This window comes from Kryptolebias marmoratus, linkage group LG17 (genome assembly GCF_001649575.2).
Source record: "Kryptolebias marmoratus isolate JLee-2015 linkage group LG17, ASM164957v2, whole genome shotgun sequence".
NCBI classification, from domain to species: Eukaryota; Metazoa; Chordata; class Actinopteri; order Cyprinodontiformes; family Rivulidae; genus Kryptolebias; species Kryptolebias marmoratus.
In genome coordinates this window covers 21,869,080-22,013,258 of record NC_051446.1, presented here as the reverse complement: position 1 = coordinate 22,013,258, position 144,179 = coordinate 21,869,080, and the positions used below count along the sequence as shown (strand labels likewise).

At 39.1% G+C, this 144,179-nt stretch overlaps 4 protein-coding genes across 7 annotated transcripts in view; 2 read left to right on the top strand and 2 right to left on the bottom strand.

Moving 5' to 3' along the window:
* Window positions 1-12,883, top strand: part of kif19 (kinesin family member 19) — a 33,160-nt gene extending 20,277 nt beyond the window's left edge. The window contains exons 3-20 of one of the 2 annotated variants that reach the window (XM_017433717.3): window positions 1,181-1,291; window positions 1,396-1,483; window positions 2,374-2,510; window positions 5,220-5,345; window positions 5,447-5,641; window positions 6,615-6,761; window positions 6,850-6,972; window positions 7,099-7,255; window positions 7,370-7,544; window positions 7,920-8,118; window positions 8,229-8,499; window positions 8,746-8,870; window positions 8,955-9,118; window positions 9,198-9,309; window positions 9,589-9,712; window positions 10,413-10,801; window positions 11,097-11,265; window positions 11,341-12,883. In XM_017433717.3, coding sequence (XP_017289206.1) covers window positions 1,181-1,291; window positions 1,396-1,483; window positions 2,374-2,510; window positions 5,220-5,345; window positions 5,447-5,641; window positions 6,615-6,761; window positions 6,850-6,972; window positions 7,099-7,255; window positions 7,370-7,544; window positions 7,920-8,118; window positions 8,229-8,499; window positions 8,746-8,870; window positions 8,955-9,118; window positions 9,198-9,309; window positions 9,589-9,712; window positions 10,413-10,801; window positions 11,097-11,265; window positions 11,341-11,462 — 2,934 coding nt within the window. In that variant the 3' untranslated portion in view covers window positions 11,463-12,883. The remainder of the gene's footprint in view (window positions 1-1,180; window positions 1,292-1,395; window positions 1,484-2,373; window positions 2,511-5,219; window positions 5,346-5,446; window positions 5,642-6,614; window positions 6,762-6,849; window positions 6,973-7,098; window positions 7,256-7,369; window positions 7,545-7,919; window positions 8,119-8,228; window positions 8,500-8,745; window positions 8,871-8,954; window positions 9,119-9,197; window positions 9,310-9,588; window positions 9,713-10,412; window positions 10,802-11,096; window positions 11,266-11,340) is intronic. The other variant, XM_017433725.3, reaches the window with a different exon arrangement.
* An 830-nt stretch (window positions 12,884-13,713) lies between these two features.
* LOC108246058 (rap1 GTPase-GDP dissociation stimulator 1) lies at window positions 13,714-26,462 on the top strand. Of its 2 annotated transcripts, XM_017434570.3 has the most exons (9): window positions 13,714-13,838; window positions 15,073-15,715; window positions 15,834-16,034; window positions 16,134-16,263; window positions 16,340-16,617; window positions 23,571-23,678; window positions 24,200-24,322; window positions 24,512-24,637; window positions 24,961-26,462. In XM_017434570.3, exons 2-9 carry the CDS (start codon window positions 15,334-15,336, stop codon window positions 25,431-25,433), a joined length of 1,821 nt encoding a protein of 606 aa, XP_017290059.2. In that variant the 5' UTR covers window positions 13,714-13,838; window positions 15,073-15,333; the 3' UTR covers window positions 25,434-26,462. The 2 variants fall into 2 exon arrangements, with proteins under 2 accessions (XP_017290059.2, XP_017288895.1); XM_017433406.3 differs by lacking the exons at window positions 13,714-13,838; window positions 15,073-15,715; window positions 15,834-16,034; window positions 16,134-16,263; window positions 16,340-16,617 and adding an exon at window positions 16,809-19,570.
* LOC108246044 (piggyBac transposable element-derived protein 4) lies at window positions 20,520-23,282 on the bottom strand. 2 transcript variants are annotated; one of them, XM_017433386.3, is made up of 2 exons: window positions 22,615-23,282; window positions 20,520-22,343 (listed from the first exon to the last, which is right to left on the bottom strand). In XM_017433386.3, the coding sequence occupies exons 1-2, from the start codon at window positions 22,803-22,805 to the stop codon at window positions 20,693-20,695; spliced, it is 1,842 nt and encodes a 613-aa protein (XP_017288875.1). In that variant the 5' UTR covers window positions 22,806-23,282; the 3' UTR covers window positions 20,520-20,692. The 2 variants fall into 2 exon arrangements, with proteins under 2 accessions (XP_017288875.1, XP_017288883.1); XM_017433394.3 differs by having other exon boundaries at window positions 22,636-23,277.
* A 43,603-nt stretch (window positions 26,463-70,065) lies between the features above and the next one.
* LOC108249855 (glutamate receptor ionotropic, NMDA 2C) lies at window positions 70,066-135,801 on the bottom strand. Its single transcript, XM_017439492.3, has 16 exons — window positions 134,388-135,801; window positions 120,572-120,929; window positions 117,504-117,602; window positions 105,051-105,116; window positions 103,153-103,341; window positions 102,253-102,593; window positions 100,981-101,095; window positions 95,549-95,760; window positions 87,592-87,760; window positions 86,250-86,403; window positions 84,077-84,202; window positions 83,269-83,498; window positions 79,733-79,893; window positions 78,400-78,587; window positions 75,005-75,237; window positions 70,066-73,991 (listed from the first exon to the last, which is right to left on the bottom strand). Exons 2-16 carry the CDS (start codon window positions 120,911-120,913, stop codon window positions 72,450-72,452), a joined length of 4,167 nt encoding a protein of 1,388 aa, XP_017294981.1. The 5' UTR covers window positions 120,914-120,929; window positions 134,388-135,801; the 3' UTR covers window positions 70,066-72,449.
* Between the last annotated feature and the right edge of the window lie 8,378 nt (window positions 135,802-144,179).

Below are 144,179 nucleotides of genomic sequence, written 5' to 3'. Positions count from 1 at the left end.
ATGAAACAGGAGATTTTTTGGCTATTCAGGTCAGTTTATTATTTTATTTTATTCTTTATTATTGTGGAAGGATACCAACAAATTTATCCATGTCTGTATACAAAAATAGAGGTGAGTCTTCTTGTCACTAAAGCTGGGAGGCCAGTAGCTATTATGATGTAATTGCACAATCTCACTCTGTTTCTTTAGCTGTTTCTGCTGCAATTAGGTACCAAACAACAGCATGTGCTGTAAGGGATGAACAGAACATTGCTGTTTTTTATAAGCATCCACTGTTTGTTTAAAACTGATGATTGAAAGGGTAAATGCTGTAGTGTGAGGAAGGCTTCATCTCAGATCAGTGGGAGCTTACTTGTAAAAACAAAAAACAAAAGAGGAAGGTGGATAATGGAGAAAGAACAAGTGTGCAGAGCGGGCTGACATTTACCAACAAGACAGGAAGCTTTCCTCGTGTGGTCCTACTTATAAGCTTTAGTTAAAAAGATTCAATATTGATTATAAAATGCAAAACTCATTGATCTAGATAGTCTAAGTGCTTAAAACATCAGTCTTCTGCCACTTTAATGTGTAGTTTAGTCTTTTAAAAAAGGCTAAACCTGCCTGAAAGTTCAGTTTCATTATGGCTGTGTTCGGTAAAGGTTGAAAAGGACCAAAAACATTACAGTAATGGTTCTTAATGATCATTAACTGGATGCTTGAACTCGTCTTAATACTATTGAGACTTGCATTGCATTCAAAGTGGTTCACTAAAAGTATGCAGAACAGCTGTAGTAAATATCTGCATTTTGAATTTGTTAGTCCTGACAGCTGATGCTACAGATGTTCATTGCATCACTTTGATTCTTTGTTTTTTACAGCTGTATCTGTGCAGATTTACTGTATGTTTGAACAAACAGTGAATGCTTAGTAAACGCTCTGAATGATGGTAGAATTATATGATCTGCAGTACATCCAAACCCAGCAGAAGTGATCCGTTTTCTAGTGACATTTTGATTGTCCGTAACTTTCATTCAATTAGGTTTGCAACACTTTCAAGCCTCACCTTAATGAGCTCAGATCAAACCTGCTCAGTATCACAGCATTCCACAGTGATGAACAAAGACAAAGTAAACGACTGCTTGTATATTAACACTAATCGCCTACTCACACTCAATGGGTCTTTTGTATTCTTCACCATTAGATGGTGGTTCTGATGGACCCCATGGAGGACCCAGATGACATCCTGCGTGCCAACCGCTCCAGGGAGAAGACCTACATGTTTGATGTGGCCTTTGACTTCTCAGCCAGTCAGGTCAGTCAGAAAGAAACGTTTTAGTCAATCAAAAAGGTGAATGAATCAGAATCTAATTCTGCTCCATACTTACATCCCTCAAATACTGTTTTCTTTCTATGCAGGAAGAGGTGTACCGAGCCACAACCAAAGGGCTAATAGAAGGTCTCATATCAGGCTACAATGCCACTGTGTTTGCCTACGGACCCACAGGTTTGTGGTTGTGAGTCTGAGTGTGTGTTGTGCAAGATCCAGGTGGATGACTCGGTGCTCGGTTTCATCTGAGGCATCATCCACCAATTTCATGTGTTATCATTCTGACCCTCAGTCTGCGGTCAGCCTGAGTCAGTCGGCACTCTCTAAGGAAGACAACCAGAAATGTTATCAGGATTTTTTTTTTTTTTTTTTTTTTTTTTAGCGAAGGTATGATGAGGAAATGAGTCATTTTCTGTTGCTTGTATTTTAAGCACAAAGACTGGTGGAGCAGTGCATCAAGTTACCTCTCTGTCCTTTTGTTTTATTTAACTCCTTCCTGCCTCCTTGCTGTCCATCTGTTTCTGAGATTAACTGCTCTTGATCTTCTTTTGTGAATGCAAACAAAGCAGTTGTAGTAAATGGGGGGAGGAGGGGATGGGGGGGAGTGCTGTGTACTCTCGGCTGCCAAGGTTGTCAAGGTCAGATTATTACAGCAACCGCTTATCATTTATTTGTGTGGAAACGGTAAACATCCAACGGTAGTAATAGATATTTTAGCATAAGCATTCAGCTTTTATAACAAAGTTGGTTATTTTACAAAGAGCACTGATTTATTTCTGGTTTGTTTTTATCACGCCAAAGTGGGAGCAAAGGCGGGTATGATGTGGGCAATGAAATAATGTGCACGGCCTGGAATACAGTTTTTCAGTGAAAACTCTGAAATCAGTAAAATATGCATATTTTCACACATTATTCGATCAGGTTTGAGTCGTGGTCTAGTCTCCAACAGTCTCAATACACTGAGATACTACCTTTAGTCATGTGCTGTGCTTTTTTTTACCATTTGGTGCACAAAACAAATGTAAAGTAAATTTATTATTGGTAGATTTTGCTGTGTTGCATTTCAGGTTGTGGGAAAACGTACACCATGTTGGGAACTGACAAGGAGCCAGGCATCTATGTCCGCACCCTGAATGATTTGTTTCGTGCCATCGAGGAGACCAGTGACGACATGCTATACAGCGTATCCATGTCCTATTTGGAGGTTCGTCTTGTTTGTTTTTTTTTGGTAAAACATAGAAGAGGTTTTTAAAATGATTCCTGGTAGCATGATTTTTGCTGTAATTGTTATCAGAAATAAAAGCAGTAACCATAAAAGTAGTTTAATAATTGTTAGCCATGTTTGTTAACTAACCAGAGACAGTAGGGGCTGTTGGTCTCTGCCAGCGTTATCTTGAGGGTCAGAAGCTGAAAGGTTTGTGAACCACTCATCTGCTCAATGCAGCAGCTGTTACACAACCAAAAACACAAGAATGGCTATAACTCAGATCGTTATATTGATAATGACCTAAGACTTGGTGTGGTAGTAGAAACTGACAGATTGTGCAAGATCTGTGTAAAATTTTCCCATTAACTATTTGAAGTCAGCTCTGTCTGTTATTAAAATATCTCATGAACCACTGGACAGATTTGATTTAACTCTTAGAGTCAAGATGCCACAGCTAATCAACCTTAGCCAACACAAAAACGTATACAACTCATTATATTTTGAAGTAATTGAGCTAAAATTTGATGTAGTAGTTGCTGAGAGTTTTTCACAACACATCCTTAGAGCATGTAAGGTTGTTTTTAAGGACTGACTTTATAAAACACCACATGAAGTACTTTACATTAGGTGGAAAGGTGCTTTTGTTGCCAAGTACTTTCAGATGAGGTTCTAGCTTTCGTCTGGTTGGCTGAGCAAATATCTCTTTCTTTGCCTGTGGATGATTAGCCATAGATGACACCGCAGGCTGATGATGGTTTCTCTGTGTGCCTGCTGGCCTCAGTTCCTCACCTCATTAACAAACAAGCAGTGAGTTTAGTTGCCCTAACAGCACCAGATACAACAGACTTGGTTCCTTTGACTGGTTATCTCTCTACTCTTACATTTCTTGGCATTTTTTGTAACTTTAAGATTTTAAAATGCAGTGGTTCAGTTCAAAGTAAGGCAGGTTATAAATATGACTTTACAAAAATATAGATTGAGAAAACCTTAGAAATGAACTGCACTACTGGAAGATCCTTGGCCACTGAAGCCGTTTTTGAAAACAGCAGGATTTGGTTTATCGTGTTCTGGCTGTCAAAAAGAAAAATAGGAGAAAAAAAACTTTTTGTAAAGTAGCATGCTGAATCACAAAGCCTTTTATACAAAAGAGCAAACACAAAAAGGAACATTCAGCCTTCAGCTGAAAAAGAAGGTGGCACAAATAAGCGGTTGTTGGGCTGGGCACCAGCTCAGCCTATTGGGAAGGGGCTCTGCATCTGACATCAAAATTACGCCTTTTGTTTTCACTGCCAGATGCTGTTATTATCCACGCTGAGTGACAAAATTATTGCAGTGTAGCACTTTAGTTTTCCTCTGAGTGGGTGGAAGCAAAATTCTTTTCTATCAAAAATGTCAGGCGTGAAAACTGGATGCAGTCTGACCTGTATTAACGCTATCACATCGAGTCCCTGCTGAAGTGCATCTGTGACGTCCGCGTTTGCCGTTTCCAGGGAGCAATCTGTTACCGCCGGCGCCTCGCCACAGAGGTTAAATGCCATTTTATAGCCACATTGAGCAAAGTGCACACATCTGTTCCTTTTCTTGTTCAGATCTCACTTTCTTTCACGTGTGCAGTTACTGCAACACGTGCACAAGAACGCATAATACAACCTGCGTGAGTCGTCATCCTTCGCTGATCTAGTGCCCCTTTTTCTTTATTTTTACTCCAGCTTTTATGAACTTTGCCACATTTAGAGGCTTCATACCTCACATTAGCTGGACCTGTGAGATGCTACCTTGGGTCCAGAATACGTATGACCGGTATGAGATTTAAAATGCATTACATGACGTATTTGTTTTTAATGTAAAAACAAAAAATTACTATTACTACTGCTGCCTAAATAATATCATGTTTTGTTTAATAATCATTAGTTTATAAGCATAATGGGACAACATTACTTAATATTTATTTCATAATATTTACAGACATGAATAAGGATTTAGTGGTTTTGACATCATGACTTTTTACCACCACGGTATACCTTGAAACCAGTCATCGGCTCATGCCTTGTCCAGAACAAAAGCAGGGGCATAAAATGCTGTTCTGCATCCATGGCTCTTTAGTGACCCTGTCACCATTTCTTAAATCATAAGGTTTTTGTTTCCTGCACTGAATAAAATGTCTTGAAATGTATAGAAATAAATCCAGACCAACCTTTAAACTCTTCTCTTCCATTGCTGTATGATTAAGCACCTCCTAAACCTTATTTAAGCCTCCCCAGCAATGAGAGAGCATAGGTGGGAAAAATACCAGAACTAATATCCAGCTGTCAGAGTGAGTGAAAGCATCCTCTTGTCTGGGTTGTTGTCCAGGGTGAGCTTGGCATTGTAAGACTGCTGGCAGATTGTCAGCCTGTAATCACTTTGCAGGATGTCTCTTCCTGCTTTTTGCTTTTATATGGCTGTCACTTAGGCCATCTTTGTCAGTCCAGTCACAAAAAGAAAGCCCTGGCATTGGTCTGATGACAACTTACCAGGCAACAAGTTAAAGTTTCTTATTCAAATGTTGGTCAGAATATATCACTTAATGTGTTTGTACCAAGTTTGAGTACTGAAAGGTCAAAATAAACACCTTTTTCCCAATTCATCACCTAAGAAACATTACTTTCTGATCTTTCTCCACGTGCTGTTAGCTGACATTTTATACTTCTGTCCATGTCTTCTCAGATCTATAATGAGATGATCCGGGACCTGCTGAACCCATCCTCAGGCTTCTTAGACCTAAGAGAAGACTCTAAGGGTGTGATTCAGGTTGCAGGCATCACAGAGGTGTCTACTATTAACGCCCAAGAGGTGCGAGGTTACCCCGCCCACCACTGCGTGGCTCGTTTGGTTTAATCAAAGCATTAAAAACACTGCAAAACCATCTAAGAGTTGTATGCGTGTGCTTTCAGATCATGGAATTGCTAATGAAGGGCAACAAGCAGCGCACGCAGGAGCCAACAGCTGCTAATCAGACGTCGTCTCGCTCTCACGCTGTGCTGCAGGTGGCCGTCAAGCAGCAGAGCCGCTGTCGTGACGTCCTGCAGGAGGTCCGCTTCGCTCGTCTTTTCATGATCGACCTCGCCGGCTCCGAACGAGCCGCACAGGTTTGTGTGTGGCTTTATTGGTTAAATCTGGACAACTTGTACAGGTGGACAGTTTTATTTCTGGGCTTTTTTATGACTTCAAAACTTATTCACACATTCCTATTACATATACAGCTCGATCCAAGCCTGTATGACCAACTACAGTCAGTTAGGCAAAGTAATAAAACTGAAAATGTTGGCTTCATGTTCCTATTTGCACATGGACGTTCATTTCTACAGTACAGTGTAAACAAAGTCTTGTTTTTCATATTCCCTCGCAGAGCCACTAACGTGTCAACAAAATAAACGGCACTGATTTTAATAACTTGAATGCACTCGCAGTGCGTAGATCAAAACTGTTCGCTGTAAGAAAAGTATAAGACTAAAACTCACTATCAACATATAAATTAATCTCATGATGTGTGAAACTGTGAGATTAACCTAAAGTTCTTCATTTATTTGTCTGTTTAGACAAGTTGTGCGTCACTGACAAAGACCACATATAACATCTCGAATAAATGAAGCATCTAAAGATTTTGAATCAGTTTAGCACTAATCAAGCAAAGTTAGGATTTAACGCCATATGTTGGACCTTTGACTAATCTGAAAGAATTAGCTGTACATTTTGTGGTTTTCAAGTCCCTGTAAATATATTTTAAGAGTAATTCAAACATTGCTGAACCCTAATTTCTGCTTCAAAGTGTGTAACCTTTTCTGCCGAACTACTCAAAACTGGAATAGAGCAAAAAGAAACTGAAATCTCTTAAGAAGAAATGAAAGTAACTTTAGCCTTTGACTTTTTCTCTCTGAGGCATTGACCCTATACTTGAAATGTCCCTGACACAACCTTCATGCCTTTGTTGCATGTTATTCCCCCGTCTCTCTCCAGTTCCATTTACTGCGAGCTCTCTTTTATCTTCCCTCGCAGGGATGAAACTGTAAAACTACTTTGAGTTCAGAGATTTTCTCGCTCATCGATCTCTGCATCTTTCAGACTCAGAACAGAGGTCAGCGGCTGAAAGAAGGAGCCCACATCAACCGCTCCCTTCTGGCTTTGGGCAACTGCATTAACGCTCTGAGTGACAAAAATGGCAACAAGTACGTCAACTATCGAGACAGCAAGTTGACTCGCCTCCTGAAGGTTTGTGTGCCAACAGGAAAACCTGCTGTCTTGGTCACTTAGATTGTGTTGTTTTCATTTGTTAACATGTGACGTTTTTCAATGTTAGGACTCTTTGGGTGGGAACAGCCGAACCGTAATGATAGCTCACATTAGCCCCGCCTCCACAGCTTTTGAGGAGTCTCGTAACACGCTGACGTACGCTGACCGTGCCAAAAGCATTCGAACACGGGTAGGCTTGAAAATTTACTCCATCGTAAATGTTCAGTTACTGCCCCTTTTACGGTTTCATGTGTGATATTACAAAATGAAACAAAGCATTTTGGATCATTTATGGAACTATTTCTGTTTGCTTTAGGTGAAGAAGAACCTGATAAATGTGTCATACCACATTGCTCAGTACACCAACATCATCTCCGACCTCCGCTGCGAGATCCAGCGCCTCAAAAAGAAGATCCCAGAACAGGCAAGCTGCCAGCTCAGCTCCGACAGAGCTGACATCCGCAACGTCCAGGGTGGGTTTGCTCTGCGAGGCTACGAGCAAAGAAAAGAAAAACAGACAAATCACCCCGTTCAGCAGTACCTGTTATTAACGGATTTGGTTTTACCCGATTCCATCCTTCTTGCAGCCGAGGTCCAAGCCCACTCCAGCCAGCAGAGCCGGGCAGAGATGGACCAGCTGAGGCAGCAGCTGCTGGATGCTTTCCGCCAACAGATGGAGATCAGGAAGTCCCTGATCGAGCTGGAGAACAGCAACATGGAGATCCAGATCGACACCTCCAAACACCTGATAACCATCGCAGAGTCAGTGTTTAAGATTTGTGGCAGCTTTCCCTTAACACTTAATAATACTGAGTGCAACATTTCAGGAATCTCATTAGTTTAAATTATTTAGGCTGAAAATTAACCTTCAATATATGCTCAACACCCTGAAGCTTCTCTTATAGATTTGTATAAATCTTTATCTCCACTCTAATTCAACTATCAGTCAAACCAATTAGTGTGCAAGATGTGCAGGAGGGGCTACATTCAATTAACTGTCTGACCTAAAAATGGATTTTATCGACTAGACAATCTAGCCAAAACTGAGAATTGGACTTCGAACTGTTTTCTCAAGAAAAGTACAAAATTATGCATCATTATCAGTTTAAAAAAAATGTTGTTTTCCTTTCTCTCTAGCTGGGAGCAGGAGCAGAGTAGACGCAGGAGGAAGTGGCGTGCAGAGAGGAGGAAGGAAAGTGTCAATAAGGATGAAAGTGAGAAAGATTCAGATTCCCCAGAGTCTCTCCCAGACAGCTCCGAGACCCAGGAGGTGTCCGTGGCTCGAGAAAACCTGGTCACGCTCATGGTTGAGCAGAAGAGGCTTCAGAAACAGAAGGTGTCTGCCTTTTTGAAAACACCTCAAAATGGTTGCTTGAAACAAGTTTGGCTGTAGTTTAGTCCAGTTGAATCCTGTACTAATGCAGCTGCCATTTTCATCCTTGGAAGGGGCTGCTCGAGCGTAAGTTTCTGGAGCTTCGGGATCGAGCCCGACGCCTGGAGGAGCTGCTTCCTCGGAGGGTGAGCTCAGAGGAGCAGCGCGAGGTCCTCGGGCTCCTCTGCAAGGTCCACGAGCTGGAGATCGAGAACGCAGAGATGCAGTCCCACGCGCTGATCAAAGACAACGTCATCCGGCAGAAGAACTTCGTGGTGCAGCGCTTCGAGCAGCATAGACACTTGTGTGACGAGATCATTCAGCAGCAAAGGCAGTTCATTGACGGTGAGTTTGTCAGTGTTTGGATTTAAGATTTATACAAATCAAAGGTTAGTCAAATAAAAGTAGATTTGTTTTTACATTCAAGAAAAATGAATACAACATTGTTGTATTTTTTATGAGACAATGGACCTGAATAATCTGGATAAATTGTAACCTAAACTGCAGCTGCAATTTTCATTTGGTTGTTCTTTTAGGTGCAATTACTTCCTCTTTTTTTATTACTTTTTTTATACATCCTGTGTATTCCAGACCACAGTCTGCTGGTGCCGCCGCACCTCCAGGAGCTGTACCACATGTACTTGAGGGAGCTGGATGAGAGGAAACTGGAGAGAGCCATGGCCCTGGAAAAGCAGACGACCAGATACACCATCAAGGTGACAGATTCGCTGCAGACTAATTCATTAAGATGCCTAAATATAGATAGGAGTGGCAGGATGAATAATGGCTCTCATTTTCAGGAGGGCTCTTTACCCAAGATCGCTCTGCCTGGCCAGGGCCGCGACTTCACGCAGGATGTGGATTCAGACCAGGAGAGCGTGCGCAACATGTGCTCCGATAACAGGCGAGGTCAAGCCAGGATCCGCAGACACACGTTGCCCCCCATTCTGCCCGAGTCTGAGCCGTAAGGAAACAGCTCTTTCTGTAAATAAACGCACGCAGTGGAGCTCCCATTTATGCGTTTCACTTGTTTTCTCTCTCAGTGACAGAGTTTTTAAGAGCAGCCCTCATGCCAAGCAGATAAAGAGCTCGTCTGTAATGACCCCACCTCCAATTCACACCAACGGGAGGGGCAACAGAGAGGTAGGCGCAATTGTAAGTGGCAAAAATTACACATGCTGTGATAAGTGTTCAGTGTAGATGCTTCCATTCAGTGTTTTCGGGTTATTACAGCCCAAATCAGCTGATTTAGATCTTTGTTTCAGGTGTGAAATAAGACAGATAAAGTTATTGGGTCTGAAGTGAAAATGTCCCACTCAGAATTGAATTTTGCAGAGACACAGAACTGATTTTAGTCTGCACTCAGCCTGACCAACTAAAGTGCTGCAGTAAATGTGTGGTCATAATGAATCGATCTCGTCTTTTGTGTTGCAGCTGCAGCCTTTGGCTCCTGAAAGCTTTACGAGCTACAGCCACCTCAGCCACAGCATCAGCAGCCAGCTGGACTCTTCACCTGAGAGCAGCGAGGCCGGGGCTGATATCCCCCTTTCCCGAAATGGTAAGATGATTTTTTTTTTGTACATTATTTAGTATAAACTGCTTCAGCCCTGCAGTCCGGGAATCTCCAAACACATGTAGCATTGTTTTTAATTTTATTATCTGAGTAGAGCATAAGAAAATGTGTATCTGTATAATGTTATGGCTGACATAATGACCTCTTGTTTATTGGATGGCAAACATAGCAGCACAGTCATATTGACTGTGCTTACACCTTTAGAGTCCAGGAGATGTCAAACTGAGGTCACAGTGAAAAGGAAGACATTGTCAGAGTGTTAAAAGCTGTTTTTGTCCCAAACCAAACCCCAGGAGCACTTCTCCACCGCCTAAAAACAATCTATCAAACTGTTAAGCCACGCTGTGTGCGCCGCAGCATTGCAGTGCATGAAATTGAAAAGCAGAGATGAAAATAAAGACACTGTATTCGTTGATGGGAACCCATTTTTTCTGAACACCCAGGGCAGATTTACTGAGGTAATTTAGAGGCTGCTTGTAAATTAGAAATAATTGGGAGTGTCCAGTTATGATTCACTCTCTGCCTTAAATCTAAAAGGGATGTTTATCAATTCTGCTTTGACATTTCTCAATTTGGTCGTATATCCAGCTGCACTCAAGGGAAACCTTAAATGGTGCTGTAAATCTTTCTTTCTGCAGGAACTAGTAAATTTCAGTGAAATAAAGATTTCCTTATGTCTTGACAGAACGACAGCAGATCCTTAAAGGAGTCCAGAACATTGTGGTCAAAGCGGCCCGTCGACGCTCCAAAGCCCTGGAGGTGGACGTCCTGCGGCTGCCCCCTGCCCCCTCTCCTTTGGACCCCAAGAAGCAGAAAAGCACGCTTTCTTTGAGCGAGGCGCCTCCTAGAGGTGTGCCGCTGCAGCGCGGCAGGCAGCCCAGCCCCGAGCTGAGACACGCCACCTCAGACGATAACCTGTCCAGCAGCACTGGGGAGGGACCCGGCCTGCAGGTGACCTGGACACGCCCCCGTAACCGCCAGGTCGCCGCCAAGAACCAGACGTCTCGTGAGGTGGACTTTGAAGCTCGGCGCAAGAAGAGGCGTTCACGATCTTTTGAGGTCACTGGTCAAGCAGTGAGTATTTTTCACTTGTTGTATGAACTACAAAAATCTACTCGAGACTTTATTTAACACTTTTAGAAGGGCTATAAAATAGCAAACAGTTTGGAGGATTCATTTTTCAATATTATTGCCATTTAAACCTAAATATATATGTTCTGGTTAGAGATGTTTTTTGTGGGTGGTTATAATGTTATGGCTACCCTCTATGTGTACTATAACAAAACTACTTCAACACTTTAATATTTTTATCTACTTTTTCTGTTTTTGTCTGATAATTGTTCAATATTTTGGGATTTTCCTCTCGCAGCTGCCTCAGACTAAAGCAGCCACAGCTCAGAGGTTTCGCCCTCTGGACAGCACATCGGACCCCCACCTCCATATTAACGGTCAGCCCCAGGCCCCCATGCTGCGTCCCCAGTACAGAGGGGTCCCTCCCCTCGCCAAAGTCAGGTCCCACCACAACACCCAGCAAACAGGTAATCAACCATCACTGCTAATGGATAAATAGAGGTATTCTTCCTGTTTTCTTATCGATTCTCTCCCCTTGAAAGGCTCTCATGCTGAATCGTCTACAGCCAGCATTACTAACCTGAAGAGAGCACCCCATCCCCGGCAGCCCCTCCTCTACATCACCTCCACCAGCAGCGGGGCCCAGCGCACACGCAGGCACTGAGCTCAAAGAGCGAAAACGCTGCTGCTCTGTGAGCATCCCTGCAAAAACCAACACTGAAACCCTCAGTGACTGACGAGTATATGAGAGAACGAAGAACCAGACAAAAGGCTTGATGCCTTCACACAGGCCTCCTCTCTTTAAATATCACCACCGACAGGCTGAGACCTGCAAGTCCACAGACCCAAAGATTGGTAGATGTTCACTTCCTGTTCTGTCCTGTCAAGTGTCTTCACCTTAGCTTGCCGCGGTGCTGAAATATTTGTTTTCATCAAGTTGTGATGATGACTTTGAACCCAACTGTACCGTTTGTTGGTTGTGACTGTATTTGTTTTTTTGTCATTTTCATTGCTTGTTATAAAAAGCCTGAAACTAAATGAATTGGGTCGACTTACGAGGCTCAAACTCGTGTTAAAAAGGTGTAAATAAGAAACAAGGAGGGAAAAAAAGGCTGGCTTTCCATGTCTAAAGTAAATATCCACTCGTGGTGATGTCAGGACCTACATTAAGCTATGCCCTACTGTTCATTTGTCAGCAACATGTTTCAGACTTGTGGAATCTGCTTCCTTTCCCTGTACAGATTTTTGCCTTTTTTTGTTTGTTTTTCAAAAACTCATTTGTTAAGCACCACAAGATGTTTTTTTTCCCCAGATTAGTTGGTTCGGTTTTTATTTACCTATTTAACTGTTGCCTTTTCTTTTATGATATTGACATTGTTTTCATAATTGCTACTTTCTATTCTTTATTTTGTACGTTTTATTTTTTTTTTTTTAATTTGTACGAAAATAAATTTTATTGGATTGTGTCTAAATGTCGTTTATTTTCCGCTCTGCTGCCTTGTCTTGTGTTTTATTTCTGCTTAGTGTTTGCAGGAATGAGGGAATTTAAAAAGTTCTGCACGGGTAGTTTTGACCGTGAAGGGCAGGCGAGTCTTGGTATCACGACTGGAATTAATTCTCAGGATGCAAGGAGGTTTTTTATTATTGATATGCATTTTGACAAAGCAGGAAACAAACAGCAAAAACTAATCGGGGTGTCAGAGAGTTTTTGTAACCATTTCTGTTTTACCTTCTTAACGTTTTGTTTTTAAATCAGAAGGCTTAGAGAAGTTAATCCAAGTCGAAGCAGAGAACCTGTCTAGCATGACCGACCACATACAGTTCACTCAGATTTATCATGGGTATAAATTTGCATTTTGCACTGAAGGACAATCATATGAATAAACGCAGCTCAAAGGGGACAGATGAAGCAGTTTGATTGTCAAATATGATCATAAGATGAATTTTTGTTTAATTTCTGCTTAGTGCCTATAAGTACTGATTTTTTCAGTTTAGGTTCTCTGCTCACAAGAAAAATTAGCTTTTATGTTTTAGAAAACAATACAAAATTAGTAGCATTTTAAATGATTATTTATTACTTAAACAGATGTAGAAGGAGAATAATCTAATAAGAATGATGTTTTTTTCATTTTATAATATATTTTTGGTTTAAAAAAATCATTTATTTCATTGAAACATGAAATTTGTTTTCTATTGGAAAGCTGCTTTAAAAAATGTCCACTAGAGGGAGCACAAGCACAATTAGAACAAAGTGGACAGTCAATGAAACTGCAGCCATTAGATCCATTCGATAGGAAATGGTTTTGTTTTATTTAGACATTTTAGTGAGTTTGTTTGTTATTTAGTGTCCATTGGTTCGTACAGTGGGATTAAACCCTAGAACTATAAAATAAAGCAATAAGAAGAAAACAACTTTGGGTAAATATGATTGGGGTTACTGTAATAAGTGTACCAATTATGAAGTTAGCTTGCAAAACCAGTATTCTGATTTAAAAGATTCTGTGATTGTAAACCCTTTGTTTCACATACTGACACATCGAATGTCTATTGTTAAAGCTCAGTCAAGTTCAGAGAAATTATTAGACATTTTATAACCATTAGTAAATTATTTCATCAATAGAGAGTAATGACATATGGCAAATGCAACCTTTAAATTAATCTGAAACATCATATCTTCTTTACGGTTTAAAGCCTACAGCATCTTAACAAGATCAAACAAAATTATGCATCTGCTATTTCCATAATTTGGTTTAAAAAACGACAATTTATATTGCTAAATTTATTCCTACAGTTGCATTTCGGAAATACCGCCCCCTAAGTCTAGCTACTGTTTTCTCATCCAATGAGAAAGGCTGCTGGGATGATCGCTCTGTCGGTCCACCAATCAGAGCGGAGATTACTGCTCCGAACGGCGGTGCACGTATGGCTGATTTGCAACCCGCCGAAGCAGCAGCAGAGAAGAAGGGAAAATGTCGCTGGCTCGGACTCGGACCGTTCTAGGATCAGCGTCCGTTTAGGGGGCTAAATAGACGGCAGATCGGTGAGTGGGACCGCCGTCACTTGTTGCATCCAAAAGTTGGGACTTGTGAGTGTTTGGATGCCGTTCAGAACCGCAGCCGTGGGTCTTTGTTTCGCCTGTTTTCTTTCATATTTCTGAGCGGACGGACCAGCGGCGGCGGCGGCGGCCGCCATGATGAATGTTTGTTATTTTAATAAAAAAATAACGGCGTTGTTAGCTGAAAGTTCAGGAGGTTCATGGCTTCGAAGCGGAGTTGGAAGCGATATTAATAAAATGTCCAAACCTGTAGATATAAAACCTTACGCCTCGCTTTAAGCTTTTAAATAATAAAAATTAAAAAAAAAAGTTTTTGCGAAGCTTTGTGCTGGCGACATATGGCGCGAGACTGTTTTATCACATGCTTCTCATTGTTTGTCCTCAAAGTTTGGTTCAAGGGTAAATAATTTGAACTTTTTGACAAAAACAGTTAATTTAGTTTGAGGGGAAACTCTTCCTTTGCTTTGTCTTCATTTACAAGCTTATACAGGCCAAACAAGTAATGATAATGTGAAGTAAAAAGACACTAAAGCAGCTGAGTGTTTACACAAAATACTGCCCTTATGTGTGTATTATTAATAATAATAATAATATTATAACATATAACAGCAGTTGCTACTTTCACTGTTTGTTTCCATGACATCTATCCACAAGTCGTCATTCATTTCTGAAGTTAAACAGATGGTAAATCATTGCATTAAGAGTTACATTTGGTTGAAAATGGTGCTTAAACATGTCTGATGCTGATTATGTGAATCCGTTGAGATATATCCATGTTGGTTTTATTGTTTCGCTTCACCTCTGATTTTCCCATCACCCTTAGGAACACATTTCCCAGGGCAGTAGATATAATGCACATGTCGCTCGACATCGTCTTGCTGAAATAAGCAATGTTTTTTTTCTCTAAAAAAGAGAATCTGGATGGCAGCACGTTTGCCCCAGATTTCCTCGGCTTAATTTAAGATGATATGTTATTGAAATGTCACAACAGACCAATAAGCCCAAATATTTTCCAGGACATTGATAACATAAACACTAATGTTGCTCTACTTGTCTCACACGGTTTGTCCTTGCAGACATTTATTCCCCAAAATATTCCATACATACAGATTTTTATCTATGGTGTCAATAAAGTTACTTCACACGGACTTAAAGTGAAGTCAAAAGAAGTTATTTAACCCTTAATCATGTTCTGTTTCTTCTTCTTTTTGTTTTCCAGAATAAAATCTCCGATGTGTTGTCATGAGTAATTAAAGTGTCAGTAATGATGAGAAAAAAAACTTTAATTTGAACATAAAGGGTTTATTCTCAGCTAGAGTAGAAGGAGTCGGCTTATCTTCCAACCTTTGTTAGAATAGTTTTAACTCTCACCAGAAGGGAGAAAGTAATACAGCACATGCAGGACATTGAGGGAACCAAAACTAGTAATTATACAGCTTTTTTTAATTCTTCCTGATAGAAAGGAAATATTTTAGCAAATATGGACCCATCTAGTCGGGTGGTGGGTCTGGATGGCCAGGGTAACATGGTCTTCACGGTGGTAAAACCGGTTATGAGCATTTTTCAGGTGTCTTCAGAGCAAAGTAACAGCATATCAGCCGGAGGCGTGGGCATGCAGGGTTTATCTGAAAATGCGTTAGTCCCTTCCCAGGCGCAGGGTCAGGCTCCGTTAGACCAGAACCAGGTTGAGATGCTCAACATTCAGCACCAGATGCAGGGTTCTGCCCCGCTCCAGACAGAGAACGTGCCCCAGCATCAGGAGCTGCCGCCAGACCTGAGCGCAAACTCGGAACCGTCCACCGAACTGCCCTTCGCCGAGGTGTCGTCTCTCCTGGATCCCAACATGAAAGGCTCCAAGGCTCGTAAGTTCCAACAAGAAGTTCTGAAAACCTTCGACATTTAAATATGACGTAAATCTGCGCTGTTGGATCCCGACTCTGCCGTTCTAATTTATTCCCTCCCGTCCGACTTCACGCTCAGGGAAATATCTCATCTCGTATGATGAAATTAAACGGCGCCTGCAGGCCCCGGAGAAGATGTCCCTGCGCTCGCTGGCAGCATACACTCGGGTCAGCAGAGGCCCGGCCAGCAAGAAGACCCTTCTGGAGTCTCTGAATGTCCTTGGCCTCACTCCAAGCACGACCACCTCTGTGTCGTCCTCCTTCTCCAAACTCACCGAAGGTAACAGATGTGTGCACATATAAAGCAACGGCTGGATTTGGGAATATGACTCAGTTGGGTTTTAATTAGATTTCTTTCGTTTGTTTGTTTTATTTTTAGGCGACACCAGAGCTCTGTGTGAAGATATGAATGATTTTGCATATGATTACATCGACTACAGCAACATGGCAAAACAGCTCATCCCCGAGACGAATACAGTTCAACACTGGTCCAAAATTATTGAAACCAAGTACGATTGTCCTTATATCATTTGTTCATTCAAATATCTCGTTAAACCAAACTAAAGCTTCAAATTTGTCTCCCAGGAACCATCTTGAAGACATGCGAAAATGTTTCAGGGACCCGGTCAACAGCGGTGCGTTTGACAACGTCACTCACGGCCTCGGCCTCGGAATGCTGGATGTTGCTCTGGACATGGTCGTTATGGTGATCGAGCAGCAGATCCGCATCCTGTCCGGGGCAGCGGCGTCGGACCCGGCCGACTCAGGTCTTCCCAAGCGCCGCGTCCGCAGGCGCCACCGCAAGCTCCGCTCCTGTGACGACGAGAAGGCCCACAAGTTGTCGGGAGGAGCGAAGGAGCAAGGCAAGATCTTAATAAAGAGCAAGGAGCGAGCCAGAAAAAAGAAGATAAGACAGGAGTCTGAAACCTCTGGGCCCGTTGTGACCCAAACGGAGCAGGGTAAACCAGAGAACGTGGAGAATAATGTTCTCACTCTTGTCTCTGTGGGCTATGAGGCCGTTTCTAGTGGTCTGAGTGCAGCTGGAACTGTTTGACAACCGCTCACATACCCAGTGATGCTCCACCAGCTCTGCTTAGACTGCTTTAGAAGATAATGAAGGTGATTAGACACTATATCATATTTTGGAGTAAAAGTTAAAGCAATAACCTTTTTCAGACCCGTCTGGTAAAGCAGCCGTTGCACATATTTGTGTCAGTGTCCTTCATGGGTCCATACATTCAGCCTGAAAAAGTGACAGGGGTGTGGTTTTGGTTTGTCGTTTGCAAAAGCCAGGAAGGAAAGCGCGAGAACAGAAGTGTTTCTGATTTTACGGTTTTCACATAAAACAGTATATCAGGGTTAGGCTTGCAAGGTTGTCAAACAAAGCAGCTGTGGATGGAAGGCATCGGCAGTCGGGGGAGGTTACATGTTCATTATGGTAAAGATGTTTATTTAAAAGGCCTTTTTACTTTGTAACACAGTTATATGTGGTCTGAGCCAGTCACTGGTTGCTGTGATGGACCAGGAATGAGATGTTCTTTTGGAACTTGCTTGATCACAAATATCAGTTTCCCAGCAGCTCTAACGTTCAGCCAGTGATGTCTGGTGGCTTTTGTTCAAAATTTGGACAAACCAGCCCTGATGTACGGTTTGTCATTCCTGATTCCAACGAGTTTGCTGTTACCAGCCTCGTGCAAATCTTATTAACCAAGTGACTCTTCGTTTCAAGCGTCAGAACATGTAAAAGTTGAAAGGCAGGATTTTCCTCAGGACTGGGAAACACCGTGCTATAGTAATCCACAAACTGTGGATTAGTGTCTCAGACAGCACAGCTTCAAAGAAACAGACTTATCCCTTTAAACAGGTTTTCAGACTGGAGGTGTCAGCCTTTGCTTGACTTAAATTCAGCACCGTCCGAGCAGTGACTCTAAAGCAGGGGTCTCCAATCCTGGTCCTGGAGGGCCACTATCCTGCATGTTTTCCTTGTTTCCCTGCTCCAACACACCTGATTCAGGGGTTAAATCACCTCTTCGTGTTCTGCAGAAGCCTGTTAATCACCCGTTGATTCAAATCAGGAGTGTTGGAGCAGAGAAACAAGTAAAACATGCAGGATGGTGGCCCTGAGGACCAGGATTGGAGACCCCTGCTCTAAAGCTGCCCTAACCCCCAGCACCTTCCACCTCATATTCCTTCACACAGAAGCCAAAGCTTACAGATACCAAGCAATCATTCTCAGACCATTTCTTAGCTGAATTAGATTTTTAATCCGACAGATTAAGATACAGCCATTTTTGCTCTGTGTTGCCTGCCGCCATAAAAAGGCGGGTGATGATGTAATTTTCTATCTGTCTAGTAGCAAAATATATCATGAACTACTTGGGCTAATTTTAATGATTCAAAAAAAAAAACTTAGCAACTTTGGAGTCAACCTAATTTAAGATAATTAATCTTAGCCAACAGAAAAATGTCCAACTGAGCCAGTTTTACAGAAAATGAGGTCGAAAGTCATTCCCAACGCGTGCTCTGAGCGCTAACACGTCGCACAAGCATAAAAACCGTCAGGTGATTTGCATTCTTTCATTTCTGAACAAATCAACTCGCAGGTTAAACTATACCAAGCTGGTTATCGGACTAACCTGCTCCTGGTTTAATTACACACATCGTGTACCATGTCTTAGTGATATTAGGTATTTAAAGCTTATTTAGGACTATTTCACGATGGCAGAACTATTAATTTAACCTGTAATTTCTGAAGTAGCATCTTTCATATGTATGCAGTTTAAATATTTATTACAGTGCTATTTTTCAAGCTATATTCTCAGTAAAATAAATCTTTATATGAATGGAAACTTGCTAGAAACTTCTCTTTTATGGTTCACTTTTGAATAAGTATTAGAAAATAAATACTGCTGTTGTATTTATTTAGATTTCTAGTTGCGTATTAGGATTATTGATACTTTTTTTTTGTTAGTTTTTACTTTGTGCCCCAAGAGTTGAGTAAAAGTATTTAAAAGGATATACTTTTTGCTGTTGTTTCTATTTTTTTATGGAATGGGGAAAAGCTCAAAAAGGTACCATGGTAGGTTTTTCAATTTGTTGTGTTCTTTGATTAACAGACCTCCGTAAAGAAAACAGGAGTGAATGATTTAGTTATCAAAATTCTGGATTTCGTGATGTGTTGAATTAGCGAAAGAGGCAAAAGTCGTATTATAAACTATATTTATCGTCAGGTAAAGGCCATCTAGAGAAATCCCATCAAACGATCGACCTGTGGACAAAAAAACCCAACGTGCCGGATTCCCATCTGTCCACGTTGTTGTTTGGGCTCTTCTGCAGAAGCTGATTGTAGGGTAGTAGGAATAAACTCAGCAGAGTCAGCCAAGTGCTAATACCTTAACGTGCACTCACACATGCAGGTCGGATGAGTGCAGAGGTTTAGTGAGGATTTGCTCTGCATTAACTCTGACAGGGATCTGAGAGCCAGCTGGAGGAGCGCGGGAGAGAGGCAGAACAGGCGGGAGCAAAAATACAGAAACTCCTTTTTGGTGGAAGAAAAGCATGGCGTTCAGTGACGTTCAAGTCAAGTTAAGGTTATTTTAAAGCAACAGCTAGTCGCGCCAAGGAGCAGCGCTGGAAGTAAGAAGTCTTATGAGGAGCTTGGCAGGATGTCAGCCTGAGGGGGTTTCACCAGCAGGACTTCAGAGACGGCAGGACGAAGCAAAATGGGGCACCCCAATGTGCCGCTGTCCTGTAAACAAGCGCGAGCTCACAGGGATAAACACGCATCCGGCAGGCTGCAACCCTACACGCCAAACGGTGAGCAACGTTTTCGCAAGCCTTTCCTGGCTGTGAGACTTCAGCACTGCTGGTTAACGAGCTCGTTTAAAAACACCTGAGATGCTTTTTGTTTGCAGTAATCATTCCTTTGGTTTCTTAAAGGGACATACCAATGTCTTCACTTTTTTCTGACCTTTGTACTTCACTCTGAGATTGATTATAGTCCTATAAACAGCATCTATTGTCACGTTGACACTTGTATTGTTTGAAAACAGCAACAGTTTGCATTAACGTGCATTCTGACTGTTATTGATCACTTAACTAGTTTTTATTCCCCATAATTTGGATTTAAATTACATGTATTTTAGGTTTGTGTTAATTTTATGACATCTGTGGTTTCAATAATAAAGTTCCAGTTCTCCTCTTTGGTCCAGAGAAGAAGGCAGTGTTTCTGGGTGGTGTTCACATCTGGCTTCGTCTTTGCCTGATAGAGCTTTAAGCAGCATCTGTGGACGGCACGGTGAGATGTGTTTACAGACAGTGTTCCTGAGCAGAACAGAACCCGAACCTGGTTTTAATGCAGAAGATCGCCTTGACCTTTGACCTCAGTGATTTCTCAGGATTCTTTAAATCTTTTGATGATGATGATATAGTCTCTCCAATTCTCCATTAAGGATCCAACCTAATTAGTTGCAGTTGTTTTTTGTGTCAGGTGCACTAATCTGACCCTCTGACCTTCCATAGAACAACATCAGAGCTGCTTTTTACAAGCTGGAGTGCAACTTCTTGGATTATTTTAATCTGCTATACATCAATTCAACCTTAATATACTAAATTTTATTAATATCTGTGTAACAATGCATAGTAACTAACTAAGACGCCATAAAAAAGATTAATGAACTGAAGAGAAATTAAACATTTTTGTACGTTTTTCAAATAAGAAAATCTCAAAGATGTATCCCTCAAATGTAAAAGAAAAGTGTTAAAATTTGTTCAAACCCCCAAACATTTATTGAGTTTGTTCATTTTTGAGCTACAGTAAATAATTATAAATTAGAGCAAAAATGACAATAAAATGCACACTGTGCACAATTTGCAACACTTATAACGGCGTTCTAAGTGTCCCGGGAACTTTTAACCAGAAAAACACAAAGCTGAACATTAGTTTTCAGCGGCACCAGGGGTGTGAAAGGCCTTGTGACAGTTCCTGTCCAAGATAACGCACAGGGGAACTCTACATGCCTCGCACATGAAGGGAGTGCACTTCCCACAAAACCCGCACTTCCTGCGGCCCTGTGTGGCCTTCAGTTGGCCAGACGTCCCCTCAACAATGGCAACGGGGAAGTGATGATAGCTCATTGGGGTTACTTGTGCGTGAACTCCGCAGAGCTCAGCCGTCAGCTGTTCCTGGAAGGCCTGGTGTGTCATCGCCTGCTGCCTCAGTCTCCCACACAGCTCCTTGTGCAGCAGGTAGCTGTTTGTCGCAGCGATGTCAATAAAATGATGCAGCGCTGTCACATACCACTTTCTGCTCTTCCTCCATGAGGAGTAGGAGCCGATCAGCTGGTCTGACAGGCCAACTCCACACATGAAGCGGTAGCAGTCCTTCACAGCCGTCGGCACCTTCACGTCCGTTTCTTTTCCGCTAACCTTGCACGCTCGTTTTACCGTGTCCCCTGAGAAGGCAGTGTGGACGGTAGAGCACACACGCACCTCCCTCGTGTCCATCCACTTGATGAAAACGAGAGGTCCCTTTCTGATCCACCTGATTGTCCCCTGTGGAGACTTCTTGGACAGAGCGTTAGCTTTTGTTTTTGGGACGCCGATTCTTGTGTCCTGATACGTCCCACAGGCCCCAATCCCCAGGTCATAAAGGTGGTGGAACAGTTCGGGGCTGGTATAAAAGTTATCACAGTAAACGTGATAACCAGATCCCAGGTAGTTTTTGTTGACAAGAGTCATCATGGCTTCAAATGACAGCCCCTTTCCAGTTCCCAGAGTGGACCTCCCCGTGTAAATGCTGAAATCAACAGTGTAGCCTGTGTTGTCAGACAACACGAAAAGTTTTATCCCTGACTTTGACAGCTTATTATTTAAGTACTGCTTCTGGAAAATTCTGGCCCTGGTGGCGACCAATCGCTCATCCACAGAGAGGTTCTGCTGAGGATGGTACACAGCCTTGCAGGCTGCACGTAAATGGTCGTACAGGGGGCGTACTCTTTGCAGGCAGTCATAATCAGCTGTGCCTTTTCTGCTGTCATTGAACACGTCTTTCGCAGGGTTACTCATATGAACGTTCCAAGCGATGGCGAGGAACCGGGCTCTGGACATGACTGTGTGAGGATACGGCACATGAAAGATGGAACTGCCGCGCCAAAAATCTTTGACCTTTGGCAGCTTCAGCATGCCCATGTACAGCGTGAGCCCAATGTACTGATACATCTCTGCCTTTCTGAGCTCAGTCCAACTGAATTTTTTGCCCGCAGCAATATTCTTCGCTACGTTTTTATTTGTGTTGTCGCACAGCGTTTGAACGGCAGCCTGGTCGAAGTACATCATGAACAGCTCTGATGGAGACGGACTGGTCGCATGTCGTGAAAGGGGCGGCTGCACGCCTGGCTTTCTTTTAGGCAGGAAATGCAACGGGGGGTGCGGCAAGCTGTCAGGCTCCTTTTCACTCTTCCAGCCAGCAACATCACCAGACAGCGTCTCTGACCTGGAGCGTTTGCCTCTCGGTCTGCCTCTCCTCGGGGTACAGGATGCCTCAGGGGAGCAGGAGACCTCAGTTTCCTCCTCCTTCACATCATCAACACTGCACACAGACAGAGATACAGTCTGTTAGATGTGAAAAAATATTTCCTTCCATCTTATTCTGTGTTCACATATATTGTGATATAAAATGGCCAACATTTTTTAAAAAGACAACAGCTCTTATTCACATATTTGTCATTTCCCAAAACAAAACAGGTCTGAAACAGAGGTTAAATACAGAACCAGGGGCAGACACGATTAAACTATAAGCCTTAGGTTTTTATGTGTGTCTAAGTGTAATATGTTGTGTATTTTCCATCTCAAAAACTAACATTTCATGGACTTGTGCATACATATCCTGGGTTGGATCTATCCCTTGAATGAAGTCTGCTTCATCTCCACTGTCGGCTGAATCCGGACCAGACGAGTGGTCAGAAAACTCATCTTCATCCGGTGCCGGGGTTAGCTCGTTAGCTTCGCTCGAGATATTCCGTCTGGCCCGTTTGGGTTTTATCGGCGCCATAAATCCGTGTGGAGGTGGTGGGAGAGTCTGAGTGGGTTTGTGAAGAAGCAAAACAAAACGATAGAACGAAAGCGACTACAAACCTAATGTTTTTCACCAAAACTCCCGGGCAAGTGGCGTCACTTCCTGTTTTCGCATTGTTGACGCTCAACGTGATGACGTATGATGCTACGTAGGAAGTGCAGTAAGCAGCTCATCTGATCGGTGAAGCACTTTCGTTAAACCACAGATTTACCAGCAAATAACATTTTATCATTAATTTATTCATAATTTAGGCCAAATTCTAACTTCACAAAGTAAAATTACAGGAAAAAAAATACAGTACAAAAAACCAGACCTTTACTTTCATTTTCAAACCTTGTTAAATTAAAAAAACATGACTAAAACTATATATTTATAGATGTCTTAAACAGGATTTCCAAAACTAGTTGTTATAAATAAAGTTTACCTAAAAATAAAAAGGAAAAAAAAAGACATAAAAAAAGGGGATTTATTGTTTTGATTGTGTGCACTTTTTACTTGATTTTTGAAACGCATCAAATTCATGATATATATATATATATATATATATATATATATATATATATATATATATATATATATGATTGTAATTCCTCTTGTTTTATATGCAAAATAATTCTTGCTCTAAGGATTTGTAAATGGGTGCGCAGGAGTCACTGTTTTTTCATCTTTCCTTGGGTCCCAGGACTTTTATTTATAATCTAGTTTATGAGTCAATTTTTGCATCTTATTGTGTCTTCATAGAAAACTTGAACAACGCACTGGGTGCTATCAGAGTTCTTGGTGTGGAGCTGATTGAAGATGAACTTAAACCCCATCTGAACACCGTGCTGGCCAACATCAGGGAGAGACGTGAGTTTGTTTGGATCCAGTCTTTAACATATTGAGATATCACACATCAACTATCACACTATGTATGGCAGCATAGACTAAAAACAGTTCATGTCATTGATTTTACAGTAGAGAAAAAGGAGTTTTTTGCATGTTTTGATTAACATGTTTTGAATTGCAAATTGCAGACAGCTCTTTTTTTCCTTTGCACATTAATTAGTTGGAGCATTGGATAGACCGTGAGTGGATCATTGTTGTGACAGTAAGGCTTTAGCTGACATTAAGCTGTATTTGTGTCTCCATGCATAAGGGATGGAGATAAAGAAGGGTCTGAGGGCTCACATGGTTAGTGTTACTGAAACAAACACGATTCAATTTAGGTCACTTATGCAAAACAAAACAAAACAAAAAAAACAGCACATAGCAGACACAGATTGATAAATGAACAGTTCACACAATCTGATCAGACTCTAGCCTTACAAAGCAGTTAACAGAATAACTAGATCGTTTCTAAAGAATACCTGTTTTTCTTTTTTATCCAGAGAAAGGTGCTGCAGAGCAGGTTGTGATCAGTGGGATCCTGCCAATCCTGGCCTTGTCTCTGAGGAGCAGAGGTCCTCTGACTTTGCTGACTGCAAAACTGGTGGCTGAGCTTGCCAAGGAATGTAGGTTACTCACAGATAAAGACTCTGTGTCATTTTAATTAATGTACTGTAATGTGACAGTCATCTGGAGAATCAACACTGGATTTTGTTCAAGAGTTATAAATCTTCCGGCGCTAATTAAATCTGCAATATGTATAAAGTGAAAAGCATTTTACACAATCAACTTACTGACATGTTTTGTTTCCTCAGCTGTGGTCCGTAAAGGTTTTGGGGATGCAGGCTTGGTCACGGCTCTGCTGTCGGTTCTGACCAGCACAAACGAAGAGCTGCTTATTTATGCTGCAAGAGCCATCTCACACATGTCTTATGACAGCTGTAAGTCCAGCGAAATATTCAAAGTACTGCCTTTTAGTTTTATATCAGAGCAGTGTCTATGAAACTAAAATCTGAACTTCATTAATAAAGTCTTCCTTACATTTCAAATGTTTTCTGAGTTAAAGACTGAGAATATGTCTGTGTTAGCAGACATATGGGAATCATGTTTAACGTGAAGCCAAATTGGTTTTCAGGAAAGGTCTTGGAGCTCATTTTGGTCTTGATGCCATTTGTTTCCTTCTGGTTGCAGTTCAGAGAGTCGTATCAACATGAATGTTACTGATTAGAATAAAACTGATTCTAAGCATCTTTTCTGTTCGAAGCTAAGCAGCAAGAGTTGTTACTCCGGCGAGGTGCTGTGCCACGTCTTGTCGCCATCCTGCTTCGGTTTCCTGACAAGGAGGCCCTGGAGGAGGTGAGCCTTCTGGCTCTGTGCAACCTCAGCGGGATGGGAGTGGCGGAGGAGGCTGGAATGATCTGGGAGAGGGGGGGGTCCATGAGACCCGGGGAGTGCATGTTTCACGGCATTTCTCCTCACACCTGTGGTTTCGCCTCCTCTGTGACGTTGGTCCGGGTCTCTCAGTGGGGGCCGGGTCAGTACGCAGTCAGCATCGAGAACTTCCAGCGCTGCTCCTCCTCCTTCTGGAACCTTCACGGGAACAAGCGGGCCCAGCACTGGTTCCCGTTCTTCAGTTTGGGTAGCTGTTCCAATATGTTCAAGGTCATCAAGTTCTCCACGAGGAACGTTCCTCGGAGAAAGAGTCTGAAGACTCGTGTGTTCCACACCTTCCTGTGACAACCTAAAAACTGTAAAGATGGTGGCCTAAACTTAACCGGACTACTGTTGGTGTTTTCTGTCCTCTGAAGGTCAGACCTTGGAGTTTGCATCTTCATCAGGTCGTCCATTCTTAGAATTACAGCTTGACAGCAGCGTATTTTAGGGTATTTTACTCAAACCCAGGGATAACATTGTGTGTTTTAAATGTTTACAAAGAGCAGCTGGACAGTTCTGTGCGACTGATTGTGTGCAGCCATCTGTTAGGGATGGGTTGTGATTTTCAAATATTTGAAGTGTAGTTAAAATGAGCAAATCTGAAGAGTAAATGTGACCGTCAGCCGTTTCTTTCCAGCACCCAGCAGTGACACACAAAGGTGCTTCCTAACGCTGCTTTTCCAGTTGGATTACATGACCTGGAAACGAGAATAGGGGGTCAAATATCTGAAGAAAAATCAAAGAATTACAGACAAATTTGGAAAAATGCCATCCTTTTTGTCAGGAATATAACCTACAATATTCAAGATGAAATTATCTAATTGGAATTTTTGCCTCACCGGTTCAAATGAAGCACAAGAAACCCCGTCATGTAAAACAGAGGCCGTGTTTTTAATACTGTAAGCCTGGATTCAAACAGCTACTCAAGATGTGTTCCTGTTGACTTTAACTCATTTTTTAGTTGTTTTTTTTCATTCAGTTGTTAAATTTATAAAGGTAGAGAAATTACTGACCTCACAGTTAATGATATGTTCAGAAATGTGTTTGATAGTAATGTGTTTTATTAGCTCTGCGTTGTACTTTCTTTTTTAGATTTAGTACATAACACAAAACAAATATTTAAGATGTAGACCTATGCTGCTGATTTGTTCACAAGTGCTTCAAATATTAGATATTTCTGTAAAAAAATGTAATTTTCTGCAATGTTCAGGATTGTTTTACAGCAGAACTTGAATTTGCTTTATGATTACAGTAAATCAATTACACCAAACACTGGTAATCATTTGTAAACGTGTTTATCATGCATTGTAATAAAATACCTTTTATTTTTAATTTTGGTGTATTTATGCATATTTATATATCAAACAAGCTTCTATAATGTCTACCTGTGGCATACCAAAACACTTGTTTTTTTCTTCAAAATGATGATTTTAAAGTTAATATAATTTATACGACAGTGATGTATTGATATTTTTTTAATGCGCTCTAAAATTTCTAAGTGAAATTCCTTATTAAAAACAGTCTAAAAACAAATAAAAAGGATCATATTTATTAATCACAGAGGATATAATTTCAGCTTTTAGAACTCGTAGGGTGTAGCTCTGTATAATAACCATCTATACAAACGTCTCAGGATGATTCCCAGGGTTTACCACTAGATGGCAGACATACTTTACAATAACATTTCACTCAATAAGTACTTGGTAAGTTTACACACAAGTCTGCACACATGGACTGGATTTATTAACTGCATATCTGTATTTTTCAGAGGTTATGATTAAATAAATTGATTTAATTGTCCTAGTTTTACCTTATATCAAAGCTCGGCGTTGTTTTAAGTGCAAATGGAAACACACAGGTAGACACAAGCGTAACGTCCATCTCCATCTCTCTCCCTCTCTTCATCTAATTACTTCTCTTATTGGTTCCATCCCGCCTCAGGCGTCCAAACGCAGGGGCGCGTCCTCTAATCAATCGTAACTTTATTACTCTGGGAACCACTTAAATATTGATGTGGGATGAGATGAAGCCTTGGAATTATTTACAGGTAGACCGGAACGCCTTTTCAGGTCCAACCTGACAGTCCCACAACGTGAAACTAGTTCATGATTAACTTTTTCTGTGGAAGTAAAACAGATGGCTTTCATGATCCATGCATCAATTCTTTTCTTAACCAGACTTAAATGTTTTATATTAAAAGGGGATTATTATTGTAGAGTTGATTGTTTAAGAGTGAAAAGGTCAAGTCAGTAAAGATTTTATTGACTGGTAGGAAAGTGGTTTTATGACTCAGTAAACGTGCACTTTTTGGCTTCAGTATCTACAACTTTCTCCGTTTTACAGCTTTTTTTGTGTAGCGTTCCCTTCATTTGTTGAGTAGAAAAATGCATTAACTCAAATTCCTACGAGAGTTTGTGAAATGAAGTCAAAAACAAAATGATCTTTTGACAAGAGACACCAAAAACAACAGCTCCACTCGGTGAAATGCTCCAACAATACATTTATTGAAATAAAATAAGAGAACAGCAATAAAGTATGTACACACACACACACACAAAGGTTGTGTGTGAGAGAATGAAAAAGAGTTGGAAGAAGTGAGAGACAACTAGTTAAAGTAGTTTAGCTGCCAAACAGATGAACACGTGGTTATTTTATGAGCGTCACAAATAGAACGCATTATTATTTTGAGGATTTTGAATGTAAAGAATGATTAAACATGACCAGTTTAGAGTATATTCTGTGTCTTGGTGTGTGTTGGAAGAGGGAGGACACTAAAAGGGTCACATGACTCAGATCTTACCCTTGATTTGTGAAGCTGATGGAGTTACAGGTATCCCAGTGTTACAACTGTATTCATATAATAAATGATAATATATGTACAGTGTGCAAGGTCTCTGTCCTCGTCCATAAATCCAGGTGACATTGGAGCTGGGATGGCATCATTTCTGTGGCTCTCGCTTATTATGCAGCCAAGGCTGCTCAGAGTTTGGCTGCACCAGGGTTTGAAATACTGAACCGCTGATTTTCTGCACCGTAGTCATGCAATATCATCCCTGCCCCAACCTTCCAGACAGCCTGAGAAGAAATACCAAGGACTAAAAGAAGAAAGTCAAGCCCTCAGTGGTTGAAAATAAACATATATGTGATGAAGAGGCACAAACATGGAGGTAATAATCCCCCCGGTATGGCTTGCTGATGTTCTTCTCCGTCTCGTTCCCGTTTTATTTTGTGAAGCTTGTTTACTTGTCCATTCCAGTCAGTCTCTTTTCGTTTTTCCTCCACACCTGACCCGTGTTCAGAATGTTCACTTGTTTACTCGTTCACCGGTTCATGTACTGTGCAGAGTACTAAGTAGGCCATGATGACTGCCAGGTGTTTTTGTATTTCATACTTTCGGTGTTCCACAAACAAACACCAGAAAGATGCATATCTATATCTGAGCTCTGTTGTTTTTGTTCTTCCTTAAACTACTGTAACTAAAAAAATAAATTAAATTAACAAAATTATGACTTTCTGGGATGTTATTGTCAAAGACGTCACACAATCTGGATGACTCAGCTCCTACCTCGCCAGAATTTAGCCTAAGATCTGTAAAAATATCAGAATATTAGCTTGTTAAGTTCAATTATCTGTGGCGGCCATCTTGAACTGGGTTGTCTCCCGATGTTAATCCGTTGTAGATCTTCATCAAATGATTACTTTCCAAAAGTTTCAGTAAAATCTGTCCAGGAGTTCAGATATTTTGCTAAAAATGCAGACAAGTGAACATAAACACTAGAAGTTACATGATCGCCCGCCTTTTATGGTGGCGAGCAATAAATATCCACTTTGGGTCTCCGAATGGCTCAAAATGAACACACTAAAAGTTGCCATATTGTTTTCGCTGTTTTTGCACAAACATGTGACAAGTTAGAAACAAAGTGTTTAATCAGTTGCTCCGTTCTCAATATGAGACGGGAAATGCAGGAAGCATGCATATATTACTTTTAATATAAAACTCATAAATTATGCATGGTGGATTTTGCATTCTATGCCCTCAAACACAGATAACGTAGCTGAAGACTGGTTTATTGCTTGTCTTTGCAAATGAGTCATTTAAACTTTAATCCTGTTGTCTTCAGCCGCCTCGTGTTGCTGCATTATCGTCTCATTTAGTTCAGAATTACAGCTTTTGTCTTTCTGATATTATAGCTTCACAGCTACTTATAGGCAAGACATCAGTTACCCCCTTTTTTTTTACCAGAACATGTTGTTTTTCATAAACAAATTAAAGGCCTAGCACTCCTTGAAGGAATTTGCATGCCACCTTTCATGCCAGAGTTTCATACTAAGATCTCATAATTAGAAACAACAGTATTAAATTCAAGCAATCTCATGTGATGAGCTTGCTTAATCTATTAGCACTTAGAGTATGTGTTGCGGATGACTGTCAGCTACTACCACATCGAGGTTTAGCTCAAAATCTTTAATGTTCGCTGAATTATATGCATTTTTCTGTGGGTTAAGGTCGATTAGCTGTGGTGCTCATCAGTTGTGGATGCACTCCCAATGATTACTTTCAGAGCTTCACTGAAATTTGTCCAGTTGTCTGTGAGATATTTTGCTAACAGACAAACAGGGTTAGCTTCAACAGGCAACGCTAAGGCTTTAAGCAAAGATGTGTTGAGCTTGAGTTGAATTGACTCCAAAAGTTAATGAGTTTAATAAAATCTATTCTGTGGTTCGGTCCAAACAAACGAACTCATGCACACACAGGCAAAAACATCCTCACCCTTTTGCCTTCAGCACCGGGTGACAAAGAAAGGCAAAAATAGCACCATATTTCTCCACGGAGAACATTTGCAGACATGTATACAGTATAAACCAGCAAACACGGTCACACACCGTACAGCTGGGGCTCCATTTCTCATCTAAATGAACGTAATCACTTTGATGGATCTGAGCTCGGGGGCTGTCCTTAAATACAGCAGCTGATCGTCTGAAATTAAACTCTCACCGATGGGCTCCTGTGACAGGTCGTCGACATCTTAGAGGTTCGGGATTAACATAAACAAATCAATTTCTCTGAGCCTTCAGACAGATCCACCCGCTTCCTGATTTAGGACAGTTGTGCCCCTGAGAGCTTATGAGTAGAGTTCAAACCTTAAGGAACGACTGATGTCAACAAAATAAAAGTCTCATAGAAAGTCCTGTAAGCAAGCTTTTTATTCATCACGTGTAAATGATCCAACTCATAAAAAGGTTCAACTTATGACCCCACTTACAGATGTTACGCAAAGAGTAGGTGGCCCACATTTAAAACCAAGATTTGCCCAGTTAAACATTATCCAAAAAAAAAAAGGCAATTAATCTAATATATTCTTGAACAAAAAAAAATGCATATCAAAGTTTTAAACTAAGCTCATCCCTTTGGACAAATAGGGTTAATTCCAACAGTTAATGTCAAGGTTTTGGGCAAAGATATCAAAAGTTGTCACTCAGGTACTACCACACCAAATTTTAGTTTAATATCTGTACATTTGACTGATTTATAGCCATTTTTCTGTTTGCTAAAAAGCAACATGCTGTGGCAGCCATCTTGAACTAGAATGATACCAAAACCCGATCATTTGTAGACGTACCACCAATAATTACTGTCTCAGCATTTCATTAAAATCTGTCCAGTGATTTATGAGATATTTTGCTAACAGACAGATGAGGTTGACTCTAATAGTTAATGATAAAGTATCTGACGTGATACATTAGCTGTCAAAGTGTATTTTGTGGATCAATCTCAGCTACTACCACACCAAACCTGGTTATAGACATTTTGAATAGAAGGGACTCTAAAAGTTACTAAAAAAAAGTTATTACATTTATAAATATAGGTGGAAACAAGAAGAGAACTTTATTAGAAATAATTTATGATTTTAAATTGTAAATCCCACAACAAAAGACAGTGAAGAATACTAACGTCTGGTTACCAATGTTCTCATCTGTTACAGCTGAAATGAATCGCAACACTTCATTAGTCCGAGCTTCACGAGCTCATATTTCTAAAAATATTTGTGCATCTTCTAATTAATGTGTCCAAAGCTTCTGTGTGATGGTTGTTTAAAGTGAATCACTTTCAGTGGAGCGATCATGCTTAGATTATGTCATTTGTTTTGTGGGAAAGAGAGCTTTATCACGAAGAGTTTCCAAATTAGGTCTGAATAAATTCATCAATCTTTAAAAAGAGTTATCTGCACATAAATATGCAAATGTCTGTTGGTGAGAGACCAGGTCTGGGGCGTTCGGTACTGGATATGTTCTGGTTTTCTGTACTAAAACTAGAGAAACTGTGTGAATGCTTACAGCTTTGTGTTGGATTGTTAAAGTTAAATCCAGCAAAGCAGTAGCTAAAAAGTCAAAATCAACAAGAACAGAGGCTAAAAGCTAAGGCTGGCTAAATGTTTACCAGGGAACACTGCAAATCGTCACTTCACCCACTTTCAAAGAGTTAGTTCAGATCTTTTGAAATGTGGTCCACCTGGAGTAGTTCTCTCTCCAGGACCGTTTTCCCCTCATGACCCGACCACAGATAAGAAGAAAATGGATTCGTGGTTACTTGTATAGTTTCATGGCAGGTCCAATGTAAGGTGAAGTGAAACCTGCGGTGGTGTTTGTCTGAAACAGTTAAAGTTTAGACTTGTTGAAGATTGCAGAAATCCCCTTTAGTCTTGGCCACACTTGGACTACCCATCAGAATTCAATTCAATTATCCCTCCAAGGCGAGTTCATTAATAGAGCTATATCTACAACAAGCATGATATTTATCGTTTGTCAGGTTTCCACAGAACCACACTTTAAAAGAGCTGAACTGCCCCTTTCACCAAATGTGGTGACACCTGTTGGCCTGGTGTGGTGGGAGGGTGAGCCGACACCCAAACGTTCAGTTCAGCTCAACGAAAAGGACAGCCAAGCACATCCCAGGCGGCGGTTTTTTTTTGTTTTAACCAAAAGATGTCAGAGAGCAGAACGGTCGGTTCAAACACCGACTCGTTCTCTTCTATTTCCGTCCCCACATCACAGGGAAACGCAGCACAGATACAACTCTCCTGCTGCTCTGAGCGACAGAATAAGGCTAGTACTGGAACAGGCAATAACAATCACCAGCACACGCTCAGGCTGCGCTTCAGGCATGTGTCTGTGCATGCTAATGTTTGTGTGCAGGGAGGGGAGGCCATCTGTCCTGGTGTATTACGTCCATCACAGGAGGGCCTTTCCATACGCCGCACGACCCTTTAACTGTTGTGACACAAAGACGGCGGGACGAAGGACGGGGCAGGACGACTGGGTTTTTATGAATAGTTTTGTTTAATGGCTTTTTTTTTTGAGAGAAAGAGAGAATGTTGTATGTTGACATTACAAGCAGGGGGGTGGTATTAACATGGAGAGAAGGGCGGAGCAGTGGTGCACAGAGATGACACGGCAGATGGCTGATTGGAGATTATCACTGTGGGAGGAAACACCAGGAAGTCAATTAGAGGAGGGGACAGTGGCACGCAGATGGTGAGAGCACCAATCAAAATTCTTCAACTCTCCGTTTCAGTGTAAAACTTTAAAAAAGTGGTTGTTAAGAATAATATATCTTATATTAGAGTATATGTTGTAAAGGACTCTCAGCTACTACCGCATCAAATCTCAGCTCAGTGAGTGTAAAGCTGACTGCGTTCGACATTTTCTGTTTGTTAAGGTCAAACGGGTGTGGCAACCATCTTGAACTTTTATTATTAACATTTATTTAACCAGATTTCTTTTTCAATGAAGGCCTGAGCCTGAACTGAACTGACTCCAGAAGTTAATCAGCTGTAGACCTACGCACAGTGATTGCTTCCTGAAAGTTTCATTAAAATCCAACCAGTGGTTCATGAGATATTTTGCTAACAGACAAATAGTTAATGCTAAAGTTTTAAGCAAAGATATTGTGCAATTAGTAGCCATTGGAGTATATGTTGTGCATACCTCTCAGCTACTACCACACCAAAATTTAGCACAGTATCTGTAAAACTGACCTAATTATAGCTATTTTTCTGTTTTAAAATGTCAGTTTTGTGGTGGCCATCTTGAATTAGGTTGGCTCCAAAAAGGTAACGTGTTTTAATAGATGATGGTAACCTTTTCAACAAAGATCTTGAGCCATCTGTTAGCGCTCAGAATATATGTTGGTGATCACCCTCAGCTACTACCACACCAAACGTTGGATCAGTTTCTGTAAAACTGAGATTTTCCATTTTTCTGGTTTTGAAGGTCATTTGGCTGTGGCAGCCATCTCGAATCAGGTTGACCCCAAAAATGAATCAGTTGTAGATGTGCATCCAATGATTACGTTGTGCAAGCTTCATGGAAATTCCTCCAGTGGATGATGAGATATTTTGCTAACAGACACAAACACACAGCGGGTGATAACAGTAAAAAAAAAACAAAGAGTTTAAACCTGTTGAGAGTTATATCGGCTATGAGATGCAGACTTACTGAAAAGTTTTAAGAGGTTATTATATCTCAAATCTCTGGGAGGTTATTTTAATAATGACTAAAGGGACACGTGTGTGCGTGTGTGCGTGCGTGTGTGTGTGTGTGTGTGTGTGTGTGTGTGTGTGTGTGTGTGTGTGTGGTAAAAACAGTGAGGCGAGCCTGGCAGATACAATTACAGAGTAAGAAATGCAAACACTGATTGTTAGATGAATCACAAACAGCAGAAAAGAAAATAGCAGTGGTCAGACAGGCCTGAAACCCTCGACCCCCCGCCTCTTCAAAAAAAAAAAAACTGTCCCTCCAGTGGGACCAGAACTTTCCTTTTCACCTCCTTTTCTCTCCGTCTACAGTTTAATGGTCTTTTTTTCCTTTTTTTGCTCCTGCTTCCATGTTTCCCTCCCAACCTGCAGGAACCTTTCAGATGTTGGTTTGCCACTCTTACCACTGCAGAATATGATCATTCTGCTCCAAATCTATTTCCAATACAAGCAGAAAGACTTCAAACTGTAGAAAACACTAAAACACTGAACTTTTAACTTAGGCCTTCGATGCACCGGGGCTCACACACACACAAAAAAATATTCTGTCAAAATTAAACACTACATTAAGAAATCCTTGAGCTGAAAAGATCATTTTAATTCATAGTAAGTTTGTAAATTTAACATAAGATCCCCTAAAATGACTTTTCACCGTGTATATTTTAGAACTGAGAATAAAAATAATTAAGATAAGTCAATGTAATCAAAACAAATCAAACTTTTTTGTACAAATATCTCATGAATCATTAGTTAAGTTTAAATGAAACTTGCAGAAGTCCACCTGATTCAATTTTAACCGCTGAACTTCCAAAACAAGATGATTCGGTCAATTTTACAGCTACTGAGCTAAAATTTTATGTTGTTCTAGCTGAGAGTCATTCGCAATAAAAACCAAGACCGACCAGATCACAGCATCTCTATAAAACACTCTTGGTTAGCTTTGCATTTTTTTGTCGTGAAAATAGTATTTCATGTCCAGCTCTCCCCATCGTTTGATTACAGCGGTGTTACTTCTCCAACTCATGATTGAACTGCCCTGAGCAACAACAAGAAGAAAAATTCGAATTGTAAAAGCTCAGTTTCCGAGGCAGGCCAATTAGTTTCAACGAGGAGGAAATAGGAGTTGTCAGTGAATGCGTGAAGGGCAGACAAAGAGGGGAAGGAAAGCAGGGACAGGAGAGGCTTTTATGCTAATGTGTCTCAGTTCTGGCCCCTTATCCTGGATTTGTTGGGTCTCGAGAAGGCAAACCTGAGAGTGAAAACCACGTGTGACCCCTGGAGAAGCACTTTGCCTGACACTTGGATGATTGACTGCTCTGCAGCAGAGGGTATGCAAATAAATTCAACTTTCCACAGTGCAAGGTGCAAATTTAACTTGGGATTAGTCCTAACCTTGCATCAAATTGGACCCATAGCTTTGGAAGCCTCAGAATAATTAAACAGACCTTTAGTAAGAAAATTGGGGTTGGCCATCAGTATCATGAAGTTAAACATCAAGAATCACTCATTATGACTCCCTACATTTATTTTATTAATATTTATATAATATTATGGTCCATATTAGTTTACATTTACTTATTAATCACATTGTTAAATCAATTCACTACAGTAGCATATATGTCGCTGAAACTGACCTGCTAAAAGCTAACATTAACACACAAACATACTGTATCCAACTTGTTATTGTATTTTTGTTTATGATGGCAGGACGTGTTACTGAATACAGTACAGCTGCAGCTGTTGGGAACATGAAACGTGTTGATGTCTGACCAGAAGGTAGTGGATGGAGCTGAACTTATATTTCCTTCCGATGGGAACACAACATGGTCTGCACCAAATTTCATGCCATTCCAACCATCAAAGTTGTATATGAACCGCTCTAATCCAACACACTCCTGGTTAGACTGAATGAATGTAGTCCCATATTCTATTTACTTTCTATTCCATCTATATGTGTGCAGAAAAGGCAGAAGGGTAGGGATGATGCGGTTAGTCATGGATGTTGTATAAAAGATGGTTGTTGCCTCTGGGGTCTAAAAGTTTGTAGATTCGCCCTCATCATGTGTTTCTTGTAGCAGGCAGGAGCCAATTTCTGTTCTCAACAAGTTGGATTCTCTGGAAATCAATGGGAATATGAGCCCAACTCTCAGTTTTCTTCACAAGCTTAATATCTTAACGTTTTCTGCATTACAGGATAATGTTAAGTTTGTAATTTAATCACTTAGAGTTAAAAACTAACATACTGAATGGGTTTTAAAGGGATAGATTTTTGAAGGGCTGTTCTGTAAAATAGCTAATAGTTGCAGTTTTCTTTACAGAACGTCAGTATTACTATACAAATTGATTTTGTTAACGTTCTTCATTGCCAACTAGTCACCACCTTAATGTAGCGTTCTTTCACACCAGTCTGACATTTGAGAAAAAGTTATTTTATAACCCTGAGAAACAATGAAAAGTCGGCCCTCGTTTTGCCAACCTTTAGCCTAGTTTTCTCCAAACTCTGTGGTCTAGGACTGATAAGGTACTAACTAATGATAACTATTTAACATCACTTCAAAAATGATTGGACAGACATGATTGTTTAGACAAAACGGGTAAAAAAAAAAAACAGATCAATTTGTAACAGTAACTAAAGTAGATCTTTTTCTTGGAATGTCAAGATGATGTTTGACTGATTGAAGCACCGCTCTTCAGCAACCTTTCCAAACCTAATTAAGACACTTACTGATAATAGCTTTCCTGATTAGATTGCTCATTATGTCCCAGGATGAGAGCTTTCACACTGGCTACAGACGAACATCACTGAAGAACACAGGATGGATGGGAGCTTAATGAAGCCTAATGTAGCCCATTTCTGTGTTTGATACTTCTTGAAAATATTGTCAACAAGTATAGGTGCCTGCTAATAATCCACAGGCAACACAACTGCCACTTGAGCAAGTGCTTGCAACTTTTTTTGTTGTCGTTGCTGTCCCCATTTCTCATATCTGCCCAGACTGAAAGACAAAGCTGCCAGACTTCCCTTCTTCTCCTCCTCCTCCTCCTCCTCCTCCTTCCCCTCTTCTTTCTTTCCACCCTCGTCTCGCCTGATCTGTCACCGAGTGTCTCCGAGCCATCACTCTGTCTGACAGACAGTCTCCGAGTCGTCAGTCACTCCGCTGCCTCTCTGCAGCCGTCAGCTCCAGCCAGCAGGGACACCCCCCTGAAACACTGCCGTCAAGCTGCAAATGAAGAGAGGCCCCTTGTCACCACATTTAAGGGGGAGCCATGAGAACGCCATGTGTAGAAATTAGAAAGTGTCTTTTCCTAATGTGGCCATTAGCATTTTTTTTTTTCAAATTATGAAGAAATGTTTTTCATAAACAGATGCAAACATTACCAAAAAACTGCTTTGGGATGAACATAAAAACCTTTCTGAATGGCTAATGCAAAACTCTGCAGAAAACAAACAAAATAAATAAATGTGACCAATTGGATTTTGGCACAACAAATAAAACCATTATTTTTCTGCTGAAACAAGCGAGAACACCCAGCCCTCTTTGGAGCTCTTTAGCTCAGACGTTCTTCTCAGTAAGAAAATCAATTAAAGTTTAAACGGGTCACAGAAAGTTGGACTTTACGTGTCAGAACTGGCATTTCGATATCTTTTATGGATTTTACACAATCACAGTTTAAGTTTTAGGATTTTTAAAGATTTTGCTACAAAATGTTTGACAGTTGATGATGTCACACATCAACTTTTGAATTGTCTATTTTACTCCCACAGGTTTTTCATACATATACAAATTAAACATCACAACATGGAGGTCTCTTTTATCACCCGGTGTGTCTCGTTGCTACAGGACCTACAGTTTTCACTCAAATCGTCCCTGAATGCAAAGATCGCACCCGAGCTTCCTCAGATTCAGTCATTTCAGCTCAAAATATTCTCTTTAAAACTGGAAGTGATGGGTCCTAACTTGCATCTCCTACATAAAACTTCACATGCTCGACCATCAGAGCGTGCTGCCGTTTTAAGAAATGATTTAGTTTTCACACAGTGACTGTTTGTTTAAGCCTTATTTTCAGTCTGCCTTGGCAGTCAGGTGATCTCAAATGAGCCACTGGCAGCAGCTTTGACATTTCTTTCTTTCTTTCGTTTGTTTACACTTATGCACTTCTTGAATCTATGTGTAGTGTTTTTCGTAGTTTAGATTTTTACAAAGCTAATGTTGGAACTTTGGGCGGTGGCTGCGCTGGCACCTTCCAAATTTCTTCAAAAATGATCTACTTTGCACCCTTCCATACCCCTTTCTATTAGAGTTTTACCTTTTCTTTAACCAGGTTCTTGTATATGTAGTATTTTGGACATTTTACATTGCACTACATTTCATTTTTGTGAAGATAAAGTTTATTTTAACCGTCATATCAGTGCTTCTTTCCTTACTTCCTCCAAGCAAAAATACATAATCATAGAAAAACCTTTTATTTCTCTATAAGTAATTGCAAAATGAATTTTTACACGTTTATTTCATTTATAAACTTCATGTATATCTGCAGTTTTCTTTCCCCAATTGCACCTTGAAAGCCAAAATAATGTATCTGTAGCATAGTCAGCAAAATCAGAAGTCAGAGTGTTTTTGATAAGACATGAAGGCGTTAAAACAAAAGAACAAACAGCAATAAAAAAGACTTTGAAATACACCACTAGAATAATATAAAAATAGAACAGCACAGTAAACATCAAAGTACTTTTGTAGAGCACTGCAAAATCTTTTTATTATGGAGGGTTGTGACGTTACACGACAAGGGGAGCTAAAAGTGTGGACTAGTTTTTGCTGCACAAGCAAGCACAAGTTTTTATATGACTAAGGATTTTAATTTTGCTTTACTTTTAAATGTTCTGTAGGTCCCACTGTAAAGTTTTTATTTATCTGGAAAACCTGCATTTAGTCTGAAGAGGTCTGATGGAGATGTGAATTAATAAATGTATTTTCCTTTCTAAGCATGACATCCAGCCGTCTGACACATGGAAAAACGCAACAGTACAAGATAGATGTGTGTGCGTTTGTGAAAATAACCAGGAAGACATTTTCAACAAAGACATACCCAGCAGAGCTATCATGGGTAATAATGTGTCAGTGAAGACTGATGGTCAGAGTGTTGATGATTGTGTATAACAGTGTACAAACACGATTTTAATATACTAAACATTAACATTTCTGCCCTTTTCTTCATCATTCCCATTATGTACATACACATCAGAGAAGATACTTTTTCAATCTGCTGTGTGATCTGAATGTATCTGACAGATGTGTCAGGGGTTGGTGCTCAGGATGACTCTCAGCTACTACCACATCAAACTTTAGCTCAATATCTGTAAATTTGACTGAGTTAAGGCAATTCTTGTGTTGGCTAAGGTCAGTTAGCTGTGCTGGCCATCTTAAATAACTCGACTCCAAGTTAATTAGTGGTTTATAAGATATTTTGCCTTTGGATAATTAACACATTTAATCAGAACATACAGTAAGTTTGTTGTTGAATATATTGTGCCACCTTGACTTTTTATGCTGTTTCAGAGACATTCTATCAACATTTCGTGTTTCTATTGAACCGTTTCTGCTCCCATCTGTTGCCTCAAACTATATCTTCTTATTTATTTATTTTTGGGCAGTTTCAGCATCATCACACAAACAAAAGCACTGTTGGTTACTACTCCAGTTTGTCCTCAGTCCACAGAATCAGTTTGTATGACGACAACCATCTAAAATAAATAAATAAAAAAATCTACAAATTCTGTTGACAACTGTTTGGTGCGGGGCAATGTTTGACATGGAAACAGGAGAAGTTTCTAGTCCAAATACACTGATGCCCAAAGTGATCTTGTGTGTGTGTGTGTGTGTGTGTGTGTGTGTGTGTGTGTGTGTGTGCGCATCCACCGATGACCATGTGTGTGTTTGCCTTGTTCAGCGTGTGGGTGGAAAGGAGGGTGTGTTGTGCTGTTAGGGATGATGAACTGCAGCTTGAATGTTTATTAGGCTTTGGCTGTAATGAAGAGTCAAACCCTCCCCGATGAAAACATAATTAAATCAGTTATTATCATCTAAATTCACCAGTGAATAAAATAACCATTAAATTAATTCCATATGGTTTTATGCAAGTAAATTTATTTAAAAGACTTTAATATGATGGTGAGAATAGTTTTTTTTTTTACTTTGGTTCATTTGCAAAGATTTAAAAAAAAATAGAACCACTGGACGAATTTATTGATAACTTACTAAAAGTAATTATTGGATGTAAACCCTATTTAATATGGCTGCCACACTGATCTTATAAAAAACACAAAAATAGCTATAAATCAGCCATATTCTGTTTGTTTTTGTCACAGATAATGACTTAAAATCTGGTAAAAGCTGAGACTGATCCCAAGACATTCTGAGTGGTAACAGACTGAACAAGATGTTTGAATTTTAATAAAACTTTCAGGAAATAATCACAGACTGTACATCTTGGGTAACTTTGGAGCCAACCCAGTTCAAGATGGCCACCACAACCAACTGACCAAAATAAAGCACAAAAATGGCTTTCATGGCTGTGACATTTCACAACATCCCATGAGAACAAGCAAAATGTTGTTTTAAAGGTTTGACTGAAACGCCATCTTTTCTCAGTTAGAAAAGTTTGAAATAAAAGGAGGCAGACAGTATGCATTTCTTCAAAGATTTCCAGGGCTTTAATTATTGTTTATGCTTTTTATTATTATTATTTGTTGTGTTGTCCGTTTTCTACCTACATTATTTGCACCATGTTTTGTTTTGCGTCAGCCAAATTAAAGTTCAGAAGCCCCCAGTTGTCAAGTCAAATATTTATTTAAAAAAGAAAATCCCATTTTAGGTTAATAATTCCGGCTGATAATAAATACCTGTAATTATTGTATGAGAGGAGCAAACCCAATTGTAAGTGCATGTATTAAACTTAGTTTGTCTTAGCCTTGTGTGGAGGGTGTTTCAGCAACCAAGGCATCCCAGCATCTGTCTCCTTGCTGCATCTTTCCACAGATCTCAGACTGACACTGAAGCCAGCTGTTACAGCACAGTCTTGTGTGATTAAGACTAGAAGAAAAGTGAGATAGCATTTCCTGGGTGAGATGTCTGTCAGTTCTCATGGGACCAACACAATCCTTTAATCACCCCACAACCATCCGCAATTTCACCATCCTTTTCCAGACACCCAGAACAACCAGATTTCACATTTCCTTCATTTTCTCTCATCTTTCTGAGTCTTGTCCTGCAGCTCTTTCCTCTAATGACCTTCACTTTTCTTCCCCATCTTTTTGCCCCCTCTCCATTTATTACTTATTGACCATTTATGTGTCTCTACCTGTTTCTCTCACCCTCTGTGGTATCTATAAAGATGAATGTGACCCTAAGAAAACATGATGCCTATTATCCAGTGTAAGTCAATATGTTATCGTGTAACAAGAACGGATCTTCTATCAGATGGAGATAAAGTTGGACACAAACAAGGAAGAGAATAGTGTGTCTGTAACCACAACAAAATAAGGATATAATATTTAATATACAGCTCATGATAGATGAGACCAATGCATTAATTAATTCTGTCTCTTCAATGGACAGATAAGGAGTACTGCTTGGATTTTAATTTATTATTACCAATAACATAATAACCACAAACTATACCATCAAGAAGGAGATAACCAAATCAAAATAGTTTCTGTAGCCACGTTGTAAGCAGCCTATCACAAACACACATAAGTGATCTTATTTTGCAAATGCTTCTGAAAATTGTCCAAGATAATAGTTTGAGTGGAAGGACAGGATTCCCAATGTATGTTTAATAAAGATAAAACAAGGACCTGGTGTGTGAGGAGATGCAGATGATAAAACTAACAGAAACAAATAAGGAAACCAAGACAAGAAACGATGGAACAAAGATCATGACAGTACCCCTCCTTCAGGTAACAACTCTAGATGTTTCCAAACAAACTAAAACTAATTTCTTGTGTACCTGAGTACCCTGAGTGAATGCTGCCTCCAGGACTGACGGAGCAGAGGCCCCTCAGAGTCAGCTAGGGCAAACCTTAGATTAGCTAGTTGGCTCTGACCTAATATTTTAAAATTGCAATAAACATGTTTTTTCTTCTCTGAAAAGGTGATTTCTGTGATGTTAAGCCTGTCTCCCAGCCCGCTTTAATTGATGTTTTAAAGAAACCGTATCTTGTCATGACATCTCTTTAACTGCAGAGACTCCTGCAGACCTTTGAGGACAGTAATCAACAGAACATCATAGGAGGTAGGATTATGACACATATCCACCCATGTGGGCGCGTTGTCCATCTTTGCAGATTTGACTCTCTGTTTAATGACCCACAACTTCCTGATTGATCTTTCTAGCTGTGCAATCAATTGAACATACATCACTGCAAAATGTTTACTGCACGGTCTTTGCTTTAATAAACACTGAAAATGTCAGAGTGTGTGTAAGAAAAAAAAATGAACAGCATACAAAGTTTGTGCTTGTGTGTGTGTTTGTGTATTTTCCGCATGAGGGGCTGATTCATTCTGTTGTGACAGTAATTCTGAAGGATTGTATTGATTGGTCTTGATGGAGGCTGAGGCATCAAGTAGAAGGACACTTGTCTCTGCTCATCTTTGGCTTTCTCACTCAAGTTTTCACACACACTCAGATTCAGAAACCTGTCCGGAGGGGCCGCATCAGTGGCTAGAAACAGAAAGCAATCACATAGTTAAGTGATTACACAATGGTTTCAGCCTCCAGTCTTCAAGGCGCACTTTACCTCCTCTAAGATTCTGTGTTAACAGCTGAAAGTGGATCCAGTGGTGGCTTTTTCTGTCTATACTAGAAAACAATCTCTATTTGTAGTCTGAATGTGGTCCAACTCAGATAGGGATTTATTCCATGTCAAAATGTCTTGTTTGGATTGCTTTCTTAGAGGTTTATCTGACAGCGCTGCCTTGTAGGAATGTCTTTTTCACTGTTTCCTGGAAAAAAGGTGGAACAAATCTGATGACAAGCTTTCATACTTTGTGACATCAGTGTGTACCTGTCAAGACAACCTCAGTGTCTGACTACGATGTCTGTCCAATTCAGCTTCACTGCTCAGGTGTTGGTCCTGTTGCATCTTTGTTGGTTGAGAACTGAATGTATCACTCATCTCACGTCCCTATAATGGCTCTTTAATTGGTCCTTTAATGGAGCATTTTATTTTAGATCTAATTGATGTTTTGCAGCGTAGCCAACAGTCCTTTCTGCCTGCCAGCGAGAGCAGGCATCCTCAGGTTGTTCTCAGGTGTCTGAGCTGATTGCCTGCTCGCCTGTTTGCTCTCAATCTGTCAGCGCTGTGGCCGTGATGGCAAGTAAGGAAGTGAAATTGCGAGGGAACATTTTGAGAGTGTGTGTGTGTGTGTGTGTGTGCGCAGGCTCCTAGAGAAGGTGTCGGCGTGGCACGCCATCTTTCAGGCGGCGCCACGACAGGACCCATCTGCCAGCCAAAACAGGGGGATTGGTCTGAGCAACTCTGGCACAAACACAACTCGCCTTATGTCTCCACATTTCTTTATTAAGCCTCTTCTTCTCTGTCATTTTCCTCTTCATTCACCTGGTTATTCTTCTACTTTGCTGCCTTTATCCCTCTGTATCTTTGTTTTTGCCCCACCTTTCCTTGTATTTGTGAATGATTTTCTTTCTGCTCCTTATATGGCAAACAAATCCTCCACTTATCTCAATGTAGAAGCTGTTTTATGAACCAGCTATTGCTATATACTGACTGCACATTTGGCTTGCCTTTACTGCATCTGTCACGTCTACAGGTTATGTTGGTTTGACCCCCTACACTACTTAATTAAGGAGTCGAGGCAGGAGCTGTGGGGCTTGTAGGTTGGGGACACAAATAAATTTTCTAGAGGAAGACTGAACCCAGACCAGCTAATTGGGAGGTGATTATCATCCTTTCACTGATGGAGTGTGACTGACAGGCATTCTCATCATGTAGCTGTGCACCATTCACACAATGATGAACACAAACACAATCTTTAGACACCTCACGATTCAAAGGACTGAGATTATAAAACTATTATTGATGCATTTCTATTATCTGCAGGTATCCTGTTTGTTAATAAACATGAGGAGGCAGATGGAAAGCTTATAATGTTTATCTAAAAACACAGAAACACAGAAAAAAGTACAAATTTACATATTACCCTGGCTTATTTTACATAATTAAACACTGATTTATGCATTTTTTCTTTCTTATGCATTTTTTTGTGATTACTTCAACAATTATTTAGACATATATACTTCGGCAATTTGCAAGAGTTCGGCAACAAAAAGATGTGAAAACAGCTTTATGTTTCATCTACGGCAGCTGTGCTGGGACAAACAGCACCACGCACAGCAACTACTCTGCTGAATCTTTTAAAAACTGATTCAGAATCAGCCACATCCACAATGTGATGCATCTAAATATAGATTATAACCCCATGGCCGTCTAAATACATTAAAAAAGGGAACTAAGCCACAGTGTTCGTGGTTTGTGTAACCAAAATTTCAGGTAGACTTTTTTTTAAATAAATTGTTATAAAATGCTATGATTTATTTATATATGAAGCCTCAGATTTTATTTTGTTGTGTTTTATTGATGATCAGAATAATCAGCAAAGCTTTAAACATGACTTTGACCTTCTGGCTCACCTCTACAGCTGAAAACTACTTGTGAGCTACTGTGGCTACCTGCGTTCTGCTGAGTTTGACAATTATTTTTAATCAACTAAGAAAGGAAAAATATAATCAATAAAGACTACAGGCTTTATCTTATCATTGCTGGAATGAAAACATGTTTGGAGTTAAAAATGAGGGAGCAACAACAACTTTGTACCCCTAGTTTTGAAAATGGGGGAGCACTTCTTCCAACTGTTCCACTGAGCAGGCGCCTATAATAAACCCCCACTTATAGTAATGCCAAACAAAAGCAGATGTTTGAACTCCCCAAATGCCTAAATGGCAGAAACAACATAAACTTTTCACACAAAGAGACAGTTTCTCCTTTCCTTGTGCAGCCATGCTGAATCTGAATGTTTATTCCAATTTATAACCTTCATATGGCTCGGCAGCAGCTAAAAGTACCCGTGGCAGGCGAACCGTGCAGCTTTTAAGGCACAGGGGGTTTAACTTTCTCCATTTAGCCGCCGTGACATAATGACTGTGCCACAGAAGACTGTCAGGTCCGGTTTGGGAGAACGAGACACCTGTCCAGTTATTAGCAAGCTGCTCTATGCTGTCGGGACCGGCCTGCCAAAGTGACACAGCAAAAATTCAAGGCAAAAACTAATTTGTTGCTCTGCTAAAGCTGTTATAATGGTGCAAAGTCAGGGGAAGTTTTGCAAACTGGCTGGAACAGAAAATTTAAAGAACAACAACACAGCATAAACAAGAAGATTTATAATTTGTCGTACAAAGTTTAGAAAATCTTATTGTTTACTTCCATCTTCAGGTACTTTATATAATTCTCCTCCATTTATTTTATGTATTCAGTTGAAAAAAAAAGTACAAATAATCTTTAATTTTTATTAGAATTATCACTCAAGGGATTTTTCAAGATACTTGGAAGTATATCCACGGATTTCATTTAAAAATTAAAGCAACGCATCACTTTTTAACACTAAAACATCTTATTCAGTGTAATCTATACCAATGGTTCCCGACCCTGGTCCTTCAGAAACACTATCCTGCAAGTTTTAGTTGTTTCCCTGCTGTGACACCTGATTTGAATGAATGAGTGGTTAACAGGCTTCTGCAGACACTGAAGACCTGCTGAAAAGCAGGGAAACAATGAAAACATGCAGGATGGTGTTCCTTAAATACCAGGCTTGGGAACCACTAATCTATACAATAATATGTGAGTTTATGGCCTGTTGACTTTGCCACACTAGTTTTGTTGTGTGAGAAAGTATTTTCAATCAAATAAAAAGGCCAAGGATGTGTAATTTTGTTTAAAATGGTTGTAACTTCAGGGATAAACTCGTCATCTACCAGTCTGAAGGTTGGGGTTTTGGTGTCGTTGGTTTCTCCAGTTAACATCTAACTGAATGTGTTAGTTTGTCTTTGTTTATGATGGAGATACGGGCTCACTGTGCAGAATAAGAAGTGTAAAAGTGGCTTTAATTATATTGCTTTTTGAAGATCAACAAACTAGACAATCACAAAAGAAATATGGACTTTTTACAACCATTTAAAATATTCATTTAATAAACAAGCAAAACTGACAAGTGCCACAGTGTGAGGACTAATGATTGCCTTTGATTAGAAAGATAAACTTTTAAGAAACAAACAGTCTATTGTACGGTCATTTATGATCTTTTATCTTTTGTATCTTTTGTTCTGATTTTCTCCTGAAGCAATCATCCAGCTCTTAATTCATTTACAGTCTTAAAATAAAGCAGTCATCACGAGGGATGTAGGACTGTCCATACAATTTATTTGAGGCTTAAACTTTAGTTTTTTTTAAAGGATTTTACAAGAAAACATTTTTGCTAGCTGATTGTTTTGTCTTGTGCTTTTTTCGACTCCTTTCAAAAACCAAATATGCAACAGGAAAGAAGAGGACAATCCATTTTACATCGTTTCATTAAAGAACTCTTCATCTTCAATTAGATACATGAAATGCTGGATAACAGAATTTGTGACCACATACCTGCACTCTGAAGCCTTGAGGGTTACTTTTATTAAAATAACACCATTCTGTTATTTAGTTTTGCTTTGTTTTCATGGACCGTGTGTTCATTTTTATATGAGTTTTGGCTTTGAGCCTTTAGCTTAAAGCTGAAAGATTTTATACTCTGTGGTCATCTGCTGAGATCATCTGTGTTACGTTAGAATTGGTCGTGATTCTATTTAGCTTTGTCTCTGTTTAGCTCCTGCCTTTAGGTTCAGTTGTTTTTCTATTTCCTGTTTCATTGTGTAGCACATTTTCCTTTCAGTAATATAGATGTTTTTTTCTTTGCTTCCTGCTAGACTTGAGTTCACACCTGTTTCCATCACCAATCATCACACCCGTCCTCGTTAGGCTCCTGCTACTGAGTAGATTAGTTCCCAGAGATCAGTCTCTCCTTGTCAAATCCTGTTTTCTTGATCTCCTGTTGCCCGTCTGAAGTTTAGTTTTGCTTTATTGACTCCCGGTGCCTTGTCAAGTTATTATTGCCCCCAAAGGCAATAAGGTTTATCAACAACAGCCAACACAAAAATGTCTTTAACTCCATTTTCACAAATATTGAGGGAAAAATTGGTGTGTTAACAATTTAGAGTTATCCTGAACAGATACCTTTGAGTGCTACACATTTCACAATATCTTTGCTTCAAACTTTGGCAATAACTGTTAGAGTCAACACTGTTTGTTAGCAAAACATCTCATGAACCACTTGACAGATAGTGAAACTCTTAGACAGTAATCAATGATCATCTACAAATTATTAACTTTTGGAGCGAGCCCAATCCAAGATGACTACTTTAGCCAATACAAAAATTGCTCTAACTCAGGTTTACAAATATTGAGCTAAAGCCTGTTGCAGTTGTAGCTGAGAGTCATCCTCAACACATAACCCAAGCACCAATTCATCTTGCCTGAGATTGTGCTTAATGTCATTTATAACATTTGACCAAAATGGCTACAACTCCCTTTTCATCATAAAATGACATTAGTTAAAAACTGTGGCATGAAAGGCAGAATGGGTGGTATGTATTCCTTTAAGGAGTGCTGTGCTTTTCATTACCTTCATTACGAAGGTTATATATTTTAAAGGTGTTTGTCAGATTGTCTGTTCATCTAAAAAAAAACAAGTGATTAAAGATAAGGTGGCTCACAATCTTGATCCTATTTTTTAAATGACCTCATGGCCTTGGCAGGGGGTTGAGCTCTCTGAGTGAGTCTAGTTAAAGACTTTTTTTGAACTGAAGCCACCTCCTGATGTCCTGCATTTGGTTCCTTCCTTCCACCTTAACTCAACACACCCATAGATGAGCGCCCTCGTGTTTCTGTGACATACAGAGCCCATTAACATGTACGAAGACGATGTGCCCTTTATTAAAAGGTTGATGGAAAGCAGACGTTTCATGTGGCCAGATAGAGTGCAAAGACCTACAGGAGACCTGATGACAATAAATGACAATTTAATTTCTTACTTAAAAGAAGAATAAAAGGAGAAAAAACTAAGTTTAAATTTCTCTGCGCTTACATTTTTAAAAAATAATTCAAATTGCGCTTCACTGGAGAAAAGAAATTCTCCCATTTCATTTATGTTGGAGTTACACACAGATTAAATATCTTTGACGGCAAATGAAAGGCCACGTCTACGACAGAGAGCTGAGCTACTCTGCTTCAATTTCAGGTATTAGAGCTTCAGTAATTATCACTTGTGTCATTAAGCCCCTTCTCCTCTTCCTCCTCCCATCCTTCCTGCTCTTCCTCCCATCTCCCATTGGCAGTGTGTAATCATCGGAGTTATCAATCACCGCTGCCTGCCTAAGGCACAGGCTTGTAATACCTGCAACGACAGAAATGATTCATACCCGTAGTTTGCTCATTAAATCAAGGCACATTGCTCCAGTTCAGACACTGGTTCCCTCCCTCAAAGTTTGACTGTGATTTAGTATATTCAAGCATGTTTTTTTGTTTTTAATATTTGAAACAAAGTCAATGATGTGGGGAAAGAATGATTGCCCTCACAAGTCAGTATGGTTTGATCCTGTGCATTAATACTCTGAATAATATCTGTCTGAAGTGCATCAGATTTTTCATGTTGTATATTGTGCACAAACACATTTTTCTAATATTAATGCAGCACATTTAATAAAAAAAACTATTTCAGGACAACAATCTAGATCTTACAGATTATTAATTGGTTTCTGGAAACCTTTTAGTTTACATTTAATTAGTTTCATGTCAGAAATGGAAAAGAAGAATGCTTTTGTCTGTGTGCATGTGTTCGTTTGTTTGATTTTTAGCAAAATATTTCATGAACCGCTAGACAAAATTTATTAAAACTTTCAGGAAATAGTCATTGAATATATCTTTACAACTGATTAACTTTAGGAGCCATCCTGATTCAAGAAGGTTGCCACAGCCATCTAATTAAAAAAAAGAATCCTAAAATGGCAACAATTTATTTAGTTTTACAGATATTGAGCTAAAACCTGGCGTGGTTGCAGCTAAGAGTCATTCATTTCATACTCGGGTGCAGGATATTTGCTGAAGACTTTAGGAATACCTGTTGGAGTCAACCCAGTTTGTTTTTTAGCAAAATATCTCATGAACCACAAGATGGATTTTAATGAAACATTCTGAAAGGAATTAGTGGATAAACATCTGCAACTGATTACATTTTGGAGTGAATTCACTTTAAAGATGGCCACTACAGCTAATCAAAACATGACTATAACTCAATCAATTCTGCAGATATTGAACTAAATTTTGATAATAGCTGAGAGTTGACATCCTGCCATATAGCACAAGGTTGTGCAGAATGTTAGTTTCAAGGTCTGATTAAAATGGCTGCAACGCCATCATTTCTCAACACAAGAACCTCGTCTAAAACTGACATGAAAGGCGGAGGGTGATATGCAGTCCTTCACAGAGTGCGAGAACTTTCATATGCATCAATCTGACCGTTTAGGATTGAAGGAATTTGGTGGAAAAAATGACCAACAAGAGCTGAAGTTTATGCAGCTGCTCAGCACAAAAAAGCTCATCTTTAGAGGCACCAATCTCTACAGAACCATATTAATAATTATAGGGTGAGATTTAATACCTGTGTGCAGTCTGAAGCATATGTCTGAGTACAATATTCATGTATGAGAAGTACCAATGCTGTATTAAAGTGTGCCGTCCCCTCAGGTGGTCTTAGAGCCATATGCAGAATACTGGTGGGGGTGAACTGTTGACACAACGACAGCTTGTGAACATCAGCGCTTCGGCTGAGATCCAGAGAACAACCAGCACTGGGGCTGTTAGAGCGTTTCAAGTGCTTTATAGTCTCCACAGAGATTAAACAAAAGAAGTTCTTCTGAGGGGCAAACTTTAAATATGTACAACATATGCTGGTGGAATTTAGAGGGTTTATTTAAATTAAAAATGTATTATTGAACAATAACTTGTAAACATGACACATTTGATCAAATTATGAAGTTGTACAAAACTTGAGCTGTTCTTTATTTAAAAATTTACAAGCAATAAAAAAAAGCATTAGCATTTAGTCAAGTCAAGTCAAATTTAGCACTTTTCAGAAATAAGGTGGTTCAAAGTGCTTTACATGATGAAAACAAAAATACAAAGTCATCATGAAAACGCACTCTCACATTCAACTAAGGTCATAAATATAGCATCATGCATGAAAACACAGGCTGGCGATAACACAAATTCAGTTAATTCAACTAAAGTCTTAAAAATTGTACCAATTCATCTAGAATTAGCATTCATTTGGAGTCTTGCTTCTGCTAAATTTAAGACTCTTTTCTGTTCTGTTTTTTTCCTTTTTTTTTTGTCTTTAGGGAACTAAGAGAAGCCGGTGGAGCCGAGGGAAATGTGGGCTGTTTTAGATGCAGCGAATGCTCCTCTGTGTTCATCAACTGTGAAGGTCTGAAAAAACAAAAGACTCTGGGCAGGAGAAACAAAACAGTGGGTTGAAAGATGCCAAATTCTGCAAAGAAAAACAAAGTTTGGTGGCAAAAAAAAAAAAAAAACTTTCTGGATTTATATGAATCCGTCTCAACTTCATGTTGATTTGTCTCATCAGTGCGTTTTGTCTTGACAAACTGTCAAGAAAAAGGGTTAATGCAACTTTAAATCTGAAATGCACAGATTTTAGTTGACCTAAATTAAGCTGGCAGGGTGACAGTTCGACACTGGCTTCTCTCAGTCCCTCTCAAAGGGACCTGAAAGTCAGTCACCACAAACGTGGGGAGCTGCAGGTTGGAGGTCATGCATCCAGACGGGCTGGAGGTGGTGTTTCTGGATGACCCCCTCCGTCGGGTCCCATCTGTCTGACAGAAAGGCCGGACTGGTCAGTTCCATAATCTGTATGTGCAGAATGCAAAAGCAGGAGGTGAGGCTGATTAGGATCACCTGTGTAGATGATTATCTGAACTCACACGCTGAGTGTTAATATAGAGAGACTGTCTGTCCCAGGAAGCAAGCCGAGCTCAAAATAACCTGCACGTTTTCCTGACAACTGATCGCTTGTTTTATCAGGGAGCTTGAGAGGCTGTGCACTCCCAACAAAACTCAAATCAACCCATTTCAAGATGGCCATCATAGCCAACTGAACTTAGAAAAACAAAAACGGTGGATGATAGGCATTCCTTCAGGGAATGCCAGGCCTTTATTCTGAAGTGCCTGCACCTTTCTGTGTATCAGTGTCAATAAAATATATGGACATCATGTCTGAAGCTTCACACTGAGAGGAGAGAAGAGGAAACTTGCTTCATCTTCAGGGGCAGAAGAATTATTGCATCTCTTCTGAACCCTGTTGTGTTTGGATCACACTCTCGGCAACAGTAGGATTCCTTGTTAGTAAATGGTACAAACTGGGAGGACAAAGTGTCAAAAAAAAAAAAAAAAAAAAGGTTGAAAGTGGAGGGGTGCTGAACAACCGTTTGGATAAAAAGATCAAAACGTCCAGTTTGACACCATGCAGCTCGAGTGATGCTGCTTTGTTTAGAGACCAGTCTGTCCACCGCTGTGGTCCAGATAAAACCGTCTCATCGCCTGTTGCAGAAGTTAAATCATTTATAATAAATATATCATTGTCTCAGCTTTAATTGTGTCATGTATAATTAGTTTGGGTAAAACCTGATCATACAATAGAAAGCGGTGGGGAAGGGATAACTTCCTTCTGTCTTCCCATCTGTCTCACAATGGGATGGAAATATGTGTCTCATAAATCTGTAAACAATCTGCAAAATTATTTGACCTACAGATAAAAAAAAAAATTCTTTTCCTATTTGTCCCATTTATTTTTCTATAAATACATTCAACCTGAAACATTTTCACTCAAGTCAACTATGGGCCAAAAATCATCTAATTTGTCTTTTATTATTTAAGCAAATGGCTTCATATATTATGTGCACTGCTGTGCAAAAGTCTTGAGTCATTAGGTCATTTAAGGTATGGACTTTAAAATCTGCCATTCCTAAAATTAAAAGAGTTCTTGAATTTTAAAAAAAAAATTTTTTTACAGTTAAACAGATTGTTGATGATTTATTTCACTAAAAGATTTGTTTTAATTTCATTCTTTTTTTAATGGATCTGATTTCATTCTTCTAGCTAAACAAACAATCTTTTCTGACATCGCAGTAACACAAATCATGATACTCCCACTCTGCAAACAGATCATTTTACCAAATTAAATAAATAAATCAAAGACTTTAAAATATATGGGGTATTTGAAGCACATGTCAAAAATACAACCATAAAAAGCACAACTAAAAATATCAAACGACAATAATTAAAACCAAATAGTAGTAAAAATGTTCAGAACAGGAGAGAACAATATGTTCAGGGAGCCAAACAACCCAGTTACTGAACCAGAATGTTCTGATATTTAACTGCATTTTTCCACCTCAGACTTTGCATGTCCTCTATGCCCAATACACCATCTTTTTTCAAATAAAGTATAAATAACTAACTCTAAACTTTAATCAAATCATCCCTAATTCTTCTACATTGTTAGGTTAGATAGTTTTAAATAATATAATTCCTCTAATTAGCTGCCATGAAGTTTCACCAGTTAGATTTTTATATATTCATTCACACGATTATGTTTAAAAATCACAGTATAATGCTTCCCTCCTGCACCAAAAAATAAAAGCTGTTACAAAAGTCTTTTTGTTGTCAGCGCTTCCCTCCTCAGCTTTTTATTATCTTATCATGTGCTCCTCTCACACCTAGCTTGTGATCAGCTCATGATCTCACTTAAAATCCCATTCCTGCAAATCCAGCCACTCTCCCCGCAGTGCTGCTCGGTGACAGCTCATCCGCACATTACAAATGTGTTTGACCCTCCGTGGAGCCGGGAACAACACTCTCCTTGCTTCTTGTGGCTCGGAAATCCTTTCTGGCAACACAAAAGTCTTCAAGTCTGCTAGTGGGTCAAACCCGTTTTAATCAAGACTACTTTAGTTTGTTTTTTCTTTTCTGTCAGCCCATAATTTTGCATTTCGTGTTTCATGTTTTCCCTTGTTAGTTTCTTTTTTTTTACTTGAGTATAAAAATAGCTTTCAAAATTAAAATGTGTAATCTGACAGGAATGCCGAGTATGTAACAAGTACAAAGTGAGATGCTTGCAATTTACATCCTACTAAAAATACATCAGTTAAAAATGAGCAGCGACTACCTTGTTTTATAAAAATAAAGCTGCGTGAAAACGGTTTCTTTGTCACTACTACCACTAACACTTTCACTACTGTCACAATGCTGCTTTCTGAATTCATTGAAACAGCAAAGGTTGATTCTCCCCCTCCGCGCCGATTTGGCCTGACCTGTCGTATCCTCTCACACCACCACACAAATAACAGCAGCATTCACACACACACACACACGTCCACCCTGACCTCAAACGCTCACAAATTGAGCAGACAACAACTGGATGACCATGTAGCTTTTGTTTCAAGGGGAAATTGTGCTTGTGGTGTTTTGGAGTCAACATCACACCTTCACTTAGTTCTACTGCTGTCATGACAGGCAGGGCTTTTTGTTAAACCACTAAGTCATTATTTGTCATACTACTCCTGTTAATTGTTAACTTCCCATTTGGCATTAAACCAAGTGTTGGGGCCCCAAATTCTTTTAAAACCTTGGACATTTTAAAGCTGCATGTCAGATTTTTTTTTTCTAGACAAAAGCAGCAAAAGGTGTTGTTTTAAGGACTAAAGATGCAAACATGGAGGCAGTCAAAAAAAAAAATATTTGACAAAAACCAAAAAAAACCCTAAAAATAAGGAGGCAAACAGCATGATGGAAAAATGACTGAACAAGAACTGGGAGAACACAGTAAATAAATAGGGTGCAGGTGATTCCTGAAGCAGCTGAAGCTAATGGGCGGATTAAGAACAGGTGTGAACAATAAAGAGAGAACTGTGGCCAATGACCCAGGGAGGAGCTGAGTAACAAAAAACAAGCAAAATAAAGAAAAAATCAGCTTTAAGAAAACCACAGCTAAAAACCAATCAGTACATAAACTCATATCTGAAAAGAAACTAAAATCAAACCGAATCAAGACAAAAAGTGAACATTTCTACTTTCTAAAACCATCTTTGTGAGTTTGGTTAACTGCATTTATCAAACATTATTGATTTATTGCGTAGCACCTGTTCCTTGTAGCTAAATTATTAACTCATAAGTTAAATGTCTGGAAGTAACTTAGTTTAAACAATTTTCAAAATTTGTCTGTAACATAAAAATTAGGCATAAGGCTTTTTAGCGTAAACCTGACTTTAATGAGCTCGACTCATCTCTCCCGTCTTATCAAGTTCATTAGATGTTAAATATTGATGAACAGGATACATAACTGTTATCGCCCGCTGCTGAAGGAGAAAGGGCAATAATGTTTTTGCCCATGTCTGTCTGTTAACAAATTATCTTATGAACCACTCGACGGATTTTAATGAAAATCTCAAAAAGGAATCATTAGATTTACATCAACAAGTAATTAACCTTTGAAGTCATTCCAAATTAAAATGGCTGCTACAGCCAAGCAAACCTACTAAACACAAAAAAGCTATAACCCATTCAAGTTTACAGATATTGATAAAACATTTGGTGTATTAATAGCTGAGACTGATCCCCAACCCTTAAAACTTTGCCATTAACATCTGGAATCCTTTTCTCTATCTTTTAGAAAAATATTTATGTACCACTGGACAGATTTTACTAAAACTCTCATAAAGGAATCACTGGATGTAAATCTACAACCAGTTCCGTTTTGGAGGTAACCCAATTCAAAACGGCAACATCAGCTAATCAAACTTATCCAGCACAAAAATGGCTAAAACTCTGTCAAATCTGCAGACACTGAGCTGAAGTTTGGTGTGCTACTCTGAGCACTAACAAATCTCATGAGATCTTGTAATATTGTGCATAAAACGGCAACAAATGAAGCCAGGCCTTTAATTTTAGTTGTTTTATACACTTAAGTATGAGTTTTAGAATTCTTATATTTTTTTTGTCATAGTTTCCTTTTTTTTCACTTGTTTCGTTCAGCTCCTTATCTCACCACCTGCTTTTTATCCCCAATCAGTTCACCTGTTTGTGCTCAGCAATTACCCCTCCCAGTCTATATATGCTCCCTGGTTTCTGGCTCAGATGGAAAAATCCTGCTGCAGATTCTTGTTTCTTAGCTTTGATTTAGCGTTTGCAGTCCCGCACCCTTTTCTCCTCAGTAAATGCTGGATTGCTTTATTATCCTGCTGCCTGTGCTTCATGTCCTGCATTTAAGTCCCTTTTTTATACGTCTCCTGTAACATTACAATCCTGAAGTCAGTGTATTAGTCAGGTCTCTAAGATTTGTCCCCTGACAGATATCCCAAACATTAAAAGGGGGGAAAACCTACGATCAGATGACTAACTGTAATCATGTTGCAAATATTCTGTTTTCCCTGTAAATCTCACCATTTAATTTAATATCATCTAATCATAACTTGGTTTTTGAAAATTGGGTTTGAATTCCAAATATTTTTAATGCTGATCATTTTGCAACAAATGTTCTTGTCAAATAAAAATAAAAAATACATCCAAATCATTTATACACAATTAGCTTTCTATTATCATTAAATATTTTTATAAGTGTATTCGGTTTGGGTCAACTTGAACATTTAGGGTCGATTCAACCTTTTCTCTAAAATAGGATGACTATTTTAGTTATTTGATCATTTGAGTCATTTCAGTTGGAGCTTCATCTGCTTGTCTGATTTGTACCGATGCAAAATTAGTTTGGACAAATCTTTCCAACAGAATCAAATATAACTCCATCAAAACAACTTGAATCCATGTAAATAAATCATGTGTTCACACAGACTTATCAGGGAGGCAGCTCTTTCTCTTGTGGCTTTTCTAACCACAGAAACCAAACAATTACAGTAAAGAGAGGAAGAGAAGGACGTACAAATGATGTTCATATTAGTGCTTTGTTTATTTCAGGAAGCTGTAATAGATGCTGCAAATACAGGACAAATAGTTAGTTTGGGTCAACCCAAAGCAATAAAAAGATTATAAAGGAGAATCATCACAATTTGCTTGTGTTGCATAAATCTTTTAATCATGGATTTAACTATTGTTCCTGCATGGCAAGAAAATATTTCTTCTTCTCAAATCTCTGATCTTGCACTCGAAGACAGATGAGAGGCTACTTGAAGGAAGATGTTTGAAGTGATACTGTCCCTGATTGGTTTGACGCATGGCCCACACACACACACACACACACACACACACACACACACACACCCCAGCATTAGCAGTGCTTTTCTATGAAAAAAAGATATGACTGATGTTATGTTTGTCAACCCAGTGGAGATGACAGCGCTTTTAAAGCAAGGGGTTAGCAAAGTCACACAGTTTCAAACAACTGATTATTTTTAGAGATAAATATGCAGATGTGTGTATCTCTGTTTTTAGCAAGTAAATTTGTTTCATGCCCTTGAAAAAAAAGAAAAAAAAATGGATATAAAAGCTGTTTTGTTGCTGTATTTGTTAGTTCAGAATGTGTGATAAGCTATAAGACAATCAAACATACATGAACGAAATGCAGGCTTTAGAAAATCTGTTGTAACTACCTGCTGACGATCTGAATATGCTTTATCATAGAATTTATTTCATTCCATTAATTATAATGACATCAGTAACCAGAGGAGAACTTTTCTGAAGAGCTCATTATCACCCACAAAACGTCCAAAAGTCCGGCAATTTTACAGATACAGATGAAAAGTTTGGTGTTAGTAGCTCAGACTGATCCACAACCGATTTAAAATTTTACTATTAACAAATTTGGAGTTAACTGTCTATTAGTAAAATATGTCATGAACCAGTGGCTGGATATTAATGAAACATTCAGGAGTTATTTATTGGATGTACGTCTACAACTGATTAACTACTGGATTCAATCCAATTTAAGATGGCCACCACAGATAATCCACATTAACAAATACAAAAACTTTATTTAAAGACAGATCTGCAAGAATCCCCAATTTCATGCTATATTTGCCCAAAAACACCTTCAACTCTGTCTTTTTACTTGTAGTTTAAAACTCTGGCATGAAAAGTGGCTGCTTATATGCATCCTTCAGGGAGTGCTAATTTAATTTAGCATCTGAAATCACATGAAACGGTAATCACCTATAACCTAATTTGATCCTGAATTTAGTTTTTGCTTCGATTTCCATATATGTGCAAAGGTTTGTTACGTTTGCTGTTAATGTGTATTTTTAAATGAATAAAGCAAGATTTGTGAGTGTTTCTGGGACGAAAATATTAAAACAAACTTTCTGGCAGCTGTCTCCTTTAGGGACCTCATCCAAACAGAAATACTACAACCAAAGTAGGATTTATCATGAGCACTTGAGTGTGCTCGAGAAACACAGACAATTTTATGTGCCATTACTTTCAATGCTCTGACTTAAATTCCCCATACCTGGAGGGTAAACCTTACTCTGACCTCAATTACAAACCTTAGCCCAACAATTAAGACAGGAAGCTCTTTATGTCAGCTGAATGCAGCAGAAGAAAAATCAAACGGAGACACCAATTTTGTCCTCAATTGGACATAACGTCCTCCGGTCAGCTGGTAAAACTTCCTCTGGAAACCAGTCACAGTGCTCAGGTGCTGTATATATTGAGAACCTCCCATGGGCAGAGTTTAGTTTAATTTTCTAGCTGTTGCATAGACCTACTTTTTGTTCGAGGGGTTGCGGGGCACAAGAAATGGGGAGGGATGTAGAGCATGAAGAGATTTAATGAAGAAGGCACACAGACAGCGTACAAATCTAACCCAGCTATTCATTACATCGCCACACTAGTCTGAAAAGAAATAAACTTTTTTTTCAGAGTAGAGGTTTTGGGGTTGCTTGAAACATTTTGTGAGAAAGTCCTGATCAGACATTACGTTGCAGGTTACTTAAAGCTCTGTGTTAACATTTTTATCCATCATACTTAGCACTGAACACCAAAGACCCATTGGATCACTGTGTGGTCGACATATTTAACACGTAACGGCAAATTTTCACATGTGAAGCACTGTGCAAAAGGTTTAAACCATCCCTAATGTTGTCAAACTTTGCTTCCAAGGAGGGAAAATTTCTTGTAATCTTTTAAAGTGGTTTTCATCAGTAGTTATCCAGGCTTTTGAAGGTTTCTCTGAATTTTTCTTTGAACTTTGTCAGCAGTGGGAAGATAGTATCTCACTGGGCTGTGAGGGTTGGAGACAAGTTGGAGACTTCAGTGTTTATGACCAGCGAGCTGTGCAGCTGCGGTTTTTTAACTCATGGCTTATTTTTCGTGCATGGCTTGCACAAAATGTATTGCAAATTAAATTAATGCAATTTATTTTGTTGCCCACATTGTACTGTCCTCGGCCTGATTTGTACTCTCACCTTGGCAGATGGCTCCACATCTATGATTTAATCCACTGGAAAACATTTTAGAAATGAAGATACGCAGTTTTGACTAGTTTTTAAAATAATAATTATTTAATATGTGGGTGGTTTTCAGACTTGGGTATTCAGGGCTGTAGTTTCTGATGTTTTTCTGTCATAAAAAGTGACCTCCCATGCAGGTGGTAAAATACAGCTCTAGTGCTTTAGAATTACAGAAACTAAATTGAGAAGGATTTGAAATGTGTTCCATATGGTTGCAACGACTCTGACTGTTTAAAGTTAAAATTTGTGTCACCAATTTTCAATGTTCAAATACAAGAGACAAGACTATGAGCTTCTGCAACTAAAGCAAAGAAATTGAGAACCCCTGCAAACATTTTGAGACATTTTGGAGACCCTGTTCCAAAATGCTACTTACTCTGTTTGCCAATTAATCTCCAACAGTCCCAGCCCAGTGAAATACTAGCTTTTAGTAGTGCTGGTGAAGAGCTATGCATAAAATGTGTGTCAGACGTCTCCTATACTGAACCCTGCAGCTGTCTGGTCACACAAACTCTGTCATCACTATCTCACATCCTCAAGCCACGAAGCCAGCCTACCTTTACATATATTGGCTGTTGTGGTGCTGTTCCTACTTTGCTTTACTGTTTAAAGACAAGATAGTGGTTGGCTGACTTCAAGCCTCCGCGGCACATCCATCATTTCAGGAATCTGACCTGGAGTGTTTTGTAAAAGGGGGTACTGACGACTGGAAAGAGCTCTACAGAACCCCACTTCAAGAAATCTGAACTAACTCTTGGACTGAAAGAGAGAACAGAATAGATATTAAGTGACTATGGTCTTATTCACACGGAAACGGGTCTTTCCCCAAATCTTTTTGTTTGTCAAATCTAGAAATATTCTCATAAAATGTCTTCATTCACAAATGAATGAAATGGCAAAAATAACCCGAAACACTAATAATTATGTCAGGCCTGTATGTGGTTATGTAATGCTGCCACAAAAATGCATCAAAAACAGAAAACAAGGCATTGTGCATGTTGCATGAAGATTGCATGCTGGGTGTGAAATGTAATCACAGAAAGAAGAGTGAGGCTACGACATAATGGTTTTTAAAAGGTTGCATTTCGGCTGTTCACAGAAAAACTCAAGGTTGTTTCAACTTGGAACCAGTTTTTAAAAAACATAATTTTGGGGCTCCTGAAAATGTTGCTTTCGTGTGAGAAAAAGGATGAAGTAATAAAAACTTTTGAGTATTCAAAAAACATTCCTGTGTGAACAGCCCCTTAGTGTCCTGTCTGTACAATCATACAGCAGTTTAAAGAAAAGAAAGAAAGAAAACACTTGTTACCCTAAAGTTCCCTCAGTCTGGTGTAATAATTCTTTGAGTAACAGATCATACGTTACATAATATTTGATACTTGACAAGTTTAAAATTTACTGAAGTCAACACATTAATTTTGGCTCAAGTGGTCTTCTCTGAGATAAACTTTTAAAACAAACTAAGGAAAATTACTCAAGACAAACAGAAGTAAACACACACACACACAAAATGGAGCCTAAAGTGATTACTATGAATTTAAGAGTATTAAACACTGTGGTGCAATTACTTCCTTGCTGCGAATGTTTGTCACAGATGAATAAATTAGGGTTTATTTAAATGCAGCAATGCGGCTGAATTTACATCAGAAATGAAATCAGCATGAATAACGAAGTAAACAAACAAGAACAGTTGGGTTCTGGGTTCATAAGACGCAGCTTCATGTCGAGTAAAACAATTTTAAACTTGAAGTCACCATTTCTTCCTAGTCATCTCATCAGATTGGATTTTAAGGAGTGTTCTTTCTTAATTATCTTGTTTTCTTTGTTAATTTTTCATCTTAACTTTGCTTCTAATCTGGTTTGACCCAACTGATGGCTTTAGTCTAGTTTTCTTTTAACTCGCTCGTCCTCTTTTGTTGTTGTTGTTGTTGATGTTGTGCCCTTCTTCACACTGCTGGATCAGGTCAGCCGTCGTCAGCGTGCCGGTGACAGCAGACAGCTGAAGATGTCCCGACACCAATTTGTGGACCAGAACGGAGTTTTACATACGGATCACTGCCGGTGCTAATTCAGGCATGAACAAAGCTAAAACACACAAAGAAATGAATGAAGCGTGGCTGATTGGACAGTGCCGTCAGTTCCTGCTCATCTAAAGCCGGCACACAGAGATAAAACCATAGAAAAAAAAATGACTCCTTTTATTTTCTCTTTTTATTTTTGTCCACTTGTCTTATTTATTTACTCATATCCTTTATTTCTGCTTTTCCTTTTCTTAAATCGTCTGTATGGTCTCTTTCTACATTTTCTTTTTTTGTGTTTCCTAGTCTTTTAATATTTAATACATACCTTGTCTCCTCACTCCTTGTTCACTCATCCTAACTTTTCTCTTTTTTGACATTTTACTGTCTTCTCTCGTTTCCTACCTGTCCTGCTTTTTTCCTGCTCCTCTCTCATCTCATTCCATCCAAACCAATGAGTCTGTTTGATGGCGAGCGCTGACGGTACGATGAGCTTCGCTTCCTCTGGACCCAACGACTCAGAAACTGTGATCAGAAACTGCGATGTTCTGTCCTCTGGAAGAAAGAAACGGGTTCAAATATATACAGAAAGTGGAAGCTAAATGCAGGTGAAAATGGGGAGATGTGAATTTATTTAAATTTTTTTTGCATTTTTGCATTTGTGTGTTTTTAGACAGAGGTAGGTTAAAGAAGCCAGTACACAAAAATATCCTTTTTTCACTCCGCGACTGAAGGAAACTTAATATAAACTCATTAGATTTGTTTTTAAGCATTAATCTTTTCCACAGAATTGTACCACCTCAACTTTAAAAACATAAAGTAATTTGACACATGTTTATTCCCAGAGTTTTAAACTGTTTTTTGTTTGTTTTTGTTTTAAGGAAAATTTTGAAATTAAAAAGCCAATCCAGTTTTTTGAGTTTAAAGTCTGTTCATTATGTTTAGGAGCTTTTTTGACACATTTAGAGATCATCTGACAAATGAATGAATGCTTTAATTCAAAGTGCAATTAAAACAAAAAAATATTGTAAAAACCATTTAAAAAACATAAAATCTGAAACAAAATGTACTAAGATAAATATGTGGTCCTGATGTAGTGGGTTAGAAATGGTATTCCATGTTTCTAAGAGTTGCAGCAGGATACATCTGCCCCATTTGGCTTATTTCACTTCTTTTATATCTATTTAGACTGTGCTATTTTTGGTTTAGTTTATCGAATAAAGACTTTATGCTCATAAACTTTAAACTCATAAGAGAAAGCTGCAGTGTGCCAGATTTAGTCACTGGCTAATTTACATCCGCAGCTCTGAAGCAGATGAACGTAAAAAATACGAATAAATAACAAATTAGGACCATTAGGCAAAAATGCAGACTTACAAAAAATGCACACAAATAAAACAGAACTGATAAACATGAATCAAGAGTTACTACATCTAAAACCCAGATGTGCTCATCAGATGTGGTTCTTATTTAATTGCAATTATCCAGTTTACAGATTGAGATTTTAAATAAGTCATGGAAACGCAGACTGCTGGACGATATTAATTCAACATGCTGAAAGCACTGAAAAGTCTTTTCTTGTAACTAATGGGGAAACTAATGGGAATCTTCATGATCATGACATCACAAAACGTATCTGAAACGTATGCACCAAAATGACCAGCGTGCTCACAAGAACGTACAGATTCTTTGCCTGAAAAACTATCCTAACTAGGCCTACTTGTTCAGTCTTTTGCTATTTTCATTATAAAACATGATCATTTAACACAACATGAACTTACTGAAGACTTGGAGATATTTTCCCAATGTCTATGAGCCTTGAGGTGACCATGCTGGGCTGTCCACTTCTATATGACCCAGTTCTTCTGCTTTACAGCATTTCAACACTGTTTCAACCTGATATTTCTGTCTGAAATTTGATCAGGAGAACAATCGGTATGGCTGCACCTTTTAAGTTTTAAAAATTCAGGGTGAGACATCCAGGACTGATGGGACGGATACAGACCTGTGGTGCTGCACTTTCAGTCGCTTTGTTTACTGACGCTGCAAATTACTATAAAGGATGAGGAAGACAGCTTCTCTAGGAGCTACACGGACTTTAAAAGTTGCTTTTTACACATTGATTTGTTTTTTCTTTCACAAACTGGTAGAGCTGGAAAACCCAAACCTTGAAACTTATCTGCTTGCAGAGAGTTGTGTGACATGAGTAGATGGCCCTTTGGTCACGGTCCAAGAAATGACCAAGAAGTCAGAAATAGTTATTTGGTAAAATGTAAAAATAAAACCAGACAAAGGTTAGTTTAGTGACAGCCAAAAATAGGTTTGTGTTCCATCTTTACTCAGTAAATCTTCACACACTCCTTATGAAAACTGAAAAATCTCAAAATTGATGTCTACAACATCCTGGCAAATCTTTCTTACCTCTCCTCCTCCAGCAGAGCCCAGCGCGGAGCTTCTTATTATCAGAGGAGAACTCGGAGAGAGGAAAAGATGAAGCTGATAATCAGAATGCTCATGGCTATACGGTCAAGAAGGTGGGACTGGTTAATTAGCTCTGGTTTTGGCTTCCTCTGCCCGCAGCGTTTCTGTGTGTGTGGTGTGTATTACCTACTGTGAGATGTGTGGATTGATTTCTTGGTTGGGCCGTTGGCGGCTCATAGCAAGATTTTGTTAATTTGCTGAAGTAATCATTGCCAAAACACCCCAAGAGCTGTCGGCTTGAAACGACAAGAAGAGCGACGACAGTGTCTTTTATCTTGCTGTTCATAGGACTTCATTTGTGTAAAACTGGCTAATCACAACCACAGTTTTCAGCTGTGCACCGAATGCATCTTCTCACTTTCAAAGAGCTAACCACTTCCTGCACCTCTGCCTTTCCAACCAAGGTTATCCCTAATGATATATAGGCTCTGCACACACAACCCACACCTGGATTTGCCACACCAAAATTGCTCCCCAAAATCTCATTGAGAAGCCATGTGTGCTTCAGGATTGGAGTCTGTGGCGTTACTGAGATTGATGACAGTGAGAGGAAAAAAAAAAATCGAACTTATCAGCAGGAAGTTGTGGAAAAAGGCCACACCAGGTGTAAGATATAGACCAGAATCCTTACTTTTTTACTTTAGTCTTTTAAAAATGATGCTGTGTAAAATCATAATTGCCTAATTGTAAAATAAGAGCTACATTTTTGTCCTGCAGTATTGGCAATAAGCACACAGAGCGTTAGATGAACTTCTGGTTTATCTGTGCATGCCACTAAAAATTTTCAAATTCCAGGAAAAATTTCTTATTTTTACAAATAAAGAAAAGATTGTCCACAAATTCAGTAAGTTATTCAGCATCAATAGGTTGCAGCCAATCAGATAAGGTTTACTCATTACTCGAAAACACACATTTTATTTGGCACAACCTAATCTCACAACCATATTTGCAATTGCTAATTAGATGTTGACAGATGTAATTTTCTTTTTTTTTTTTTAGAGTCATATTGTGCTGACAAATGTGAACTTTGTTAGTAAAAATCGTAAGGAGGACCAGATAAATGTCCTGGAATGGTCCAGCAGTCTAAGCTCCGACCTCAGTCCAGCTGAGAATCTCTGGTTTGATTTAAAGATTGTTGGATGCGTCCAACCGAAAGACGCTGGAGCAGTTCGGTCATGAAGAAAGGACAAAAACTCAGGAGCTTAGAAGCTCATGGAGACTGGCCTGAAGAGAGCTGATGCTGGAACCACAGAGCTGAGTTTTGGGGGCTGAATTCATATGCACACACCATTTATTTAGTTTTATATTTTATCCATTTAACTAAAATAATCCCAATATTTTTGTAGAATTATTACTTATGAACAAAATAAAAAACAAATTGCATAAAAAGAGGGGAATACTTCTGCAAACCACTGTATATTTCTACAGTTAGTATAATGAATCCTGGCTTCCTAATTAAAATCCTTTTTTCACCCTTTTCTGAAACTTTTTGAAATTATAAGTAAAACAATATTCTCAGCTAAACACCCAGAGGTGTACCTCTTTTGTTTAGTTTAAACAAGTTCCATTTTTGTGAGGAGGTGGAGATGAATCCTCACTATAAGGGGGAAAACAGTTGGAAAGATGCTGTGAGTTTTTGTTTTTCCCACTCATCTGAATTTCTTGGTTTTGGAAACAGATTTGAATCGGAGTCTGGAGCGGCTCCTTCCTGAATGGCCGAGCACATTCCATTTCCAGAGATGGGAGTGATTGGAAGGATGGGGTGGTGGCGGGTGGGGGGAGTGAGCCCAAAGATTGCTGAAGTAATTAACATTCGTGCTGGCTGGCAGATCCAATCGTCTTGTCTCGGATACCGGAGGAGCTGCGCACACACACACACACACACACACACACACACAAAACAGAGTTCTAAATTCAAAGTTTAATTGCATACTGCACCACAATAAAACGTGCCCTCATATGCACAGACAGCTGTCACACTCAGAATTTCTGTACTGCTTTGATGATTTCGTTAATGTGCTGCTGGAAGTCAAAACAACCAGAGCAGATGTCATTTTTACATCACGTTTCTGAATGTATGTCACCGAAATAGTTCCCTCTTTTTGTGCTCGTGAATCTCTTTTTAATGAGTCTATCATTACCAAATTGCAGAGTTTTAGATTGGAAATGAAGATTCTTTTAGACTCTTGTGGATCTTTTTTTTTATCACAACATATTCTTGTGAATATTCTTTCCTCATTATCATCCCACAATTCAAATTATACTTCTTTCTCTGTCAGACACCTGTTTTCATCATTCCCTCCATTTTCCTCCTCCACTCTTGGTTTTTGTTCTGTATTTCTTTCATTTTCCTTCTCAAACACACCCCTGTCCATTGCCCCAAATGTTGTTTTTTTTTTTTGCTTCTCATCAGTTCTTTTCTTTCTCTCCTTTATTTCACCTTTCAGTGAGTCCACACTAGCCTTTTGTCTCAAGGTGACTCGGAGCATCTGGAGCTGTTGCCACAATATATGAAGCAATTTAACAGCAGGCAGGAGGTGTGAGGAGACCGGACTCCTGCCCTCTGGTGACTCCCAACATCACGGCTGACGACCCCGTCAAGGTTGCAGCTCTGAAGTTCATCTGCATGCTCGGAGAGCGACGAGGGCCAACGCATTCTGTCAGATTCTGCTAGCAAGGACCCGTGGATGCAAAAGAAAGGAATATAAAAACAAAAGGTGATGAGGCTGCAGTAAAATATACAGAAAATGAAACTACAAAGAACAGACTGGGAGGCAGGGCGCACACAGGGTAACAGGATGACGACTGCAGAGTGAAAGTAGGCTGATTGAATGATTACGAGTAGAAACAGCTGAGACTAATGAACCTGAGGGGCAGGTGTGAATGGTTAACAAAGAACAAGAATGACTGAGGGCAAACTGGCTAATGACACAAAGAGACACTAACTAAACATGAGGAATCTCCAAAATAAAATGACGAAACATGAAAAAATATAAACAGGATGTCAAAAGGAATAAAACAAAACAAACCAACTACAAGAACTCAGGATCATGACTAATTCTGCTCATATTTATTGCCTGCAGCTGAAGAATAAAGGGTGATAATGTTGTCTGTGTGTGTTTGTCTGTTAGCAAAATATCTCATGAACCACTGAACAAATTTTAGGGAAACTTATAGAAGGTAATCATTGGATGTACATCTATAATTCATTAATATTTGAAGCCAACACAGAAATGGCTTTACTTCAATGAATTAACAAATACTGAGCTGAAATTACAACGTTTGACCACAACAGCTAAAACTCTACCCCTTCTCAACACAAGATGAGTTTAGTATAAAACTGTGACATGAAATGTGGCGGGCGATATGCATTTCTTCAAGAAGCGCTAGGCCTCTAATTCTTTAAAAGTTTTACTTTTTTTTTTTAATCACGAGCAATAAGATTCACCCACTACATGAAAGAGTTGAATGTCCCCGGTGGAAAACAGTGAAGTGATGTGTGTCTGTGTGAATAAATGAATAATGTTTCTGCTTCAAGGGTGGTCCTTAAAGGCTTCTGAGTCATCCTGACAAGAATATTAAATCTCCATGCTGCTAAAGGCATTTAATTGTTCTTAATTCCTCCATTTGCTCCACTCCCCGAGGAGAGATTATTGGAAAGGTGTACCTGTTTGTGAGGGCTGATGCTGCTGTGTCAATCTGCAGCCCATCCCATTGTTTTCATATGCATGACTCACATCTTGTCTCACAGCTTTCATCACTCGCTAAGACAGGTTCTTCATCAGGTTTGATGCAACTAAAAGTCACACACACACACACACACACATACATACACTACAATCTGTCAGGGCTCTCAGACACTGGGTGAGACGAGTGAGTGGAGTGAATCCTAATTACTGTTTTGTTATCAATGTAAAGAACTCTCGGAAAACTTACAAAGTTGTATCCTCCTAAGTATCCTAAAAACCCATCTTAGTTTGTCTATTTGCCAACTTTTGCATCAGGTTTTGTTTTAAATTTAGGCACTTCTGTGGTGCGTGTGTCTCATCTATGGGTCCTCACTGCAGCACACTCTAATTCAAATCCAAACCATCTCTTTTTACTTTGTGTCACTCCACTGCTTTCTTTCATTTTCTTTTCAATCCTTCTAGATGAATACAATAATACAGACTTTGGTTTATTTGAGTGAAATTACCCAAGCAACCATCCAACTCCTGAATCTTCTTTTAGATTTAAACATTTGTTTCTGACATTTGTTTCCAGACTTTATTTCTTTAATAAAGATTATAAAAAGCGTTGGCATTTGTTGCATACTCTGCAACTAGTGAGCGACAAATTGCCCAAGTCCTATAGCGAAGTTTTTAGTATTTTACTCTGAATCAAAACATTTTCACAAAATGAACCTTATGTGGTGTTGAAGAACACTGTAGGACCATGAATTCAACCTAACAGGCAACAAAACTTTCCCTTTTTTCCCCGAAACGTCAGTTCCTGTTTTCCATCTGTTCAAATACAGTAAATGATTTTGTTTAGGTGACAAAAAAAGACCAAAGTCTGAAACAGGAAAGGTGTACAACTACTGTTAATTCAGTCTTTTTGAAATAAAAAGATTCAGTTTATCATGTTATAATAAAACTGGATCATAAGACCTTAATATTTAATAAATCCAACCTTTGGCTCACAACAGCAGAGAAAGTATTATTCCATTACATCATGTTATTTTAATTGACGTGACTGTCAGTCAAAACCAGGAGTGTGAGGGAAAAACTGCACGCTTATTACCTTTGCATCGATGAAAAAAGTGATCATCAGTATAACTAAACACTTCATAAAACCAAATGTTTTGGTATTTTTGGCACAAGAAGAAAGGAAAAAACAGCTATGATTTTAGAGAAGCAGTGGTCGCCACCTTTCAGTCTGGGAAGGGTCAAAAGTTGTTTCCAAACAATTTGGTGTCTATCATTAAATAAAGAGAAAGATTATTTACAAGTGGAAAAGATTAAAGATGGCTGCTAGGCTTCCAAGCAGCGGTCATCCCAACAAGTTCACCCTAAGGACCAGATGGTACTTCAAAAGCATCATGAGCTACATTTCATTCTCCACAGGCCTCAGTTAGCATGTTAAATATTAAAGGTCCTAGATGGTAAAATTAGAAAGACTGAGCAAGTCTGGCTTGTTTGAAAAGGTTGCCAGGAAAAAAAAGGCCTTTTTTTCTAAAAAAGAACATGGCAGCATAGTTTATGTTTGTAAACTTTCATCTAAACAAACTACAAGACTTTTGAAAATTTATTTTTGGAAAGAAATTACTAAAATTCAACATTTGGCCATAATGTGCAGAGTCACACTTGGCCAAAGCATCAGCATAAACGTCTCATAAAGACTGTGAAGCACGGTGGTGGAGGGCTCATGATTTGGGCTGGGAACCTGGGAAGTTTCCAGTCGATAAGACAAACATTAACTCCACTGTGTACCAAAATGTTCTCAACCCAAATATGAGGCCGTCAATCTGATAGTTAAAGTTTATACAACTGTCATTTTATCAATTTATAATTAAACTAAAAAATTACTTTTTTCTACCTGTAAACTGAGGTTTAAACTGTTGTTTTAAACACAAATAGAAAACTTAAACTCTTGACTATAAAAGAGCTAAAACTAGTTTTATTTCTCATTATTTCAAATATTAATCAATTAACTACATTGATGATGTAATATGCAAGATGATTTATGAAAGGGCTCATTAAACTTGTTAAAGAAAGTACTTCAAAGGTTAAGTGTAAGCTTCATTTTCTTCCACAACATTTTCTTTGTGTTCATTCGTAAAATTAGACAATTATACCAGGAAAAAAAAGATCAAATACATTTCTTCAAGTGTAAATCCAGTCTTTGTTATGCCAACAACCATATCTTAATTATTCAATCACCAAAGCCTTCTGAGCCCCTTTTCTGCTCTTCGGGGATAAAAGAGAAGTCCAATTATCTTGAACTCTAAAAATACAGGATCAGTAGTAGAGCGGAAGATTGAATCAATATTATGGTCTGGTCCAAGGCAATGCCCCAGTAACAAAGCAGAGAGTAATGGAAAAATCAAAGTGCTCAATGTTTGGACTCTGTAACATTACTCATCTGGTCTCCTCAATGGAGTCTTATCTCGTCATGACAACAGCACACAGAGAGAATAATTGCCATGGCAACAGGTCACCTTGAGTTGATGTAGCTTCTATCTGAATTTACTTCAGGTGGATGCAGCTTAAAAAAATTTCACCGTGTCATGACTTTGCCCGGTTCAACAATCCAAAATAAAAGTTTATCATAGGTTTTAAATTTAAAAAGGAGCATTGGTGGCAGCTGCTCTGTTCTTGGGATGTATTTATGAGTCGCAGGCCGACGTACAACCCAAACGCTAAGAGTATTCCTCCAGGAGCGTGCAGCAGACGGCTGACCTCCATATGACAAGATCAGAGAAGGAGGTTTTGATCAGAGAACAGATAATCTGTTGCATTGGCTATTTGTTCAAGCTCCTCATTTCTCTTTTCAAATTTGAAGTCCCCATAAAGCTGCTCATGTGGCGTCGTATGTTCCAGCAAATTTAAGTAGTTTCTGTTAAAATGGAAGCACGATAGTTAGGCTGGACACTGTAACCTAATGTATTTATAAATTTCGTTATTAGTGTTGAAGCAGAAAGTGAGACTGGGGGACAACTGTCTCCCCACTGTCTCCTGACTTTGGATGGCTAGCAATCTGATTGGGTCCTCACAACCAATGTGCAGAAATACAAACTATAAAACTTAACTGAAATTGATTAAAGAGGATATGAATAATGTACTTAGTGAAAAAAGTGGGTCATTGAAGGAATTGGTGGGAAAAAAAATACACAGTACCAGTGTAACACTTTAAGAATTCATCTCCCTAAAGGTTATTCCTTATAATTGATCAAACTCATTGTGCAAATTCCCATAAAAGGTCATTTTTACAGGTACGGAACTGTAGCTGGGGTAAAAATGTTATTTCAGAAATGTAAGTTAAGAGATGAAGGTTTAAATTTTGAAGAAGTACCTGCCAAAAGTGTTATGGTAGCCTTCCAGTTTTCAGGTGTGCATGCAAACTCTCATGCCACAGTCATTTTCATACATCTGAAAAAAGCTTTCTAAACTGTCATAGGACGTCATGTTAGGACGTAAGGACTGTTTTTCTTGGGTTTCTCATTGTTGTGGTCATTTTTCAGTCAACTTGCCCCACAGACTGGAAGTGTTTGGTGCACACCAAAGCTGAGATAAGTGTTAACACTTACTCTAATAAACCGCGCTAAGTTACACAGAGCTTCATTTAAAATGGACTGTTTAAGTATAACAAGATAATTAAACACCGTTTTCTCTACATTATGAAAATAGGTATAAAGCAAACTACAAGGAATAAAAAAGACACATGCATATTTATCCAAAAAGGCTGTTTAATTGGTCTTAGTGATTAATTACAGGGTGAAGGAGCCTGGTAATATAGAGACTAGAATAGCTTTCACTTGTCTTGTTTAAATTGGGTAACTGAAGAGATTAAATTGGTGGTAAAAAGAGGGACAGCAAGGGAATATAAAAGAGTGGAAAAAGGGAATAATGAAAATGTTCATCTGCAAACTGACAGCTAATAACAGTTGTAGCAAATGTTCCGATAAATTAACAATTTAAAAAAAGAAAAAAATTAGATTGTGAGAGAGGTGTTTAGAAAAACAGTGATTATAAAGTCCTAATATATGTAGAATACATGAATATAACATTAACCAGTCTTAAATAACACATTCGTCTACATTGTTATAGTACTTAGAATACATAATTTATTTAATGTGAGGTCTGTGGGTTGTTGTGGCCTCACAATGAGAGACAATGAGGATGAAAAGTCAGTGGTTTTAAAGAGATAGTTTGGATTTTTTTGTGATACTATGTGGTGTTATCAGCAGTCAGTATCTTACCTGGAGTGGACAGCAGTCAGCACAATATCAATTAAGAAAATTGAGGAGAAACCCAACCTGATAAAGGTAAGGATAGTATCTCACTGGTCACTGATTGTTAGAGACTAGTTGGTGACTCAAAAATGCAAGATAATTGGTGAATTTTTTGTTGTAGTCTCACCAAATTGTAAGTGTTTGCGACCAATTGACCAGCGAAATGTGCGGTCGCATTTTGAGCAGCCAAATTTGTGAAAGTCCCAGCGTGTATTCACGTGCACAGCTTGCAAAACTGTATTGTAGCCTATTTAAGGAAACTAAAATGAGAATGATTCAAGATTCAAGACCCCCTCAACAGCTCAATTATGAAAGAAAATTGTACAAAATATTTCAGCGAACACAATTTAAGTGGCAAGGCTGCAAACCTCTACAACTTACAGGAGGAAACTGAGAACTGTTGCAAACATTTTGAGACATTTCGGGGACTCCTTAGTAAATGCCATTCACCAATTGGTTGCAATCCAGTGAGACACCTTAAACTAACAGCTACTCAGACTGTCAGACATCTCTTCCAAAGATCTAATCTAAAACAACTCACACCTGAAAGAATTCCTTACAATTAAAGCAAAAAATATTTCATTAATCTTTATAATGCATTACTTTTGCATCAAATAGATACCCTTCAGCTGCCACTATTGTGTAAATACATTTAAAAAACTGTAGACTTCTATATAAATATCCATCTGATGCCAAATTAATATGGTATAAACATTTCTAAATTAGCCTTCACTTGAGAACTTCTGATTCTCCAAACTGAGATTGTTCTGACTGCTGATAACTAAACAGGTTCCTATACCAAAAAAATCCAAATTATCTCTTCTAAACACCTAGTGCTGGTCAATGATGTTCTAATCCTGCTATCATTTTTGCAGATTGTGTTCATATGGACTGCTTTCACAAAGTCACTGCTTCCTCTGGCTGATCAATATGTGAAGATGTGAGGGATTAGGATTCAAGACATTATCTGAAACTCACTAACAGATGTCTCAAACTGAATTTTTCGCTTCAGAAAACTGATGCTCTTCAGTATGGAACACTGATTGCCTTTTGTTCAAAGAAACTGTTCATATTGTTGTCACAGCTGCCTTCAGATATCGTGCTACAATGGCTACTTGTTGGTGGTGGTTGTATTTAAAGAAAATATCTCTTATCTAGTATTTCTTTCCAGCTGTCCACGATTCATCCACAAGACAATACCCGAGACTGAATTCCAGCCATCCACAATACAAAAATACAACACACACAGCATGGAAACTCTAATTATAGTTTAACTATGCACCAATAACACGGGCATTTGTAAAACTTGGTGCACATAAAAGTGCAGAAAACCCAAACATTGTTGAATGGAAAGCAGCAACTGAGTTAAACCAGCCAACTCCAGTTTTCCACAGCTTTCTCAAGGATATATTGGTGACAGTCCAGTCCTATTATAGCGTCTGACCCAGATTTCTATTCTTTACCACACAAAGTCACAATGAAAATCAACAGTTACTTTAAATTTTACAAAAACGCAAACCAAAGAACAGTTTCCACAGTGGTATTGTTTAAGAGTCTTCTGTTTTTCCACAATTTTCATCTGATAAGGTCTTATGGATTCCAATCAGACTTCTGATTCCAAACTGGAAACTCGTCGCCATGGTCTAAGTACACAAGGACTCCCCCCAGGATGGCTACCCACTCCCTGCCCTACTGGAGCTTCTGATCCAGTCTGAGATCCCTGATAGAACCCATAAGCTCCATATAAGCTGTCCTGGTACAGCAGTGCCCGCTGGCCTCCACATCGCCCACTACCACAGGCCAACAGCTGGCAAACTGGGCTGGAAGCCTGGCTGTGATGCTGGACATCTAGTGGACCATGGTAAAGAGGGAGTCCAGGGTACGAGTTCAGGTAGTGTGCGTACTGACGGCTGAGCAGGCTGGTGGCTCTCCGCACCATACCTCGCCCTGGCCCAGTTCCATGTCGTACTGCTTCTCCATATGTTGGGAGGTGGGTGGAGTGGGAGTAGCGCAGTCTCTGGCCCTTCCGCCCATTAGGCCTCCTTTGGTCCTCCCTGATGTGGAGGTAGGCCTGGTTCCTTGGGAGGCACAGGTTGTTTCGAAGATGGGCAGGATTGTAAGGCTTAGCAGATGTGGTTGGAGTAACAACGCATGGAAACAGGTCAGGCAAGGTTGACGGTGATTGGCTGGACAAAGAAGATTGGGATTCATCAAGCTGACGAATTTGCTCACTACCCCAAGTTGCTTTAAGAAAAGAGGGTCGGCGGTGCCTGCGTCGCCCTCTCAGCACAAGGTCCTCTGGAGGCCAGGAGCCGTAGTTCTCTACCCGAGGACACATCCCCTCTCCTAAATAAATGTTGTCAACACTTGGGGTGGAGACATGATTATCATGAAGGTGATTGGCCTTGAGCTCACTCAGACCAATGGGACTTTTGTCATTCTTCCCCTGCTCCCCATGTTTTCTCCTTTCTATATCCCCATTGTCACTCTGAAAACTCTTAGACCTCCGTTTTGGTTGGGAGAACCCCACTTGGACATGTTGGTTTTGGGATAAGGAAACCGGATGTGACGCGTAGATGTCTGGCAGTTGGAGATCTGAGTAAGGAATGAAAGGGGAGTGATGATGGGAGTCAACATAGAGCCTCCCAGTGGTCTGGTAGTGGTATGGGTGCTGATGAGGAAGCGGCTCTCCGACAGCCAGGTGGGGGGTGCTCAGGCTGGATACAGGAAGTGGTCTGTCATACAGACATGATGAAGAGCGGGTTGGAAGTGTGTAGCGCAGTGGTGTTGGCCTGGTTACACCCCTCTGTTGTTTCAGAGAGGTAACACCAGATAGAGGTGGGGTAAGAGAGCGCTGAGGAAGGGAGCAGTGGTTTTCAGTAACATAAGCAAAGCCTCCTGGCACGGCCTCCGTAGAAACTTGCGGAACACGAACAGGTAAGGTCCCACCATGACGACTTAAATGCTCTATGGTCTTTGTGGCGTTGTCCAGAGAGCTCTCAACATTGGCAGTGGAGACCAGGTCCTTGGCAGTGCGAAGCATCTTAAGCATGTTTGCTTGAGCATAGTTGGAGGTCAGGTCGGGTTTGGCCAAACCAGATGAACGTCCGGGATCCTCTACTCCTTTGAAACAACTGTAAATACCCTGATAGATCAAAAACAGGAAAGTGTTACTTAAATTAAGAAAGATTAGTAGGCCAACGTAAACTAAACATTTTAACTCTACCTCAAACAAAAGTTTTACAGATATGATTTCAAACAAATCTCAAAATGAACAACTACTTCATAACAAATAAAAAAAACTGATTAGCAAGAAATAAAAAACTTGATTTGTTAATATAATATTTTATTACTGGGGAAGGTTTTACATGCTAATACAGAAAGTATTTTATCAGGACTCAACCAAAACCTGTTTAAGCTGAGAGGATTGTCTCAGCAAATACAAATAACAAACAAAACTCCAAGACACACAAGAGAACAGATTTCTATGACTTGTCTCTGCTTACTGAGATCCTGAAGGAGCCAAATTTAATTTGGCCCTAAGGGCCACCCATTAAGGATTATTTAGCCGTTAATCTGATAAAATCCAGGCACAATAGTATAATTACATAGTTGAGTCCATAGATATTTCCCTAGCTGCAACTTCAGCCAGAGCTTTTTGCTCGTATAGACTCTTTCTCAAATAATTGTATCACCAAACTGATTAATGGTTTAAACCAATTGCAAATGAACATTTGCCATTAAAACAAATAGCTGAGGAAACTCTAGAATTAAAGCTGCTTTTGGTTGCATTTTGTTTCCCTTTCCATTGACTTCTCTTTTCCTTAAGAACAATAGTTTATTTTAGCTACTATCAAACCAAGGTCTTTCATTTGAACCATTAAATTAGATACAAATACTCATCAGATTCACTAACTTTGCATCAAATAAAACTCCATGTAAAACAGCCTATTACATGGAGAAAAGCCAATTAGTCAAAATTATTGATGAACCAGTCTTTCAATCTCCCAGTTAAGATATGATGCAACTGACTCAATTACAGCAGGACAATTAGCCTCATAATTAAATAATCAATCCATGGAAAGCAATTTCGGACTCAACACAACTTTTTCACAAAAGAATATTTACAGTGAATAAGGAAATTTACAAAACTCTTACCCTACTGATGGCCAACAGGAAGTCAAGTTTGTGAGATTTGTGGAGAGAGTGTCGTAGTTTCCAGTAGAGCAGGTGCTCCCAGGCAAACACCAACAGGCTGAGGCCCATAGCCACCAGAAGCATGTAGAAGACACCTGCCATGTTGTCAATGTCCAACTTACTGCTCATCACTTCGTTTTTCTCATTCTGGCAGATACCAGACAACCAGACGGTCTCCAGACGTTCAGTGTCTCCTAAAGGTTTCCAAATAAAGACAAGGAAACAAGAACAAATTAGATCTTTTGACACAAAAAAATTAAAAAGTGATATAGCAAAGAAAAGAATGAGAACTAGACTTTGTAGCTACTAATCTCTATATTATATCAACTGTATTGAATGTGTCACAAAGACCAATTTGTATATTTGTTTCCAATTTGTAAGTTTTTCAGTATTTTTTTAATTGTTTCATAGCAGTATGAATCACAGAGTCCATTCTAAGGTTTACAAGATGAACATCTGTCTTAAGCATGGATTTCACAATTACCCTAAATGGATTAATCATTTGTGACTCCTAGTTTAGGGACTGGCTATGTCTAAATTTCTGCTCTGTGCACAAAACCTACAAGTATTTTTCATCATCTGCAACATTTCCAAAAACCTACTATTACTTATCTAAAACCATTAGTGTTAAGAGCCGATTACCACATCCCATAGTGCACTGAGCACTGTGCACACACACAAAAGAAGATTTGTGTGTTTGTGTCCTGTATCTGTGTCATCTTTGTTTCACACGACACAAGCACTTGTCGAAATGATGCTATCATCAATCAAAAGCAAAGAGAGAGTCAATCCACACCAGGATGGAAAAACAAAAGGGACTGATACTGTTTCTAACCTTAACTCTAACCCTGAGCAGCTGAAGTGCCATAAAACATGTGACACAAAGTGAATTTATGGTTCCAGGCTACCAGCTTGCGGTTTCATTGGTTTGTAATCCAGTCCAATCCAGTGGTGATTAATCTGTTCTTTATCAGTGAAACACATGTTGAGATTTAACTTTGACAGTCAAGAGCCTTAAAAGACCTACTTGACTTTCCTGTTTGCATATCAATCATCAACATTTGGTGTGTTGACAGTGGGGCACAGTGTATAAAACATTACCTCAAATCCAAAAGAAGCAACCAATACCCTTAAAATATAGACTTAATTTTAGCTTCACTGATTTATTTTTAACAGAAGTGCCAAAGTTCCCAAACACACTTAATGTGTGAAGCTGAAAGACAAAAATACATTTAGGTCTGCAGCCTTAAAAACAGTTAATTTAAGTTATTATATTTCAGTTAGTGATAAGATAGTAAAAATAATAAAAATACAATTTCACAACAACAGTGTGTGTGCACACTAGAGCTGCACAGTCTGTCCAAAACAAGCACATCAAAAGCTGAAAGTAAAACCGAAATTACAATCCTTTAAGGATCCCACGGACCTTTCTCCATAGGATAAAAGACCAATGTTATCTCCGGTATTACCCTTTCCTTTGTAGGAGGCTTTTAGCCGAAGAAAAAGGCTCATTCAGTAGAGTACTATTTGGAAGTTTGCTTGATCCAGCTGCATGACGAAGGCTCCTTATCTTTCCCACATCAGAGAACACAGGAGCAAAGCATATACTGGACAAAAAGCCGAGAGATTTCACTCTCGCCTCATCATGGCACAGCTATATCTTCACATACCAAATACCTCCGGCTTCTTGATTAAGGATTAAATATCTGCATTCCATATTTATTGCAGATTCAGCATGGAAAACTGCAATAAACAAGCTTTGTTTTGAGGCGCGCATACATATATATAAAACATGAGTGTTCTTTTTTTTTGCACTGAAAAACTAAAGCCTTGTTTTGTTTTTTTTCTAGTTGACCAAAATGCATTTCATGTTGGCAATAAATCATTGAATACAGAGCAAAACATCATTGCTACATAACTTTCTCCACCAGATTTCAGAACAGGTGGCCCCCTCTAGAGACTATTTATTCACTCAATGACTGTATGTAGAGGTTTTTTCCCCCTAATAGAAGCTCAGAGTGTGAATGTGTGTGTGGACTGCTCTTAAACTCCCAGAGGAGAAAGGATATTAAGTCCATACCAGCAGCCATCATGGCATGTGTGTTGGTGTGTATGAAGGAGGTAATCCTATTCCTAACACCCTGTTGTTCTGCAGGATATTAACTCTTCCCTGTAAGTCCATTTTCCTGCTGACACAGCGTTCAGTGATCTGGACTGACGCCAGCTATAAAGAGCCCAAACAGAGAGCCGGTGGGACAAAAATAAATACCAAGAGACGAAGGTTAGAAAACGTGCATGGTTTTGGTGGTTGTGCTTCATGTCATGTACAAAAGGTCACTCCCTCTGGATCAAAATTGTACTTGAATTTTATTTTAGATTGTGGTACTAATCTTCTGTCATGATGCGCCATGCTTGGAATCCCTTTAAGTCCAGTTCTGACCACTTGCATGTTGCATTTGGAGAACCTTTGCACACCCATTTCATTTTCCTTATTTCATAATGTTGGGGAGAAAAAACACTTCCACGTTTGCAGAGTATCCAACAATTTATTTCATTGGTAATTTAAAACAATTAACACAAGTTCAATTTTTTCAGTCTAAAGTTTCTTGAGAGCTGTTTGACAGTTTCGGGTAGAGGAACATTATCTACATTAGGATCTGACAAACTCATTTACTGCGTTTCCCTCCACAAAGCCTTTCATGATGAAAGAATAAAGTGACACCAATGTTAAAGATAGGTTGTGGTAAATTTGCACATCTGCAAGATAAAGGACGGGCGAAACTTTAGACGATAGAGAGTTGTATCAAGAAAACTAGAAGCTATTTTTTTTTCTTCTGTTTTGTCATTCTCATTGCTTGACGAGTCTAATTTGCCTTTGGCATTGCCACAATTAAATGCATACAAAATCATTTATACTATTTGTGCAATGACATAATCTTCAGGAAGCCACATTTAGTGTGTAAGCAGAGCAGCAACTGTGTTTAAAGAGCCAAAAAAGTCTTTTAAACCACAATTAATGGTAAATGTTTATTTGATGGCTCATCACTACAGCTCAGGTGAACTTTGAGCCAAATATTCTTACTGTCTTACTGACAGTTGGAACTCGGGAAGTGAATTCACAAAGAATAATCTTTAAAACTATTAACAAAAATGACAAGAATGGTTTTGATAGCACTTCTGATGTGACAAGCCGTCTTTGATCCTGCACTAAAGGCTGCCTCTGGGTCATACCCTCATACTCAACTCATGTCAAAAGTGACGATCTTTTATTATATGTACTTTGACAGAATGATTTAATCTCTTAGACGCATACGAGCTTACTATTTGCAGTTTGTATTGTTTAGGTCTGTGCTCACCATCTCCTAGAAACTGCAGCAATGCCAGGTCAATAGGTCGTTTCCAGCGCGAGTCTTTTTCCAGAGCAATGCCATATCCGGTGGTGGCAAACACCTTCCCACTGCCAATGGTCACCAGTTTGCACCCCTCGTCCTTCCCGGCCATGTAGTTCAAAACTGCAGCATCATAGATGAAGGCATCCAGCTTCCTGCAAAAAATAAAAATAAAAAATTATTTTTATTAGTTCCAATTTATTCCTCACCCATTCCCTCATAACATTTAGGTTTTAGACCCGGTTTTAACCTTTCGGGTTGTGCTGCTTTCAGTTAATTACAGGAACAATCAACTTACCTGAAAGTCTGGCAATCAATCACAGGGATCCTTTAATTAATTTGCAAGAAACTGTAGTGGTTTGAATAAAGAAATGATTGACCTTTTAACTGGCAATAGCACATGTAACTTTGAGTAAAAAGTTTTGAAGGAATTCTTTCACTACGAGATTATTCAATCAATAGCAGCTGTGTGAGGCTGTACTTTGGTAAAAGTAATCTGAATGAGTCAGAATGCCAGCAAACCTAGGTGTTGAAGGTTCTGTTCTCCTAAACCACTGAACAAATTTTAAAATGGCCACCACAGCTATTTGGCATTAGCCAACATAAACAAGACTAACAGTCAGCTTTATAGACGATGAACTAAAATTTCACATCATAGTAGAAATCATTCACATCTCAGGATGTTGCTTGAGATTGTGCAGAACATTATTTTCAAGGTTTGACCAAAAACACCTTTAATTATAAGTTTAAGCATAAAAAATTACTTGTTTTCTGCATATCTAGATGACATTTATTGGAGATGTTTGATGGTTATTCGTCATCACATTCTTAAGTCAGTTTTCTTCTTCAAAGTTAAGTGGAATGATGAATTGGTGTGTTATCTTTGGAACCATGATGCTCGTAATAATGAGCTGCCATCCCAGTGAACTTTCAGGTTTCTTACAATGGCATATTTATACTAATAAAAACATTTAGCATAAGCATTCTGTAGTTCAGAACGCATCTTCAAGGGGTTTAAATTTGCATCTTTGTCAAGATGGAATGTTTGACGCCACTTCTTTATTATAAATTAAGCAACACGAGACATGACTGCATCTAAAAATACACGCATCACAGTGGCCTAATTCAGAAATAGGTGTGAAACACAAAGAGCATCAAATTTGTGCAGTGTCACTGAAATTATAATCATTATTTCCGGGCCGTCTTATAAAGCTGACACAAAGGAAGGGAGGGAAGAAAGTTAAAAATAGCTTCCTGGTTGTAATTATGCGAAACGCTTAAAATGTGAACAAATCTTTACCCGTTTTTCAGGCTCTCCAGGGCCTCTTCCACCCCCTTCTGATTGTATTTCATCATGTGTGTGTGCATGTCAGGATAGTTGCTGCGGATGTTCCTCTCTGTGCTCCCATTTGGGACCGTCCCGAAGCGAAAAGGAGGGTAATGCTCCTGTGGTTTCTGGAACTGTGGAGAGGCAGGAGACAGGAGGAGGGAGAAGAAGATCAGAGAAATAAACAGTAGAAGGCAAGTTAAAACCCAACAAACAGAGAGAAAGAAGTAAACTGAAGGCCTAGCATTACTTGAAGAAATGCATATCGATTGTCGGCTTTTATGCCAGAGTTTTTAAGAAATATATAATCTTATAATAAGAAGGGATGGAGTTAGTCTTGGTCAAACCTTGTAATACTACCACTTCAAATTTTAGTTCAATATCTGAGTTATTAACCATGTTTGTGTTGGCTAATATCAATTAGCTGTGGTAGCCATCTTGAATTGATTTTTCTGCAAAAGTTAATCAGTTGTAAATGTACATCCAGGGTTTTTTTTTTCTGAAAGTTTCATTAAAATCCGCCCTGTAGTTCATGAGATGTTTGGCTAACAGTACAGACTAACAAAAGCACACACTCACACAGACACAGGCAAAAACATTGTTACCACTTCGCCTTTTGACAAAGGCATTAAAAAGAGGAGAAAAATGAGACGTAAAAAGCAAAATAATGTAAGGCTGACGTCATAAATACAAAGTGGGAGGAGAGGTCAGCAAACAAGATAAAATATTGACAAAAAATATTAAGAGTTGGGCATGTTTAAAGGTAAGCAAGATAAAACAGAATGGGGAGAAAATAAATTAAAGTGGAACCAGATAGAAAATGAAAAGAAACAAAAATGTCTTTTTGCTTAGAGAAAAAACATAAGATTGGAGGAAAAGGTTAGTGTAAAAATTAAAGATGAAAAGAAGTAAAAAAGATCAGGAAAAACAACGACACTGGGATGATGAAGAGAGAAACTTAGAAAAGAGAGACGAAAATGAAGAGGTGAAAGCAGTAAAATGGATGTGGGACTAATCAGAAGAATGAAATTCGCTTTGAATCCAAAATTGATCTAATCAGCAGCCGGACCCAGGGCTGAATAAATGGACTGAACTGATTATTCACCTCAATTTGAAAAAAAACTGATATCAGTTTATTCCACTGCACCCAGATTATCCTAATCTGGTTCAATCTGTGTCAGAGGTTCACGTCGTTCCGCAGAACAAAGCAGAAATCTGTCTGTTAAAGCTCAATTAGACCATAAACAAAGAGGACTGATTCATCTTAGTTACGGCGCTGACCTTTGGAGCAGAGCTAAATGAATGGTCCAGTCCACAGTGTGTGTGTGTGTGTGTGTGTTAATACAGTGTATATCTAATCACTCTTCAGACTGGACTGTAATAGATTCAACTGAAATCCAACAGTTTTTAATAAGACTAAATAAAGGCCAACATCTCACCCAGAAGATTAAAATCAAATGGGATTTTTTTACATTTTTAACAGAAGAATCACAACAGATTCTCTTTTGCCAAAAAAGCTCCATTAGAACAATTTCAGTGCTTAGGAATGATATCTTTATTTGGTTCAAAACTGAAGGCAAAACAAAAATAAGAAATAATTAACAGTCTTTGCAGAGCAGAAACCTTTCGCAGCATTTTTATCCAGGTTAAGTGTAAAATTTGTTTTGATAACTCTCAAATTAAGTTGAAAAAAAACGAATTGTTTTCCTTTCTAAGATGATTCTTCGCTTGACTCTTGTTGACAAACCTAAAGTCCAAAGACACCAATAATGTGGGCTTTTATTTGTTGTTTCTAACACCCAAAAACAAGCCAAAATGCTGTAGTAACTATGCAAGGCTAAATTGATCAACTTTTGTGTATGCACAACAACCATTATAGCGTAGACAGCTCCTTAGTTAAACCCAGCTGGAGTCAGATCTAAAGATCCTCAAGACTATTCGCTTTAGATTCTGATAATTTTCTTTTTTCAATGCATGGACTCTTTACAAAAACAATTATTTATGCCTGCAAGGTTTGACTATGAACTGTACTTCTGCAAGCCACTTCGAAGGACAAAGGCGCTGCGATCTGGATCTTTTAAATACATTTTTCTTTCTGAACACAGTGTTCTTACCCCCTAAGCCAGAGAGATATTACGTAAACTCAACTAATTCTTTGTTGTGTTGAATCCACGCATTAAATAGCAGTTGATTTTGTGCCATGTGGGCTAATTTATACAAGTCTTTATGCTGTGGGACCTTATTCATTAGCATAAAGTTAATATATACAAATGTAAAACTGCAGCGACTCCACTGATTTCTGCCTGGAAGTTGTGTTTTTGCTTTGCAAGAGGAATGAAATTGTTTCCTGTAAAGGTCCTCCGAGATTTTATTCCCAGATTGAGTGTTGGTGCGCTCACACTTTAAGTGATCAGGAAAGTGCTCTCCTCTGTGGCTTTACTGTGATTTTCTTTTTAATCATTTGACATTTTGCGATCTTGTTCAAACGGTGCGAGAGAGACGAGAGACGGAGACCTCATACTGGGGGGAATATTGATGGACGAACCCGAAATACTGACAGAACAACTTAAGACTCAGACACCATCTGTATTGACAGATGGAAGTAATCGATTAGTCATTCATTCCAACAGACTCCCCGCTGATAGGAAAAGGACAGAGGCATTCACAACAAAATCCATCTGCTGGACTCAATCTCTGAGGTTTTCTGCGAGTCCTTCGGCTTCTCTTGTGGTCATGGTCTATTAGTCAATGCAACATGATGGACATGGGAGAGAAGTCTGGCATGAGCTGGAAATAAACACAAAAAGCAATCTAATATTCACTCTGAGGTTGTTACTGAACTCTTGTTATTGCTTGAAGACCGACACCAAAAGGCAAAGACGGACAGTACTGTTTTGGCTGGTGTCTGTCTGCTGCCAAAATATCTCATAAACCATGGCTAAATTTGAACTGAACTTCAAGTAATCATTAGGTTGGTATCTATAACTGCTTAACGTTTGGAGCCAACCTAATTCAAGATGGCCACCACAGCCAACTGATCTTAAAAAGCACAAAAGTGGCTTTAATTCAGTCAGTTCTACAGATATTTGGTGTTGGTACAGATGAGACTCATTCACAATACATAATCCAAGTGCTACTCAATTCACAATAGCTTTGATAAAACTGTAGCATTAACTGCTGATGTCAACCTTGTTTGTCTGTTAGCAAAATATCTCACGTCCCACTGGATGGATTTTATATAAGTGATTAACTTCTGGATTTAATATGGCTGCCACAGCTAATCTAAATGGCTGTACCTCAGTCAGTTTTATAGATATTGAGCTAAAACTTGATGTGGTAGTAGCTGAGAGTCATTCACAACACATATTACATGACATGTTGCAACAATGCATGTCATCATAAAGTTATTTTGAAGCTCTGACCAAAATGACTAAGATCAAATCATCTTAGTTTAAAACTCTGACATTCCTTCAAGGAATTCTAGGCCTTGTTTTTATTAAGTCTCTTACCTTCTTGTCTGAGAGGCCAGACACTGTGTCGATGTATTGCTCCTGAATCATGAAAGCGGCGAGGTTGGCAGTGTAGGAAGCCAGGAATATGACGGCGAAGAAGGCCCAGACCAGTACCATGATTTTACTGGTGGTTCCTTTTGGGTTCTCGATGGGGACGGAGTTGTTGAAGACGATGCCCCACAACAGCCACACCGATTTCCCTATTGTGAACGTCGGACCACCAGGAGCTAAAGAGAGAGAGTTGTGACCATCAAAGTTTGCATCTTTTAAAAGAATAGGTGTTTAGATTGTTCATTGTTTAAGTAATCCTCTCATGCCTTTGTTCAAATTTCCCTGCCTCAGCTCATTTTCATTGTTCTTTGCCTTCGTTGCTCTTGTGCAACAACAGAGTTCCACCATCATCAATCACACTTCAATTAACGCAGCCACAAATGCTAATTAAAACGAGGAAATGACCTTTCGGACCTGGAGACGGGCATGCTCTGTCAGTGCTGCGTTCAGGGATTGATTAGCCCTCTTCCCAAAAATCTTGTTTAGTAGCTCTAACTGTTGCAGGACACGCAGGCAGATCGAGCTGGATTTACTCAGGCTTACTGTGAAATACTTTGCAAATTGAGTAGCTCTAAGCTGTTTGGTGGATATTTTTAGAAGGATACATACAAATAAAACCACTTGATTCATTTAGCCGTTTTACTCACTGAACACAGATTTTATGGGATAATTGTGGACAGCAGTGGATTCTTACCCAGCTATCATTCATCCGATATTTTATGTAAAACTAAAACAATGAGGGGGTAAAACTCACCTTTAGCGCTCACCAGACTGCGGTTGTAGCCAACTGGACTGAAGTATTCAAACACAAACACGGTCACCGCCACCACGGTCAGGCACATCACAAACATCATGACCCAAACTGCTGGACTGTAAGGCTCTGGCAGGGGTGGAAAGGTGAAAGTACAGAAATATATTAACAAAATACTCTAGCTAGGGGGGCGCACATGACTTCCTTTTATTATTTTTTCAGCTGTTGGTGGTGGAACTAAGAAATAAAGTAATCATCCTTCCATCTATAACACAATGAAGCCTTCAATACCATGAGTTATTATAAATTTATATTTGTTGGGTTTTTGTGCACAGATTGGACTTTGTTTTTATAGTTGGACTTCCGGTTTGGCGATGTAGAAGAAGGAAGCAGGGTGAAGGAGCTCCCGGGTAACTTTTTTAAAAATCACTTTAAAACCGGAGTTTTACACTCCTTTTTATCACCAGACCGACAGAAGCACTGTTGTAGAATCGCCGAGACTTAAGATGGCCAGTGATAATCTCAAGCAGCAAAAGATTTCTGCTTCGACCAGGCGAACGAACAGCCTAGCTAGCAAGGTAGCAGCAACGGCCGCGGCGCCCTCCGACCCCGACGCGCCTGAAGGTAAATGCGGGGATCCTGTCTCCATGTCCCAACTCATCGGAGAACTATCTAAACAGCGGAGCAACTTTAAAGATGATGTGGCCACGTTAATTCAAGAGTCAATTCGACCCCTGCAAGCTTCTGTGGACGGGCTGCGGGACGAAGTTGGCTCTTTCCAGGGCCGCCTTGTAGCGGCGGAAAGCCTAGCAGGCGATAACTTTCAACGCATATGCGAAGCTGAAGCTACCGTTAAAACCCTCCAGGCCCAAAACGCAACTTTGCTGGAACGCCTGGAAAACCTGGAGAATCGATCTCGCAGATCTAATCTTCACATACTTAATATACCTGAAGGCAGTGAGGACGGCCAGGACCCAACTAAGTTCATCTCCAAGTTGCTACAGGAGGCTATGGGGGACGACACATTCCCGTCTCCCCCGGAATTGGAGCGCGCACACTGCACAGCCGGACCCAAGCCAGCGCCAGGACGTGCACCGCGGCCCTTCATCCTCGCCTTCCACCGGTACCGGGAGAAAGAAGCCGCTTTAAGATGGTCCAGACAGCATGAAGTAAAGCATCAGGGAACCACGCTGAGGATATATCCAGATCTCAGCATCGCTCTCGCAAAGAAAAGATCGGCATTCAACGATGTTAAAGGAGCTCTGTACCGGAAAGGTGTGTCGTTTCGTCTCCTTTTTCCTGCCCGTCTCAAAGTTACGTTCAAGGGGGAGAACCACTTGTTCGAAACGCCGGAGGAAGCCCGGGCGTTCTACGACCGCTGCGTTGCAAATTAAAAAAAAAAAAAAACATGCCTGCAGACTTATTTGTTTATTTTTCTTCTTCTCGTGGCCCAGGATGAGGCAGGGGCATAAAGAACGGACTTTGTTTTTATAGTTATAAAATAGATTTTGCATGTTTTATTTACATCCATCTTTGACAAATCAAAAGCTGATGGAGCAGTATTTTATTGTTTTAGTAAAGTGCATGATTCTATTTCTTCTTTGTTTAAAAAAAAACCTCAACTAGTATGCAATTTTCCAAAAGACGAAATAATTTACCAAAAGAAAAATGGAAGAATTATGTAAATCTGTTACAATTACAGTTGAATTGAACTCATTTTGTTTTAGTCTTTTTGAGCTGATTAGGTGAGCCTGGAAATGTTCTCCTCCAAAAGGGGGGGCACAGCATGAAACATGTTGAGAACCACAGCGTTAAGGGAAGTCTTTTTTTTTGTGCTTCGTGTTTGTAAAGCTAAGCTGGTGATTGAGGGGTCACCACGTGAGGTTTGAGGATAACAGAGAGAAGAACGAAGAATTTACAGACATAAAAATGAAAGCAGGGTAAAACTCCGTTCAGGAATCTGTGCTAAATTTTGTTTATTTGGGGTTTGGAAAAGGGGTTTAGGTCTGTTGTAGATTACAGTTATTGGTGGGATAAAAGCTTAATGGGAAGTTTCTCAAAGTGTCTGCAAGGACAGAACTTGACTAAGTAGGCCATCCTGGAAGAAAGTAGCAAGAAAAAGGATGGTGAAAACGTAGAAAGATACAAAAAAGGATGTGGAAGACCTGTTCCTCACCAAGAAAGGCAGACGGGGACACGGTGCCGTTGCTGCGTGCCACCATGACACTGATGCCCGTCTCAACAAACGGCACAGAGAAGTCGATGATTTCAGAGCGTTCCTCGTTGATGGTGAGAGAGCCAATGGCCATGTCAGCACGCCTGTACACAACCTGAGAGAAGAAAGGGAGGAGGAAGATGATGGTGCAAAGACTGCGGTCTGTAGTGTTTTCTGAATTTATCAATAGTTTATTTCAGATTAGTCACATCTTGTTTATGGTGACAACATAAAACCCTTAATCTGAAGGAAGGCAAGCTCAGAATTTCATTTTATTTTATTTCTTTTCAAGTGTAGCACAATAATATTTAGCAAAGTCTCCTGATTGCAAGCATCTCCAGTTTAAAGTTTAGCTGTGAACGCCTTTCTGTGAAGTTTTCATGTGGTTTTTTGTGCTTTCTGGCTTCCTTGCATGGTCCAAAAACATACACTTGCAAAAGCTTTGCGTAATCATATATTCCTTTTTATCCTTGTAGTCAGACTTTATTGTAATTTTTAAAGTGATCTTCAGTACTGATTCAAGTTTTTCAAAGTTGATTTTTTTTTTTTTTTTTTTTAAGAAAACAATGAGTAAAAAAACAGCCAAACTCTAAAGAAGTATTTCAAAAAGTATTTCAAGATTATCTTTCAAGGATGACAAAACATTTGGATCCTTTAGAAATTCTGTATCTGTTCGTAATGTGATAGACTGTTGATCAATACAAAGTTCAAGGAGAAAATCCAGCCTTCATGTTGCTCTGAACAGAACTGAGTGGGTACAGAAACTTAAAGATAAGAAGACACAAACAATAACCACTTTGCACTGCATCACGTTTTGATTTGGAAAATATCTGTCTACGGGGACAATATATTTCTCTCACCACTGCATTTTGGGATTGCTTATATCTGAGGTAGCTTCATAAATGTTGCACACAAACAAAATTATCCTGCAACAGTAGCAGAGGGCCCTGAGGCACAGAAACATGAGCATCGAGACTCTTCTGCAGAACATCTGTTCAGGATGTTTCACTTTTAGCTGCAGCTGTGTTTGTTTGCCAGGTACACGTACTCTGAACTTACGATGCATTTGTTGTGTGTCAGTGTCATGTCACAGCTTTCAGCCTGTCTAATAGTTCCTGTGGCTCATAAACGCCTCAAGCCTGGTTTACATTTTAAACCTGACTTCCATGTCCCAGAGAAATGTCGAATTTTTCACACAATCAAAGACAAATTCTTGGGTTTTTTTTCTTTCATATTTGTTCATTTAACTGTTTTCTTTCTTGAAACAACAAATGTAATACAGCTGCATTCAAAGACCTCTTACCTCCCCAATCATCCCGTTCCAAATCCCATGCACCAGTTTGCCGTGTTTCCCGTTGGTGACCAGGTAAAGGTCGAAGGAGAACTTGATGGTTTTGGACAGTTTCTTGAGGATATCAATGCAGAAACCCTTGCAACACAATTTAGTGAAGGACTCTGAAATACCGAAGGGACTGTGGAGAGAGAGAGAGAGAGAGAGAGAGAGAGAGAGAGAGAGAGAGAGAATTAAATGATCAAAAGCTGTCTCTGTTACTATCTTTAACTCCAGGCTGTTGTTTTCACAGAGCAGGTGTTAAATACTTGCACGCTGACGGGAAAAATCCTCCACAGCAGCAAAGTGAAGGGCAGGCACTCGCTGGTTCATTAGCTAAAATCAATAACCGTTAACAAGGTGAGTTTCAGAAAGATGGAGAGGATGGCCAAAAAGAGGAAAGTCACACAAGCCCATGCACAGTGTGAGAGAGGCCACGGTGGATGGCTGAGTGACTCTGATGGTTTCCATTAAGGTCGCTAACGTTTGAGAGACACACTCCCTTCCTCTCTGTGGCCTTGCTACTTAATGGGCTGTAGAAGAATGTATCAGATAGACAGGAAGTTGTCACCAAATAGAAAAAAACAAATAAAAATACGTGAAAGTAACAACAATGAGTTTATGAGTAGACTGAAAATTAAAATCCTAGCATTCTTAAAGAAATTTATATGACCTGCTTCCTTACATACCAAAGTTTTAGACCAGCGGTGTCAAACTCCAGGCCTCGAGGGCCCGTTGTCCTGGGAGTTTTAGGTTTTTCTGCTCCAACACACCTGATTCAAATGGTTTAATTATCTCCTCGCCAAATCATCAAGTTCTCCAGGAGCACAGCAACAAGAACACCTCTGAAACATGCAGGAGAGCGGCCCCCGAGGAACGGAGTTTGACACCCTTGATTTAGACTAAGATTATTTCATGATGAGAAGGAGCAGAGAAAGCTTTTGGGTCCAACCTGGACCATTACACACGGTCTCCTGCGATATGATCTATCTCAGCTACAACCACAACAAACTTTACCTGAACATGTGTGAGTTATAGCCATTTGTGTTGGCAAATTTTGAATTGGATTGACGCCAAAAATGAATCTACTGTAGATGTGATTACTTTCTAAAGGATTCATTAAAATCCATCCAGTGGTTCATGAAATATTTTGCTAACACACAAACAGGGTTGACTTCATCAGGGAATGCTGAAGTTTGTTTTTTTAAGATTTGCGTCGTTTATCGCTCATCTTGAACTGGGTTGACTACAAAAGTTAATCAGTTGTAGATGTACATCGAATGATTATTTTCAGAAAATTTCATTGAAATCTGTCCTCTGCTGAAGAGATATTTTGCTAACAGACAACAGAGTTGTGGAGATCTTCATCTTTTAGTGCTCAGAATATATGTTGGGGATTAACCTCAGCTATTTCACACCCAAATTTAGCTCAATATTCGTAAAACTGACTCAGTTATAACCATTTTTGTGCTTTTTAAGGTCAGCTGGCTGTGGCGGCTAAATTTGCCCAGTAGTTTATTAGCAACAGACAGATACATAAACACACACACAGAAATGGGCAAAAACATTATTGCTGGCCTAAAATTGATGAAGAATGAGTCATATTTTGTGTGTGTGTGTAAATGTATCAGTGATTTGGCAAATGTGCCGAGGGGCGATTAAAAGAGAACGTCAGTGAATAAACGAGCAAAAGATTAAAGTCAGGAGAGTAATTAACATTACAGCTGATTGTTTTCAAAATTGTTCATCGTATTAAAAAAATGTATTTGGAAGGTTTGCTTCTTTCCTTGGAGTATAACTCCGATAAACGTGGTGTTAATTAATTGCTGGAGGAGCTGGCCACCTGTCGTCGTCATCAAACACACTCCACCTGAAAATTCACCAGGAGTGCGCTCAAACTGGGCCGTTCCTCTCCGTCTTTAACACACCAACATGTGTTCACACGCAGCTACTTGTCGTCTGGGGATTCATGTTGCTGTGTGTGTGCGTGCGTGTGTGGTCTCCTTTCCACTAAAATGCCCAGAAACTGGTACAGCGTGGAGGAGAGGGGGATGAGGCAGCTGGACCAGAGAGAGAAGGAGAGGGGGGGGGGGAAACACACACACATGACAAGCCACCAGACGAGCTCTGACAGTGCAGCAGCTCAGTTTGGCGGGAAAAGGAGGGCAAGAGTAAAAGAGGACAAGTGGAGACGATGGAGAAGGAGGTAAAAATATGAAATTACTCTGTGATCCCACAGGAACAAAAGCAAAAAGCACTGCAGGGTTAATATCTTCCAGCCTCTGTGCTACAAAAATCCAGACTGTCTATCACAAACGATCACATTATTTTTATCATGGAATTAAAATTATAACGGAATGATTGTTTCTAATTTAGTGAATCATCTGTGTTAATATTTAACAAAATCGTCAAATTAGAAAAGAAACAGAGTTGACAGAAAGGTGTTATGTCTCCCTTTCACAGGTATGAACTTTATGACCACATCTACCTAAACCAGGGGTCTGCAACCCACGGCTCTCGGGCCACACGTGGCTCTTTGTAACTTTGATCAAAAGTAACATGAACATTTTTATTCATTCATTATTGTGGTTCAATCTGAAATGAGGAACAACCTGATGAGTTTGACGCAGCCAATCAGGAGGCAGCAGATCGTGAATTCAACTGGGGTGTTGGGAGCTAAGATGGAATATTTACTTGTAGATGAAATGCTCTGGGCACAAGAATAGCCTCCTCTAAAAGGCTAAAAAAATACTGAGTGACAGTTTGCACAAACTCACTGTAGCTAGTAAAGCAAACTCCATGACCTCAGCTCAAGGAGGCTGATTTCAGGCTTTCTACCAGATTTTTTGGCAGCTTCCCGCAGGGATTTGCTCACACTTGTTCTCAAGAGCCTAAGGAAGGTCGAACATTAATGAGACTCTCCGTATAAGAGGACAGGTTTTTGTAAAAGCAAGTCAAATCATTTTGTCTTGATCACACTCTAGACATTGTGCAATTAGTCACTTCTGGCTTCAAATTTGTAAATTTGTCAGTTTTTATGTGAACTATTTACTAAGCTGTATGATTCTTGACAAATAATTTTCTGTTAACAAGCCAGTCAAAACCCATTTTAAGTTAGCATCTGGTCAATGCATATTGTGCCGCACGGTAATGTATCAGATGGCCAAGAAGTTGTATTTTGGTGAGGAATTCATGCTCTTAATCAGTGCAGAGAGGTGGGCTCAGCCCTCGGGCTATAGAAACTCTCATCTGGCCAAAGGAAGAGGTTTTAATAAGCAAGACAAAAAAGTTTTAATCACGCTAAACATCTGCTGCTCTACGGTGAAGCGTCTCAGAACCCCAACAGCAAGATTATGTGATTTATATAGCAGCAGTCCGTTCTCTCCCGCTTCCTGTTTGCTGGTTCCCGGCCAAATGGGACACGCCGGCCAGGGAGAAATTGTGAAAGAGAACCAAAAAGAGGCTACATTGTCCCACGCTTTGACAGATGTCCCAGTGTTGGACAGATAAATCTTCTTTAGTGGCAATCAATGTGCCTTTTCACCCAAGAACAGCCGGTGCATATCTCTTTCTATAATTAATGTGCCAGAGATGGTTAGCTCTGCAATCTGCATAACGGACACACTCATGGACACACAAGCAGAGTCCGCTGAATAAACTTCAACACGGTGTTTAATGGTCACAATGTTTGTTTTCTGCAAATATGCCCATAAAACACGAATGGTTCTGTGTTTTTCCAGTAATTAAAGTTATCCTTTCTGAATGGTTAGTTGGCAATCAGAAGCAGTTTGAATTCGTTTACCATAAAGACTGAAAGCAGGAAATACCGAAGACCTAGCATTCCTTCAAGGAATGCATGTCACCCGCCACATTTCATGCCAGAGTTTTTCAATAAAATCATGTCATGCTGAGGAATGAGTTGTAAGCATTTTGGCAGAAACATTATTACAGCAGGAAACAATAAAGTCATACTAATTAGGCAAACAGGATATCAAATATTTCACATATAACAGGCTGTAGAAAAATCTAAGTACTCGAAAACTATAAGAGTCTTGGTCCTAATTTTAAAATAAAATATATTTCCAATGTAAAACTTTCAGCTTTTCAAAAACACAAACAAAAAAGCAGACCAATTAATTGGAAATTTCTTTTTTCGACTACAGAGTAAGGTTTCAGCTGCAAGTAAACAACATCAATTTTTAAATCCGTAACAGTCTGTAAGAATTAACTAGAAATAATACATTTCCACAGAGCAAAGCTAAGAATTTTTTGGTGAAATTATGCGTGAATAACAGCAAAAAAGACTGAGTAAATAAAACATTTTCGAATATGTCATCTTATTAGTGCAATAAAATGTGGCAACTCTGAAAGCTTGAGTTTCGAGTGACTCACTGCAGAATGGTGTCTGGCTCAATAAGCTGCCAAAAATAAAACATGTAAAACAGGCAGAAAATACAGAGTTGGGTCCTTTTTTTTAACAGCATTTCCAGCTTTAACCAATTTGTTGTGCAAAATATTCAAAATCATGTACAGCTAATAGCCTCTTAGGAGTGGTTCTAATTTGGTCTGGAAAATAAACTATATGTTACAGTATATCATTATTAGTGCATGCTACATTCAGACTGTTTTCCCCACTGTCTAACAGCCATTTCTGACTTGAAAATTGCGTGTTCCAGGTGAGGAAAAATAAATCTGGCTGCTGACCGCGTTCAAAGCAGAACATGGCTTATCGGCTTCATGCCCACCCGTTCTTTCTGTCATCTCATTACATATGGACGCTTGATCCCTTGGCATCAAGTTGCAACACAGAAGGAAGCCCTTCAGCATATTTTTTCCACACTCAGGGTGGTCTGACAGATTCGGCTAAACTCCCTGAAGCTTGTTGAAGAAAGGAGAAATGTGTCTAACCTAAGCTGGCTCTACAGCATCATCCTCCATGTCGGTGTGTTGGTCACAATGTTCTGCAGGTACCACACTGACTACAACCTTGATTCACATTAAATGTACAATTTTTCATCAATTTTTTTATCAACCACACAATATGTTTTCCTGTTTTTTGCAATCTATCTAAGTCAGGGGTGGGCAACCCTGGTCCTCGAGTGCCACTATTCTGCAGGTTTTACTTGTTTTTCTGCTCCAACACACCTGATTTGAATCAGTGTGTCATTAACAGGCTTCTGCAGAACATGAAGAGGTCATTTAACCACTTAATCAGGTGTGTTGGAGCAGAGAAACAAGTAAAACGTGCAGGACAGTGGCCATCGAGGACCAGGATTGCCCACCCCGTTTATAAAGCCATCTATATATCAAACCATTCAGCTCATTCAGGAGATGGGTGCCATGAGCTTGGGTTTCTGTAACCTATATACTTTTTAAGATATTTAACTTTTTTACAAATGTTTTCCTTATAGAAGTACACTAAAATCTGTTTAACTCCTTCTAAAATGTTCTAATTGAAATCTGCTTTCATATACTTGCTCTGTTTTTGTCTCATTGTGCTAATTTTAGTTTTTAACTACCTTTCTGTTTCTGTTAGGTTTAGTAATTCAGTTTCAACTTCAGCAAAATCTCATTCAGCGCTCAGCGTTCACGCTGCATTTCCACAGAAAATGCAATTTCTCCAGTCATTATTGTAATTCTGAAACATTCACAAAGAAAAGACTAATGTGTCAAGACAAGAACACAAGTGTTTCAAAATTACTGTGGAGAAACAAACCCTGGTTTTATTTATCAAACCCATGAGGCTAAAATTTAAACTGACAGATGCCAATTTGAGGAACAATTTATTGATGAATGTTTAAGTTAAAACATCCTGACAGCAAATTGTGAAATCATTGGACTGACTTCAACACTCCAACACCTTTTCACTCGAAAAATTTGTTCTGTTTCAACAAATTTCCTGCCAATTTGTAAAACGAGAAATGCTTCTTTATTCTGGTTTCCACTTGATTCAGTGGTGTTTTTTTTTACTGTCATCAATCTGAAAAAACAAGAAATGTTTTTGAAATTCATTTTTCTTATTCTAAAAAACCAACCTTTTTGCTATAACTGTTGTAAAAAAAAATCCTCCAACAAACATTTAGCAGCACTGAAGCAGGTATTCTTTAAAAAAAATAACTTTTATTTCTGCTGTCTCTTGTTTACGTGAAGTTGCATTACCTGTTAAGCTATGACACTGAAAAAAAGTGTTTTCTAAACATGTATGTTAAGAAATACTAACTCAACATTGCTATTATTAAGTCTGATAATGTTCCAGTGCTCAAGTATCTGTTTGTACAACTAAAACAGCCGAACAGACCCTGAACATGTCTATAATATGCAGAAAACCAAAGCTTTTACATGAGAACAGTTTGTCCAATAAAAACACCTAATATAAGGTGTCCATGACAGCGATTCTGTTTTCAAAATGCAAAGTCAGAAGAAACAATGGTGGAAGAAACAGTATTGAATGTATGCCCAGACTCGCGCTCATTGTTTGAACGTAATGAAGAAATCATGCACTCCTGATGAGGTGAAGGCAGCTGGAGGTAATGGATGTTAAATGTCTGTTTTCTGCCGTGCTGCGGTGTGTGTTTGACAACAAAGGGCTGTGTTTTTAAAGTGTTGCAGCAGACTCAATTACTCAGCGTTTAATGAACTGTGGAGGTTAGCAATGAACCGAACTGGAGCATGAACAGATGCCTGCACGCAGGACTGGGTTCCACTGGAAATGTTTATTTCTTCTACAATTGTCTGGCTCTAAATTTGTGTTCTGATTTTTTTTTAGTTTTCTAGTTTTGGGAACAGTTAGAAGGATGCAAGAAATGGAAAAACACTTGCTTAAAGACAAAAAATGCATCATCATCTGGTGGGTCACAGGCCAAATGCGGCCTGCAATGTTTTATAAATCAAACACTATGCAGCCAAGTAGACTTGCTCTTAGACAGCAGCACACAGGAGGAAAAACCTGCCCCTGAGCTCTCTGTGCTACTTTACTTGTTTTGCTCAGTAGGATGGGAGAAGAGCTGAATTTTGGGAAACCGGAGTTCAAGTCCACACATCAAAATAAAACAAACTGACCAGAATCAGCAAAAACATGGCTAATCAGAGGCTGATCTTTGCACTGCCTGCACAGAAAAATTCAGGCACTTCAGCAAGCTTTGTTTATGAATATACTGTACGTAATAAGCTACAGCCACCTTAACAACACAAAATCTTCTTGTCAAAATTCAACATCCAAAAACAACTTTGTAGGATACCCAATTTATCTTATTTATCTTAAAATAAAGTAAAATCTGTTTATTGGCATAACCATCAACCGCAGAAATCCATAAATCCAATGAGAATCCTGATAATAACTGATAATAACACATCATTGTTTTGTAAATTGCTAGTGAGCAGATTCTGGTTCCAAAAATACAACATGGCAGCCCCTGTAAAACAAGATTTTGTGGTTTCTATTCTAAACAGCCAAAGATGACAGGTCTAGGTTTATATATACAGCCGATGAACATAACATGACAGATCGCTGAACCGAACATGTCTTTATAAATGTGCGTGAATTGTTCCCAAGACCGATCTTTCACAGTAATATTTTACAAATTTGGAGAAAAGTAGTTAAGTTTTTGAATCAGTGATTAAAGTTACTGGTCCAAGAACCTTCTGTGAGGCACATGCATGTAAATATTCTAATAATCTTACTGTTGCTGCAACCAAATTTCACAACAAGAAAAAGCTTTTATTTCAGATCTGTTCTGAAAAATTAGCTTTTTATGTTGCCTCCTTATCTCTGATCCTGACTGACCCCTTTAAGGTTTGAAACATGAGGATTGTTTAGATTTTCTTCTTTATTTATAGCTCTCCACCTTCTCAGATACATATGTTTGTATGAGATGGAGGTTTTCATACACATATTTAAACATATAGGAGAAGCTTGTGTCTCTGTGTGTACCTGTCTGAATGATTGGACTGACGCCTGCAGGGCACAGTGTTGCGGACACACGTGCCAGTTCCCGGGTCCACGTTCTCCACCATGACGAAGGGATGCTCCTCCAGGGTGGCCACAGTCAGGTGACGGTCATCAGATACATGCTCCAGGAAGCTGCCGTACCGCGGCCAGATGGGGTAACGAACCTGAAGGATGCCGCGAGCAAACGTTCCCACCTGAACAGGAAGTGTGGACAGAGCAGAGAGAGCTCATTGGTATCAGGAACGTGCCTGTTCGAATGCGAGCTGTGACCTTCGTGTCAACCTCTTTTCTTTTCACCTGTCATTCCCTGCAGGGCTTCGGGGAGTATTTTTTAATTATTTAACAACATTTGCATGGGCTGACCTGGAGAGGATTCAAATATAAAAGGAGAGTTGAGAGTAGAGTTCATTAATTTTTCTGAATGGACAAAAAAAATCTTAAAACTAAAATAAAGTGGAGCCAAACTGCCTCGCATTAATACTGCATCCCTTTATGTCAGTGGTGTCCAATCCTGGTCCTGGAGGGCCACTATCCTGCAGGTTTTAGGTGTTTCTCAGCTTCAAAACACCTGATTTGAATGAGCAAGTGATTAACAGGCATCTGGAGAACTTAAAGACCTGCTGAAGAGCAGAGAAACAACTAAAACATTCAGGATAGTTTCCCTCCAGGACCAGGATTGCTTTATGGACTGCCTTCAATATTTTATTAACTGATTCTTCACTTGACAATTTCTTAATTCAGTTTAAAAATGCAAACTGTTCAAGCATTAAATTCTGTTTATGAGATGTGTGTTTTTGTTTGTGTTTAACTGGTTTGGTCCTCTTAATTGGAAAAAAAAAGGATTTTCTGCCGATAAAGCTTACTGAACTGAAAGTAAATCAGCAAACAGATTCTGACAAAATAACTGAAACCAAGCAACACATTAGGATTTTGTGTTGTCAAACGGAGCAACTTTGGAACTTTATATGCAGATAATGTCACATCCCAAAATGAATAGCTTCAGTCGATGTCATCTTTAAACTCCCTGAAACCATCTTCATGAGACCCAGGACAGTTTGTCACATCAGCCAACCTAATGAGCCATACTGAGCTCAGCCTGCGCTGACTTCCTGCTCACCCCCTTAGAGATTTTATGAGGTCTCTGTTTCATACCATCTTTTTATTTGTTCTTCAGCTCACTCTCACAGCTCCTGTCTGACACGAATGACTTGTGGATCTATATGAAGATACTCTTTGATCTTCAGTTATGCGCTCCTGTCTTTCATAGAAACCTACGAGAACAAATTGACTTTTACATCAGTCGATTCAGTTGACGCCTTTTCATGGTTCATATTTCAGCAGCAGAAACCCAATGTGGAAGAGGAGAAAGAAGAGCCATCATGGAAAGATAAGACTCTGCTCAGCGTGTGCCACCATCAGATTGAGGAAGTGGCTGATATCGACAAATCCCACCAGTAACTAGAAGGACCTGGACTTAAGGACAGCACAGAGGCAACAATCATGGCAGCACGAGCAATCGAGGCCGGGATCCATCATACCAGGCAGGACCCAAGATGCAGGCAGGAATCATCTTACATCATCACAATGGCGTTCTGTCGTACATGGAACAGGAACATCTGCACCAAGTATGGACTGGAAGTCCCACAGTCAAAGTGGGAAACTCCACCGAGGGTAGTGGAGAATGGCAGGGCTAAGATACTTCCAGATCCAGACTGACAAAAAGATGATGACTAACCGACACTGTAGTGGTTAACAAGCTACAGAAGAAAGCAGCTGTGCCAGATGTAGTGGTCCCAATCAACTGTAACATCAGGAAGAAGGAACACGAGCTGGAGAAATACCAAGGGCTGAAAGAGGAAATAAAGAAGTAGTGGAGAGTCAAGGCCTCAGTGGTGCCAGTGGTCATCGGAGCACTCGGTGCTGTGACCCACAGACTGAAAGAGTGGCTCCAACAGATCCCAGGAACAAAATCAGAGATCTCTGTCCAGAACAGCGCAGTCCTAGGAACAGCTAAGATACTGACGAGAACCCTCCAGCTCCCAGGCCTCTGGTAGAGGAGCTGAGTTTGAAGTGAAAGTGGAACTGCTCATGTGGAGCAAATAGGGTGAGATGGAAGTTTTGTTTATGCTTTTCTAGCATTTACGATAATTCCCACATTAATCCCGAGGCTGCAGGTTTGAGTCCAGGTTGCGTCAGGAAGGGCATCCAGCGTAAAACAATTGCCCAATCATCCATGCTAGTTTGCCCGCTGTGGCGACCCGCGCAGAAGGGAGCAGCCGACACAAAAGCAACAATGGTAATTCCCACGTCTGGCTCACGGTTTCCCTCCATTTTTTTCTGCAGAGAGAAGCTGCCAGCTGTTACAGGCCTGAAAAAACAATATGGTGAGTGAAGAAAACTAGGCTGGCTGTCACTAAATGACACTTTAAATATATACATATAAATTTTTATTCTGAACCTCTGCTGGAGAAAAATGTCTTTTGGTGGACCTTGCTGAATTTTAATTGAAGACTACTTTAAGGGATAGTTATATACATCATGCTTCGTCTTCAGAAGAAGCTCAGTCGTCTACTTGTCATTCTGACATGAACTGCACTGTTGGCAAGGTAGCAAGGCACGTTGAATACTAAAAACTTCAAGCGAGGTTCTTGAAGGTGTTCGAACAATACGAAAGCTGTTTAGAATGACAGATGAACCCGATGATGAGTTTGAAATGACTGACCAACATTAAACACGATCTATTATTCAGTGTCACTAACACTCATATCAGTTCAGTCATGTCTGAGCTTTTACTCTGATATATAGATTCTGTTTAATGTAAAGTTTTACACTATTAACATTGCTTTGGCCACTACTATTTTCTGAAATTATTTACTTATGTTTTTTTTGTTCATTTATGCTAATAAAGTATATGCTAATAAAAAAACACTTTAATAGGGTGTAAAGTATAGAAACAGACCCAGGTCCTAATTATGGATAGCAGACAGATGATGTAAACCAGGGGTGTCCAATCCTGGTCCTCTAGGGCCACTGTCCTGCAGGTTTTACTTGTTTCTCCTCCCCAACACACCTGATTTGAATCAATGGGTGATTAACAGGCTTCTGCAGAACATGAGGAGGTGATTTAACCATGAATCAGGTGTGTTGGAGCAATGAAAGAAGTAAAACGTGAAGGATAGTGGCCCTCGAGGACCAGGATTGGACACCCCTGATGTAAACAGTATGATCAGCCCCAGAACTGAAACTAAAGCGTACGATAAAGTACGTTTGCAAGATTTCTGTCCTTACTCATTGCTGCAAAGTTGGTCCAAGAATTTGTATAAATTACTGCAGTTCAAATGCATTGATTTTCTATATGGCGATTGGTTATAGATTGCAGAACACACACACACACACACAAAAAAAAAATTAAACTCTGTCAGTCACAAAGCTCTGAGGATCATCTTTCACATCATACTTATCATTTCAGCTCTATATGTGCAAGAGAATGAATTAAAAAAGGACAGAAAAGAATAATAGAAGACATCAAAATGTCACCCAGCAGCACCCTGCAGGTGATAATGAGTATTAGTTTTATGGTTAACTGTCTGATTGTCAGAGTGAAGGTGGAGAACCTGAAAAGAGCACAGCGACATGTTGTTGTAACATGAGATACATGACATGAAGAACAGGTGGAGCGATCAGGCCGTAATGAGACGGTGATAAGATAGAAATAGGTTATCCGAAAGACTCGTGAGAGCTTAAAGACGTGACATGGATGTAAGAGTTCTGCACATGTACGACCCCTTGCTTCAGCGAAGTTACATGTCTGTGTTCGTGAACACATGGAAACATGCAACCCTGGCAGGAAGTGACATTGATAAAGTGGGTTGGTCTTTCCAGGACAGAAATAAATGAGTTCAACCGGAGCAGTGAGATTACGTTCAGACCTTTCTGGTTAGTTGTAGTTTTTCAATACACCCTCAGGCTCTGAGTACGTGTGTGTGTGTGTGTGTGTGTGTGTGTGTGTGTGTGTGTGTGTGTGTGTGTGTGTGTGTGTGTGTGCAAAAGTGTTTGAAACACACAGATTGAAGGCAAGGTTATGAGGAAACAAAAGAAAGATGTGGCTCTTCCACATAATGGAAAGAGGTGCATTAGTGATTTTAAATTTTGTGTATAACATGTCTGTTTATGAATCCAAACTTTTATCACACTTTAATATTTCTGATTGCTACTTTGCAGTAAATCTGTGTACATATTATTATACTATTATATGTAGACAAAACTAAAAATATGCTGCATTTAATATATGTAACTTTTTACATACTTTTATTCACAAATTCTGATCCCACAGAAGTGAGTTTAAATTGCATTTCCAACAATGAGCCAAAACAAGCTGGGTTTTTTTTTTTTTGAAGCTGTACAAAATGCACAGCACTGTCCCAACCATCTGGGCCAAGATGAGAGAACAAAGATGTGCTCAAGAAAGCATCAACAGAGCCAAAAGTGTCAGGATGTTGGCACCACCGCGTTTAGACATCTTATGGATCGTATGGAAGTTAAACGAAGCTCAAAACCAAACTGAAATTGTTTCTTGGAATATTTCTCCTAAACCTGTTTCTTCATAACTATTGTAAACACTAAAATAGTTATTTCGAATTGTTTAATTTTAGTTTGTTGCTTCAGTTGTCCAAAATATTCACAAAGCATTCAGTGTCTCGTTTCTTTCCGTTCTTCTGTTTCTTGGTTCTGTAGCAGAGGTTGTGCAATAGCATATCTTGTTTGATATTTTTTACACGTTTACACATCTGTTTTAAACTGAAACTGTCCAATGCGTCTTCTTGCTGGTACCGATACTTTCTGAAAATGAACATTTTTGTCCGTCGACATAAAATGTATTTTAGTTTAAAACTTCACTTTGAAAGATGCTTGGCAAAAAGGCCTTTAGTTATTCCTGGAGTGTGTTTTCACTGTCCAGTAAGAAGTTACCCTGATCAGAAATGTCTATTGTACAATTATCAAAGCTTAGTAATTCATCTTACATACAGTCTTATGTGGTTTTGTTTTAATTGATTATATTGCATTCAAATGTATAACTAGCACCACAAATTGGAATTTAATCTTGTAACGTAACTATAATAATGATTATTTTTATAATACAAGTGAAAGGTATGGTCAGAATAGATTCTCATGTAGTAATGTACAGACTGCTGCTCATATTGATGCTCAACATGCAAATAAATTTGGCCTTTATCACTGAAGATCATTTATTTAATTTATCAGTCTGGCTTAAAGTTAATGAAACTAAGTGAGTAAAGATTCTCTGACAAGGCTTGGTCAAGTCCAGCTTTCTTTGTTTAGATCCTTTATCCTGGATTACAGAATTCTGCTGTACTTTTTTGGGAAGTTGTGATTTGTCTTATGTTGCTCAGTACCTTGTCCCACTGTCTCTCCCGATCCAAAGCGATGATGACCATGGAGGGGTTGGATAAGAAGCCTTGGTTGTTGAACGACAGATCTTTCCTTTCCCACGTCACATTCAACATGTGCCTGTAGCCCAAACAGAAACAGAAACCCATGCAGTCAAAGAGTGCAACAAAAGTAATTCACATTCCCACATGAGATGTTCCATATTTATTTATACTCATGCACAAAGATCACGCCCTAATTAAGCCTAAAGCTTCCCAGGGAGTTTAATTTAATGTCAGAGACAGGAAGTAGCTCATCAGGGGATGATGAGCAACAGGTGATTGGTTGGACAGCAGGATGTTGCAGCTAAATGCTTAAGGTATAAAATCAACGTAGACTGGGCTGTGAATTATTTCATCTAGACTGATTTGCATTTCATAACAAATGCAAATGAGGATCACGATATGTTTACTTCACGATATGTTCTACAAGCTGAAACTGCATTCTGTCCTCAGTTGAAGCAACATTTATTCTTTTTTCTATTCAAGATGTCAACACTTGAGAAGAAACGAGTTTTGAGATAAAAGTTCAAACCATAGAACAAGAACATTTAATAGTTCTCCATTTTAAAGAAACGTAGCCATCTGACACCATATTAGTACAGTTTGAGTATGAGAATCCTTTTGATTTGTTAAAGTCTTAAGTTCAGCATTTGGCTGTTGGTCATCTTTGGACAAGAACCTCTGATCAGATTGAGCAAATCGTACCGTAATGATACAACACTGACTTGCTGGACAATGTTACAATTATTTTGGACATTTGTTGTCAAATGGAAGTTTATTAGAGCCTGGCACAGGCTGCATCATCAGTATCATCAGTATCGCCCTCCTGACTACCAGTAGGTCAAATTTGTCCTCTTTGGAGGACATTTGTAAACCTGAATATCTCCCACCCAGTGCATATTATTATATTAACTCTTTTAGCCGTCTACAGAGGACATTTAGGACTTTTCAATGATACCAAATGTGAAGGGGTGAAGCTAATTACCTTACAAAGATTGGGGAATTATAAAAATAAAAATGTTTTTCTTGGTAGTCCACATTTGCAGTGATGAAGGTGCATCTTTTACTCTAAGTTTAATCTAAAATTATGTAACATACAAAATTTTACTAAATGTGGACATGTTAATAAAACTAGGTGAACAACACAAAGGATTACAATAGTGAAAATCTGCAAAGAAAAACCAATTGAAGCATAGTAAAAAAAATGTTAATTAAAAGTGAAGAAGTTTGCCTTACCTGAACAGAGTGTTGTTGTCTGACTGTTTAGCTGGCTTGTTGCAGTCACCGTGTCCTTCAGGGATGAAACCATAAGCCTTTTTGAAGCTCTCTGCCCCTTTGGCTATGATGGCGACTCCCTCCCTCACTCTCTGCCGCAAACTTTTCCTCCACTGGTCTGTAATCACACCGATCACACCTACGGGGAAGGAGGCAGGTGGAAGGCTGTTGGGGTTGCCCACGGCCAGACTTGGGAGGATCCAGATGTAGCCGGGCCCCAGCAGGCCCACCTCGGCTGCGAGGCGGAACAAGTACTGCGCCTCCTCGTGGGAGCAGTACGCCAACAAGACCTGGGAGTCCAACTGCAGACAGAAAAGAAATCAGCTGGTTGGAATTGACAGAAACACAACACAATAACGGTACAATGACAGCAGCAGTGTCCAATCTTTACAACACCAACAGTGAGCAATAATGCCCTTTTTGGGCAATGCGCTGGCCCTTTTAGGTTATTTTGTACAAAATGTTTGTACTTTCTCAAAAAAGGGCCCTGGTACATGTCAGAACTTTGGTTTTTAGGACCTTCACTTCTTGTTTATGAGCTTTGCCTTAGAGATGGATTTGCTTTTAACGATAAACACTATCTACTTTTTAAAGGTCAACCTCCATCTTTGCCCTGTTGATGCCAGACGGGTGTAAAAGCACAGAAACTCGACTGACAGATTGATTTTCTGAGTCAAATTTCAAAGCTTTTTTACCATTTAGCTCCAGAAGCTGGCATACACTTAAAAAGCAAAAAAGACTCTAAAAACCAAAAAATATGAGGTTTGTGAAAAGATGGAGTGATTTTGCAGCTTCACAAGTCCATTAACCCTGCAAAGGCCTTTTCATGCAAACTTTTAGCATGCCATCGACTGATCGTACCTGCTGCAGCACGCGTTTGGTCTTCAAGTCATTGGCGCCAACAGACATTTCCAGGGTCATAATATCCTGCAGGTTCCACAGGAAGTAGGAAGTATCTGTGTAGGACTGAACGATATCCACAAAAGTGTCGTAGCCTGGCATCAAGCTGGTGACCACCGCAAACTCGCCCCAGTCATACTCCTCCAAGATCTGAAACAAACGAGTTAAATTAGGATATATGGCTACAGTGTGAGAGTTATAAAGTAGTAATTTGAACATGTGAAGGCTGCCTGTCACTAAAATACACTGAAATGGCCACTGATGGTGCTAGATGAAGTTTGTGGCTGCCACCTTCTATCGCTGTGTATTGTTTGTTTGTCGAAGCCACAAACTGTCAACACTTTGTGTGTCCTGTATGCTGTGACATCGGTACAAAAATGCATTGAAATAGCCTATTTTACTACAATAAACATGTATCATGCATAATGTGAAAAACGGGGAGCAGGAGTTTGTTCTAATGAGCCTCCCACCAAGCCCGGTCAAGTGTTAGCAACAAGAAAATGTCAACTCAGCGCACTATCGTGATAAAATTACTACATGCTGTAAAACCTCTAGTTAAACCAAAACATAACTGCTCTTTAAGTAATTAAGTACTTTACATCTTAGTCTAACTAGAGCTCTGCTACCAGTATCTGTAATTAATTGCACTTAGACTAATAAAATGTATAATGTAGTATTTTCCCTGATGATTCTGGAAACATTTGGGCCTTTTTTAACATCCACTTCAGTATTCAGACATGGATAAGTGAGCTTTTGTCTAACCTATACACTAATTTACTATTTAGCATAAAGAATTTAACCATAAAATAGGTTTAACAAGTTTCTAGTCTAATGGCTATTATTTAAGAAAACATGTTGCAAATATTAGGTATAGACTAAAAGCAGCAGTAAGCAGATAATATTTATTCAAAATGGTAAATTTCTATTTCAATGCTGATTTTTTTTTTTTTCTTTTTAAATAACCATAATATAAAGTGTAAGTTGGTGAATGATTTAAGTTTCCAGTGAACTAACCCTGTTGTTTTCTCCTGTTTCCAGTTTTAATTTAATCGTTGCATTTCAATGGGAAAGTTGGATCAGTATTTTTCCATGTTTACGGATGGTAAACAAGATTATTTGCTTAAATATCTAAACCAGTGGGTCCCCAACCACCAGATCAAGGACCAGTACTAGTCCATGGATTATTTGGTACCAGGCTGTACAGAAATAATAAAAACATGACTTAAAAAATAAATGTATCTGAACTTTTTCTGCTGTGGCCTGCGGGGTGATTTATTTTGAAAAAAGGCCATTTTCATTTGTGCCTTTTTCTTCTGCTTGATTCATGCAAAAAAACTAATTTTTCTGGGGAGCCTTCTTTTACCCACCCGTCTGTGAGAAAGTTGTCCAGTATTAAACCAGTATGTGATGCAAAAAAAGGTTGGGGACCGCTGATCTAATAACCATATGAGTTTTACAACTAGGCTCTATTAACTTGAGACGATTTTATACTTTCACTGATTTCTGTGCAGCTGAATAAAAACGCTCTGTTGTAAAAATCCTCCACATATTCAGTTAAAATTAGAGCACAACAGATTTTTCTGAGATTATCCCACTGACTTTCAAAACCATGTGACGACGACGTTCTCTAATCCCATGAGAACGCGTACAGTCCATCAGATTGTATTAGTTTGTGTGAACTGGCTCTGAACTTCAAATCAGGAATTCCCTCCACTGACTCTTGGGATGTCCCTTCATGGTGTTAATCAGCCTGAGAGATCCCAGTTGTCGAGCTTGATCCTTGAATTATTTGTTACGAAAGCTCACATTTATTTTTCCCAGTGCATAAAGGAGATTTGTCACAAATTGTAATTCCATACCTTGAACATGCAGATGACCTGCTGCTCCAGAGAAGCTCCCATCTGCAAAAAGGAGGATCCCTCAGCCTGTTAAAGCAAGAAGAGTCTCACTTAGTGATTCAGGTTGTCTCGAGTGGAAATGACTCGACAGCAGACCTCTTAAACAGACTTGATGTCTGCAGTCACAGGGATTTACATTTAATACCGTAAAATGTGCATTCTGACAAAAAAGTGCAGGTTTTATGTGTCAAAATGTGGTTTACCAGTTGGGCGGAAAAAAAACCCTCCACACTTAGAAAATCTCTTTAAACGTGCTTCCCCGCGTTGACAAAAGATTAAACTGTCTGCTTCTCATTTTGTCTGCTTCGTTTTAGCAACACATTGAACATCGTTGCTGTTGTGGAAATGATCAATTTGGATTGAATTATACATATATATAGTTTAGCAATTTAACCCTAAGTTACCACCTGCTGCTACAGGCGAAACAAGATGTTTTTGCACGTGTATGTGTGTGTTTGTCTACACTGTTAGCAAAATATCTCATGAACTAGAGGACAGATTTTATTGAAACTCTGAAAATGTAACGACTGGATATACATCTACAACTGAATAACCTTGAAGTCAACCCAATTCAAGGTGGTCATCACAGCTAATCAACTTTAGCTAATACAAAACCAGCTATAACTTAGTTAATTTTACAGATATTGAGCTAAAGTTTGGTGTGGTAGTAGCTGATAGTTTCCCCCAAATTTACTCTAAGCGCTAACACATCTTGCAGGACCTCGCAATATTACAAGAGATTGCACATCACATCGTTTACGAGGTTTGATCAAAACAGCTACAACTACATAGCTAACATGTTGCCAATTAACAGCAACTTCACACTGTGTTTTTAAGCATTCCCCTTCAAAACAACAAGGTTGTGAAAGGAGGAAAAAAGGTGAAAATTCAACAAGTATTGAGGAAGACAAGGCTACATTTTGAATGAGTTAAATATTGGATTATTTAGCCTTGTAATAGTTTTATTCCTGCAGGTAAACAGTTTTCTAAAAACTTAATCATACAAGCAATAAACTCTTAAAATCTGAATTACTGACAGCATAAAGATGCCACTCTCAGGCAGTAATGATGCAAATGCAGACTGATGTGTGTGTAAAAGGAACTCCTGTGATGAATAATAATAATAATACATTTTGCACCTTTCTTTCATTTTTACAACAAACGTTGATTCTTGATTTCCTGCCTGATTCTTCTACAAGTGTGTGTGAAGAGCAAACACTTGTTCTCGCGCTCTCGTTCTGTCAGAAAGAGGTGGTCTGATGCCGTACGTGCCTGTGTGCGCCTGCATATATTTGCATACCTACTTGTGGTGTGCTGACAGGGAGGAGGTTGTTAAACACGTTTAACAAGCTTTCAGATAAAACAGGCAAGAGTCGCAAGAGGAGACATATTGGACAAGGACAGACTTTAGACAAGAGAGACGTTTCACTTTCAGAAATATCAAATCCTAAGAGATTTGATCTTCTTTAAGAGGACAACAAAACAAATGTGTATCGAGTAACGACGTTTCACTGAGGAGTCATTTGGTTCCAAGCAGCCTAAATTTTGTCAAAATTATCACAAAACTGGGTCAAATTTAGTCCAGAGTGCAAAGTAATTTAGGTCAAATGTAATTGTTTCAAAAGCCTTTTTATCACATCGCTGAATCACATCATAAATCACTGAATGAATTTTAATAAAACTTTCAGAAAGCAATAACTGGGTTGTACGTCTACAACAGATTAACTGTTAGAGTTAACCGGATTCAAGATGGATGCCACAGCCAACTGACCTTGACACAAAAATGGTTATAACTCAGCCAGTTTTACAAATACTGAGCTAAATAGTGGCTGAGCATCTTTCTTAATACTTGCTTTGATCATGACACATTGTGAAACACTTTTGCTTTAAACCTTGGCACCAACTGTTTGTCTGTTAGCAAAATATCTCATAAACAACTGAATGGATCCAGTAAAACTCAAAATAATTACTGGTTTTCACGTTCACGTGAGATATGTTACATAATGTACATTATTGTATGATATTGCACATATTTCTTACAAGGTTTGACTTAAGAAGATCTGTCTGAAAGTCTGGTATGAAAGGTGGCGGGCGATATGCATTCATTCAAGGAACGCTTGTCCTTAAATTCAGCCTGCATTTTTTCCTCTGTCCTATTAGTGGCTCCAAATCTCTTTCAATTTAGACGGTTAAATACTTTTTAGACACCATCAACGCTGCAGGAATTTTCTTGCTTTGACATGCTTTTGTTTTACGAGTCCTCCAACACTTCCCTCAGCCTCGCGATTTAATTTTCACTCTGACATTCACCGTCAAACTTACACGGACAGGTGTGTGTCCGTCTTCATTAAGTCCAGTGAATTCTGAGGAGGACATGTGGACACTTGTCAAGATGTAAAAGCAACTAAAGGACCACAGATAGAAGCAGGGCGGACACAAGCTTGGCAGTGGTTTGTTTTATATTAAAAGGCCAAAAAATATATATATTTCTTGTGTTAATTAAAGGTCTGCAGCCTTCCATTCCAGTGTTTTAGACTAAGATCATCTTATGTTGTAGACATTTTGGTCAAGCCTTGAAAATGATTATATTAGCCATTTCATGCTTGGAGTATGTGTTGTGAATGACTCTCAGCTACTACCATGTCAAAATATCTGTAAAATTGAGGGGCAAGAACATCATTGGCCACCTTCACCCTTTGGCAGTAGTACACTTTGGAGTTTTTGCTTTTTTTGTCTTGATTATGACGAGTTTAACATTTGGACAACCTCAAAGTGTCTAAAAATATCCTGCCTGTCTGCTCTGTAACATGCAAAAAAATCACTGAAAACATCAGTTCCATTCAAGAGTTAACTCATTTAACTCCAAACCTGCAGCAGGTAATAAATTCAACAGAAAAAGTGTCAAAGTCTGGTCGATCTCTCCCTGCCTCTGTTGAAAAGGTTAATAGAGTTTGGAGATCTGAGCGGCGTAATGGTGCCGAGGGAAAAGCGTCGGCCTATGATGTAAGCATGTGAAAGAGCATGTGGGGCTTATAATTTTCTGAATTTGATTTGATAACAGACAGCTGCTGTAAGAAGCTTTAGATGAGGGAAATGCTGTCTCCTTTAAAGAAAGCTTTATTCCACACAAACTACAGACGGATATAGAAACAGTTCAAAACACAATAATCCGTTAATTTCATTTCCCCGTTGGTTCAGCATTCACACTTTTGTTTTCCTGTTTATAGTTTATTTCATATATTTATTTGATTTAAACAACTCCTGCATACTTTGTGCCATTTTAATCATTTATTAATCAAAATGTTAAGCTTAATTAAAAGATAGTGTACTATGATTTTTGGTTTTTGCAACTTTTATACTTAAAATAATTAACTATAAAATGAAAACTGTTCACAGAACGCAGAACAAACAACCATCTACAGTGGGGGTCCCCAAATGGCAGACCAGGGGCCGGATCTGGCCGCAAATGAAGTCTTATGTGGACCCACATCAGTCGTCAAATTAAAGTAAAAATTAAAGTAAGGTGGTTTATTTAAGGTAGCTTTTCAGCTTTTCAAACATTTATAGTAATTTATTTCAAGTGGCACAGCTTTCCCATGGTTTACAGTAATTTATTTTAGGTCGGGTAACTTTTCTAGCATTTACGGTGACTTCCACGTCTGGCCTGCAGTTTCCCTGCAGTTTCAGGTCCAAAAAGACAATAAGGTGAGTGAAGACAGCTAGCATGGCTGTGGCTGCCACTAAAAGAGAATTTAAATATATATATTCTGGACCTCTGTTAGAGAAAAGTTGCTTTAGGCGGAGCAAGCTGGATTTTAATTGAAAGCCACTGATCTATAGTATCAGATGTTTTTTAAAAATCAGTCAACAGCCCCAATGTGTATTGTTTTTTTCTGTAGCTGCCGTAACTTTTTTAATTAACTCAATTATTTCAAAAGTATTGTATGTTTAAGAAGGCAGAGTTTAAAGGAAAAAAGAGAGAAGTGATAGTTTTAAACCTCAGATCTTTTCAGTCTGTTCTTGTCTCAGAGGTGACTACCTGTCATCTCTCCCTTCTGTTGATCTTCCTTTTCCCACAGTTCAGAACCTCCGCCAAAGCCCAGGAGAGCTCCGCAGCCCGAGGACTACCACAAGAATATCACAGCCAGACTCTTCCTCTGTGAATTTTCACCAGTCGTATCTCTCTGTCTGAGTTTGTTTGAAACTCACCTTTTGCAGACGAAGAGGCAACCAGACCACTGACTGGGCTATGCACCAAAAGAGCTGTAAAAATAGCAATACGCAGGCGCGTCAAGCTGTGACTAAATAAATAAAAAATGACTCAGGATTGGCAGTCCTGCTTAACTGTAGCGCCCTACTTCAGCTGATGTGCCAGAGAAGTGCTGAGGTGCATCTTTTTAATGGCCATTCGAATCCAATTAGTTGTGACTGAGCTATTAAACAAACTATTAACATGTTGAAACCTTTTGGCCAGTGTGGGTTTTATCACTTCCTAATTAAAGTCAAAAAAAGACTTTATTAGAGGACTTTCACTCTCTCAATTGTGGATTCTAAGAATTACAACAAAGTGACCTTCTTTTCTTCTCACAGAAACTCACACAAACGAAGAGACAGGGTCCACCCCCCCCTCCTTTCATCTTCCCCTCCCAGCCGTCTTGTTCCCACCACCTTGGCTGTGCGGCTGTCACGCACAGGCGTAATTAGCAGTCTTCCTGCAGGAGCGTATGGTAATGTGACAGGAAGATGGTGGACATGGTGGCTGCACACACACCCCTCTCCTCCCACGGGGGGAGCTTTGCGCTGTCGAACATGAAGCGGATCTTTTGGAATTGACTGCATTGATCTGCACGCAGTGATCAAAGAGCAAACACACTTCCTGTACTTCTACAGGTCTTCGTTTGTGGACAGAGAGGCCTAACGTACCGGTTATGATGATAAACAATGTCAAACATCTGCTTTTTTTATTGTGTGATTTTGTTTTTCTGTTTTTTCTGTTTTGAAGTCGGTTTTTTTTTGCATGTTTGAAATCGGCATACTTGATCTGGTTGTCTTCTTATACTAGTTTAAGCTTTTAGCTACTGTTCTGCTATTTATAGCTTTTAGCTACCATTCTGTTCCTATTAACTAAAGTTTTGCTGTTTTAGATACTGTTTTTCTCATTTTAGCTGCACACTTTCTACAATTTTACTTAAAAACCTGTCCAGTAGTTCATGAGGTATTTTGTTAAAATGACAACAGACAAAAACATTATTGTCCTTTCATCTTAAGTGTCAGTGGAGATAATAACCTCTGGTAAACATGGTGTCTTAAACCATGGCAGTATTTTTTAACTTTGCCAAATATAAAGAAGGAGTTTGTGACAAATTGAATCCTCCCTGATTGCTTTCATGGGCTTTATCAGAACAAATATTTGCCAAGAGCTGCAAATTAAGTGCTATTGATTAACTGACCATCTGCAAAGCTGTTATTTTTGCAGTTTTTCTGTCTGGAGAATTCATGTGTTTGTGAACAAAATGCAAAGGAGATGGGACTGATCTGTGGAGGGTTATAAAATGATTGTGGGTCCATCATTCTACAGTAAGAACTTGAGGTTAGACTGAATACGGGTCAAAGAAACTTCAGAAAGCATGAATTACTTGTCAGACTTTGCAGACCTTTCTTAAATCCTGCATATGTAATATGAAAAGGTGAAGCTCTAAACTGTGCAATTAGGAAAAAGACTAAGCATGTAGGGATTTTAAGACAGGTTTTCTAGAGGAAGAGTCCAAAAAGGACATGACAGAACAGTTTTGGTTTTTAAAACTATATCTCAAAAATATCTAGACTTCAAAATGACAATAGTCTTTTCACAGACAAGACATAAATAATGACAAACTACACCCATTAGGGCAAATATCATAGTAGCTGTCAAAGAAGTGGAGGGATGATGATCTGGACTTGTTTTGTAGCCACAGGACCAGACAAGCTTGCAGGAACTCCTCTGTACACCACAACATTTTAGTCAAATGTGAGACCGTGAAAACCAAATACTGGCTCCAACTGTATCCTGCAGCCTGATAATGATTTCACACGCAGCAACAACAACCTAACGAGGACACGTCAAAGGGCCTATCAGCATCTTATCAGTGAATCTTATTTTCCACAGCAATGATCAGTCAAAGTCCAGACCTCAACCTGATTGAAATGTCATGTCGGGACTGTTAGAAAGCGATGCTTAAACAACTGCTTCATATTTCAATGAAGTGAAGCTGAAAGGGACGAAATTCCTCCACAATAATTTAGGAGACTGATAAAGACGTAGACAGAAAATAAACTCAAGTCATGGCTGCCAAAGATTAGTTTGCAAATTTCATGAAGTGTACTTGTTTCGTTCACACCCTGTTTCTGCCTTTTGGCTTAGTTTTTAACAATTACTGACACCTGGTTATACATGCCAAGCAAACTTTAACCTGACATCACATTTTAACTGTATGATTTGTTTCTTTTCATACTGCAATATGTGGAGGAAACCATAAAGCTTGCAATTTACTCTGACTAGATAAATTTCAATTTAATTTTTTTTTTTTCCTGCAGAGCTTCTATTAGAGTTTTGATGGTTCAAACATCAGAAACAAATTAAATTAAATTCTGTTATTTATAAGTAAGGTGAAACCACAACATTAAAACTGGAGCTAGCTGCAAAGTCTTATATAACCAAAATCAAAACTAAAAAAGCAACGTTTCATAACAGATACCATACAGATGATTAGGTTATCATGAGTAGAAACCTGCCTTTGTGTTCCCTGCAGAATACTGACTGTCGCAAGCAATTATCGAAGCCTAACGTTCGACTCAATGCCTCGGTTTCGCCGGTTTGACTGACCACCTCATTAAAATTAGGCTCCTGCTGCTGCACTTAGAGGTAACTCGATCATTAATATGGGTTCCAGTTTCCAACGGGCAAACCGTGCAGCAGTTTGGAGCTTTTCATGACCTGTTTAAGAAGCTTTTTGCTTTCTAGATCATGAGGCCAAGAGAGAGAGCCAGACGACGGCGAGTGACGGGGCGGGTGGTGAGAGGAGAAACAAGTGCAGAAGGACAAACCAAAAAAGCAGGTCAGGTTGGTCAGAGAAACAAACCAACAAACCACTAAAAAAAGAGAGAAACAAACACTGCGATCCAGTAGGATTGCATTTTTTTTTTCAGTCTAATATCAAAAGCACAGCATGACCTCAGGCTGCAGCCAGTTCTCAGAATGTAACTGCTGGAACATAATCTTCTGGCGAAAAGTGATTTTATATCTTAAACACTTCGACTTTAGTCTTAAAAATGGTATCAAGTGCTCACTTAAAAGGTACTTTTTAAACAATCAGTTTTGTCTATTATGAAATTTGTTACGACCCACAACAAAGATAAGTCATTATTTAACTAAAACCAACAAAAAAAAATGATTTGGAACCAAACATGCCTGAAATACGGAGAGATTAAACAGAGCGCCCTGAGAAAATATATCCAGACTTTCATCTTTGAAAAAAACACCCAGCTGGAATAAAAAGCATATTTAACTATTTATGAGTTAAATAAAAAGCAACATCTAACGGATTTAGAACAGTGATCAGAAATATAAACTCTAAAAATGACTAATTTCAGTCTTTTCAATACATCAGTTTTATTTTAATCGTATCAATCTGAAGGTTCAGCCTGTTTTAAACGTATCACTGAGTGTTTGCAGTCCTCACTTCCAAACACATAAAACTACTGAATAAGTACTCAGATTTCTTTAATAAAAATGACTAATAAAATGTAGAATTTATCTCTATTTCAAGCTAGACTTTAGGTGAAGGTCAGATCAGTTATTTTAGCGAGAACCTCAAATCCCCTAAACTTCAATAAAGATTGTTGTTTGAACCTGCAGCAGGTCTATAATCAGAAAACTGATTCCTGACTAAAAATAAACTGTTGCTATTAATAAGACTTTCTGAGAAGTTCTTGATCCTGATGAGGACGAGTCACTCAGTTTGTAAAGCCCTTTGATTAACAAAGATGTATTTTAAATGTGACTTAGAAATAAAATTTATTTTAACTTGAATTGGTATGATTTTGTATATTTTAGGCTCAATTTGCTTTGCAAAAACTAGCTTTTATTAGTGATAAGGGTTCCAAATAAGAGTTAAACTGGGACAATATCAGCAATAAATAACAAATGAGCTTGTAATTACACAAAAAATGTGTCTAGATTTTGACAAATAAACCCACCAGATTCATACACTTATCATAATTATTACTATCATAACAGCAAAATATTCTGGCAGACAACTTAAACTTTTAGCTAAAGTTTTTGTTTGCTGCCCCTGAAGCATCGTTAACAGTGTTGTCCTCCATCCTTCACCTCCTCTTCCTCCTCCCCGCTCCACTGCTCCCATGACTGCACACCTGGAGGCAGCACCCTCTAAAGATCACCCAGCACACTGCAACGACTGCCAGCCTCGAACAGAAAGAGGAAACATATCCAATCTATGATTTCCAGCTCCTCGGAGAGATGCATTGCTATTTTATTTTATTTTTTCTTCTTTGCTCGCAGGCCCTATTGAGCACTCTTTATGCCTTTTCTCCACCCGTTCCTCACGCTTTCTCATTTCCCCTTCTTTGCTCTCGCTTGATGTATGTGCTGAGTGACAAAAGGCGCACTTCCTCTCCTCCTTTCAGTCTTTTCATCTTTGTCTCGTTCCCTCTTTCCTTGTTGTTTGCCATGCAAAAGGATCACTGAGACAGGAACCATAAATAGGCGGCCCGCGCGGCTGCTGCTTCTTTTTAAACCACCATCAAAGGTATTCATCATCATCAAGCTATTGATAATTAAGTAGTATTGAGCTCTTTTATCCCTTAAGAGAATCATGCACTCATATGCATGTGTCTTTTTTCGCCCAATCCACCTGCCCCATTCAGACAGACACCTCTGACAAGCTTTCTTCTCCTTGCAGGCAACAAAAGCGTAAAAAGAAACAAGAGGTGAGAGGAGGAGAGGAGAGTTAAAGTGAGGCCGTCGATGTGAAGACCACAGAGGAGAAAACATTGTTCTTTGAGCTACAAAAAGCTGTCAAACACTTTGAGCGCTTCAGAAAAATGTTCGCCCGGTACGACAGATAAACTGTGTGCTTGTTGTCGCCGTGAAGGGAAGATAAAATCAGCTAAATAAATAAATTAGACGCCCACCATCCCTTGAAGGAAGCCATTTCTATCGTATCTTGCAAGATGTTATAGCGATCAGTGAACGAGTTTAGGATGACTCTCAGATACTATCACTCCAAATTTTAGCCTAATATCTGTAAAACGGGATGGGCTGTAACCATTTTTCTTTTGGCTAATGTTAATTAGCTGCATCTTGGGTTGGGGTGACTCAAAAGTTTATCAAACCCCTGATCCTCCAATCAGAGGACAGCTGCCTTACCCACTGGGGCAGCTTGAGGTTTTAGACAAAAAATGGTGTGCAATGTGCACTGCTAGAAGTTTGTATTGAGGATAATTTTCATCCATTACCATACCATAAACACTGGCTCAGTTATAGCCATTTTTCGTTTCCTGTGTTCAGTTGGCTGTGGTAGACATCTTGAATTGAGTTGATCCCAAAGGTGAATCAGCTGTAATCTAATTCAAATCCATTGAGTGATTCATGACATAGTTTGCTCACAGACAGACGCAACTGACTTCAACAGGTAATGGTAAAGTTTTGAAAACAGATGTTGTGTGATTAGTTATCACTCAGGGTATGTTATGGATGTGACTCTTCCCTACTACCATGCTAGATCTTAGCTCAATATCTGTAAAATTAGCTGAGTTAAAACCTTTTTTTTGTGTTTGCTTAGCTGTGGTAGCCAGAATGAATGAGGCTGACTAACAACATTCGTAGTTGTAGTTCGTCCAGTAATTGCTTTCTGTTTCAATAAAATGCATCTACTGGTCATAAGATATTTTGCTAATGCTACAGCCAAACAAACACATACATTAGCCTTCCTTGAGGAACATATAAGATAATAACAACCAAATCAGACGTGATTGATTTGCAAATTAAAAGCCAGAGACTACTGAACACTGACATAACTTTCTGCGCTAAGTTTTGGAAGCCACTTATATTTAAAGGATATCTGGGGTATGGGTGAACAGGGTTTTACAAAAAAATGGATGAGAACAGTGAGGCAGGTGGAGGAAAAGATGTCGGATTAGTTTGGATTTTGGGTTGAATGCCGTGCGCAGGAGAGGAGCTACAGCCTCCTCAAGGGCCTAATCAGAAATTTAATGGCATCCCGGATTTCCAAGAGAACACAGAGGAGCCGCGGCCTCTGGATCACCTCTCGCCGTGGCCAAAAAAGGAAAAAATGGCCACTGCACAAACAACAAACTGAATCTTTCAGGACATGATAGAGGAAAGCATCAATGACAGAACCTTGTGTGCCATAACAACAGCAGAACCACTGATGCCAACAATTGGTGGAGCTGTCTGAGTGGAGGGATATAAAATCCATGAGAAAAGATGAAAAGGGTTGAAAATGGGACCGGACAAGAGGTCGGTGGAACAAAAATAAAAAAAAAAAAATGAAAATAAAGAGGATAAAAGGAGTGGAGGAACTAGAATGACTGTTTCACTCAGAGAAGAGAGAGATGGGAGACTTATCTGTGAGACAGTAAAACTCTGCCTGCAGGCAGCTGTCAGACGAGCTTCATCGAAGCATCTTTCTCCTCTCGCAGCCTCTTTCTGACTCACTCAGCCGTTCCCCGCTTTGCCATCAGAATACAGTAAATCAATCACCCTCCTGCAGCTACAACTCCCCCTGTTTAATATCCATATATGACGTGACATCTGTGGATACCTTTTGATTAACAGGAAACTGATAAACACGGTTTTACAAAAGCGTTGCCTGGAGGATGAAATTTGCACAGATTCAGCTCAGTCTGGAACTTTGCAGCCTTCCACTTGGTATCTCTCTGAGCTGGGACTGCTAAGCAACCAGCTGGTGACTCCAAATTGTAGGAAAATCGCAAGAAAATATGTGATTGTGACAAAGTAACTGATGAGCAGTGTTTTGAAAGGCCAGGTTCTTAAAATCATGGCTAATTTTTGTGTTTTCATGACTAGTAAAACTGCATTCTTGGCCTTGCACATTATTTAGTTGCCCATCTCTTTCCCGCTTGACTTGTTTTGCACCCACGCTTTTGATTCAATCTACTGGAGTAGATTAAATCATAAATCCACTAGCCCTTTCAACGGGGGTGTATGGGTGGGAGGGGAGTTTCTCCTAAAATATAACCCCCTCAAAAGCCAGTCTCCATCCTTTATGAAAGCTTCTTCTCAGGCTGCAGGTTTATTTGTGGTTCCTATAGTTTTCTATTTCTTTCCACTGTCTCAACGTGCTGCTCAGGATGGGAAATTGGACACAATCCACTGGCTTCCTTAGATAACTTTTACTAATCGGCATTTAATAATGTACTGCATGTGAACATTTTCTATTATAATAAGAAATGAATTTACTTTAAGTGGATTTGAATATGGATCTAAATTTATGATTTTAACTTTTTTCTTTTGAACTGTGCCCTGTGGTGACTTTTGTTGTGAATCGACACTATATAAATAAACTGAATAAAATTGAACTGAACTGGAATCCTCTGTGGTGGGGATTGTGGAGGGATAAAAAAGCGCTTGCCTCTGTGTGTGTGTGCTCTCATATGTGACAGGGTTTATTTGCATGTGTTTCTGCGTGTGAGAGTTGGTTCTATAAATACAAGGTGCTCAATGTGGCAGTTCAGAGACTGAAGGGAAGAAGGGCAGATGAGTGGAAAGTGTGAGAGGAAGAAGGGATGAAATCAACTTAAAAAGTAGAGAAGAAGTTAAGATTAAGGATCCATCTGGTGTCATCAATCTACACAGCTCACTGCTCTTTGTCTCCATTCATCAAGGAGATACATGTGAAATCTTAGCAGGAAAAAAATAATCTGTACCACCAGGATGATTGATTGAAACACAGATCGTTCTGAGAAGTTTCCCTTCCAACACCCTCGACTTTTCCCAGCCAGGGATTAAACGAGCTAATGAGGGTCGAAGGCTGATAATTCACCCATCTGCATTTGCTCAAACCCAAATATTTGCATGCAGCGCGTTTCTTGCCAAAGTAGGTTTCACCGCTCTGACCTACTTAAGTTGTTTTAAGCCGAACGACGCCGATGCTAAAGAGTTCAGAGCAAGACAGGAGTGTGTGAAGAGTGAGTGTTGCTCCTGACAGGGTTTACATTACAAGTTGCTGTTTATCTTACGCCAGAAATATATTTTACACGCTCAATTACTGTTACGTCAGAGGTGAAGAGGCAAACGGTTTAAAACCCAGCTTCAGGGTGACGGTGTGTTCGTGTTTAAAGTGAGTGTGTTGTTGTATTGACAGAAGGTACCTTATATGGAATAACAACCGCTGAGCCGCCGCTGATGCCCACAATCGGCAGAGCTGTCTGAGTGGAGAGAAAATCCAGGATTTGTGCCACTTCTGCCACCTGAGAATGAAAACAGGAAAAAAAAGTAGATTAAATGACCAGTGATACTTTAAGGAATGCATATCGCCCGCCATTTCTCATGCCAGAGTTTTAAAAAGGATAATTTTTTACTAAAAAATGATGAAGTTGAAGCCGTTTTGGTCAAACTTTATGCACAATCTCTTGCAATGTTGCCAAATGTCAGCCTCAGAGTATGTGTTGTGAATCACTCTCAGCTACTACCATGTCAATTTTATTTTTGGATTTATTGTCGATGAGCTATGGTGACCATCTTAAATTACATTGACCCCAACATTTAATCAGTCGTAAATGTCAGCCCAGTGACTACTTTCCGAAAGTTTCATTAAAATCTGTCCTGTGGTTCAGTTTTCAGCAATGATCTTGCACAGGAAGTAGTTAGAGTATGAATTTATGAATTAATCTCAGCTACAACCTCACCAAAACACAAAAACATTTTGCATGATCTGTTAGCGCTCAGACTGTGTTAGGAATTACTCATAAATTACCACATGAAGTTGTAGGTTAATATCTGTCAAACTGACTGAAATATAGACATTTTTTAAGGTCAGTTGGCAGCCATCTTTAATCAGGTGGACTCCAAAAGTGTGAGGTTTTGGGTTTTTCTTTGTGTCTTTCTTGGGTTTTGTTATCTTGTTTTCCTTTTTGTGCTACCTGTCTCCAGTGTTTTTCCATTCTTCCTCAGTCTTCACCCGGTTTTGTCGCCTTGCCCACCTCCACCTGACAGTAATGAGTTTCACGCACCTGTGCCCACTTACCGATTATCCTCTGTGTTTTATAAGTCCGGTCTTCTCCTCCACTGTTCTTGGCTCCCTGCTGTTTTTTTATCTTGCTCCATGTCTGGCTACATTTGTATTTTGTCACGTTTAGTTTTGCTGCCTCGTCTGCCTTTTGTTTTTGTTTATCTTTAATTTTAAAATAAATCTAATTTCTTTTTTTTCCAAAGATGAGTCTGCACTCTGGGTTCGCCTCCTTCTCCCCACTCCTGACAAAAAGTTAACCAGTTGTGGATCTGCATCTAATGATCGTTTCCTGAAAGTTTCATTATATTTTCTCCAGTGGTTCATGAGATATTTTGCCAACAGACAGACATATGAACACACTCACATAGTCATTAAGGCCCATCTTCTGCCTTTTTTACTGCCGTCTATAATCAGGGTTACACAACAGATTGCTAAACTGAAAATGTAGACTTGCATTTAAAATAAAATATTTGTTTCATTTACTCTAACTGTAAGTAACTCATCCTCTGGATAAAAAACATTCCCATTTTGGAAAACTTTAGACATGATTTTTAGGACCATAAATGTGTTTCAGCTTGTTTGGGGGGAATTAGCTCAGCCTTTCTGCTTTCTGCCTCTAGTTTTGTAAATTTCAGCAAATTTAGGATCAATATCTTGATTTTTTTTTTTTCTTTTTCTTTTTCCCAAACACACATTCACACACAGATGAGCAAATTGGGTCAATATGAAGTTCAGAGTTCTGCCCAAGGATCCACATACAGCAGGTAAAACTGCAGACTCTCTGATTAACAGACCTGCATATTTCACTCGCAACCTGCTCATGCTGAATCTGCAGTGAGCGCGCAGGAAAGGTTTTCTACTAATGAATCCATCAGATTTATAATTTTTCCCATTTCTGGCTGAACATCAGAGCAGAAGCTCATCACTTCAGAGTCAGCAGAATCCTTCTGAAGGTCTTTCACAGTGAAATGGGGCTTTGATTTTTAAACTGAGAAAGTTTTCTTGGTCCGGACCTCAGCTCGACCTCGATAAATGCCATTACCTAATTATATTAGGAACAGAGGAAATGGTTTCCTGATAGTGCTTTCCTATATTCTTACAGCCTCCTCCTCTTTCGGGGACATCACTAACTTTAATTTTAAAGACTTTATAGAAGGAGTCACTGGATTCGTTGAACTGCAGGATTCGTAACACCAAAGGTTATGAAGGTTTTTCTCATTTTGTTTTTGTCTTTTCAACAAAATAATACATTCACCTTTATGTAAAATGGTAAAAGGAGTGTTAACAAGAGAAATTCAGTTACCCTGACTCCTGCTTGCTTTTGACATTTTAATTAAATAATCAAGTAACTTCAGATAAAAACTATTGGCCTATCATTCTTTGAATGATGTCTATTATTTACAAACAATGGAGTTGTAAACATTTTGGTCAAATCTTGAAAATGCAGTAAAAGATCAGGAGTCATTACATCCAGAGAATATGTTGAGGATGACTCTCAGCTACTATCACATCAAACTTTAGCTTAATATCTGTAAAACTGAATGAGTTTGAGGCATTTTTGTGTTGGCTAAGGTCGATAAGCTACGGCATCCATCTTGAACTGGGTCGCCTGGATGTATACCTAACGATTACAGACAAACATGTTTGATGCCAACAATTAATGCTGATGTTTCGTGCAATGAGTAGCACATAGAGACTGCCTCTCAGCTACTACCACACCAAACTGTAGCACAATATGTATAAAACTGACTGAGTTATAGTGTTTTGTGTTTTGTTAGGTCAGTTGGCTGTGATGGCCATCTTGAAATGGGTTAATTCCAAAACTTAATCAGTTGTAGATGCACATCCAATGTTTCAATAAAACCCACTCTATGGTTTGTGAAATGTTTTGATATCAAAGAGACACACGGGCAAAAACATTATTGTCCACCTTCATTTCGACGGTGGGCGATAAACCTAAGTCTTTTCACAGAAGAACTTATATGTTTTGCTTTTCTGACTTAATGCTGTCACAATTTCAATCCAAACCAATATTAACAGTTTATGCTTGGCTTCTTAACTGTTTTCTCTTTGGAGTTTAAGCTGACAGGAAAGAGGTTTTTATTTTCTACATAAAAATGTTTTCATGTTTAGCTTTATGTCTGGGATGTGGGGGACTGAACACTGTGACTCTGGTGATGATGCTTTTCTTTCCTTTTTAATATTTACCTGATCACCTGCGCCCAAGCCCACGTCGTCCTCAAACACCACCCCGTGCAGCTTCTCCGTTGCCATGGTGTCACAGAGGTGGGTCAGCAGGTCTCGGGGGTTGGTGTCGTTGACCAGCACGGTCACGGGGCTCACCACCACGGGCAGGTCCACGAAGTTCTCCCCGCTGAGGCGACCTCTGACCTCGTTCTGGTAGCTGGAGCCGCTGAACACCACCGCCACGTTAATGGACGAGTGGATGAGCAGTGGCCTCGCCTGCAGCGGCAGCGGGGAGGAGATGAGGAGCAGGAGGACAACAGGAGGCCAGGACGAGGGGTGAGGGTGTCCCCTGATGGTGACCATGTTGGCAGCCTACTGCCTGGAGAGGAGGAGGAGACAAAGAGAGCAGCCGTCACACATGCAAGCTGCTTTACCTTGATGATGTTTTGCACAAGAATCATAATCCATCCCTTTATTTCTCGTCTCTTTTGACCCTGTTGTACGGCAGTATTAGCCCTGCTTTTAGACTCTTGTGTCATCATGAAATCTGAGCGCGTATGTGTGTCAGAGTCTGTGTGCATGTAATCCTCCATAATCCAAGGCCCAGTGTCATGACTGTAATCACCTCTTCATCTCTACACATCACCGATTCAGTAACACACACACACACACACAGTGAAGACAGGATGGTGAAACAGTTGCACAGGTCCTCAACCCTCATCACGCAGATTACATTATATTATGTTAAGTTACTGCACGTGGTGTGACTTCATCAGTCTATCATCAGAAATATGCAAAAAGACACACCTTTTAAATGTTGTTAAAATTGGTAAATTAATGCACAATAATCTCATTTACTGATGTATATTTATATCTAAAACTAAAGGTTTAATGTGCTTTAATAAGAAATGAATGAGCCCCAAACCCCTAAAAAAATTAATTCCTGAAAGAAACAACATTTACTTATTCATTTAATTTATTATTTTAATTTTTATTTAGTTTGTTTGCTTTTCAATTGCATGAAGTGACAATAATTACAGAACAGTGGGAGAATAAATGAAGGGGGGAATTAATAACACATAAATAACATAATAAAACTGTTGCACAAAGTGAATTTACTGTAATTGGAAATTATTTACAAGTAAAATCAAACTGGAAAAGAAATTGTAAAAACAGTGTAACAGTGATGAAAACAAACATTAATTTATTTATTTGCTTAAAAATATCACAAAAATAGTTTCAGTGGTTAAAACTTAGAAAAGGCATGTTTTAAACAGATTGATTTGTTAATAAAACTTGCATTTAATTGTAGTATATAATTAACAAATGATGCCAGCAACAACTTTACAGAAATGTTAGAAATATCCAGAGCCTCCCCCCCAAACAGATGATATATATGTATATTCTGTCTGTTAGCAAAATATCTCAATAAAACAGGAGGAATTTTAACGAAACTCTCAGAAAGTAATCATCAGATGAACGTCTATAAACCTTTAAAGTCAGCTGTTTTCACAGCTAATCAGCTACAGCAAACAGCAAACAAAATTGTTTATATAATTGTGTTAATTTAACAGATATTGGTCTAAAATTGTGGTGTGGTAGTAGCTGAGAGTCATCCCCAACACATACTCCTGAGCGGTAACAGATTGTTTTGTTTAAAACATCGACACGCAGCTGGTTATATACTTTCTTTCAAGGAATGCCAGCACAAACAGGAATCTAGGAGGACAATCTTCAGTAGGTTGAGTCATGAATGAGATGTTTTAAATTAATAATATTAACTTTAAAATGAAAAATGTGATTTTTTTTTTTCTAACAGCATCATAAAACTCCTGGACTTTTGTTATATGTCTTAGCTTATGGTGTGCCACCCCAAGAATAAAAATGGCCCCCTATCTGAAAACTTCCAGAAAGCACACCTGGAAATACCACTTTGTTGTTGCACATTGGCCCCCTGTGACCAAAAAAAAAGAAGTCTCAAAGGGCCAATTTCATCTTTCAGATGGTGCAGGAGTCTTATCTGAGCTCAGCCCCGGTGAATATAGCAGAGCCTCTTTAACGTCATTTTTTTTTTTGCATCTTTGAGGTTTACCTCGCGCTCCTGAATGCAGAGCTGACACGTATTCCAGACAATATTTTTCAAAAGTGTGTTTCTATCCGAGCATTGATTTCAACACTGAATCTCTAAATTGCTCAAACTGTGTTTACCCTGAAAGCCTCTGTGTTCAACTCATTCCTGTCTTTACTTTACAGAGACCGGTCTTGTTTTTTTATAGTGTTGGGTTCACAAATAGCAGTCATTAAATCTTAAACGTGCTAGATTAATTTAAAAAAAATCATTTTCTTTATTCATTTTGTAGACTAAAATAATGAACAACATTTAATCACCAAAAATGTTCACCCTTGATCATCCTCAAAAAGCTATTTAATTATAGTTTTAAACCTCCATTCATCCTGAGTTTGGTTTATTTAAAGCCCTGTGTTTTAATTTAGGATGACTTAATTCTTTGTTACCGTGGTTACTGTCATCATGGCATGTTAACATGTGGGATTCTGACCCATCTTTTTATCCTGATCTAATCCTAATACTATGCGTACTTTGTGACTCTACGATGATATCACCGTAATTCCTGCTCTGCAGCATTACTGCATGCAGATGTAAGCTCACAAATGTTTGTTTTGGGTTTTTTTTATTATTTCTTTCAGTTCCTGTTGGGGTAAAAGAAGGCGGGCGTTGGGATTAGTTGTCATCTTTTTCCAAAAGACAATTTTCTATTGCCTCAAAGGTTAAATGTTCTGAGTTTATTTATAGATATTGTTCAAGATGTGAGAAGATGAACCCTGAACCCCCTTAATCACACAAACCTTTGAACAATTCAGAAGAAAGAAAAACTAAAAATCAATCATATGTAAACACGCACACAGGAAATATTTAGATTAGATTCCAAAGTAAAAGAAACAGAACAGAAATGGAAGAGTGCAATCCAAACTCAGTAACAATCTTTTCTTGAAACTCTATTTAAAGTGCTGGAGCTGTGCGTTAAATGGGTCACTGACATAATCAACACCTAATTTTTCATGTTAATTTGCTGAACAACTCACAGCCGTCACCATCGGCACATGGATCAGGCTCCTTTTAATACAGCAGTTGCTGTTTGAAGATCTTTCTTTGTTGGATCAATACCTTTGAACCTTCGATAAAGACGGGTGGGCTTTTTTATTTATTTAAAACGGCAGATCTTCACACACACACATATATTTGCTAGGTTAGAAACACGGCGAGTCGGTTTCATCTGCGGCCATCAGAGACTGGCTGCTAATGAACAACACCTCCCAGCTTTGGTTCAAAGCAGCAACGGGTCAAACGTGTGCCACGGCTCCAGCACTCTTCAAGCTCCCGGCACGTCAATCATTCATCTTAATGAGGTTTTAAGCTCCTAGGATTTAGGTGCTCGTAATGCTAAATACACAATATGAAGCCTTAAAGCGATCTATAATGAGACGAGGCCGGATTTATAGATATGGAGCAGCTTTTGGTTAAAAATAGTGAGCTGCATTTTTTTGCATGTTACATTTGGGTAGTAATACATAATACATACTTGGTACTTACCAAGTAAATACCTTGTACTGACCTGGTCTGTACTCTGTATATACCAGACACTTACAGGGTACATACTTGATACTTACAGAATATGTACCTGGTACATACCAGGCTCTTACCTGGTACTTACAGGAGACATATCTGGTACTAACAAGGTACCTCCTGGGTACAGATCTGGTACTTACAGTATTTGTATTTGGTGCATACCTGGAACAAACAGGGTGCATGCCAGGTAGATATCTGGTGCATGCCTTGGGTAGTTACCAGTACCAGCTACAAACACTGTAAGTACCAAGTGCGTACTCAGTTTTTACCTGTTAAATACTGGGCTGTGTTCTGTATTTTGCAAAAAGCTTAGTTCTAGATATGCAAGTTTGCAAAAAGGTATAAATTTGTATCAGCTCCTGTAAGCTCCAGAGGCTATTTTTAAACCTGAGTCACTGTTTCAGTTTGGAAAAGGGATTCATTGCAGTGTAAACATAACCTGACATGTCAGAGGATTTGTTACAGAGGGCTATCAGGAAAGTGGTCTGTTGAAAGTGTTTGCAAAAGGGCGAGTACTTTAAATGACTGGATGAACCATCTGTCTCTCACCATCTGTAATGAGCCAACTCCAACCAGTCAGACTATTAAACCACCACCAGCTGGTAAATCAAAACCTTACAGAGTCCAGTCAAGAGAAGAGCATCTTCTCCACTTTGTGGTTCTTTCATGATGCTTGTTGCTCAGATAAAATCAAAACTAAGTCATAGCTGACGGTACAAGATGCTGATTTGTCCAGTCTGTGTAATTAGCTCAATAGCATAGCTAAAGAAAACAAAAACGATAGTCTCTTGTGATAAAAATCTCACAAATCCTTTAAGAAGGAAAGATATTACATGGTCAAAGCTGGATTTATGGTCACAGAGAAGCATTTTTTAAAGATCCAGTATACGGTCTGGCATAAGAAAACCTCTTGTTGTCACACTAAAGCAAAAGTAAAAGAGTCCTTCGTTGGGCTTTCAAATCTTTCTGACTCGATAAAACTAAAACAACATTTACCTTTTTCCTATTCCTAATTTTTAAGGAGCATTTTTAGTCGAACGGCATGATTTATTCAGAAAAAGGAAACCTTCAAGGTCATTACTTAACCTTGAACAGGGAAGTGGAGCCAACCAAAGAGCCACTTGTGGCTCATGAAGACTGAAACCAGTTTCTCATTAAAAACAGCACTGTCGTACCACATCAAGGTGTTCGCTGACATCTTTTGTTATATGGTTCAAAATATAGGTATCAACACATAATATAGCCCTGTATGCACCAGGTACGTGCTTGGTACTTACCAGTATGTACTTGATACGTACTGGGTTTTTTACTTTTGGGACTAAATTTGAAATATTTAGAGTAGTTTCATCTGAGTTGGAACAAAATTTTCAACCAGTTGAAGATTTTAGCTATTTCATGAAATAAAAAATTGATTTTTGCTAAATTTAAAATTCTAAAATTGTATGAAATAGTAAATGGCTAATAAGTCCACAAAGTAATTGATCATTATGTGTTCACATTATCTGCCTTTAAATTATTTGTCTCACCTTCGTGTAAATGTGTTTTAGACCAGCTTATTTTATTTGGAAACCAAAAACAATCAATGCACTAATGCAGAATAATTTACCAGGCCTCTAGACTGATATAAGCCAAACAACATCTAAATAATAATAAAGGGAATTAAAATACATATAAACATTGCAAATGTTAAGTTTGAAGCAGAAAGATTGGTGTTCTGTTTATAAAATTGTTAAACATAAAGCTGCTTTAAGCTATCTGAGTGTTACAAAAATGAACACAAAGATAATATAATATTCTGAAGGTCAGTTTTTGTTCCTTTTTAGAGCCTATAAATAAAAATAGCTTCACGTTTTGAGATGTATTCATAATGTACGCACAAAATCAGCTGTGTTGTTTTATTTTTGGCCTCTGGGAGATTAAAATTTGAAGATGGAAATGAATTTTGATTAAAAGATTCTGTTACATTTTATATTTCATAATTGGGCACTAATGTAGACAAGTAAACGCCTCACTGCTCACTGCTCTACTATGACAAACAATCATGAAGCCCTTCTGTATTTTAGTGCTCACCTTTTAGCCATAAGACTCAGGTCAATTTATCCGAGTTATTCAATATGTAAAGGTTTATTGCAGGACTAGTGTAAGCTAACATGTCAGATTAAAGAGTAAATAATCTAAAAAAGCATTACAGAGTGCAGCTGATTTGTACCCACTTAGTTATCATGAAAGGCAAAATGTACAGTAAGAAAAATGTCATTAGTAATGAAATGACTCCAAACAAAGTACAAGTTGGAGATGAAACGTGGAAACATGAGCGCGAAATGAAGGTGAGAAAACAGAAATGCTTGCTGAGTGGATCATTTGACTGCAGATCAGGTCAAGTGTTCATTTCAGACAGTAATCTGTGGAAAACAGCAGCATAATGAGGCCAAAGATATGCAGTGTGTGTGTGTAGGAAGTAGGAGTCTGCTCCAGATTGCCACCAGTTATAACATACAGTACGACATGAAATTCACTCCCAAACAACAAAACAACAATCACCCTGCAGCGTCTTTCAAAGCTAATATTCTGAGTAACACAGATGGTTCAGAGAAGAAGTTTTCCCAACTTTCACAGTGAGAGTGTGAGGAAGGTGCTGCACTCCGAGGTTTTCAATTAGTGTGGAAAAATCCAAATGGATTGCAGCTCAAACATGTGGAGTAAACACTCAGATCTGCACCATTATTGGCCCAGATTCATCTTCAGCAGCAATGAACACAAATTATTTGGCTGCTCTGATCGGGATTAGTGAAAACTCAGTCAAATGAAAAGTATTTTCAAACATTTCCTCCTATTTCAACAAACTGATGCCACAAATACTTACATCTTCAAAATCCTGGTTTCTGAATGAAATATGTTGAAGAAGTTGGAACTGAACGGCAAAAGATTAAACAAGCAGAACAGAAGCTGTAACGAGCTGAACACATGCTAAAACTAGCATAATTCAGTCTAAATTGATCAGTTTAATGTCATGATAAAATGAACAGAACAGCAAGTATAAGCTAAAACAACCAAAACTGCAGCTAAAAGCTAAAATGTGTCAAATTGTAGGTAATAGCTTAAACAATGAGAACAGTAGCCAGAAGCTAAAACAAGACAAACAGTAGCAAAAAACTAAAATTATTAAAACTGTAGAAAAAAAAAACAATAAGCTGGATAGTATCATGCAGCTAAAACCAGCAATGCAGTAGCTCTAATTAAAAAAGCTGAATAGTCATTAAAAACTAAAAAGATCAGGAGAGTAGGTAATAACTAAAATTAGCAAAACCTTAACTTAACGTTAAAATGAGCAAAACTGTAACTAAAACCTGAAATTTAAAAAAAAATTGTAGCTAAAATCTAAAACCAGCAGAACAGTAACTAAAAGCAGGACGGTAAACTGCTAGAATCAGGAAAACCCAAAGTAAAAGCTAAAATTAGCATAACTGTAACTAAAAACTAAAATAATTAAATCTAACAAAAGTTAAAACAGGAAAACAATTGATTAAGGCTAAAAATAGCAAAACTGGCTAAATGCTAAAATTTGCTAAACCTTATCTAAAAGCTAATATTAGAGAACAATGCTTTGAACTTATTGAGGAGACCTCATGCATGCATTTTTATGGGAATTTTTATTATAGCACAATATTTCCAATCTAGCCAAATGTTTTGATATCTGAATGTTTAAAATAGCACAAAGTGTGAGAAAGTAGTTTGATTGTAAGAAAACGTAATGAAAACCGTGTGATTGCTGACTGAGCATTCACAGAAATATGTTTTCCACTTTATTACTTGAGTTCTTGCAAAGCAAAGTTTCTGCCTTTTTTTTAATGCCTGAGTTAATTAATCGTTTTGTACAAATTGTGAACAGGATGAACCGAATATTGGAATAAATGTGTGAGAAATGCTGAAGATTGTTTATCTCTGTTTAGTTCACAGTACATGCAGAAGGACACAGGCAACCCTTCAGCGTTTCAGCTGTGATGTAACAGTGTCCCTGTATCCTGAGTCCCTAGAGGGTGGAGAGGAAATGAGCAGCAGGGACTTGCGGTCAGGGGAGGCAGGTGAGGCAGAGCCTCACCTGTCGTCATGACAAGAAAAAAAAAAATCATAACATAAAATGATTATTAATATTTGTCCACTGATCTTTATGCATGAGTAATTTTCGAACATTTTTATGGTCCAAATCGCATTTTTATAGTCAAAATCGCTGAAATTGCATATTTCCTGTTCAAATATGAGGGTGAAACTCGAGGTGCGGCAGCAGCGAGCCGAGCTTCACCTCTGATTGCGCAATCCATCACAAACTGGGTTGATACATGCAATTGGCCCCTGCCTGTTGCCGTTACCGCTGCATGTCGCCAATATAATGGTTTATATAGCCTGATTTTCCACAGTCTGGCTAATGTCTTTAACCATTTACGTTTAATGTTTGTTATTGACATATTTAGTTTTGCTGAGGGGACATAAAACCGCGGTGAAAAGGCGAAGGGAGAGGCAGGCAGTACTCTGCCGCTCTGAAGGGGGCGCACGTGAGCCAACGGGTGCTTGTTGCTGCTGTCCTTTTAGGCAGAGGCGAGTGACAGTCACGTGCACTGCTGCCAGCCGTTAAGTTTTGTTTTGCTCCATCAGACTGCCAAAACGGTAATTGTAACATTTTTTTCTTATCTTATCCTTAATACTACTATGTGTGCGCGTGCGCGTGCGCGCGTGTGCGCGCGCAACCGTGTGTGAGTGAGTGAGTGAGAGACAGAGAGAGAGAGAGAGAGAGAGAGAGAGAGTGTGTGTGAAGAACGCTGATGAGATATGAAGTAACCAGTAGCCAATTGAATAGGCTACCCTTTTGGATTTATATATTTGTAAATCTGACTCTGTGCCTCACCAACCATTAACCTCACCGCACGTCACTGATGAGCAGAGACGATCTAGTAGTATATAGGATGAGCGTCAGCACCGAATAATCTACATGTATGTCTCGAACCTTGTCCCCCACCCCCTGCACCTGATTTGAGTCCATTAATTAGGGATCTTGAATTATTCGGCTCGTATTAATGGAACCCGCTGCCATCGTCTCATCAACATACTGCAGGCACGGCGCTCTGACAGCTGCATGAAACATCCCAAATTTCTGGAGCTGATTTATGCAGACGTGGGGTCTAAGAAGTCCCAATGAGAGCATTTATTCTGTAGCTGTCCTTCTAGTGCTATTCGAACGGATCCTGGAAATTCCCACCTGGCCGGGAGGCGCCCTCCTCCAGCCTCCTCTTGGTATTCTTAAAACAAGTTCAGACTACACCATTTTCAGTCTGGTCAGATTGTTGCATACTTTTCTTTTTTATTTTTTTACTCCATACACTGTGCTTACCTTGTGATTGGGAGTTTCAAACTCCCCGTGGGTTCACACTAAAGAAATGATTGGCAGCCGAGGGTCACACACAAGAGTTTCCTCCAGACTTGAGCGCCGACTCATCTGACTAGACTTTATCAGAAAGTTACAGCTGTCACACAGGTAAATCTCTGTCGTATTGATGTATCAATCTATGATACAGTTTGCTGCAGGTGATTCCACCTATTATGTTAATCTGGCTGCTGAAGAGAACTGTCAGCGTCCGTCCACCTTCTTGTCTCCTCACTCTGTTATGAAATCGCTTGCTGTGAACGGCTTCTTAAAACAACTAAATGTTCTTCACTAAGTTCTTCATCATGCTTATTTCATGTTTCTGTTTCTTTCATTGTCCGTAGAATTTCACTCAAAACTACTTTTCTGCCAACTCCTCTAAAATGTCAAGTGTCTTAGATACATGTGTGTTCATGCATCTGTCTGTTAGCAAAACATCTCATAAACCACTTGACAAAATTCAATAAAACTTGCAGCTTGTAATCATTGGATGTACATGTAGACCTGACTGCCTTTTAAAGTCAACCCTGCCACATCCAACTGACCTGAAAACACCAAATTTTACAGATACTGAGCTGGAATTTGGTGTGGTAGTAGCTGAGACTGATCCCCAGCACGTATCCCGAGCACTAACAGATTGCACAGGATTTGTTAAAAATTTCGCCATTAACAGGTTAGTATCAATTCTGTTTTGTCTGTTAGTAAAATTGCTCACAAACCGCTGGAACTGTCAGGAAGTAATTACTGAATGTTCATCTACAAATGATGAACTTTTGGATTTAACCCAATTCCAAGATGGTCGCCACAGCCAACTGGCCTTAAACACACAAAAATGGCTGTAACTTAATCAGTTGGTTTGAATTTCTTTAGTAGAATGACTTGTTACATGTCCACCTGTCTTCAGCCTGTCAGTTTGATGGTTAGGGCACTAAAGCAGCCCCCTGAAGCATCTGAGGGTGCAAAATATGAGCCAAGTAGCTTTAAAAGCTTTTTCTTTACTATTTGTGGAAACTGGAGTTTGTAAAGTGTGCAGATAACGATCTATGCTTGCATAATTTTATGTACGTACAGTACGCCTGTTTTAAAACTAATGTGGCCAAATGTTTGGATTCTCTGAGATTTTCGTTGCCATACATCTGAGTGGCAGAGGCCCAAGCCGATTTAGAAATCCTCTCACCTTGTCAACGTCAGTCATCTCAGACGATAACGTCTGGCCCACAACGATTTCCTGTAAAGCTGTCAAATCTTTATGTGAGAGAGGAGGGGGAAACCCCCAGGGAGACGGGGTTACAGTGTTAGCAGTTAAAATCCTAATTATGATGAATTCTTGTGGCAGACAGTTTATAATAAGCCCGGGGGTTAAGCATGACACACGTATTTATTCATATTGTGGCTTTAATTTATATTTGGAGAGTTGAGTGATGATGTTAACCGTATGCGAGCGGGAGGTTGTGAGAGCTGCATGTCAGCTTGTCTCCGTCACGTCATCCACGAGGCCGGATGAAAGCAGGAAATGGAAAACTAGTGCAGCAACTGAGCTGATTGACGCTGACTGAGTGGCTGCTTCTGGTCCAGGACAGTTTGTGTGTTAACTTAAATACAAGATTAATTTAAATAACTTGATGATGACCTCAAGAAAGAAAAAAAAAGAGTAATAATAGTGCTTAACTTACCAGAATCCCAATAATTCAAGTGTATCGAAAAGCATATATTTATTATTTGACATCCTTTGATCATTTAAACAATAAATAAAATCTGCTTTCTTGAGATTTGTGAAATCAGAGTTGTAAATAATGTCTTACACTTTAAAATCTGTTTATTATTTCAGCATTATGTTAATGTGAGTTTGACAAACTTTCAGTATTTGTGTAATTATTCTAATTCAGTGAATTTATCTGTTAAAAATATCATCTACACCTACATTAAAGACCTAACAGAATTACTAATGTGTGTCAACTTGACTGTGGAGGTTCAGTGATGAGGGGATGGAATAAAACGTTGGCTTCATTAATGTTCTTTCCACATTAAGACCATCCTTCATCCCTTTTTTCTTTTAGATTTGAGACATTTTTTCATATACAGTGCAAGCTGCTTTTAAAAATTAACATTTAGCTAAAACTTTAAAGTGTTTTGGTGTAAGAGCCTGATATTTTTATTTTCTGACAGCTGTTATGGAAATTAAGGTTTATTGATAGGTCTTCTGATACGTCCTCATCGGGAGGGAACAGGATTGTCATGCAGAGTATAATTGTTCACAGTTTGATGTTGGATCATGCTGTCTTCCAAGTGATACGGCCTTCCAGCCCAGACGAGGCTGGCCTTGTCCTTTCCTTCTGGTTAGATTTGTTTTTCTTGGGTTAGTCTTATTCTACTGCTTGGAATCGTCTCCATCCCTGGAATTTTCTGCTTAACATTTGTTTTTGCAACAAATTGATCAAAACCAACAAAAGTAGAGGTTTTCCTGTTTCCCGTCTCTATTCTGCCGTGACGACTGCTGATAAGCATCAGTTGTAATTAAACCTGGAGGCGGTCACGTTACTTTCCACACTTTTTATACCAAATGCAAAAGTCAAAAATGGTGTAACTTTCACTTCCAACATCATCCGTTTTTGAGATAAATTTAATACAGAACAATGCACCAAGAAGATACAGATGCAGATACATGTTTTATACCCCTTTCAAAGAAAAAAAAACACAATGTTTAATGAACTTGAACTTAATATGGAAAAAATATGCAAAATAAACTAATGAAAACAAGAAATTGCTTTTGAATTGTGGTTCCCTGGAAAGTCAAACTAATGAAACTGGTCTTGACAAAAAGGATGGTTCCCCTAACTTAATATTCTGTTGCACAACCTTTTGAGACAATCACTCCAATCAAGTGATTTCTGTAACTCTCTGAGAGTCCTGCACCTGTCCACAGGTATTTTGTCCCTCTCCTTCAACCATCTGTCCCAGACTTGAAGGGTTCCTTCTCCAGACTGCATGTTTCAGCTCCTTCCACAGATGTTCAACACGATTTAGATCGGGCCACTTCAGAACAGTCCACTGTTCGGTTCTGAGCCATTCTTGGGTGTTTTCAGCTGTGTGTTTTGGGTCATTATCCTGTTAAAGGAACTATGACCTGAGACCAAGCTTTCTGACACTGGGCAGCACATTTCTTTCTACAATGCCTTGATAGTCTTGAGGTTTCCTTGTACCCTGTACAGACCCCAGAACAGAACCGAGCCTCCTCCATGTTTCACTGTAGGTACAGGGTTCTATTCTTTGTAAGTTTCATTTTCTGGTCTGTGAAAACAGAGCAGATGTGAGATTGTTGTTGCCAAAAAGCTCCAGTTTTGTCTCATTCTCCCAGAATCTTTGTGGCTTGCCAATATGCATTTTAGCAAATTCCAGTCTGGCTTTTTCATGATTTGGTGTCCTCTTCGGTCGTCTTTGTCCATTAAATCCACTTTGGCTCAAACTGCAATGGGTGGTGCGTCCTGACACTGATGTACCTTGACCTTGGAGTTCACCTCTATTCTCTTTGGAAGTTGTTCTGGGCTCTTTGGTTACCATTTGTATTATCTGTCGCTTCAATTTATCATCAATTTTCTCTTGCAGCTCCATTCAGGGATGTTGGCTCCAGTCCTGTGGACCTTAAACTTCTGAATAATCTGTGCAGCTGTAGTCACAGGAACATCCAGCTGCTTGGAGATGGTCCTATAGCCTTAATCTTTAACCTGCTGCTCATTAGTTTTCTTTTTAAGCTCCTGAGACAACTCTGTCCTCAGCTTTGTATGGTCTATGTTCAGTGTGGTACACACCATGATCCCAAACAGCACAGTGACTACTTTTTACCCTTTAAATAAGCAGACTGACTGATTACAAGATCGAAGACACCCATGATGCTGATAATAGGACACATGTTAGTTTAACATGTGTCCTATTATCAAATCATTTTAGAGGTACCATCCTTTCTGTCCAGACCAGTTTCATTAGTTTGTTTTTAAAATAATTCTGTTGAACCAAAACTCAAAGGCAGTCATTGATTTTCATTAGTTGATTTTCAGCATTTTATTTTTTTATTTTGTCAGTTTTTTTGGTGACCTTTGTCACAAAAGGGTTACTACAAATATATAAACATCTGTACATGTAACTCATTGTTTTTTTAAAGAAATTTCAGCCAAACTCTGTGTTCTGAGCCATAAAATCAAATGTGAAAAAGATAATTCAGTCTTTATCAGCTTCAGAAAGTTTGCAGAGGAAGGAAATGTTCATTCTTGTGCTGACTAGCATCCGGGAAGCTAAAATCAAGTTTTTCTTGTCGACAAATGTTTCATTAAATGATTTGTGACCTCTGCTTAGCCCTTTGTGGGTGTGGGGTTTGGGGGTGGGGGTCACTTTGGTTGGCACTAATAATGAGAAGCCTGAAGCAGAGAGCCTGGTGACAAATTAGAGCTGCAGCTGATTATAAAACAAATCAAGATCCAACATCAAGACCACAACTAAAACACTGAGAAAGTGCAGGTGGAACACACACATAACACACACTCACACAATCAGACACAAAATAAGCAACACATCTTTATGTGAGAAATACTAATGATGTTTCTGTTTCTGTCAGCAACAGATGCAAGCTTTCTCTTGAGGAAACTCGCCACTTATTGACCCTAAAAATATGGATCCCACTGAGCCTCTTATTCTTTTCTGTCTAAACTATGGATTTATGTCAGGAGATCAGATTAAGTGTGTAAATATGTGTGTGTGGGGGGGGCGATGGGAGACAGACTTACCTGTGCGTTCTGCTGTCATCAAACCTAAACTCCTGCTGCTCCATCATTATCCTCTTTTCTTTTTCCTCTAAATGTCTTTTTGTCTTCACCTGGTTTTCACCTGCCTCTCTCCCCTCTCAGCACCTGTAGGAGTCCACATTTACACCGAGCCTCCGAGCGCACGAGTTTATCAGCGCCTCTGTGTATGTGTGGCAGCTTTTGATATCTGCACACTCCCCAGGAGGACTTCACAGCGTGACAGCAAGTGTGTGAGAGCTCCCCTCTTTTCCAAAAACCTCTCTTCTGTCTGGCTGCTCCGCTCCCCGTCTCTTTTGCTGCGTGCATCACATTCACAAGTGGTCGTGGAGGTGAAGACAGGGCATCAAAATGGGACAGGGAGGGGAAAGTGATGGAAAAAGGAGGGTGGATGAAGACGAGAGGTGTGGGAGCCCCGTGCAGCTGGCAAGTCTGTGTGTATGTGTGTGTGTTTGTCTGAATGTGCGTAAAGCAGCTGTTTTTGGTTCTCCGTCTGTATCCTTCAGGCTCCCCACTGTTCAGATGAGAGGAGTGAAAGAGGCGAGGGAGGGAGAGTGATGAAATGTATCCTCAGTGATAGAGGAGAAAACCTCTGTAACATCTCAGCTGTGACGACAGCTCCTCATCTGCCTCCTTTTCCATGCTAAGACCCAATAAATCCGTGGAAAGTTTAAAAGAATCTCTCACACGCACAAGGAAAAGTCCTGCACATCCTAACCATGTTTGGAAAAAAAAAGTTTGGTCCAGTTTTGTGTTGAAACTCCTCTGTAAGGGATCCCCCAAGTGATGATGCTCCTCTGTTATGAAAAAAGATACAGTTTAGGATTGTTGCTCTCCTCTCCTGCCCTCATTCCCATACGGATGTGAGGTGATCCAGATGTTGGTGGATGCTGTAAGCGTCAGGAACACAGAGCAAATAGCAGGACAGATGGCAGCTCTGTGAGCTCGGGCCGGCTGTGCACTAGCAGGTCCTCATCCTGTTGCACTGATTTTGTTTTTTTCTCTCTTTGCCAGCAGAGTTTCTCCCTCACCGCAGCCCTGCCACTCATCTGCCTGTGCTGTCACATAAGTAATCCTGCTTTCCATTCGCTCTGGAACTCCATCTTTTCTGCATGTCTCTCTCTCTCCCCTCTCACTCCATCACAGGAGGGGCTGCATGTGAGTCCGGGTAATAATGGTGCGAGGATTTAGCCTGCCTCCCTTCCTCTCCTCCCTCTCCCTTCACTCCAGCAGCAAACCCTCCTCCTCTCCCAGCCCACTTTTGCTCCCATTTTCTCTGTATTATTCACCTTCATCCTGTCAGCATCTATACTTCCTTCTTTTCCTCACATCACCTCTTTTTCCCCACCTTTACAACCCCAATTCTGAAAAAAAGTTGTAAAATGTAACTAAAAACAGTGAAATTATTTGCAAATACCCCCATACATTATTCACAGTGGAACACAGTAAACACATCACATGTTGAAACTAAGAAATTTTACAATTTCAAGAAAAAAAATTTGAATTTTATGGCAGCAACACATCTTTAAAAAGTTGGGACAGGGGCAACAAAAGGTTGTAAAAGCAAGTGGTGTGAATAAGAAACAGGTGGAGGAGCATTTTGCAGTAAATGAGGTTAAAAATGGGTTTAAAAAGAGCATTTTAGAGGCTGAATATCTCTGCTGTAAAGATGGGCTGAGATTCATCAGTCTGCAACAACATCTATTTTTAGACACAAAAACAATGTTTAAAAATAGTGGAACAATTTGGGAATAATGTTCAATGGAAAAATGGAAAGACTTTGAATGCAGCATCATCTACAGTTCATAATGTCATCAAAATATTTCTAGAGAATTTTCTGTGTGGAAAGGATAAGGCCAAACATCAAGATCTGAAGTTTGTGATCTTCATTGCATTTCCTGATCCCTGCATGAGATCAGGAACACAAATCATGTCATCCACAAATGCTGCTTAAAGCTCTATCAGGCAAAGAAGCCATATGTGAACACCATCCAGAAACGCCACCTTCTTCTCTGGACCAAAGGCAAAGAGGAGGACTGTTCTCTGGTCAGACAAATTGAAATTTGAATTTTTTGGGGGGGAAACCACAGACGAAACGTCCTCCAAACCAAAGAGGAGAGGGATCATCCAGCCTGTTATCAGTGCACAGTTAAAAACCCTGCCTCTCTGATGGTATGGGGGTGCATTAGTGCTTCTGGCACGGGCAGCTTACACATCTGGAAAGGCTGCATCAATATAAAAATTGTATACAGGTTTTAGAATAACGACTGCTCCCATCTGCCAAAGAAGAGCCAGGACTGTTGAACAGCTAGAATCCTACTTTCAGACCAGAATGGGACAATATTCCCTCCAAAACCTCCAGCAGCTGCTCTCCTCAGATCCTGGATGTTTACAGATTGTTGTTAAAAGAAGAGAGAATGCTTCACCCCAACTTTGAGATGAGTTTCTGCCATAAAATTCAAAATTACATTTGTTTTTTAAATGATTCGATTTCCCAAACATTTGATATGTTTACTATGTTCTACTGTGAATAAAATCTAAGTTTATGAGATTTGCAAATCATTGCGTTCTGTTTTTATTTACGTTCCATACAGCGCCATAACTTTTTCGGACTTGTGGCTGTTCTATCAACAGGTCCAAAATCAAATCCCATAAATAGTTTTGCTTTCACAGTCGGGATCCCAGAGGGTCTGTTTATTGTTTATCAGTCCAAATGCAGTTTAGCAAAGTCAACAAGCCAACAGACTGTCACATGAGCCAGTAGCCTTTAGACAAACTGACAGAGTAAACATGACAATGAGCTCCGTTCAGCTGAAAACGAGTCACCACAGCCACACTTTCAGAGCTTAATTGTCTCAAAGCTCTGTTTTTATGATGGGTTTGTGGTTCTGAATGAGGTATTTTTAAGGGCAGGAAAATCTAGTTTTTAAAGCTTCACCTGGCAGCTTTTTTACCAGAATTTGTTTTAACAACAAAGTCATCTTTACTTTACAACCAACGCAAATATTAAAAATATTACAAAAAAAATGTTTGGCATTGTTTCATTTACTGGAGCTTCAGCACAGAAACATACGTATTATAGTTATTAATAGTTATACATATAAGTGTCGCAGGTTTGAAATTCTTAGTGTTTAATTTCATTTAGACTAACCTTGTTTCTCATTCCTGTATAATTTATTTCTGCATAATGTCTGCCAGTGTTTTCAGTTCTTAACAATCAGTGTTTTTGTTATTCATTCAGTTTTTAGGTTTTCAGATTTTTCCATGGCCATAGTTTTCTCCTCAGCTCCCCTGTTTGCCCGTTCTCACACACCTGTCAGCCATCTACAATCAACAAACCTGTTCTCACTCACTAATCTTCTTCTTCTTCTGTTTAAGTTTGTTTTAAATCAAATATACCAGCTTTCCTGCACTCTTGGGTGGTGGTGGCGGACGATAAGCATTTCTTCAGGAACTACTCGGCCTTTATTGTAGAAATGTTTGTAGTTTATTATGGATTATTCAAAGAAAGATTTCTTTTTACAACTACTTACTATTTTTAGTTTTTAAGAACTTCACTGGCAAAACAAAAATAAGCATTTTCAGTATTTATGAAATGTTTTAAAAGGAGAAAGTTATTGCCTGACAGCTGAATTTCAGAGACCATGTGAGCTACAGAAAGAAAAAAGATATTATTAGAATGCTTCCCTATGCAGAATACAGATTTAAAATAAAATTGATTAAACTGAAAAATAATTACATATAAAACAAACATCTGCAAGTCAACAAGCTGGAAAAGCTGAAGGGGTCTCTCAGAGACGTGATGCTTTTGTGTAACTGAACTTCCACAGACTTTGGTGCATACTGTAAATGGCATCACTGAGATGTTTATCAAATGTTGTGCAGCAGCATGAATACCTTCCTGAGCTACCATATGTTTGAAATTACAAATTATAACAGAAATTCACACAATAATTGATCCTGAGAACAATCTGTGGTTGTAGCTGTGAAGACACACCAACAAACATCGTGTTTACATTTTAATTATCCACAGGATGAGCGAAATTAAAGAAACGCAACAAACAAGACAATGAACCTCGAAGCGTTACACCCGTACAATAACGCTGAACGTTTGCCATTTTTCTCATCATAAATCAAAGCTGTCATTCTGAACAGTCATCTGTCTGCAACTAAACTGAAAGCAGGAGAAAAGAGAAAGAAATATCAATCTTTCAATTTTGTCTCACATTCAGACTGAAGACAATTAGTTTTTTTTATATTTTCCTGGAATTACTGTATGTTGACACACAGAAGTGCATATCTGTGCTGAGCAAAAAAAAAAAGAACAGAAAAGTGACTGACTCTTCCTTTTTATTTCCTCTCTCAGCTTTCTGTTAACATTAACTTATCAGAAGAGAGACACACTTCTCTTTGCTCTCCTTCCTTCCTTCACTCAGGCTGTCAGAGAGGCGTTTCATAGTTTTAAAGAATGCTGTCGTTTGCATCAGTCCTAATAAAAGCCTCTTTTCCTCACCAGGCAGCTTGAGCAGGAGACAAGCCTTTTAACACGACTATAAATACAGACGAGTGTTAAAATAGTGTTTCAGATGTGAGACGTGTGACTGAGGTGTTTGTACAAGTATAGCGCGAAGCAAATAGACAGTGATCCCTCTGATGAATGCAAATAAGACAATACGAGACAGATGTTTCAACGGATAGACTTTCTGTCAGCAGCTGGACGGCGAGTGAAGCAGCCAGCGGAGAACACACACACTCCAAGCCAGCAGATCCACAGATTAACTCAGATTTATTCAGCAAGTAACAAAATTATGTTTGCCGGGGAAAAGCTGGTTGGCTAACATGGTAATAATTACTTCTATGATTCTGAGAGTTGTTGGAAAGGATTCAGGTTTTATGTGGATTTAATGCAAACCAAAGTTGTTTAAATATTAACAGCCTAGCATTGAGTAAGGTAATGCATATCACCCGCTGCTTTTCAGACTAAGATCATCTAAAGTTGTAGCCGTTTTGGTCAAACCTCTGAAATAACTTTGCGCCCAATTTCATGCAATAATGCAAAATGTCATGAATATATGTAAATAATTCTCAGCTACGACCACACCAAATTTTAGCTCATTATCAGTACAAATGACCGAGTTTTAGCAATTTTTGTGTTTGCTAATGTCTATTAGCAGCGACCGCCATCTTAAATTGGATCGACTTCAATCCATTAATATCAGCTATTTTGAATTAGGTTGACTCCAAATATAAATCATTTGTAGATGTGCATCCAGTGACTCTGCAAGTTTCATTAAAACCCATTCAGTGTCAGGATTCAGTTTTGCTGTGTGTTTCTTTTTGTATTTAGTGTTTCTGGTTTCTTTTGGTTTGGGTTTATTGTTGTCTTTACATTTTGTCTTGTTCTCTGTGCCTCTGTCATCATTCACTTCTCCTCAGTCTATCTCTTGTTTACCAGCCACGCCCATCTACACCTGCCCCAAGTTTTGTAATCATCTCACCTGTGCTCTTTAAAACCCGGTCATCTCCTCCACTTACTCGCTGGTCTGTTGTCTGGTTGTCCCTCTTCTTCTCCACCCTTCATGACATTCAGAGGTTCATACGATAATTTGGTAACAGACAGACAACATGCACGCAGACAAAAGCAAAAACATAATTGTTCTCCTTCGCCGGCGACAACAAAGGCAAATTGTGAAAGAAGCGAGACGATCTCGACAAAAAACCTGAACAAAGATTCAAAAATCTATAAAATCAAGAACCATTACAACTAAGACAACAACCAGCCAAGACAGAAAAGAAAAAATTGAAATAAAACAAAACCCAACTCAGAAACCACTTTCTACAACAAATATTTATCACACAGAGGCATTCCAAAGAATTTTACAGCAACAAGATCATTGTGAGGTGAGTGTAAGTCACTGTCCTCTGAGACGTTTGAACAAATGACTGATTGCATCTAAAATATCCTGTTTTCATTTGGCTGTGCTGCCACAGCTTCACCACTCTGCTCATTTATCTCTGCTGTCTGTGTTTCATTTAATCAGAGACCACCTGTACGCTGCAGCTTTGTTCTTCTTATTGGAGAAGATGTCTGATATCATCATCCCCCAATCTCTCTCTGCAGGATTACATTAATGCATCAGACAGGTCAAAGACGCTCGACATCAGATCTGGTCTGTTGTGCTGTCGTCTCATGCAAATCTGTTCTGCCTGAACTGGAAATGAAAAACACAAACTAGCTTAAAAATTAAATGTAACTTGAAACAATAGTTTAAGTCTTTTGGGTTATGTTTTATCTGTTGTAGGAGGCCCTTTGATCCAACTCACTTTGGAGGCAAAAGTTTAATTCTGACTGGACCAACGAGCAAACGGCTAGTCTGAGCGGACCAACACCAAAGTGGATTGTTGATGTCTTAAAACAACTCCAATCTCATAAAATTCATAGAGGTTCAGGCAAATGCTCTTTGATAAACCTTTACATTACAAATAGCAGGAGCTTTCTTTGCATCCTGGGGCACTTCCTGCTGGAATTTTATGATATTTCTACTGGAAAAATCATGAAATATTTGTAAAGCCATTTTAAGATGGCAGAAATCCACTTTGGTTTTGGCCTCACTTCAAACTAGCTGTTAGCTTGTGTGAAACAACAATATTTAAGAAAAGTGAAGCTTGCGTGACAAAGTGAAGCGAGATTATTTCAACCAGAATGTTCCTGACAGTATTCTGGAGGGCATCAGCGCAGCTGCTTCCTAAAATGTCAGCAACTTTGTAATAATTTAAACTTAAAGACATTTTGATGCATTAACTGTGTAAACGGAGCCAAGCTCAAAAGAAATATTAAAGCTACTATCAGCGGCTCATTGTGGTCTAATTGATTTTTTTAATGTTTCTACAATGTTTTAAATAGAAGGTATGACAAGTTAAAAAAAGACCCTTCATTTCCAAACTTTAAGAGAATATTTTGAGGTAAAATGCGGCGAATCTGTGGTGTGAAAACTTTGGATTTTGAGAGAAAACTGTAAGACATATAGCAGTGAGACACATAAAGGGTTAAAAAAAAGACTATGGTTTTTTTATATAACTTTTATTTGTACCAGAAAGAGTTGTGGTAATAACAAGACTTTGTTTTCAAAAGATTGTAAAATTTTTAGACAATTCAAAAGTTGGTCTATAAAAGCAACAACTGTCAGCTGAACATTCTGTGGAAAAATTGGTAAAAATCGTGAAATTTAAGCTGCAACAGTGTAAAAACTGTTAAAGATATCAAAATGTCACTTCAGACATGTAAAATCCAACTTTCTGTGATTCATTTAAACTTTGAATGACGTTTTTACTGTGAAGGCTGTATGAGCAGAGGGCTGGGTTTTCTCATGTTTTATTAAAATCCCTTTGATTTTCTTTTTTTTCTGACAGTTTTTTGCTATTTTTGTTCATGTTGTGCGATGAACCGCTACCAAAAGCCACAGCACACTATTCCAGATCGAACAGCACATTATGTTTCATTTCAAACTTAAGATACAGAACAATAATAAGGGAGTTTCAATGCTGCGCCCTTAATAAAATGATTTAAGCATGAAAACAATCTGACTTGATAAAGGACAACTGTAAAAATAATCACGTAATTAACGGCTCTTTATATATATATATATATATATATATATATATATTAAGAAATTATTTTTATTTAAAAAGTGGTACTACCTTTAGGGGAATCTGTGGGAAAAGAAAAAATAAAGAAACACTGAGTGTTCAGTGTAGTTTCCACTAATAATAGTGGTAAAAGTGGACTGAATCTTCAGTTTAATGCCACCATGCTGTGGGAAGCTATGACACATCCAACACTTAATATCCAGGCCACAGTGTCAGTGAAAGTCCCAGTATCACTGTGCTTCAGTAGGACACACTGCTGGTATTATCTGCATAGCAATTAGGGACAATTTTATGCCTACAAATTATGCTTACAAAGGGCGTGCACTAAAAGAAGAACGCAAACTCAAACAATGCAGCGGGAGAGAAAAAAAAAGTGTGCCTTGGGGAATGAAGGGAGGTGGAAAAAGGCAGAGAGGCACTAACATTGCCAAAAATTGAGATTTATCATTACAGGGATTAAATTTCACTGATTCTGTGCTGCCAAGTTATTTAACTGTTGATTGTGAGGTCAGCTGTGAGCTTATAGCAAGCAGAGGGTTTCAGTTGTGTTTGAGAGGGATTTCTACTCATATTACTGCTAAATTACATGAATATATGGATTTAATACTATAAAAGGTGATATAATTACAAAATAAAGTAAAGTTAGAAGTTTCTACAAAATTCTGCTGTCATATTCTGGCTCCGCTTTGCTCTAGCGGTTCTTAAGAAAAATGCTTGGGTCTATTCTGGGTGTTAGATATTTTCTTTTATTCCTGTTTCACATACCGATCCTCACTCCACTGGCTCCCCGTAAAGTGTTGAATTGATTTCAAGAAACTGCTCATCACTGCCAGAAAAGACCCACGGGGTTGAAATCAATGCCTTTAGCTTAGAGTCCTAACCTGAAAACCACAGGTGGAGAAGGTAAAACAGTGGACAGAAGAAGAGAAAGAAAAACGATTATTAAGTAAAATTGATATATGAACATTAACAAACACTGTGCTAATGAAAATGTAAGCTTCTTCTTTTTTAAAGAAGATAAAGCTGCAGTCTTTGTCATTTGTTTTTTGGCCAAAAATGGGTAACTTTAATTCTCCTAAACTGAGTGTTACAGTCCAGAATATTATAATTGACATTATGCTTTGCACTTAGTGAATTTTCTAGTAATATAAACTACAGATTGTTCAGCAAACTAAGCAGCATTTATTGTAAATTTCACATTTGCGAATCGAAATGGTCTGACCCTGAACCCTGTTTGCATCTTCTTGACGTGGAACACAAACTTTGCATTAACTCAGATGAAATTGTTAAGAACAAGTATATCATAAAGCGATTTAATGTTTTTAAAGTTTGAAAAGATTTAAAATGCATTCAAATTCCAGTTGTTCTTGTCAGGTGTGGCGGACAAAGAGGCGAACCCGGTGCTCAGACTCATCTTAGAAACTAAAATAATTTATTTTAAAACAAAGAAAGAATAGGCTGACGAGGCAGAACAATGAAAACAAAATATAAAAACCGAACACACATGGGCAGGAGACATAAGCAGAAATAGACAAACGAACGAGTAAGTGGAGGAGATGACCGGATTTTAAAGACAGAGGGTAATTAGGTGAGGTGGGCACAGGTGAGTGATAACTAACGAGGAGCAGGTGGAGATGGGCGTGGCAGGAAAACAAGACACTGACTGAGAAGTGAATGACGACAGGAAACAAAGGCTAAACAAAGATAACTAAATAAAATAAACTCAAACCGAAACATGAACAAAAAAAACAAATCCTGACAGTTCTGGCTTTTGTAAAGCTATGAGTTTGTTTAAAATAAGAAATCTTTTGTTGTTTTCCAGCAGAAACCCGTCATGTTGGAATCAAAACACTTTGAACCCCGTGTGCCCATAATCCTTCTGCTCTAACTGGGCCGTTCATTCCTTTTATTTGTAGACGGCTTACTATTCATCTGCTGCGGTGAAAGAACAATAGCTGGACGCTAATAAATCGAGCGCATCATTAGATCGAGTCATAAAGACAAGCTCCCAATCCCAGTGCGTCAGCTGCTGGCACGCTGCTCGTACATTTAAGCTGACAGCTCAGCGGATTCTTTTCTGGACGTTCGATTGATAAATCTTACTTAGGGCTGCTTAAGCTGCACGGGTTT

What these genes read in the sequence shown, in the direction of transcription:
- LOC108249855 (XM_017439492.3), bottom strand. Translation starts at nt 120,913, where the DNA reads ATGGTCACCATCAGGGGACACCCTCACCCCTCGTCCTGGCCTCCTGTT. An exon ending in GACAACAACACTCTGTTCAG is followed by an intron (nt 101,096 to 102,252) that starts GTAAGGCAAACT and finishes TTTGGGCTACAG; the next exon opens with GCACATGTTGAATGTGACGT. An exon ending in GGGAGAGACAGTGGGACAAG is followed by an intron (nt 95,761 to 100,980) that starts GTACTGAGCAAC and finishes CTTCCTGTTCAG; the next exon opens with GTGGGAACGTTTGCTCGCGG.
- LOC108246058 (XM_017434570.3), top strand. Translation starts at nt 15,334, where the DNA reads ATGGACCCATCTAGTCGGGTGGTGGGTCTGGATGGCCAGGGTAACATG. An exon ending in GGCCAACATCAGGGAGAGAC is followed by an intron (nt 23,679 to 24,199) that starts GTGAGTTTGTTT and finishes TTTTTTATCCAG; the next exon opens with AGAAAGGTGCTGCAGAGCAG. An exon ending in ACACATGTCTTATGACAGCT is followed by an intron (nt 24,638 to 24,960) that starts GTAAGTCCAGCG and finishes TTCTGTTCGAAG; the next exon opens with CTAAGCAGCAAGAGTTGTTA.
- LOC108246044 (XM_017433386.3), bottom strand. Translation starts at nt 22,805, where the DNA reads ATGGCGCCGATAAAACCCAAACGGGCCAGACGGAATATCTCGAGCGAA. An exon ending in TATGCACAAGTCCATGAAAT is followed by an intron (nt 22,344 to 22,614) that starts GTTAGTTTTTGA and finishes GTCTGTGTGCAG; the next exon opens with TGTTGATGATGTGAAGGAGG.